This window comes from Micrasema longulum, unplaced genomic scaffold (genome assembly GCF_059751315.1).
Source record: "Micrasema longulum isolate JH-2025_06_02 unplaced genomic scaffold, ASM5975131v1 h1tg001492l, whole genome shotgun sequence".
Lineage (NCBI taxonomy): Eukaryota > Metazoa > Arthropoda > Insecta > Trichoptera > Brachycentridae > Micrasema > Micrasema longulum.
This window is the reverse complement of record NW_028278676.1, coordinates 254,693-398,871: the sequence shown is the minus strand read 5'-3', so window position 1 is coordinate 398,871 and position 144,179 is coordinate 254,693. Positions and strand designations below refer to the sequence as shown.

The following is a 144,179-nucleotide window of genomic DNA, read 5'->3' as shown; positions in this document are numbered from 1 at the left end:
TGCCATGGTTTTTTAAAATTTTGTATTTTTTTAATTACTCCGCGTGTGACGTCTCAAGCTATGTTCCCCTCCTTCTCGGTGAGTTCTGCTGATTGATCAGTTGACTTACCATAAACCGGAAATCTATTACAACTCTCTTATCATTGGTTGATTCGGAAGAACTAGGGACGTTCAAAGCAGCTAGTTTTTATTAAAATATTTTTTGTTATTGTTTTCATTCATTTTCAAGAAACTTCGTCTTACAATTTAATGCTCTAATTTTTACCGCGCGTAAAAATGCATTTTTTAATATATTTAATTTTATGCTGTGCTGAACTTCCTCATAGTAGGATATCATAAATAAATCTAATGATGTTACCAAATTGCACTGGAAAGTATGTGGCATGGTTTTCACGGTGCGCACGGTGAAAAATGTTTTAAATAAGCATCCTAATACCTATACACTTGGAACTTTTCCTGGGCCCCGATTACAATGAAAAGTTATCGGAGTAGGTACTCTGGATAATTTATATATGTAGCTCCATTTTTGTAAAAATCACATCAAGGGCGCTGTACAATAAATATCAATCCCAATACGTCTTGCCACTTGCAGCAGAAATACTGTAATTTTTTTATATAATATATATATATATATATTTTATTCATTCAAAATTACACTCGTTTGAATATAAACAATCTTATTGAGGTTTTTTAGGCTGTGCCCCGTGCTACGCCAAAATAATTAACAATAAAAACACATAGTAAAATTAATTCAATTGTAATAACATGTGATGCAATAGAATAACAATCCAGAAAAACAAGGTATAAATAATACAATTCCAAAGAAAACAATGTAAAAAAATAATCAGACATAAATATTAAAATAAAAGTTATACAAATTAAGATTCAAACATAATAAAAAAACGATAGTATCATTGAAATACAAAAACATAATTGAAATGATAATTGAGATATGTTTTCAATAAACTCACTCTATATAGTTAGAAATGAGAGTAATAAATAATATGCCAAATAACAGTAAGTACTAAATTGAATGGTACTAAAATATTATTACAAGAGGTCTTGCAGTTTCTGAGCAGCTATATATTATTATTAGTTAGAATTATATACCCCATTTACATTTAATTTTACGCAATGTTTTGATTTAAAAATGAAGGTTTGCAAATAGGAGGTAAATTATAGTACGTAAAGCTACCGAGCGCATGGGCAGTTTGTTTGCTGGACCCTATTACAGTAAACATTTAAGTATAAAAAATCATATGATTTTTTAATATTTTTTTTACTTAAAATAATTGAATCGTAGATACATTTTTTTTCTCTATACAATCTACTTTTATATTTTTTTAATGTTATAAATGTTACTTTAAAAAATAGACAATCTCTTGTGCTTGGACTTACACTGTTATATTTATTTAGTAATTTAAAGTTATATAATTTCAAATACACAACAGAAAATAAAAATATAGTAATACTAATTAAAACAGAAAGCTATTTTTACTCGGGTTCAACAAATTTCTTTGTTTTTAATTATATGAGTTTCTGTTTTTCCTTTATTTTTTTTTTGTTTTTCGTTATTTTTTCACGTTTTTAGATAATTATTATGTTTTATGTAACATGTGTTTACTGATGTTTTACTTTTGCTAAGTTCCTATTTATGAATAAAATAACCCTAAGAAACGATTTTTTATTTATGTTTAGACTTTCTTTCAACGCTAAGCATTTCTTACAATTAACAACTTATTTATAAAGTAGCGTATTTTCACATAGAACCAATAAAGCTCGCTTTACGCTCCTTGGACACAATAAAGCGCCTGAAATCCTTTTCAGCTTTTGATTCATGTGCGTCAAAGCGTCATGACCCGCTTTAACTTAACACAGCACTAATCCGAGCTAAAAAATAACAAATCTAAACAAAAATCCAGCTCGAATTGTAACGGCGCAGGATAATCCTTATATTTGTTTAAACAAACATCCCTTCTCCATTGTGCCGGTTTAATAAAATGTTTAAAAACTTTATTTGAAAGGGTTTAAATTTAAAATGAACTGGGACGCCATTCAATCCCTTGGACAGGCCCCAAACAGCGGGAATTCTGTTTAAAAAAATCATCCGTAAGATTTTTTGTGCCTCCACTTTTTGATTGTTAAAATTGATACCTTAATAAACTGTAAAAATGTTGAATTGAAATCTCAACACTTATCCAAAATGTTTTAAATTCTATTTGAGAAGGTGTAACGGTAGTAACAAACATATGAAATACGGACCTATGTATTTCTACGAAACAAAAAATATATTTTTATTTTTTATTTATTCACAATATATTCATTTTTTTATTTTATTTATTTATTTACAATTTTAAAAAACCCGTTAGGTTTACATTAGAAATTTAATATTGTCTAGTCATTTTATGTCTCGTCTAGTCTAGATAGTTCAGTCATCATGTGCTTTTTCAGATTGATTTTAAATTTGTCTCCAGTAAAAGTTTTCAAGTAGTAAGGTAAGTCGTTGTAGTGTTTAAGTCCATTATGTAGTATTTTTGACTGTCCTGTGTTTGTCTTTGCTTTTTCAATATGATAGTTTTGTTGTTGTCTGGTGTTATATTTGTGTATGTCGGCATTTTTGACTAATATTATGTCGTCGTCTTGTATGTTTCCCAGTGTTATTTTGTGCACAATTTTGAAGGTCTCAATTTTAGTCAAGTAGTTTATGTCAAACGGGTGTGTTTTTTTGTACAGTTCAGTCGTAAAGGTCAGGTAGGGTAGGTTGTATGTTAGTTTAAGAATTTTATTTTGTTGTCTTGGTATTCTTGTTATGTCTGTCTTGTTACCAGTTTATCATTTATTGAGACACGAGTCCCAACTCCATGGAACCAAAGTCTTGTGTTGAGTTGGGAAGAATATAAGCATAAAAACTTTAATCAATATTACCATTTTTACTACGTACAACAAAAACATCATTAAAAAATACATGGAAAATGAAATATAAAAAAGAACATGCAATAAAAGAACACACGAAAAAATAAAATTGAAATAAAATCAACTCGAATATTTGAAAAACCATCAAGGAGTTTCTCACTCAAATCTCTCCCCCTAAGGAAGATCCAGTCCTATAACTCTTTTTTGAAAATAGATTTTGTCCTTGAGAGCTTAACACTCTCAAAATATTAAACACTCCCGGTGCGATAAAGGAGTCACGCGATATAGGAGGCTTATTTCAAAATGTTAATTTTCTTTCTGTTTAAGATTTTTAAAACACTTATTTTCCATAATATTAATATGTTTATGTTTGTGTTTATTGGCGGTAAAAATACCCTTTCAGAATATTATCATCATCCCCCTTTCGCATCCGGTGGCATATATTTAACCATGCATACCTTGTTATAATATTTGTATTTATCACATTGTGTATTATGGTCAGTCCAGATTTGTTATTATTATTATAATACTGCATTAGTAAATCAAATGCAGCTTAATTCGATCATTTTTCATCTGAAGGAAGATAAGGTGATCGGTCTTACGCTTTGGGTGCCAGTCCAGGAACAATGAAATATTGCAGTTTATAAAATATTTCAAATCTATGCTTCTCATCACCCTGCCGGGAATCGAACCGAGGATTTCAAGAATGGTAAGTGAACACGTGCGGCGGACTTATTTCCACACGATTTCATTAGTCAGGATTTTTACCTAAAAGCAGCCGAAAGTCGAGTCGAAAATACTCGTCCAGGGTTCTGGTTCTATTTCACACATATAACAGTATTCTTCATTCGCCTTCACACAGATAGAATAAAAATATATACGTAGTTTAAAAGAATGTATTTAACCATACACACTGCAGATGTTATAATAATAATAATTATGGATAACTTATATGGCGCCATTTTCGTAATATAATACCTCAAGGGCGCTTTACAAAGTGATCATATAAAGATATAAATTTAATTTTAACTTTTTATTTTAAGAAAAATAATGTATTTTTTCATATTACTTTTCCACCAGATGCTAAGAATTTATTTAAATGAAATGGTTTTAGATCCAACAAAATAGGGTGGAAATGGTAAAAATAATTTATTTTTATTTCTTTTAGTAAAATAAATATTATCGTTCTTATGATTTACCCAAATATTACATTTTTAGGGTCATTTTCAAAGAGTTGTAAATATCTAACTATTAGAAAATTATAACCAAGCTGGGGTTGAGTGGGATTCGAACTACGGACCTTTAAGTCGCGAGTCCGAGACACTAGCCACGGGACCACAACCCGATTCACCCATTAATTTCATACAAAAACCGTAAAGTGCATCGCTATTGTTTGGACTGTTATGTAAAAACCAGGGGGCTTGATTACATTGGAGAATTACTGCACATAACACCTAGGCTTTAAAAAAATGAACCATACCCATCTCGAAACGATGAGGTAGTAATCCCGAAACAGTATATATAAATTCATAAACAAATACGTAAAAAAATATATTGTAATCCCATCGGGAATCGAAAACGGAACCCTCAAGCGTGAGGTAAACGTCTTAGTTATTACACTAAAATGCAATGGCCGCCAAACAATTAAAAATAATACTTAATACAACAAATATCGTAAAAATAAAGAATATTCTTTGTGGGCATTTTTTCCAAATTGAGCTTACTAACTGTAACGTAAAACGGTATTTTTTAAAACATGTAATTTCTTATATTTTACGAAAGTTGTAATATATTGTAATTTGCAAAAATAAGCAAATAACAAAATAATCAAAAAACCGAACTCCTGAAAATGAATACCTACCCAAGTATTAAAAGATAATACGGTAGAACACCGTTCATCCGAACTCCAGCCATCCGGATTGCCAAATATCCGGATCGTTATCAATAACTAAAAAATAAAGGAGATGTTATAATAACAAATATGAAAGGAGTAAATAAACACATTCTTAAAAAAAAAATGCACACTGCAAATAAATCATATTTTCGTAATTTCATCCTATGTAATTTGGTTTTTCTTTTATTTTCCTTTTCTTTTCTTTTCTTTTCTTTTCTTTTCTTTTCATGTCATACCATATATATGTGCTATAAACTTTTAAATAATTAAAAAAGGAATGGCCCACGCTCAGACGCCTTTGTGGGCATTTTTTCCAATTCATGTTATAGCTTAATTTTGAGATGTATTTTTCTAAAGTGTATTTTTGTAATTATATTTCAATATAAATAATATGTATATGGAAAAAAAACAATTAAAAAAATAATAAATTTAAATTAAAATTACAAAAAAATATTTAAAAAAAATAAAAATAAAAATAAAAGGGGCTTACGCGTAATACCAATTAACTTTCCTGGAGAGAGTTTTTAATGTGATTCCAATTCACTGTATTATTTCAATAGCAATAAAAAAGTTATTTTAAAGTAAATTTTAAGTTTTCATTCAAAGCGTTGCTTAAATTTAATGGTTAATCCAACTATCCTGATAACGTCTAATCCGGATGATTGGAGTTAAACTGTAATAATATATTGAATGTGAAAAATATTGCGACCTCCTTTCCACTTCGTTCCGTAAATTTTTAAACCTACCCTTTTAAAACCGGATTTCTTTTATGCAAATTAGTAAAAAAAATAACGGTCTACGGAATAGTGTATCTTTTCTGATTGGTTGAGCGCCCCTGGAAGTGGCGGGGGTAATTCACACCTTGGAGGGGCGGGGTAGATAAACTGAATGTTATCAAAACATTTAATCACCGAAATAATATCATATGTCGTGTTCCGGAGCAAATAGTCGACAGCGTTCTTTCCTTAATACTTAAGTGGGGCTATTTACAATGAACGGGGAATGGTATGCCTAACATCAAAAAAGAAAAATTACTACTACAATATATTATCATGCTTTCAATATTTCATCAAAACAAAAAATGGTTTCCAATTCATGCATTTAAGGAGAGTTAGTTATTTATTTATTATTTTATTTATTAACCTATATTGTTTTTTTATAACTTTATTTTATAAATACTTTTATATTATATAAAACCTGTGTACCCAAATAAGGTCCACCTCATTTATTTTCGCACAAAAATTTGAAAAAAACAGGATAACTAGACATATTTAATTTTTTCTAAATATAAATGATTTTTTAATAATTTGGTAAATATAGTCCATTGTCTTCATTGTATGTACTGTTTTTAAAATGTTATTCCATTGGAAAAATCTATCGTGCGGGCCTTGTTAGGTCAAGGAACTGAAATGTCGTTCCGTGGTAGTGTTGTGGACTCAACGATCAAAAGTCCGAGGCTCAAATCCCACTTTACTACAACTCGATTCTTATTTTGCCAGCACAAGTTATTTACAACTTTTGGAAAATGGTCTGAAAATCAAAATATTTGTGTAAACAAAAAGAACTCAAATATTTATTTTTATTAAAAATAAACTATGAAGTGAAGTATTTTATTCACTCACAATAGTTTCGAATCTAGTACAATAAGATTTGGACAGTATCGTATTCAAAATAAATCATAAGTAAGATAATGGGAATAATAATAATAATCATGGTTTATAAACAAAAAAATACAGTTTCTTTATCTACTACATACATACTTAGGTAATAGATTTCTCTGAATTATGTCTAGTCTGCCTAACTAGGTACAACCTGTTTTAAGGCAGACATTTGTATGCAAAAATAAACAATAACGTGACTACATACTAGCTCATTTATTAAGAGTTATACAATATTTAAATATGCCATTTATTATTTTAGAATGTTTTTAAGTAAGTTTTCCGATTTTTCTCTACCTAAATCCAGTAACCATTTTTTTACAAATTAATTTAATTGATCTCGGTTTTGTAATGTTTGAGTAACATATTGAATATTTTGGGGCCCAGAAAACTGAAATTTCTTTGCCCGAATTCAGAGTTTGTAGTAGACCCCATGACCCATCCTTTAGGTTGGCTTCTGGTAGTATGGGAGAGTTCCTTTTGGGATTTGGTAGAATAATTTGATTTCACAAACATAATTATTCTAGATATATATATTTGTCTTATATCTAATACATCGAATTCCTCGAACAACTTGATGCTGGGGTACCTGGAGGGCTTTTTTGAAATTATTTTAATAATCGATTTTTGAGCAGAATAAAAGGTGATTTTCCTCACCTTTACCTTCTTAAATTTATCAAATCGTATTATAAATTAGTTAAATATTGTATTTTAAATTAATTCAAAAAAAAAAAAAAGATATTATGATTTAAAGCGTGGGTATTTAAGATCCAGCTGCTCAAAAAAATGTAAGGGAGGTACAAGTAGGTGGGACCCACTCAAATCGTAAATGATACTATATTTTTATGTATGTAAAGGCGAAGGACCTACTTCACGGTGTTTTTTGTGCTGTAATCTCATTATTTATAAGCCGGCAAAAAACTGTTTTCTTAGGACGAGAGTTGGAGGGTATTTTATGATCGAGGGTGGCGCCTTTGAGCAAACTTTAGCCGAACAATGGGGGTGATAGTTGCCATGTCTAGCGTCTGTACGTCTACGTAATATATTATGTCGGTATTATTATTACGGATAATTTATATAGTGCCATTTAAAAAAAAATCCTTACAGATACGTAGCGCAAAGACGGTTGAGATTCTAGTTCTCCGTTTCCAATGAGGATGATCTGCGCTTTTTAATGTTTTTTTGTTATTAATAGACTATCAAACTAAGCCAAATAAAAAAAACGTATTTAATTATATATTGTATTATAAGCGATATGATTTTTTTAAATTGTGTATCTTTTAGAATATAATATCTAATTTTAAGGAATCTGTTTTAGATAGTAACAATAAAATGTAAATAATTTTTTTTTTAAATGTGTATGGATACTAAATATATATACGAGTAAATGCATAAAAATAAATGTAAAACGAACTCCCTCTCTAAACACTACAAGACACTCTTTCTCTATTAGAGAAGTAGAAACGTAATTATCAATTATTTATGTACGAGTATCTAATATCTATAAATGATCATCTATAATGAATATAATTATCAAATATAACCATCTATAAATGTAAAGATATGCTGCGATTGGTGTACCAATGCAGTGCCCTATGCACCATTAGGTTCGGAAAGGGAATGATGATGATGATGTTTGTATGTACCAACCATTTAGTAATTTTATACTTATTTTGACAAGACTTTTTTTCAATAAAAAAAAGTTTTATTATTTTGAAATTACTCCGCCTGTGAACAAGTTCTCTTCGGACTGCTTACCTGCCTTCTCGGTAACCGGAAATCTATCACAACCCTCTATCATTGGATGATTTCAGAGAACTAGTGACGTCGTTGAAAGGAGTTCATTTTTAATAAAAACATTTTTATTAATTTTTTCATACATTTTAGAGAAACTTCGATTTACAATTATATGCTCTATTTTTTACAGCGCGTAAGGAAATATTTTTTATATCCAATTTCCCGTACACTGAACTCTCTCATTATGATATAATTGAATAACAGACCGGATTTAGATTATAGCTTTTCTTGCAGCTTCAAAGCTCATGGACGGTATGAAATCTAGCCCCCAATTATTTAATTAAAAAATAGTGTTTTTTTATTCACTATTATGCCTATATTTGTAAGATTCTATCGAATTATTTCACCTATTGGGATATGCCTAAAAATAAAGTGCATATATATTTTTTTTTATTAATCACACGTTTACTAATGTTAAAATGGTAAGTTAGTTTCATCCACAGTAATAAAGGTTTCAGCTTTTTGACTTCATAAAAATCAGTAAATAGACGCATTTAAAAATGTGGTTATTCAAAAGGTGATTCTAAACGAAAATATGAAACTAATTATTCATAGATGGCGCTTTTATATTTTTTTATTGAAAAATGCCATTTTTACGTTTATTTATAATGGAAATTTTACAAAACTTGGATTGCGGAAACTTTACACTACATTGATTGTAACAAATACCATAACAATATAATTTAGGTTTTTTTTCACAAAATGGTGTAGAAAACAAAAAATTACTTTTCTTATAAGAAAAAATAAGATCATTAAATAATACTTCAAAGTTTCTTGAAAATATAGGAAAAAAAATATAAAAATATATTTTAATGAAAACGAACGTCTTTGAACGACGTCACTAGTTCATATAAATCAAGCAACGATAAAAGAGTTGTGAAAGATATCCGGTGAACTTACCCTCAACGGACCAATCGGTAGAAATAACCGAGAAGAACGGAAGAGAACTTGAGACGTCACACGCGGATTAATTTTAGAAGCACAAAACATTAAAAAAATCATAGCGCTGATAATATGATACATAATTTTTTTGGCTTAGTTTAAAAATCTATTAACAAATAATAAAAAAATTATAAAATCGCTGAACTTCCTCATTGAACAAAAAGGAGTGTTGAATAATACGTAATATATATATTATATACATATTGTTTGGACCAAATCTATACCTACCTACCCGCCCTTCCCATTTCCTAGCGCACTCCATGTAACAATATACTACGTGTGAGTGCCGGTAACAACATTAAAAATCATTGTAAGCATCCACCACATACTCGAATCCGTTTTAAAGACTAAATGTCTTTCTTAGGATTCACTCATACAAGCGAGCAATTTTTTTTTTCATTACGAATTGGTTATTTATTATTAACATTAAAAATCAGCACAGAATCTAACATTAACGAGTGAAGTGCTTTACTAATATTTCCACAAGCGAGCTGTGCCTGCGTCATTTTAGACCGCCAGCGCCAGTTCAAACCAGACGAGCTGTGCCAGCGTCTTCCGACCGCCAGCTTCACCAGGGTTCCAGCATTCGTCACGCCTTATCCATCAGCAGGTTAGTAGAGTTGCGCAAACTTCCTTCCTAACAATACAGTCCCCTCTAAATTTTCTTCTTTATTTTAAAGGTATTCTTCACACCTTGTCCACTCCCCAGCACATATGTTCATAAAGCGTATGTCACATTAGCGTAAAAATAAACATTGACAATTAAATCGCTAAAAGCAATTTCGTGTTATTTGTTTTCTGATTAAAATATAATTGCTATTAAACAGGAACAGGACATGTTCAAAGAGTATAAATCCTAATAAAATAAAAGCAAGTGTAGCCAGTCACACGATACTTGGTACTATCAACCCATGTAACCACCCTTTTTATACATTTCATTCAAACCCCTACGAAAAATAAATGGTTACTTACTTACATACAAGAATTATTCGTGTCACAATAATAAATTATATTACAAAACGAAAATTAAATTAAATTACTTTTTTATATTTATTAATAAACTCTTGCGGTTTATGATTAATCAACAAAATATATATTTTTTTAAATTCATAGATAATATTTTTAACATCTTCTGTAAAGGTTGTCCGAGTCATTTGATTAGTTTTGTTTGGTAGTTTATTGTATAATTTCAGTCCCTGGGCCGCGATTATGAAGGGAAGCTTAGGACGTCATACATTCACCATGACGGTATTGTTGAAGATAAATTCTCGCTAGCGATTACTAAGATACACTACCAACCCCCCCCCCCCTTCATGCTTTGGGTAGGTACATCGATAGGTAGGTAACAAGGGTAAGTGTGCATCACGATACGCATATCTACGCACTAAAGTGATTTACCTTCATTATGACGTCATGGTTAAAGATACATTCTCCCGATTGATTACGAAGATACACTACCGACTTTTAAGTTTTGATGAAAGTACATCGTTTTATACCAACGGGTGAAGTACCCCTCGATACGCATATCTAAGCATTAAATGTGTCAAAAATGTTATTTCACAGAGCAATTTATACTTTAATTACAGTTTATTAAAATTTTTAATGGTTCTGAGGTTGTCCTTTTTTTTCTTAAAAGCCTGTTAAAATATAATAAATAAATAAGTAAATTTTGAAATCGAACTAAATGTCAGTTTTGAAAACGAACGCCTAGATGAACAGATAATGTAGCTAGATTTTGCCCTATTACAAATGTCGAGATCCATGAACTATGTAAGGCTGAGACATGCATTATCGACAAAATAAGAGTGATGCGTTGATTTTGACATGAACAGCGAAAGAACGGCTAAAAAGATTTACGAAGCGAATGCTGATGGATGCAGAGAACGAGGAAGACCGAAAAATTCGCGGTAAGACAAAATCCAATGAAGATGTACATACTAAGCATCATTTAATGAAATAAATAAAAAAACACATGTAAAAAAGAAGGTCCTTTTTAAACACATGAATTTCCTACGTAGTCGGGACCTGAAACAAAGAAACTCTGTACTTTTTAAAACTGTGAAATACGTAAATAAATATTAAAAGTAGTCCTACCTACCCAAACCATATAATTTGAGAAAATAGGTAGAATATGAACATATTGTTCGTTTATTGATAATTTCATCATGGAACAAATTATTGATAAAAAAATATTTTAAGAAGTGAAAATTGATTAAATATCTACACTATACTATGAAGAGAGGAGGGGGTAAATAGGAAAGGAAAGTGGGAAGAAAAAAAAACTTGCACATTCAGGAAGTGAAATTTCATCCGTGATTTCAATGTAAATAAAGAAAGGGGCGTCTCTGGCGCGAGTAAGAGTAAAAGTGGCGTCCTATAATGTTTGGCTAACCCTGCGGCGAAACGGCGTGACAGCTTGTTTGTTTTTTTTTCAATTATTTTTCAGCACTATTTTGTAAATTCTGAAGTGAAAGGTGATGTTCATCCCTTTGTGTAATAAATTATCACAATTTGAATTTAAACTCGCTTCTCTGCGTTCATAAATATTTTCATAAATGCACACCAATTATTTGGACTTTTAACATATTATCCAGTATTTATGGATGAGATGTATATTGGATAAGTACCTATTTATTTGAAATGAATTATTTCGAAATGGATAGAAGAAAGCAAACTTTCAATTTTGTTGAGAGAATTAATAATTTTAGAACGCCCTAAGCTTTTTATCCCGAGCTTTCCAGGACGTGTGACGTCACAGCCCCTTCCCCTACCATTATTTCTTAATTGTATGCAAATACAGAGCAGCATTGTGTAAACTATACTTGTGCAAATGTGAGTGGGAGCACTTCCACGCACGCGCCATACTGAGTACCTACCCTACAAATACACGGTTTTACGAAAAAACCTTAACAAAACCACACTGTAAACTACTTTATTTATAAATAATCCGACTCGGCGTGCATTTTCAAGTAAGTTGGAGCAAGTTTATAAACGTGAGTCGTACTTGAATGTCACTGTTTCTAAAATCCTGTTCGAATCATCTACTATATTTTTTTGTTAGTCACATAAAGTTTTTCAGGATTTAGAAAAATCACACTTAATTTTGTGTTCTCACCGGGAATCGAAAACTGAACCTTCCGTGCGAGAGTCAAGCGTTTTTATCACTACATCACACAAACAAACAAACAAACCATCACACCGTTTTTCCAAAGGGGTAAGCAGAGAATAGTACGCCATATCAGTCTATCTTTGCATACATACCTCGCTTTCTCTACATTTATACTTCTTCTCATGCAAGCACGCCGATTATTCCTACTCTTGACATGTCCATTTTCAAGTATTTGATGGACTTGATCGTGCCATGTCTTTCTCGGTCTTCCTCGTTTTCTGCATCCATCAACATTCACATCGTAGATCCTTTTAGCCGTTCTTTCGCTGTCCATTGCTCTACATGTCCAAACCAACGCAGCACCCCTTTTTTTATTCTGTCGATAATGCATGTCTCAGCCTTACACAGTTCACGGGTCTCAACATTTGTGCACTTATACATCGTTTTACCACACTACACCACACCACACAGGCCATAAATAACACACGTAGTTATTCTAAACGTCAAAAAAAATCAACATGGCATTACTAAGATATCAATATCACATTACTCTTTACCGTATTCAATTCATTGATAAAATATTAGGGTAGATTAAAAAATATATTGACAATTGGAGATTAGATTCAAATCAATTTGCTTAAAAAATTAAGATAGGTTGAATAAATGTTGAAGAATTTATTTATTTTTTGAAATCCCGTATTGATTTTTATAGACAGAAACCTAACAAGCATTGTTTTTTTTAGTACATTACTTTATTTAGACCGTAGACCGTGTGGAACTCAGAGTAATAACAAAAATCATTCTAGGATTATCAATTACGAAGTTAGCTATGTAATAATTTCACATAGTACATTAATCGATGACACACAGAAAATCAATCATTTCACCTGAAATAGGGCAATGACCGATGAAGCAAATCATCATTTTATATTGAATACAGTACATTATATTCTGCAAGACTAACAGTATTGCACATAAAGTATCCGTCTAGATAAGAGCAACGCCCTGCAGTAGATTCACACCACGGAGACGTGAAAAACAAAGGAACACGGCCTATAAACAGATTACAAAGCGTGGTAGCGCCCAGTCAGCCCCAAGCAGTCAGCCCAAGCAAGTCAACCCAGTCGTGCAGCAAATTATTTCCAAAGTGTAGCCAGTTCAAGTCCTAGTCGCCGTAACATTCCTGCGACATAATACAGTTCACATTTATTCGCCAATTAATAAATTCAATATTGAATCTCAAACCTCTGTTAATCTCCAATTGGGGTAGGAGCTCCATCACTTAACTACCAAAATCCTACATTTTACATTCAGAAAATAATTTTCAGTTCTAAGTATTAAATTTATGCTAGTTAGATTTCATTTAGTACCTAACTAATTATGTGTACAAAATACCTACTGTATTTTCAAAATGTTGACATTTGTGCTATTTATCTATTTATCTTGTGACCACCCGCTAGTTTCCGAAAACGGATCAGAAATAGAAGAGCTTCCTAACCATTAGGCAACGTTTATTACTAACTAAATACTAAATAATACTAAAGTGTAGGTACCCTCTTATAATCTATGCCCTTTCTTGCAATGTTTGGGACTAATGTTTGCAGGATTCAAAGAGCAATAGGGAGCTTTTTGTTTACATTCCTTTCACAATTTCAAAAAGATCTAAATAATCAATGTTTAAGCTCCAACACGTTCTGTTGTTCAGATAAAGAAACTTTGAACAATAATTTGAGTATGTCGAAACGTTTGTAGACATCGCTAGATATCACTCCCAAGTAAGATTTTAAGATTGAAAGTTATTGCAACAGAAAGGGAATTTATTTTTGACAGGGTAATTTGGAAGTCTAGACATTTACAGAGGGTGTGACAGGTCATTGGCTGGTTCAACCTTGGAACATAAATATACCACCAGAATTGAGGTATTTATTTTCTAATGTTTCGTATTGTCACACACGAGAGGATCATAATAACGTACACCTAATAGTAGTAGAAATAGTCTCGAAAATGGCTCGATGATTTGGGGGACACATGAACTGAAGTAATCTTTTATTAAAGCGAAAATTCAAAAGAAGTTTCTGAGATATCTCTACATAAGAGAAAGCAGGTATTATCCTTGCCTCTACCCAATCGAGTTTCTTCAGGGTATGTTCCTGATTAGTATCTAAGACAGCGTCAGCTTAGATTATCTCATATTCCAATAAACGGGACCAACCTGACGATGAATAATCAGACTTTTTGGAAGAGCTACCGATATTGAACAACATCGCTTCGTAGCTCAATTACAAATAACTATCGGCGTGCTTAAAAACATGCTAAGCATTTGAGCGCCCACAATGAACAATAATGAACATGCTTAAGTTATCGCACTCATAAGTCGACACGTGTAAGTCGACGCTCGTGTCGGTTTGTTTTTTTTTCCTCTTAAATTAAATACAATTCATTGGCGAAAAATCGGCGTTTACTATAAAAAATAATACGATATATTGCACTGGCAAAATAGTAAGGAGTATCTAATACAAAAAAGTGAAAATTAAATTACAATTACTATGGCGATTGCTTTTCTTAACATTTGGCTTGCCAACCGCCGGCTAAATGCAGTAAATAGCGTGATAAATAATTAATAAAAATAGCAATTTTAGAATATTTTCCATATTTACACAGGTGAAATTCAAATATGTGATTGCGCAGCAGGATTATACGTCGCGAAACGTAAATATTTTGACATTGAATATTAGGTGTTCACGGATGTTCCATTGTGATCTCGAATACGATAAACAACCATGGTGAGAAATTGTTATCACGTCGCTTATTAGCACGTCGATAGTTATTTGTGATTGAGCTACTGGATGTTGATCTGTTTCATGTATACGAAGGGATTTTCCGTAGCAGGATTCTCCTACTACTTTGAGAAGATTATCTTTTATGTATTTTTTTCTTTTTATAAAATGTACGTCTTTAATTTAATTGTGTAATATATGTGTTATTTTTTGCAATAGGTTTATTATCTTAAAACATGTTTTATTAGGTTTTTAAGATGAAAATATCAACACAAAATATGTGTTTTATAAACGGTGAAGTGGCAACTTTACAAACTGTTGATTTAACTAACTGGTATTAAAAGAAGTACAAAAGTGTTTTCAGGCGTTGCCTAGTAGGTAAAATAGTTTAGCTAGGTGAATCTCATCCCCATCAATATGGGTGCTAGCTCTTTGACTTCACAAAAGTCAACAGATGGAAGAGTTAGGAAAATGTGGATGTTTAAACAATGACCGAATGGTAAAGTAGCCATTTATTTATTTATTTATTTATTTCATTTTATTTGGGATTTTTACAGCTATTACATAAACAAAATAATTAGAAAAATCTTAACAATACTAAAGCCAATTAAAAAAATCCACTGTAAATATAATGACACATAATATATAAGAAAAGAAGTTTAGTAATTGTATTTGTGTGACGTTTGTATTCATGTGTATGTGAATGTGTGTATGCGTGAATGAATGAGGGAGAGGATACATGTGCGTGTGGGAATGAAAGAGGGAGAGGGTGCGTGTGTATGGGTGCGTAAGTATGAAAATAATATATTTGCTTAAAACTTGTAAATTGTATTTAAAATGGTACAATAAAGAGCTTAGTAAAAAGTTAGAAACCTTTTTGTTAAAATTCAAATGACGAAATAATATAAATTGTTTTTTTTTTTTTTAAGTATGTTTAATTTCAAAACCGTATTCTGAAAAAAAAAAGCATTTTATTTTTTAAATTTAACTGATACACATCGAATGAATAATGTGCGACGAATCCTATACAATACAGTAGGTAACCACAAAATGCAGTAAATACGAAGTAATGACAACAATAAAATAAGGTTTGACAATACGCGAACGTTGATTCAAAACGAACACACAAATGCATATTATATGCACCTACATAATATATGAATAAGATTAACATATAAGTTTAATAGAAATGATTCGGATTATAAAAAATCAGGTGTCACAAACAGTTGGCCCGCAGTACGGGGATACATAATTATATTAAAAGATCTTCTTACTATAAAACTTATATATGTTCAGGGATAGAGAGCAACGGAGAGGAGGATGCGGACAAGGACAATTTATTACCTATGGCAGTTTTGATAAATTTAATATTTTTGGTAAATATATCTATTTCGTTAAATTTCCTGTTATACGTATCCATAATACGGTTAATCGTAGCGTTTTTTGACGAATTTGTTCTGCATTTAGGTATGTGGAAAAGTTGTGTATAACGCGTTTGTCTCTGTGGTACCTTAAGATGAATGCGGTTAACCAATTCGGGGAATCTATTTTATCAGATATTATGTTGGTGAGTAACACTATATCAGCTATGGTTCGTCTATCAGCGAGAGTTTGGATATTATGAAAAACGCACGCTTGGCGATAATCTGGAAAATTGAGATGTAATCTACGGTTTAAGTTTTTTATAAACATTTTTTGAATTCTTTCAATTTTGCAGGAATGAATTTTATAATAAGGAGACCAGACAGGTGAAGAAAATTCTAGTAAACTACGAACATAAGAAAAATATAATTTTTTAAGAGTATCGATATTTTGAAACGGTTTGCCTGTGCGTTACTACGCACATTTATACTTAAATCCTGGTGTTCTAAAAGATTTTTCAGTAATACCATCGATGTGACGATTATAAGTTAATTTTTCATCTAAGAGGATACCTAAATCGCGGACTGTTTCGACAGATTTAATATTTGTATTATTTAATTTGTAATTAAAATCGATGGCATGGGTCTTTCTTTTGAATGTTATTTTTAGGCATTTTTCAGGGTTAAGCGATAGTTTATTATTTATACAATAAACCGACAGTCTAGTGAGGTCCTCCTGCATTTTATGACAGTCATTAGTAATTTAAACCAGTCAATGATAGATCACAAGCCCTGATCTGTCATTGACTGAGACTTCCATTAGAACTAAGCAGAAAAAATTTCCGACGTCTCACGGAAATAATAATAATACTGTTACCATGCTAACTTTTGGCTTATTTAAAAAAAAACTTTAAAATACCCTACTTTATTACAATGGCGAATTAGAACATGGTGACACTCTCATTTTAAGTAATTATTGCCTACATATTTGTATTATTTTTATGTTTGTTTACATATTGTCTTTTCTGGTTTTGTTGATTATATGCTTATTGTAATTAGTAAGCTCATAAATACATAAAGCTGGTTTTTGGTCGATATCATCATGTCTTGGTAGAAGGCCCCAATTTAAAAAAAACGTACTATGGCTATTATCTGAAGTTACGTGTAAGATCAAAACTAAATGTTAAAAAAAAAAGTTTTTTTAAGATCTTTATCTTATATTCTATATTTTATAAATACAATCGTAAAATGAATATACAAACATAAACATTGTGTATATTTCAATCTTTGAAGTACAGATTAAATTCATCCTGAACTTTATTACCTACAGTATTAAAGTATTGTAAACACGCCTTCGTAATAAAATTAAGACATTATTTAACGACAGCGTTTGCGTGGCGATGTAGGGGTCTTATGCTAGAAAGCCGTGACATTTTGACACCCACTCGACAATAGTCGAGTGGTCTTCTCGATTGCTTTATTATATTGCTATTCTTGAAAAACCTTTGAGTATTCAATTTAATTACAAAAACCAATGAAAAGGTGGCAAAACTAACAAATACGTATGTATCTATGACTTTCCGGTAACATTTAAACTTAAATTTTATTCCGCGATCTATTATTTTAAGTCGACCTTGCTCTTTGGTTATTTTGCTAATGTATGTAAAGAAAATATTTTACTGAGACTGAAACATTCATCGTTATTGTTTGCCTTTGTTCTAATACACATTTATATGTTATACGACATAGTTAATATTCATTTTGGATTTTAAAGACATATCGCTTGATATATATCATAAATACATATTTTGACACAGGTGATCGACAAAATATTTTTTTTTCTAGTAAAACTCAAATTGAGAAGCGTAGTATAGTTAAATTTGTTACACATTTCTCGATTCACCAACGATAAACAAAGTTTAAAAAAATAAATATTCAAAGATAAGAAAGAAGAATGGACTGCATAAGTCCGTCAGTAAATAAATAAATAATAAACTCATAAAACGTTCGCATTCCGCCGCAAGAAATTTTGACAGCTAAGTGTACGATGTCGCATGCAATAGTCAATATCACATGCTTCGGGAACTAGAGATAAAGTCGACTTGGTTTTCAAGCGACTGCATTCACTTCGTTCATGTATGGTGTCATTCATCAATTTACGTAAGTCGCATGCTATTCTTTAACCTTTCCCTTACTAAGCATACAAAAATAACACATGATCTGGACTGTCAATGATTAATTATAATGGACAACTTATGTAGCACCGTATCGTAAAATAATACTTCAAGCGCTCGATATAATACCTAAAGAACTTACAAACTTTTTGACCTAGTAGATTTACACAACTATATCTTGTCTAACCTACGCCAAATTTCGAAGGAAGCAATAAGCAGTGATGTCAACAAATGAAAGGTAAACCTGGGCTGGTATTCCAAACGATCTCTTGGCCGTAAAAAACAATTTATCTCGCGTATCCACTTACAAAATACACGAGATAAAGTGTTTTATACGGCCGCGAGAGCGGCTTAGAATATCACCCCTAAAAAAATCATACAAAAATGAACCTTTGGAGTTCATGTCACCATTGTAGACAATGAGAGTGCCTGCATTGAATGTGGATTAGCTATTTTTTCTTCGCTTTCTGTAATTTTAGCTGTTTATTTTTTTACAATCTATAAGTTTTTACCAACCGATAGGTAATCACTTTATTCCTATAATACTCACCATACTAGCCATGCAGGTTCTGCTTGGCGCTTGGCAGCTCCTTCTGCTAAGTTTATTGCGATATTCATAGGTTCTCAAATATTTTATGAAACTATTTAACAACTGTTGTAATTAGAAATTCATGTATTAAATATTTTTCTATAAAACAACTCGATAAGTAAATTTATGCCAACATAATTAAAATATTTAACAAAGATAGTAAAAATAATAATAGTGGAATTCACATTATTAATCTTGAAAAATATTTATTCCGTAAAAATATATTGTCCTGCCCGAACGTTGGCTTGCCTGCTATTTATTACCTTGGAAAAAAACTTTTCATTGATAAGTAGGTACCTAGGTACTTGTTTATCGTTGAATTCCAAAACATAAAATAAATGTTTTTCAAATATGGCATTCTTTTTGCAAACGTCAAACTCCGGTCTTCTCACCAACAGAGGGGTGTACTTTTGTTGGAATACAATTTTTAAAAATTTATTAAATTTAATATTATTTTAGTATTATCAAAAATCCAGTAAAAATAAATAAATGTGTAGAAATCATAAGAAATTTACGGGAATAATCTGATTGAGATCCACAAAAAAACAAATGCTGTTTGTAAACATTCAAAAACAAACTTGTCTTATACACAAAAAAACAATATCTTTCCATTTTTTTGCAAATGCATTCTCCTCAAGTGCAACCCTGGTAGATCGATGAATAAAGATTCATGCTCCTAACTTCTTTTTTACATATTCAATTGAAGATTTTAATATCTACGAACACGCACAGCGCAAAGATCCATATTTCTCTGAAAACCACACATAAATCGGTTAAGCCGTTTAGGAGTACGGTGACATCACACGTACAGAGGAATTATATATATAAAGATACGTATATTATTCCCGCTATTATTTTTATTTTATTATTCCCGTACTTGAAGCGTAAAAATGATCACTGATCCCCTTACTTTCCATATAATAAAAATGATCGAGATACGCTGCAGTAGAACAGATAGGTAAATGATGATAATGAAGATTGTTATAAAAAAAATTATGTTTTTCCGATCCATGTATAACTGATTAGTACGAGCGTAAAAATCCATACAGCAATATACTATAACATGGGGTGGATTCATTTTTATTTCATTGGGTGTAAGTTTATAAGTTATCGCTGTTTTTATCCAAATAAAGAGAACGAGAGGAAACAAAAAAAATACAACAAAGTAGTCAATAATTCATAGAATCTTCACCGCAGACTGCGCAAATATCGCGAGCAGCTTTATTCCCTCGAGGCGTAGAAAATGCTCACTTTCATCTACTTGCCACACCATTTTGAAGGCTTTGATTCTTCTTCTTATCAGCCCGTTTCTCTCCACTGCTGGATATAGGCCTTTTCCAAAATTTCCAATGATTGTTTGTCCCGAGAACTCATCCATGGCCCACGAGTTCGACGACGTCCATCTCCTCTGCGGTCTCCCTACTTTCCTTTTACTTTGGTAGGGTCTCCAATTTAGTATTCTGGGGGTCCACCTGTCAACTTCTTGTCTCGCTACATGACCCGCCCACCGTCAATGTTTGTCTTTCCACTTATTCTGCGATATCGGTCACCTTTGTACGGCGTCTTATCTCCTCATTCTTTATTCGGTCTCTTAAGGAGACGCCCAACATTTGTCTTTCCATGGACCGCTGAGTGCACTTAATTTTGTGAACAATTCTGGCAGTGAGGCCAGTGAGTGACATGGTTTTTTAATTATTTGATTAAATAAAATCATATATGTAACATAAAAGCAAACACAATATCTTGTGAAGCAGAAAATTTTCTTTTAAATTTGGATGAAAAAAACACCACTTATGTTAACACTTAGTTATAATTGTTAATATATTTTTATGGCATGCAAAAGCATCAATCAGTACACCACGAGCACGATTTCTTTTTGTAGGATTTTTCCTAAGAGTAGCTACGAAATAAATTTAAAAAATGTAATAAAATAAATACAAATCCACTTCAATTTTATCGTGTCGTGTGAATTAGGACGACATGTATAAAATGGGCCTTTAATACAGCAAAGAAGCCCGAAGGGTCGAAATCTCTAGTTATCCAAGATTCTAATTAACTGAGCATGTAACAGCCAACTGTTTTACTATTAATTATTGCATTCAACAATGTTTGAGTATGTCCAAATGCTTGCAGACTGGCTGGATTTCCTCCCTAGGGAGTTATTCATATTTAAATTTATTGCAACCGAGAGGGACAAACATTATTGAGAAGGGAATATGGAAGCCTAGGCATTTACAGGGCTTATGACCTGTCATTGGCTGGTTTAAGTGGCCACTTTACACACTGTGTAACATTCACCATTCTGCCCCTGTTTAAACATCTACACTTCCTCAACTCTTCCATATGTTGACTTTTGTGAAGTAAAGGAGCTGAAACCTTTATTATGAGGGTGAGATTCATCAGGCTGAACCAAATCACAAACTAGGCAACGCCTGAAAACAATTTTCCAATTTTTGTACTTCTTCTTTTACCAGGTAGTTCATTCAACAATGTTTGAGTAGGTCCAAATGCTTGCAGACTGGCTGGATTTCCCTTCTCAATAATGTTTTTCCCTCTCTGTTGCAATAAATTTAAATATTAATTATTGCATTCATTTATTGTTTTTTTTTAAACAAGTACCTACTTAATGAGTATATTGGTACTTAGATTTGTTCAACAAAATATTATATTATACATGTTTGTATACCCGCCCTAAAGTTTAACATTTTGATAAATATATTCATCGTTTATCGTTTATTCCGCAAGCTTCCGCCGGCCATATTTGTTTTGGTGCTGTCATAAAATGAGTTATTTAGGATTTTATTACACAAAAAATCAACAAGCATTTAATGCATCTTAGCGCTGGAAAACAACGGAAGGCCGGTAAACATGACTAGAAGTGAGGAGACCGTTGTGTCTTGTGTCTGGAGCCAGGAGTGTTTGTTTATTTGAGAATATCCTCAGTTTATTAACAGCAGTTAACTCTGTTTTATTTCACGTAAATTTTTACACACTCGAACTTTTTAAATCTACTATTGCATCTCTGAGACTGAAGTATGAGTAACTTATGACTAAACAAAGAATGCGAATTATTATCCGTGGCAAAAAGTTTTTTTTTTTTCAATTTTACAACCGTCAATACTGTAGAGTTTTCTTCATTCCGTGTTATTTTGACGACACTCAATTTTTATTGCAGATTTTTTTTAATGCCCGTTTTCACGTTTTCATCCAAGATTTGGATTTTTTCATCAATAGTCAATAATGACATATTATAATTAGAGCGTTAAATTATACGAAAAGTTCTGTGAAAATGTACGAAAAAATATTTTAATAAAAACTAACTACTTTGAACGACGTTACTAGTTCATATGAATCAACCAATGAAATGAAAGTTGTGAAAGATTTCCGGTTTACTTACTGTCAACGGACCAATCGGCAAAACTGACCGAAAAGAAACAATAATTTCAGAAATACAAAACTTAAAAAAAAATCATAGCGCTGATAATACAATACATATATATATTTTTTTAATTGGCCTAATTGAAAAGTCCATCAACAAAAACATTTTTTAATTGTAAACCAATTTTAAAGAAATCCCACTTGTGTCAGAACAGCATTCGATAAACTCTTTTTTTATTACTGTACCGGATGAATTAAATATTATTAAATCAAATTTATGTGCTACAAACCCCTTTTAATGGATTTATTTTTATTTGTTCATGTGTTATTGTGTTGTATTTTAAATAATACCTATACCGTACATATTTTTTATTTTGTGTTTAACATCAACTATGGTTTTTGCGCCTAGTTAAATAAATTCTGCAATTCGTATATCACAATGGATAGTTTTTCCAAAGTTAGTTAATAGAGTTTCTGTAAGAGGTGGAACCATAAACGAAATGAGAAAAAAATAGATACTTAAAGTCATATTTCCATAGTATAGTTAAGCATTTTTTCATTTATGGTAATACCAAGCAATAATTTTTCATTCCATTTTTAAATACGTTTTGTTCTTTCTTTGGAAAACTGTAGATATTCCTTTGTTTTCTTTCAAACAAAAATGTAGTTAAGTATTTTTATTTAGTTTCGGTGAATAATTATTTTATTTACGATAATAACAAGGCAAAACTTGTGTTTGAGAGAAGATATTGCTTTTAGCAATAAGTCAGCCAAAGTGTAGCAATTTGGTTCCTGAAAAGAGGTAAAGACTATGGGAAGTCCGATGGTAACTTTGACCGTTCTCTTCAGTCGCATTCTATTAAACACTTGTATGAAATCGACCTTGGATTAAAAATATTGTCGAGCTTTAAAAAGTAAGTCCTTTACTTTTCTGTTATAAATTAATTCCGCATTCTCAATTCACCGATCAATATTTCTCGCGGTAGTGAGGGGTTAGGGTTAAGCTTTGAGCGCATGGCGGGGATTTAAGTATCGCAGCGTAAAAAAAGAAATTTATTCATACGACTGGGTGTTCTCTGGGATGATCCTGGATAATCCACAATCCTACCTGCATTTAGGGGATATGTGAGCAGTCGCAATCAATTTACAGCACGGATGCACACTGGCTAGTGTGCGATGAACATTATTTTCACATGAATAGCATTCTCACGACTTATATTATAACGTCATCATGAAACCCTTATCCGCACATGATGGTGTATTCACCATTGGTACAACCGATTTTGATAATCTGTTATAGGAAAGTAAAGTGGTCAGCTTTACGCTTGAAGTACCAGTCCAGGGACAGTAATAATAATAAAGACTTCAGAATTTTCTTCCAACCACAATAAAAAAAATCTGTCCCAATCCATTCTATTCTTGTCTCTGTGCTATGTTAATATTTGCCATCTTGACGCCAATACTGAACTCATAGATCGTCTGGTCGTTGGCAGAATTAAAGCATCCGCTATATTTTCAATCTTGAAAAGTATGACCATGTGTCGCCCTTTCGCTCCGAACTCAAGTGGCTTCGTTTTTATCAGCGCATAATTTTTTAATTTCTCTACTTGATTATAATATTATTTACAGCCCTTGCGCTTAAAAATATCTTGCTAAGAATTTCATTTACTTTTCTAATCATGATCTTTCGCTTCGCTCTTCTCAGGAGTAAACACTTTCCATTCCTCGACATGGCACATCATTTTTTAGCTATTCCTTTTCCGTTCAAGCTGCTAGCTAGACTTTGGAATGAGCTACCTCTTCATATAAAAAGTGCACCTTCTCTAGCCACCTTCAAGAAACGCCTGAAACATTACTATATAATAATGTAACAACCCTTAAACTAAGAGGCGGACTTTTCTGCACCTGAATTCCTTTTTCAGGATTTTTACCTAGAAGTAGTCATAGATAAAAATATGTGAATTTAGAAAAACCATTTTTTTTTTCAAAATCAATATAGATGTTGTGGAGAAATGTTTTCATACATAACTTTCAAAATAAAATTGTTAAAAAATATGTTTCTATCAAAACGTGACATGTTTGGCCTTGACAATTGTGGCGTCAAGATTCGTGGCGATTTTCTATTTAAATTTAAACGGTCACAAACAAAGAAAAAAATTTAACCGAATCGTGACGTATTAGGGGCGTAGCCAATATATGATAACATCACCATCGAACCCTCATCCGCAATAAAAAATACAATTAACTGTTTTCGCGAGAATTTAATCACAAATTTAAAAAAAAAAATTTGTAACCAATAAGTACAAAAATATATTTTTTTTACTCGACTGTATTTCATAGACCCTTATTTATTTAAAATTGTAAAAAAAGAGATGTTTCCCTATTGTAGTCTGCATTATTTTACGGATTGTTTATTTCTAAAAACTTTTGGATGAACTAATTGCTTGGAGAGCTTGGATTCAGGACAGCCAATAAGGAAATTAAGTGCTACCTGTAGTGTAGCTACAGTGTACCTGAAATTAGATATAAAAAAACATATGACGGCGAAGTTTCTCGAAAATGTATAAAAAAATCATAAAACAGTGTTTTGATAAAAATTAACCACTTTAAAGCGTTGCAGGTTTTGGTCAACAGCTGTTTAGAATAGCCAAACAATTATGTGTAATGGATTTCCGGTTTCCGGGAAGCCATGTTTATCGTGTTTTCATACATACGGGGTTATCTTTTTAAATGTCAGCTCAACTCACCGACGACAACTCGTAACGTCACGGGCGGAGTGATTTCAAAATTACGAAACTATATAAAATCATAGCGATGATAATACGATACATAAAAAAAGTTAGTTTGATAGTCTATTAATAAATAAATTTTAAAAACCACTTAACCATATATTAGCTATTTCGCGACGTTTTTGCAGAGGTAGAGTAGGCGAAGTGTTTTTTTCTTTTTTATATAAGAAGATTTTTATCAGATAAGTCGAGTTTCAAACGGTAACAACACCATAAGAGTACATGCAGGTATTTTACAAATTTCTTTTGTATGCTTACTTTTAATACGTGATATCTGCACATTACATACTGTTATGCATATTTTAAGTTGCTTCGCACAAATATAAGTACAGTTAAGGATTTCACGAGTCTTTGCAATGGTGACTATAATTTTTCAGCTATGTTTTGAGTATGTCCAACTGTTTTCAGGCAGGCTGGATTTTCTCCTTAAGGAGTTATCTAGATCTAAATTTGTTGCAACAGAGAGGGAAAACATTTTTGAGAAACCAGTCAATGACAGGTCATAAGCCCTGTAAATGCCTAGACTTCCACATTTGTATATATTGAAATGACGTTTTCGGTTTTCTTCCGTCTAAAATATATATATATGTATATATTTATTGAAAAACACGCTTAGATACTAAATTACTTTTCTCAAAAATTGTAAATTAAATATTTTACGGTGAATAAATAAATAAATTAATCATGTCAGGAATTTAAAATGAAATTATAATTCTCTTACATTTTCTGTTTCAATATTATCAAACATATCCGCGCACGTGAAACTAAAATGGACCCAATGCGCAATGTGTTATTTAGCAATCATAAATTATAGTCAGTTCATTTAATCCTGAACGAATTATTCTTATCGATCATAATATCAGTGTAAAGTTATCGCTTGTGTATGCAAATTAATTAAAATTTCACTATGACCTAACACCCTCCGCCCCAGTAGCTTGTTAGATCAGGTGCAGCTAACGACTGCATACAGGGGCGCATGGGGCTAAGATTTTTTTAAGGGTACCCACATGAATATTTAAACTTTCTATCGTACATTAAAACACTTTAATATAGTGAAACAAAGCGGATATGTTACCTACATAATAAAGAAGTTTGGTGGTTTTGCCATGAAATATATATAAATAGCATAAAATAATTTCCTCACAATTATTTAAATTTCACGGCCTATGTAATATGGTTTAACTTCTTAAAAATAATACTAGCTTGACGATATCGTAACAGCGGAGAAACCGGTTATTGGTATATTAAACTATGTGGATTGAAGTGTCAACCTACCATTAAACATTTTTATTTTATAAAAAAAGGAGTTATGATTTTTAAAGAGCAGTTGGTTTTTTTTTCACTTTTTTTATTAGTGGTGTCCAGCGTTGCCAACTTCCATCAAGCTAAAATCGGTAGATTAAAAAAAAGGTAGATTTTGGTATTTTAAAAATCGGTAGAATAATCATCGAATTCGGTAGATTGCTCCCAAAATCAGTACATCTACCGAAAAATCAGTAGAGTTGGCAATGCTGGTGGTGTCACTTTTAGCTCCTAGTTGCTCTACGAAATCTTTAGATTTAAAAAAACTATAATAGTCAGACGTTTATGACTGGCGAACAATTTCTTGAATGATGGCGACACAGATGTGTGTATTAAATAATAATATGATTCTGCTCCATTAATTAAAAAAATACATTTGATGAAAAAATATTTCTTATGTATAAATACAATTTGGATAGTGCTAAACTTTATCTATATAACTTTACTAATAGCAATAATGCCATGACTCGACTGACCAAAATTTGGCAAGATCGGGGCATCTCGAAAAAACCTAAAATATTCATAGTGCGTACGTTTGTGTTCCCAATATTCTTGTATGGCGCAGAAACGTGGACAATTGAAGCACGTGAGCAGGAGAGAATAGATGCCTTCGAGATGTAATGTTGGCGTCGAATGCAGAGAATACCACGGACAGCTAGAAGAACAAATGTCTATATACTGGAAGAACTCAACATAAAAGTTCGCCTATCGGCCATATGCTGCCAACGTATGCTGCAGTTCTTCGGTCACATAGCTAGACGTGACCCAGAAAATCTGAAGAAAATAATAATAAGGCAGTGTGCCAGGACGAAGAAGCAGGGGCAGAGCTGCAGCTCGATGGATCGACCAGGTGTAAACAACCTCACGGGCGACCCTATATGGAGCTGTGGAGAGGGCGCAAAACCGTGAAGAGTGGAGACGCTTTGTCAATGGACTGGCTGGTGAGAGTACCAATGATCACGACCCTTAGAACTGAGGATCGACAGAGAAGAAGAAGAAACTTCATCATTGAAAACCAAGAATTTTTTTTAGGGATTCGTATAATTTAATTATTTTACATACCTATTTGACATATGACTGTCTTGTTATTTTAAGAATTTTATTTGGTCTCAATGCTTAATACACCTCTGGAACTATTTAAATTATATTTTAGTTTAAAGACTGTACTGTATGTAGGGTGGACCATTTATCACGGCCGGAAAGAACAAGTGTTAACAGCATTCAAATTTTTGTGCATATTTATAATATTAAACTAAAATCCGTAACGGGACATATGCGGCGGACGGGGCGCTGCATTGCAAGAGGGGTTTCTCTGCATAATAGATATACCTAGGCAAGGTTGAGATTAAACAAAATGTTTTTTAATAAGGGTGGAAAGTTTTCTATGTTCATACACTATCAGCATAAAATTATAGTACTGATCGATCACATTAAAATAGTTTAATTTTAAATTTTAGGCTCGTAAAGCACGGGGGCAAAAAAAAATCGCGAGTTTCCACAAAAGCAAACAAACAGCAGATATAGACGCGGTCGACGTTCAAGGTGCACTAAAAATCGGCGAAATGAAAATCGACGCCTATATTATATTCAAGACTCTGAATAATACGAAACAAAGCGATGAAAATAATATTAAGATGTGGTAGACGCACGAAAGTCGATAAAATGATTCAACTTCTAAATATTATGACAATTGATCAAATAATCAAATTCAATGTTGCCAATGAAATTAACAAAATCATTAAAGGAATACTTCCGAGATATTTCCAAAACAAACAAAAAATTAATGAATTCTTTCAAAACTATGCAACAAGAAGATCTACAAAAAATATACCCGCCCTTGAATAAGCGATTACTTACGAAAACGGCGCTATAAAAATTGTCAAAATTTGTTATTAGATATTTATTATTATTAAGACTGAAAAATAAATCATAAGCAATTTTCCAGAACTGCCTTATGTACAAGAGAATAAAGTTATTTGAAGAAATGTCAGAAAACATAAAAAATGAAAATAGTGTAAAAATATATAAAATTAAATGTAAGGAGAATATGTGTAGAAAAATACTAGGTTATATATTATTATAAATAGTGAATATACATAAGTTAATACAAGTGTACATATAAAAGAACAGTTTGAATATTATAAATCAGGATAGTAAGCGTACAATAACAATAAATAATGTTAGAATAAGTATAGATGTAAATATTAAGTAAATATAAATAAAATAAACAAGAAAGCAAAAAATAATATAATATTTCAATTCGATAATAACGACCTGCTAATTTTTATCTAAACTCAACGGGACAACGTCACAAAACTACCGCACTATTTCCGTGCGCCTTGAACGTAGACTCCGACTCTAGGTATACTGGTACTTTATATTTTTATTTTATTATTAATATATTTTTATTCTGGATCGATTACAAAAAGGCTTTAATAATTTAAAATGGTCGCATGGCAAACAAAAAATATAAGATTTATTCACTTCAGTGTATTTTTACTTTTATTTTTATACCGCTAAAGATATGAACATGAAAAGTCAACCGTAAACTCAACTAAAAAATAGCCAATACGAAATATAACATTATGAATTTAAATAGAGATAAAATCTGCGCTTTAATTTAAATGGACAGTGTCCTTTAAATGCTTAGTAGCTAGCGCCATCTGCAAGGTGAATCCAATAATAATTAGATGTGCCACTTTTGATATGTACAGTGTTTCATACGAATGTTGACAGATGGCGCTACTGCTTTAGGATGTCTGCTAGCTTATTCCGTCATAATTTCGTTTCGTTAGTTCGTCATATATCTATTTCACTCTAACTCAATCAAAATTTATATTCGTATTTCGCTCTCGTTCCCTCTCATACGATATGAATGAATTTACAGAACGAATCAGCTACATAATAATTTTGAATAACGTTCCATTAGGAGGAGGAAGTATTTTTAATTTCAGCAATATAGTATTCCCTTTTATAAAAGACTTTCGAACACTTCTGATCTTACCGGAAATCGAACCCGGAACCCTCCTTGCTTGAATCAAGAGTCTTAGCCATTACACTATGGGGGCCGCAAATATTTATTCATTCGGCACACCATAGGAAACTCGGTAAAAAATAATATTGTAAGATTTAGTTTTATTTAATTAAATTTGTGTATTTGCATTATTTTGTAGAATTAAAAACCTTTTATTTTGAAATATTATTTATTACAAAAAATACCCATTTATGTTTAAAAATAATGTCTTTTACTGGGAATGATACCTACATTTGTTTTTTTATAAAATCAGTCTGTATGAAGAGGGATGAAGTTAGTGTAAGTTTGTTATCTACTTTTATAAAATATAAAGCAAAAGTAATAAACCTATACACAGATAAGATTAAAACAAGCAAAAAAGGATTATTCATTTAGTAAAAAAGAAATGATTTCATCATTAAAAATAATACTTACGTGCCTATTCATTGTTTCCAATGCTCAACAACCTATTTAAAAATAATAAAAAATGTACAGCATTCATTCCAGATTCTTCATCTATCTCCCAAGCAATGGACCTTTTTCTGTACAACAAAAGTCCAAAAGTCCGATAAAATTATGCAGTGAATACTTAGGATTGAGAAAAATCACATTAAATTATTATGATCTCACCAGGATTCGAATTTCGAACCAAGAACACCCATGTATAATAAAGTAAGCATCTTATTTTATATAAATTTGCAAAGTTATGAGTTGTGAGCCATTTTTCTTATTATTTTATTATTTGTGTAATGCGGGTGTTAGGGAAAAACAAACAATGGGTTAACTTATTGATTATATATTTTAGTATAAATACATTGGGCATGGATGAATATAAATATTATATCCATCAATATCATTGTTAAAATATGTAGTCATTGTGTACCAAATCACTGTTAAGTTTTTAAAAATATGATATACATAAATACTCGTATATTAGTGTTTTAGAAGGCATATCGTAAGACCACATCAAGTTATTTCATTATTGAAAAAGGATTAATTAATATTGCTTGTTAAAAAGATTAAACAAATAATACTGTCTAAGTATTAGAAGACTAATATGCATAAAATTTATTGTTAGAAAATAATATTGTATACCATTTTGTCTAAAACATAATGTTAAAAAGTACATACATATTAAATATATAATTGGAATGAAAAAACACTTTATTAACACATTAAGTAAGAAAAAATGGCTGCAATTCATAATAAAATACTTTTTCTAATGTAGGGTAGATGAAAAAAACGTGTTATGTTTTTAATGTAAGTTTAAGCTTTAAAAATTATAAGCAGTTATTTTACAACAGAGATGAAGAACATTTAAGAGAAGTTAATATAGAAGTCTAGGCATCTACAGGGCTTATGACCTGTCAATGGCTGGTTTAAGTGGCCACTTTACACACTGTGTAACATTCACCATTCTGCCTATATTTGAACATCTATATTCCTTCAATTCTTTCATCTGTTGATGTTGAATGTTATGAATGGTGAATGTTACACAGTGTGTAAAGTGGCCACTTAAACCAGCCATTGACAGGTCATAAGCCCTGTAGATGCCTAGACTTCTATATTACCTTCTCTTAAATGTTCTTCATCTCTGTTGTAAAATGTTAATATAAACAGCTACCCAGGGAGTTGAATCCAGTCCTTGTCTACAAAAATTTGGACAAACTCAAAATATTGTTGATAAATTACCTGGTCCATGAAGAAGTATAGAAATTGAAAAAATAATATTTTTAGGCGTTGCCTAATATGTAGGTGAAATAATTCAATTAGATGAATCTCACCCGCATAAATAAAGGTTTCAGCTCTTTAACTTCACAAACATCAACAGATGAAAGAATTGAAAGAATATAGGTGTTCAAATATAGGCAGAATGGTGAATGTTACACAGTGTGTAAAGTGGCCACTTAAACCAGCCATTGACAGGTCATAAGCCCTGTAGATGCCTAGACTTCTATATTACCTTCTCTTAAATGTTCTTCATCTCTGTTGTAAAATGTTAATATAAGCAGTTAATTGATAATTTTACATACACAATATTATAAAGAAATTATGCATGTAATCAATAAAAAAAATAAAAAAATTCTTAATATATAAAATCAATTTTCATAACAGTCTTTTAGATCAGATAACATTTACTTTTGGGTTGAGCCATGCAAGATAATAAATGCCTGCAGTGTAAAGTTTGCCTGTGTACTACATTGTGATGTTCATAAAATATCATAGCAGTTTTATTTAAAAAAATAATAAACTTGATTAGTTACGCAAGGTTACAAATAATTTTTAATGTAAACATTTCTGACACTAGTAGATACCAAATTGAAAACCATTAAACTTGTGTTAAAAACAGATAACATAACATCATATTTAAGTATTGATTTATACAAAAAAATTAATCAAGTATATTATAATATAAAACTTATTTACATAATATATTGATTACATAAACAAGCATTTATACTGATTCAAATATGTAAGTTCATTGCATAAATAATTATAAAAATAAATGCTATATTCTATATAGATACAAATTATGGTAGGTACTATAAAACTGTGTTTTTTCTTTTAAATGTATCATCGAGTTTTGTACATAAGAAAAGTAATTCAGAGTTATATGTAAATTCAGAATGTACAGTTTTCTAATTGATAAAATTACGGAAGACTGGAGAAAAAAAAATGTGATCAGAAATGTAATAGGATAAGAAATTAAGATTTTTTAGAAATACATAAAAAAGTACATAAAAATACATTCATAAAATAAGTTTTGACCTAATGATTGAAGAAAAAAACAAAAGCATGTTTGTTCTGAATGTTAATTCATCTTCGGCATTCATCAGCGTGGTTTTGTTGAAGAATAAAATGTAAAATGAAGTAATTAAAATACGAAATTTTTGCTAACACTGTTGAGCTATAAAAATGTAAGTAAATATACATACTAAAAATTTAACTATTGTTTAATGCTGATGTTTATAATACTGAAATATGATTCCAGGCGGCACCACCTATTTCATATTGCTATTACATATTTACTTACCAATTTAAATTTATTTAAGGTCTTTTTTATAATACGAAAACGGCTAGCAGAATAGTTTTTTTTTTATATATATTACTAATAACTGTTTTTATTTTGAAAAAAAAACAAAATACATATTATGTAGGTACACTGCCGTCATAAGCAAGAAGGCAGCTTTTTGACAAAATGAGTTAAATATGAGGTAATGTTCTTCAAGAAATTTAGAACTATCTTATATATAGCAATGAGAAGTACAAAAAAATATATGATTTTAAGCAATATGTAATACAATATATAGATATTCATTGGCAAAAACTCAATGTCATTATGACACACAGGTTTTATGCTTTAAAAACAATTGACACTTATGATTAATTACAGTTCATTTGAATTTGTATAAACTTGATAAATACTGAAAAGCATCATTTCTCAAAATGACTTTTGCAAATAACTGCATTTTTACTTATAAGGGCAGTACGGTAAGACTCTGTTTATCCGAACTCCAGCCATCCGGATTGCCAAATATGTGGATTGTGATCAGGAAAAAATAAATAAAGATGTTATAATAACAAATAAAAAAAGGGCGCTGATGGCCGGCGCGTTTCTCCGTCAAAGCAATTTAACTTTGCTGGATATGTTTCGGTAAATTTTTATGTGATGTCTTGCCCTCATTGATCCGGATAATTGGAGTTTTACTGTATTTAGAAAAAAAACATATTTTTATGTTTTAGAATAAATTGTACTGTTTTGTTCCTTTGGTGAATGCCGTTAGGAAGACATCTAAAAAATATATGTACTAAAACTTAGTGCAAAAATACATCCAACAGTGAAAAACTACTTCAACCCCAATTAAAAGTTTTCCCACATAACTTTACAAACTGACACAAACTTGACATTATTGATTACATTATAAATTAACTAATTTCACACAAACTCTTATGTTTAGATTACCCAGAGAACATCTTAGTTGACAGAGATCAACTAATGATTTCAAATGGTTGGTTAATACAATTAATGTTTTTTTTTTCATTAAATAAATTGGTAAGAGCGTAAAAACCAGGCTGCAATAAAATAATATATTTCAACTTTTCACCAAAACATGGTACATAATTTCTTTAATAAGAAATATTTTATTACAAACTTGAAATTACTTGAAATTTTGTTTAAATTACATTTTAAACAATATTAATTAGAATACATAGTAATTTTAATGTGTAAATTAGAAAGGATACGCAAGCTATATAAAATGAATACATTGTAGTAAATTATTAGCAATTTTCATTAAATTTTGAAGGAGAATTTTGATTATATTAAACTGTTGCATACATAATACATTTTATAAATAATAAAAATATTATTCATACAGGGATTATAATATAATAAATTGTTTCCTACATGAACACACAAAAATATTTTAGGAAAGTATACTTATACATTAAAAAAATAAGTGGTGGAACATAAAGACAATATTTTGAAAAACTTAAAGGTACAAAATTAGCAAATACATAACACACAATCAATCTTTGTTATCTGTTAACTTTGGATAAAACACTTAAAAAATAAAATTATTAATTTAAATAAAATCACAATGGATTCATTATAAATACTTCGTACCAATTCTTCTTCGTTAGTTTGTTAGATAAAACAAATCCTAATACCGTATTTGATATGAAATCCGTAAGTTTTGAAATCATGCATTTTGAAAGTGAGGAAATAAAATAAATGGAAGATAGTAATCAAATCATTGACATAAATTGCAAATTAAGCTTGTCAATATGACATACTGCAATGAGTATAAGTTCCAGAGAAAGAATAACACATCGTAAAAAAAAATATACAAAAAAAAACTTACTACCTGTTCAGGATCTATATAAATACATAATAAAGTGGCAACACACTTGTTGAGCAAAATAAATAAACTATTTGGACTATTGTATATTCTGTTCTATAAGGCTTTGTAGGTCCCCAAAGGAGGCAGCGAGTCTGGGGTGATGTGGCCGTCTATTCTGAAGAGTGGATTTGATGGACAGAAGCTGATCTCGACAGCGTCTGCAGCGAGCTATTCTCTCTTCGCGGGGAATGTCCACTCCGGCACCGCCACTCCGGATGTTGCTGGCTATCACGGAGGCAAAGTTGCGGAGAATCAACCGAAGGGCTGAACATCCAGTTGTCATGTAGCTGGAGAAATAAGGAAATAAAATAAATGAGTAATTAATAAATGTTAATTTAAAAACAAATTTTAACTTTGATAGGACATAATATTACATGTTATTTATCTATTTATTTAAACGCTAGTGAAATGTAGACTTAAATAGACTTTAATAGAACATAAATATGATGGACATGCATAAATGCGTTTTATCAAAAATACACAACTTGCAAGGTAAAAGAGGAGTTGCGAAAGGAGAGGGGGGTATGGAATAGGTAAGAGTTGAACATTGCTAAAGAAGAAAGGAGTAAAATGGTTAAAGTTGAAAGGTATTTAGTGATGGCGCAAAGGAAGATAACATTTTACTAAAGAAGTCAAGATTAGCAAGTCCAAGGACTCTTGGAACAGGGGTGTGAAAACCATAATTAGTTCTATTTTCTAAAATATGTATGGTTTAAAAAAATAACTCCAATGGAATTTAGTAGTAGAAAATATCTTACGATTCATATTTGCTTTGTAGAAGACTGTGAATTTGCGGAAGGAGGATCGCACAGATATCCAAAGTCCAGATAGAACTGTAACAAAGCATATTTAAAATTATTTAATGTCGATTAATAAATCGTAAATTAAAAATAAAGTACGTGGCAAATGAAGTACATACGGTCTTAACACCATAACATTAAGGATATCCAATATTACAGAAAGGTCTCCAGCAGCAACAGTAGATTCCAGAGCTACTTTTAAGTTCTTGCTCATCCACATCGAATGGAAAACCTGCCAGATATAAAAATAAAAACATTAGACTAACTAACCACTTGACATTCTCAAAGCTTACATTTAATAACTTATATTTAAATTTAAAATACTCATAATATTATAAATCAAACACTGATTTGAGTCTACAGAACACTTTATTTTATTTTTACAAATATAAACTTGTTTCGCCTTGTTAGGGCATTTTCAAACGAATGTGAAGATTAGATGGATTGAATGTCCTTATATAGTTAAAATATAAATATGTATTGTATAATAATACATTTATGTTTATATAAATTTTCTCATAATATTTCAATCATGTTTTAAAATTAAAATGAACAGCAACCTATTATAATATTATTGATATTTTTTCGACAGCAATTATCTAAATTTACAAAACTATAAAGCTTCATTAATTATCTCACAATACATACTTGTATGTCAATAAATACTTACTTTGTTATATTTTTCCCATATTCAAATATAAATACCTAAATTCCCCATTACCTATTAAACACTTAGCCTCGCCCTTAACCATTGGTTTTTCCCTCAATTATGATTAATGTACATGCTATAGTTCATAAGATTATTTTTATTTTCTACTTAAGTATCTTGAATTATATAACTATGTAAGGACATTCAATCCATATAACCTTCACATTCGTTTGAAAATGCCCTAACAAGGCGAAACAATTGTCACAAAGTTTTTATTTTTATATGTTTATATTTGTAAAAATAAAATAAAGTGTTCAGTAGACTCAAATCAGTGTTTGATTTATAATATTATAAGTTTAAATATAGAGTTCTACAAAATAAACACCAAATCAATCAATTAAAAATACTTGGTACACTTCCACTTACTTATTTGACCAATTAATACTCTCATCCTCTAATGGGCATATTCAGACTGGTAAGAAGTAAATGAACGAAATTATTCATACCTGTAATGAGCGTTGTCTTGTTGCCAACACAGCCATCATAGGTTCATGACCTCGCATGATTACACTGAGCACTTCTTGTTCCGACAATTCCCCGCGACCTGGTCCAAATCCAGGTCTCGATTTCTAGCAAACAATTAAATTATATTAAAATTTCATTCAAATTAAATTACATTTGATTGTGTAATTAGTAATGCAGCACTCTCAGTAATCCGCTGCTTGATTATCCGACAACTACAATAATCTGCCGTTATTTTGACTAGTTAAAAGTACAAAATCAGGCTCTATAATTTGCCGGTATTCCTATGTCAAATTCAGTAGTCCACGGTGAGCCTATAGATTCAGACTTGACTCGGTTGTTTTAGAAGAATTGATTCAGAAGGAAAACTCAGAACTAAAGCGCAATGTTTTAGAAGAATGAATGATAGAAAATTCTTAGAAATAAGCGCCACTTCTTACTGAAGACGAGCTCATAAATATATCAAGAGACATGGATTCCGAGGATGAAGACAATAATAATTGTAAAACTGCAGCTCATCTAGTCGAATCCTCACACAAATTTCTCAATAAAAACTATTTTTACAAAATGTCAAAATGTGAAACTTGCCTGGCTTTTAGGGTGGCAGATTACTGAGAGAGTACTCTAAATGGTAAATTTAAATTATTTTAGACATGTACCAGTTTTCAAAAGACTTTGAAAAGGCATAGCTTGGACGATATTACAAATAAATCACTAAAATTGTCATGTATGTTTTTCTTTAATTGAATGTTTATTTACACGTGAATTTTTATTTAAAATACTCGCGTGACATGCATCTATGTACCTATATATATATATACAGATTTTGAATAAGCACACATATTACTAGCTAGCTATATACCTGAATAAATATAAGGCTAAAAATATTAAAAATATTACAGGCAAAAATTCCTCCAGATCCACACCGACAGGTCGGTCCGTAGCGATGGGAACAAATTCAGGAGATGGAGATCTTTCTGTTGGATGAGCTGGAGGGAGAACTGTGGGGGGCTGACTGACGTATATTTCAACCGGAGGGTTCTTCGCATTGCTGGATAAATCAATTAAAAATAAACTATTATAAATTTACAGATTTATTTATATAGTAAAATTTAGGTAAAACAAAAAAATGAGAAGTCTCGTCTAAAAAACGGAATTCTTTTCACTATGGAAATCAACACAGTTTATTAATAAAAAATATTTCCTTTTTTTTTTGGAAGAAATATTTGTATTTGAATGATTTCGTATTTCAATTTTAGGACCATTTTCTGTTAACAATAAATAACTGTGTTAGAAAATGGGAAACAAGTTGTCAATGCCAGATTTAATTTTTTTCTTGCCAACATTTTGTAGACTATTAATGTCAATTAAAAAATACACTTATTTCAAAAAATTATATGCACATACATTACGTGATAGTGTTTTTTTATTGAAAATAGTTTCAAACACCTCAAACAGTTTATTATAACGTCACAAAATAGCTGTAAAATTACTCTGCCATAATGTTGTGATTTACAACATTGGCCCTTTTAGACCCAGGCCACAGATATAATGGTGTGTATATAAAAGCATAGATTATGATTATAATCTATTATTACTATGGATAATTTTTATAGTGGCATATTTATGAAAATCACCCCAAGGGCGCTGTACAATAAACATCTCAACTGCTACAGAGAGCATAGGCAATTAGTACCCTGTTTTTAATTATGTAAAATTTTAGTAACATACAGGAGCAAGATTTCAACACGTTATATATATTTCAAAACATTATAATAATCTATGCTATTTACATTATATACATATCATTAGTATATTTCAATACGCAATATATCCAAAGCATAAAAAAAAGTAGAAGATTAAAAATATATACAATACCAGCATTATAATTTTAATGGGCAGCATTAAATGAACTAATACAAATTTGTCAAAATTTAAATTTGAAATATAAAGTATTACAATATAAATCTAACATAAAATGTCTGTTAAATAGTACCTTCTAGAATGATTGGAATAATCCCTGGAAGACACGACAGTATCGTGAGACTTGGGCGGCCGAGTAAAGGACAGAGAGCGTGGGGGAGGGGCCGGCACTCGTCCCAGGGACATCTCACTGGTGCTGGGGCGCAGGCTGCTTGGCCCCCCGAGGCTGCTCCCCCCCCCACTGGGGCCCCCCTTGCGGCTCTCTCCGTCCGAGTGCTGGCGCCGCAAGGTCCGGCTACTGGAGATCATGGGAGGAGTGTCATAGATTGTTTTCACTTCAAAATCGGAGTCTTCGTGTGGTGGGGCGTGTACACTCTCATATGATCTGGAAAGTCAAATGTACCTTTTAAATTTATGGATGAAAAAAAGTTCAAACTGGTGATAAAATTATAAATTTGTTTTTTTTCTTACTTGCTAGGTTTAAAGAATCTATCTGAAGACTAAATAATGTTTTAAACCGTTTCTTTGTATTTTTTCATTTAATAATTTTCTATGGGGTTAAAACTTTTCAGGCAAATTTAAAGATACTCCAAATGACTCTTTGAATTCAGTAACAGTGTGACATTTATCATATTACAAAAAACTGGATGAAAAAGTCATCTACTTTCAAAATGAGCTCATTAGAGCAAGGAGCATAAAGGGAAACTAAAGCCATAGTCTATTAAAAAATGTTTAACAGAGATGAAAATATTAGGTAAACGTACATTAAATTCTAAGTAACCACCTTCCCTTACACTTAACTACCGGTTTTTTCTACAAGCATGATGCGTTGAATTATTATTTAAGTATCTAGACTTGGATACTTGTATACATCATATGTAAATCAGTCGTGGATTTAAATGTTAAGATTCTAACATGGACTTCTATAAAAATAAATGGCAACTCAATAAATAAATATAAATATTTACGTTCTTATTTACACAAATATTTCAATTTCGGAGCCATTTTCAAAGAGTTGTAAATAACTCACTATTAGAAAATAGGAATCGATTTGGGGGAGAGTGGTGTTCGAACCTCAGATTTTTGATCCGTGAGTCCGCGGCACTAGCCACGGGACCACAACCCGATTCATTATACACGTTTGTTTGATTCATATGTATTATAGAATAAAGATTTTTTTTAAATCAATTCATAAAACAAAATAATATAAAAATAAAGGAATTTCAGAAAACACTTTGGGCACCGAGTCTGTTAGAAAAATTGTTAAATACCTATGGGAGAAATGTTGAGGTGCATCATTGTTCAGTGAGTTGGGGGCAGAGTGGAAGGTGGGTGAGGGAGGATCCAATCCTGATAATGACAATCCTCCCATATCACTAGACAGTGATGACGGCTGGTTTATATCTACGATCAAAATTAAAGTATTATTTCAGTTAAAAAATTCACAAATACGGATTGAAAAGAGCAGAATAGAGCTGTTCTTCTGTTTATTGCAGATCATGCAGCTTTGTGAATGTCTAGACTTCCATATTTCCTTCTCAAAAATGTTTCCTCCTATCTGTTGCAATAAATTTAGAGCTATTCTATTTATAATATGCATCATAAGAGAGTTACAAAATTATTCAACGGCTAGAATTCAATATCGACCATAGTGATCTGACAATATATAAGTAATGAATTTCGCACTATTTAAAATGGAAAAAAATATCAATAAGTCACATCTATCAAAAGTTTCTAGTTATCTAAAAGGTTTCCAGCACAAAATTGCAATAATGAAGCTGACAAATTATTGTTAAATCAACTCAGATCTCCATCTGAGATTTTTAGATTTTTTTTAGCACCACAACAGGATAAGAGGCACAATTCTAATATTTACAAACTGGCATCATCTGTAGAGATTATAAAGATCATTGGATATATCATACTTTGAGAAAAATCAAAAACAAATGGCACAAAAATCAACAATAACAACAATAATCACAAATATTTTTTAGCTAAGCGAGAGACATTGAAAAACTTACGCAAAATGATAAAAATGTTTTTTTGCTTTATTAAATTATGCTATTAAGTATTAAGTTTATATAAAGCGTATGATATGTAAATGTTATGTATTGTAAATAATACAAAAGGGAAAAACACAAAAGTCAATATTTTTAGATTTACTTATTAATGTATCAAGGAAAACAGAAACGTTGAAAACAAGTATATTAGGTATATTCTCTAAGGAATTTGTAGTCCAGTAACCAGTCAGTCATTAAAATGTGATGATTAAAGAAAATAATAGTTTGACAGAAGAGAGTTGTGATAAAGAGATGTGCTAACCTGAAGTGAGAGGTGGGGGACTCTCGGGAGGACCTAAAAAGCTTGTGCTCGGTGGCGGAGTGCGGTTTACTGTCAACACAATAATATTTCACATTTACAACACTGTTAGTCGCCATTGCAACCACAATCTCTTAGTATAGTATAAGATATGTATTAGTTTGATGGCGATACTTAGTAGTTTTATTTTTTAAATATATAAGGCATGAAATTTCTCAAAATTATTTTTAATGTACTTGTGTGATTAAGAATAAATATTAATGTGATTTTTAGACCTAAATTTAAAATTTTTTACTATTTCAAATTGCTTTGTACACACAAATATTGATTGTGATGTGTATTTTTGCATTAAAAAAACCCTAAAGCATAAACATGTGACTCCTTAAAAACATTAAATAAAACTAAAATATCTCATTTTTGTGCTCAAATAAATTAAGGGCTTTGTATATAAAGTATTATTTTGAACATATAGGTATATTAGAATGATAAATGAGTAAATTTTAGGCATTCAAAAAGCAGATTTATAAATATGTAAATGTAATAATTTTAAAAAAAAACAATCAATAACACCATGATAATATTATGTATAATGTGGAATAATAGACAAAAGAAGGCTTTAAACTTACACTACATACATATATTTTTTTCCTTTTATAAAAATAAACTAGTTGTAGGAAAGGTTGAACCTGTATGTTATTTTGTTGTAATTTTTCTAGTTATTAAGTTCTATCTTCCTTCTAACATTTTACTGTATGTTTCTCTTTTCTGTTAAATAGGCACTATCAGGTTTTGGTGGGTTTTTCTGTTAGTGCCTATTTCAATTTATGTTGAAATTTTTGTTGGTTTGGTTATAGTACCTGCTGTCAACACTAGGAGTACTTTATTGTTGCATTGCTCCAGTACTTCTTCCAACCAACAAAAGAATTCATTGATACCGAGGCTGCATAGGTTAGGTAACACTTATGGAACGGCTGCAGGTATTCTGTCCAATTCTTTACTATCTTATAAGTCCACAATATCAAGTTTATTTGTGGCTGCTCATCAAACTATTATTGACAATTCAATTCCATAAATTAAAAAAATACTTGTTTATTTATTACCTTATACTTGTTTATTATTTTTTACTATTATATCAAATTGCATTGTAGTATTGGCAAATACGCATTTCATAGATACATATTTTTATTTCTTATTTTTTCGTGATAATATATGCTTGCTTGTTTATTAATTTAACTTAAAAATGTCTTTCTTGCTTACCGTAACACTTTATTTATTGTTTACTTTACAGAATTTATTTCATAAGCTTATATCTTTGCATTTTTTGTTTATATGCTTACTGTTTTTTCTTGCATACCTTTGTTATTATTGTTTTTTTTTTACTTTGTAAAACTTTTTATTATATCCTTTTTAACTAACTTCACATATTTTTTCTGTATATTCTGTGTTTATTATTTAGTATGTTAGTATGTATTTCATTTTTATTTTTTGTAAATGCCTTTTGGGCGTTAATGAACAAAATAAATTAATAAATAAATTACAATTTATATTTTGATGTTATTCTTGTACTTATATTTTTGTTGTCTATTGTTTGTATCTATATTGTTATTCCTTACTGTTCATGTTTATTAATGTAACTTGGTTTTGGCCAATGTTATCAATTTTTGGTAGAAGGCCCTAATAAAGGAAAAAAAAACCTGTATGTAAGTACCTACATACAAATACAGCTATTATTTGTCTTAAAAGTTGTTTACAGTACACATTGATATTTATTACCAGTGTTAACATAAACATAAAAATATCCAGTACTTCACTCACAAAACCAAATTTCAACAAGACAGAGCAACAAATAGACAAGATGGCAGTGAATAAAAAAATAAAAAAACTTTAATAATTACACTAAGAACAATTCGATACACCCACCACTCATGTGACCATTATAAAAAAAACCTGTATATTCAAGGTTGCAGTATAAGAAAAAATAAGAATAAGAAAATTATTATGATACAAAGACTTTTTAGAAGCACAGTGTTAAGCGCGGGTGATGAAATGTAAAATGTAATGTAAACTTACGTGCTCTACTGGGACGAAATATTTCAGTGTAATCAGTAAGGTTCGGAATTACTGCAGGTTCCTCTTCCTCGGTCCCTGAAGCAGATTCCTCAACAGTCCTTTCATCGAGTAAAGATTTTCTGTGGACTACTGGAAAAAAATAAAACCAGAGAAATTGCATTAAAAAGTATGCAGTACAAAGACATGGAAAAATATGAGATCATAATATATGTAGATACATATATTGCATGTTAGGAAAGGTCATTTTTCAAAGGGTTGTGTTTCCACTCTTATGGCAATGTCCAATTTGCAAATTTTAACCCTTATCTTGGCAGAACGGAATAATATTTTTTATGCATTTGATGGTTGAAAAGGCTTCAGAATACCATAGAAAAATATATTTTTTGTTTTAATCAAAATTTATTATGAATTGTGATAATGTAAATAAGAATTAAAAATATTGTAAAGCAGTTTTAACTGAATGCTGTTTTACTCGTGTTTTAGTTCATGAGAAAAAATGAGATCATAATGTATCCTATAGTATACATTGCCAAGAAAAGGGTCAACAGGATTACAAAGAAGTTAAAGAACTACTATAATAGTACATAAATACTTATTTATATAAAAAATTGTGTAATAGACGGTTAAATATACAATAATATAGTTAGGGTCCCCGGTATCTGTAGGCTAAATGTTAGACCTACAATAAAGGATAAATATTCCACATTCGGGTCTGACTTTAGCGATGCCGAGGTACTTTAGAATAGGAATTTTGTTGCAGGCCTTAAAAATGGCCGGGGGCTTGGCGTTTGACTAATTGTGGCCCTAAGAAGAGCATTATTTCTAAACCTTGACTAATTACTGCCCTAAAAAGAGCATTTGTATTCGACGAGACTAATGTTTGTCCTGAAAAGAGCATTGCAATTGATGTGGCGTGTGCGGCGGCTCCCGACGAAGTAACCGAGTCGAGCGCCGGCACCTCCCCATATGTACTTAGTGAGAGGGGCGCCGGCCAGAAATGGCGGGGGTGGAATTTTTCCCACCCACAGGTAGCGAGAGCCCGTTACGCGCCCAATATAATGTGTAAATTTTTAAATAATAAATCAGTTCGCCTCGAGCCTTCATCTTGGTCACATCGTTTTATTTTGTCACACCGCCCGACCTCCCGCTCTACTACTAGAATCTACCCCCTTAGACTTGACCATCACTTCACCCCAGGACTACGGACCAGTATATTCTACCGACCTACGTAGTGAAACCGGACATGAGAGATTTAAGGCATCATAACTTTGGGATTTACGACCCCGAGAGTGATGACGGCAGCGAGACACGACCAACACCGACCCCTTGCTTCAGGATTGTGGAATACAGTCCAAACTGTGACTTGTACAATACAAACAGTATTTCCTACAAAAATGTATACCTATTCTTAAAAAAAAATTTCAACATTTTAATGTTTGTTTAGGCATTTTTTTTTATTACTCTTTATATTTATACTAAACATAAAATATCAGTATGTAATTAAAAGAGTATTCACTAAAAGAGCATTTATTTTTGGTGGGAGTACATTAAACCTTTTTATTATAATATGCAAAAAAAATCTAATAATAAATTTGTGTACCTGGGAAGTATGTTTACTAGGGATGGAATGGCTGAGAAAGATATTGAAAGGAGGGTGAGTGCCGGGAACAGAGTAAACGGTGCACTTAAATCAACCTTGGCAAATAAATGTTTGTCACAAGAGGAAAAATTAGCAGTTCACAACGGAGTCCTAGTCCCGACCCTGATGTATAGGAGCGAAGTATGGACTTGGAAAAGCAGGGACGAAAGTGGGCTAAATGTTGTCGAAATGCGATCTCTCAGGCGAATGTGTGGTAAAACTATGTACGATAGATGCACAAATGTTGTGATCCGTACATTATGTAAGGCTGAAACAAGCATTATCGACAAAATCAATAAAGGAGCTCTGCGCTGGTTTGGACATGTAGAACGATTGGACAGCGAAAGGACGGCTAAGAATATTAACAATGCGAATGTTGATGGATGCAGAAATAGAGGAAGGCCGAGAAAGACATGGCATGACCGAATCCAACAAATATTTGAAGATAGACATGTCAAAAGTCGGAATAATCGGCGCGCGTGCATGAGAAGATGTATGAATGTAGAGGAAGCGATATCTGTATGCAAAGATAGAGTGTGGTGGCGTTCTATCCTCTCTGCCTACCCTTACGGAGAAACGGCATGATGGTTTTTTGTTTGTTTGTACAATAGTTACCTTGTTTGGCTGGTCGCTCTTTTGAAAAACTTTTTCTAACTGAAGAGTTCTTCTGAAATGGGGAGACAGATTCTGCTGGAGGTCCAGGAGGGGGGGGACCACCGAACGGATGTACTTTGCTTAATTCTACAACATTTAGGACAACATTTGTGGAGTGGAACCAGCCGACAATCTGAAACCAAAAGAAAATATTATTAACACACATTAATTCAAATAATCATACAAAATTTACCTAAATTGCTTATACCATGAAATAAAAGTAAAGGACTGCACCTTTTTCATAAATGAAGATTTTATGTACAGCCCTTTCACATAAAGCCGTCAAAAAGTAGTAGAAAACCGATTTTGAGAGCGAATGAAGGTGTTATTTTATCAATAATTGTACTGGTGTTCAAAACTTTAACCTCAAATATCTCTGCTTTTTGTTTTCGACACATAACACCTTTATTCACACATGTCTTCAATTATAAATAAATATTTACTAATTAAATTTGTATAAACCACTTTAAACCTTAAGTTAAGTGTTTTTTGCAAATTTGTAAATAAATCAGTATAAATGTCACACCACACGGTGAAAAATGTTTTTCATATTTAAAAAAACAATATATTTACAGGGATTTTTCACATTTCCTTCTCTAAAAACTTGATCTTATCCATGTAAATATCTAGTAAGAAATGGTGTTAAGTTGTAAATATGTTATATAATATGTAAAATTTTCAAAATGTGAATTAGTAACTCATTAACTTGTATATATTACCAACACATGTGTAAATATCCAAATAAATTAAAAAATGAAAACTTGACACTGGCTAAAACACCCCAGTTGGGAGGTGAAAAGGCCATAAAAACGAAGAAGAGGAAGAATAAAAAATTTTGGTTACCAGTTTATTATGTGCTACAGTCATGTCATAAATTTGTCCCCAAGAAGCTGGGACAGTGTCCAACTGTCTGGTGGGCTCCCATCCGAGGACTTGCAGTCCTTCTCCACCACCTCCCAAAAGGCAAAGACCGTTTTCAGAGAATGATAATAATCTGAAAGAAAAAAAAATCAGTGACATTTTTGCCAAAAATGAATACATTAGCTACTCAGGAAAAAAAAATAGTTAGAAAATTGTAAAAGTTTACATATTTCTCCTGCCGAAATTAACTTAAATAATGTATTGATCGGTCTCTTAATATAAAAAGGAAATATAAACACTACTACTACTACCATCACGCCATTTCTCCGTAGGGGTAGGCAGAGAGAATGGACCGCCACACGCGTCTATCCTGGCATACAATGCTAGCCTCTTCCAAAAACCAAAAATATAAACAAAAGGTAATTTTACTGACCTGATAGGCGAAGTATGTTTTTCAGTGCTAGAAACAAGTTGAAACTTTTCCATGTCCCAGAAATTGACCACCCTGTCCTCCCCACAGGTGGCAAGGAGGAACTCGTGGGGGTGGAACTTGACACAGGTCACTGAACCCGTGTGCTCTGTAAACTCTTTTAACACTCTTCCATTCCGGACATCCCAAACTTTAAGAGCTCCTGAAATATAGCCGAACCAAAATATATATGACGTAAAAGTATTAAATTTATTAACATTTTTTTAATGCAATAAATTGTAGGGTTTATATTTTTTTCTTCTTGATATTGCTGAAATGCTAGATAAACTTTTCAGGTCTTGAACAACAACTTGACCAACTTCGGTGGAAGCTGAACAAGCATTTTCTGTAATGATTCTCTTTGTTAATAAACTCAGAAGACGACTCAATGATGATATGTTGAGTGCAATGTAGATATAATACATGTATATGTTTATTAACATTCAATTTATTTACTGATGAAATAACTTATATTTACATACAAGTTACTAATTACACTTCCACTTATTTGTTCGACCAATAAGCGCTTTCACCCTCTAATGGGCATCCCAGTACCAGTCTGACGATGTACCAAGTATTTTTAATTAGTAACTTATATATAAATATAAGTTATTTCATCATTACAATGGAATTCCATCAAGAATTGTCAATAAATAATTTTAATCAAATTTATTTACTGTAATATTTTTATATTTGAAATTCAGAAATAAGTTTAATGCTTCTACTAACGAACTAACTAGTATATAGTACTAACACATGTGTAAATTTATCAAAAACTCGACACTGGCTAGAACATCCCAATAAAGGAAGAAAGAGCCAATAAATAAAGAAAAAGATAGATAAAGTGTCCATATTGATTTTTGCGTAGGTTTCTAAATCGGAGATGATAAACTGCTCACCATCATCTCCTCCTGAAGCAATCCACTGTCCATCAGGACTAAACTGCAAACTATTGACAGCCATATTGTGACTAGTGTAAGTGCAAATGCATCCTCTTTGTCTCGTGTCCCAGAGCTTTATGCTCGTGTCGCAGGAGCCCGTGGTGAGATACCCCCCGTAGGGATGGAAGTCCATGCACTTGATGGCTCCTTTGTGCCCCGTGAGGGTCCTCATCAGCTTAGCAGCCTCCAAATCCCAGATTTTGAGCGCGCCGGACTGCGATCCTGCGCAGACCATGTCTTCGGAGTGTCCAAAACAGACACATTCAACTGGAGACACGTGTCCACTGAGACTCTAGAAGCAATAGGGATTTCGAATTGTCATTAATGATTGTACAAATTACTTCAAAACAGAATAATATTTTTAATCAATTTTTATAGCACAAATTTGAGATATTACACTAACTAACTGGTATCATTGTGTAAGGTACTTACTTCAAATTTTTACACATTCAGCTTAGTTTATTTTTAAGTCTTGACAGAAGAAGAGATAAGTTATGATGTCTAGTAATAAATAACAATGTAAATTTGTTCTATGCATAGCTAATAATATTTTCCCTTAGTATTTATTGTATGTAAAAGCTATTGAAAGTAGTACAATAAAGTTCATATTTTTACAAATTGGTTGAAATTTTGGAAGAAAAACATTTTTAGCTGTTCTTTTGATAAGAAATTCTCTTCTGAACAAGTTTGAGACATCCTCCATATGCAAAATGCGCATTTGGCACTGCTGCAATGGTTCTTATCTGTTTAAAATCCATGTCCTGGACTCTGCCATGTGGGAATGTCAGCTTGCGGAGGAAGATTTAAACAATGTTTTTTTTTTATGATGATTGATTGTCAATAAATTATTGTTATCCTGAATTCCTATCGGACCTCTCTGGTATTAACATTCAACTCCCTACTCATAAACTAACCCTCCTGTCCTAACCCGATAAACTTTTACATAAAATTTTAAGTAAATATCTATTTATTAATGGTTTTAAGCTGTAAATATGTTGTACATATATATTGTAATAAATTAAAAATACTAACACACTAACTTGTATATATTACTAACACATGCGTAAATATATATTTTTTAAATTATAGTTCAAACTTGACACTGGCTAGAACACCCCAGGTAAGGAGGTGAAAGGGCCAATAAACAAAGAAGAAGATAAGAAACTCTCATAAATTGGTACTGGGTACATTTATTTTCATTTGGTTGCATTTACAGCTTAAGTTAATGTACTTAATGGTGTTTTTAATAAATATAATTGGTCAACTAATCATATATATTAATAACATATTCATAATGCTAAAATTAGTGATTGACTCGGTAATTTACCAGCAAACAGCCGTGTCTTCCGATAGCCCACAAGTTTACTTTCTTGTCATCTCCACCAGTAGCTAGGACCTGGTTGGATTTGTGTCCCATAGCGAGACAATTTACGTTTGCTGTGTGAGCCGTGAATTCTTCTGCAAAAATCATAAACATAAAAAAATATCAAAGTTAAATTTGATTCAGGATTTTAGCAAAATAACTCCCAAGAAAATAGAATCCAGTATAGTAAGTACTGATATCCTTATACAGTAATGAATCATAAAAAAATAATTGGTCCATTGTTCAAGACGTATCTTAGATCAATGATTAAGTTATTCATCTGAAACAATTTGTACGAAGTCGTTTTCAGAGTGAGAGAAGAACTTGTGAATAATTTAAAGTCATCGAATCGTATCAGAACAATAAATAAATAATCGCTTAAAAAGAACGTTGAAGGCCAGGTAATTTTGCATGGTTAAAGACTAAAGATAAAAAAGGTATGGTTTTTCAAATAATAAAAAAACTATTTTCAAGAAAAACACTTACGTAGTTTCCATGTTCTTTTGACAGAAGACCCCATAATGCATTAGAACTATCAACAAATACTTTGAAATTAATAAATACAGGTTGTTTTATATATAACGAAAATATGTCAATCCAAACTCTGTTTCCGTCTCTTTTCCAGTTCTGTTTCTGTCAACGACAGAAATGGTCAAAACCACAGATTAATATGCCCAAATCTACCTCCCACAGACATTTTTATCGACCAAGACATGGTCTAGTGATGTGCAAAACCAATGATGTAAATAGCCAAATATTTTATAAGTCATTAAATAGTTCGGTTCATGCAAACCGCCATGGAAAATATTTTATTGAAAAAAAAACAAAATAATAAATCTTTTTTGTAAGTTCATTTTTCAGCAAATTTTTCAAGACCTTTTCCGTTTACACATTTCTTTAAATATTATTTTTCTTGATAACCGATTCAAAATAATATGTTTCGATTGTGATGACTGGTTTTACAAACAAAAATGAACTAAAAACGACATATTAATTCCAACATTGAATACATAATAATTTATTTTCTAAAATATATAAATGTATAATAATATATATACTTTATATTATTATTTAAAATTGTTTGTTTTATTTTATTAAGTAGGTACTTTTATTAAGTGGGTAGGTATTAAGAGGTACTCTACTATATTGGTCGTTGTTCAAGCGAGCAGCAATATTTTTGACATCTGTCAAAATACAAAATAAATTAAAATAAAACACGAAATTGTTTTACCATAAAAATATTATCGGTTATTTTAACACGTTCACATAATGCTTTCCCTAACAAATATTACGTTTTACAAATACATCCAAAAAAATATAACCTCCAAAGTAAAACAAAAAATTAAAACAAGTTTACTTGTAAGACCTGTTTCTTATGTGCAGGGTCAGGAATTAGAACCGAGAATAAGGGAATATTTTTACTATATTGATCACCAAGGCATGGTAATTTCAACATCGGTTTATCTATTTGTTTACGTGCAGTTTCTTCAAATGATCATTATTAAAATAAAATGTATGATTTCAGCTGTTTTTGGACGACTCGAAGATGAAAAATTTCACTTCCTGCTTTAAAGAAAAAAAGTTTTTACAGTTCTTTTTCAAAAATCTCAAAATCAATAACACGGGAAAGTATATGGAGGATTTTCCCTATATATCTCCCTGTGGGAAAGAGAGAAATTACATCAGATGCGATGATTATCCAATAGTTTATACTCATATTGTGCAGAAAGTTACAGAAGGGAAAAAAATAAACCTTGTAGCATATGGGCACGTGGGAGATTTACTTGTTACAGAATTTTTACCCAATAAGATATACATGTTACCAGAAACAGGCAGAGTATATCACCCTGCAAATGAGAAGTTCGGATCAATAGGTTTAATACGCTCCAACTTGTCAATAGAATTGAGTAAATATTTTGAATTTCACAATGGTGAACATAACCCACCGACTCACTTCACATGGGATGAAGTTCAACATGAACTGGACCAGAATTGGTTTAAAAAAGCAGTCAATAAATAAAACAATCATTAATGTGAGTTCTTTATTTAATTTACTTGTTACATCACAGGGTCATTGTTAGTTATTTAGGAGATATATAATTAAAAACCCTTTGAGTGCCTCGGTGTGTAATTTATACATTTGTTATATTTGACAAAATATTAATATGGCATTAGTAAAAGTAGTAAAAATAATTATTCTCATGACAAAACTGTTTATTTGTTCAAATGCAAAGGAAATTGGTAAACTGTATAATATGTACATTATTTATACATTTTAGCATTGGCACTCAAAGAAATATCTTACAATTACCACATTTTGTTATTGTTCTTGTTACTATTTTAGTACCTTTACATTAAAGTAAATACGATATTATTGCTATTAGTCTTAAGTTTACCTATATTTAATAAATATAATTTATACTACACACATATTTATTAATATTTTTACAAAAACACATGTTGTTTTGATGTAAATAAACCCATGATTCTACAACAATTGCATCAAGGTGCATCATTTTCATTAAAATAAATTTAAAATTATAATTATCAAAGTACTAACGTTGTGGTTTTCCATTTTAAATTATATGTTTGTTGCATTGTTTTTAATTACTGAATTATAGTGATAATACCTACAGGCTTTGAAATAACTGTTCATTATACAGTAGAACTCCGTTTATCTGGACTCCAGTCATCCGGACTGTCAAATATCAGGATCGTTATCAGGAAATAAATAAAGATGTTATAATAACAAATATAAAAAGGCGCTGAAGGCCAGCGCGTGTTTTCATCTGCGCAATTAACTTTGCTAGACATGTTAAAGTTTTTATATTATAACATCTGGCTTTCATTAATCTGGATAATTGTAGTTTTATTGTCTCAATTTTCATTATTGAGGTTCAAATAGATGTATTTATTTATTTATTTATTGTGGATAACTTATATAGCGCCATTTTCGTAATAAAATACCTCAAGGGCGCTTTACATGGTGATTCTACTGTTAAGTTAATTTAATTGAAGCTTTAAATTTGTAATTTGATTAAAATAATTTATTTTGTTGTCACGTGCTACGGATTTATTCAAATGATTTAGAGAACAAGTGGGTTTTAAGTTTTTTCCGAAACATCACTTCACTTTCACAGCCTCGCACCTCTGCTGGGAGAGCATTCCATGCCATAGGGCCTGCGACCGCAAATGCGCGCTCACCAAATTTAGTGCGCTGTTTGCGTAGAGGTATAATAACTTTTCCTCTCGCCGTAGACGTAGCTGATCTAAGCGTGAGACGCCTGTCAGCTAGTTCATCTGGAATGCATAGTTCCCTTAGATATTCCGGAGCCGAGTTGTGCAGTGACTTATACATAAGCCAACAGAGTTTGTATTCGACCCTCTGTGGAAAACGTAGCCAGTGTAGTTCCCGAAGTAGTGGAGTGATATGACTGAACTTAGAGATTCCGAAAATAAGTCTCGCTGCGGCATTCAATACAGATTGTAGGCGAGTCATTTTGTTCATTGGTAGACCTGCATAGATACCATTACAATAATCGACTCTAGACACTACAAACGCATTTATTAATTGACGGGCGGCATCAACCGGCAAATTTTTGCGTATGCATTTAATTTGTCTCAGCTGGTAGAAGCATGAACTTATCGTTCTACTAATTTGAGCGTCAAGAGATAGGTCAGAATTGAGTAAAACTCCCAGTAGTTTAACGGTGGGTAAAACGGCACTCCCTACATTGGGTAGAGCCGTATCCTGGATCAAATTCTGTCGTCTGGCTGAAGCCACCCACAGTTGTTCAGTTTTTGATGGGTTTAATGTTAGTCTGTTTTCAGCCATCCAGTTTCCTATTTTCTTGATGCATCCATCAATTAAATTGACAAGCCCACTTCTCTCGCCTGGTTTGCAATAAAAATAAATCTGCGTATCATCTGCATAGCAGTGCGACCACAATCCACATTCTTTGATAATGTTCTCTATATCTTTAGTGTAAAGGAGATAGAGAAGTGGTCCGAGTACTGACCCTTGAGGCACTCCTGTAGACACCCGAAAGTTGGTTGAGCTTTTACCCTGGAACACGACTGCATATTCTCTTTTATTAAGATATGAACTGAACCACATATGTGCCTGATCACGGATACCATAAGTTTTCTCCAGACGTTCAAGCAAAATATTATGGTCTACAGTATCAAATGCAGCACTCATGTCCAGAAGAGCCATCAACACCAGATTACCAGAGTCCACCGACGTTATAATGTCAGACAGTACTCTTATCACTCCCGTCTCCGTGGAATGAAAACGTCGGTATGCCGATTGCCTTACCGAAAATAAAGAATTCCGCTCGATATAGTTAACGAGCCTGTGAGAAACTATTTTTTCTAGTATTTTTGATACGATGGGAAGATTTGAAATAGGGCGAAAACTGGAAAGATCTTCCACATCTAGTTGGGAATTTTTTAAAAGTGGAGTTACATTTGCTTTTTTTATGGCTCTCGGAACAATGCTGCGCTCCATGGATGTATTAAATAAATCTGTTAAAAATGGAGCTAATACGTTAATGCATTTTTTCAAAAGCCATGTTGGCATCGGATCTAATATACATTGTTTGTTGGGTAATGCCGCAACAATTTTTTTAACCTCATTTATAGACGTTGGTTCAAATTTACTGAATTTTTGAAGGGCATTATCTAAAATTACAGGTTTTTTCGCTGAACTACACGCCAGTCTGATTTTTTCGACTTTATTTGTAAAAAAGTCGGCAAAATCAGTGGCAGTAGCGCTTGTGTTAGATGTCTCTGCTATACAGTCACCACGAACAGATTGAAGGCTTCGCCAGAGTTGTTTTGGAGACTTTTTCTGTTCAGTGATTTTTGTACACCAGAAACTAGATTTTATTTCTTTTATAAATGTCCTATAAGAGGCTTGCATATCTAACCATATTGATCGGTCCAAAGTTGACAGTGTGTTTCTGTATTTGCGTTCTAGACGTCTTAGCTCTTTCTTTTTGAGTCGACAATTTTCGTCAAACCATGCATCAGATTTCCTTTTTCGAATAGTTTTCGTAGTAAATGGTGCATGTTTGTCTATCAGGTTAGATAGTACCTCATTGTACAACCCAACCAATTGATCGACGTCGTTTGAGCGACGGTCAATGTCCGGACCAATCAACGATGTCAGAAGTTCGGATTTAAAATGTTCTAAATTTAATTTTCTCCATGGCCTTGATGCGAGTGTTTTATTGATGGAAAAGTGCTATTTAATTAAAAAACCAAAATTTCTTATTTCATTGACATGAGTCAACAGTAGAAATATATGTACATCGACAAATATCCATAATATTCGGTTCCTGATATACTTATGTCTGTATCTTTATAATAGTTTAACCCAAGAGGGTGTATGTGAAAAATCTGATAGGGCCAATTATCGACCTCAAAGTTTTTATGTTGAATGTAATATATATTATACAATACAACATTAATTTAGTGTAAGGCACCCAGATTAGATTATTTTTGATCATCAGAAATGAAATAAATTGACAATATATTGGAACATAGCATTCATATTATGATAAAAAGAAAAGTAAAATAAAAAATATACAACATTCATTTGAAACTTTGTAAATAACCATAGCAATAATATATGTATGTGTACATAATAATTTTACATTCAGAGATGACAATTTATAAAATAGTATAGAAAGCCTTAATATTTTTCTTAAGTATATACATTTTTAAAATAAAATAATTATTTTTATTATTAATTGTACATATTATCTGATCCTGCAGAAATTGTACAACCTGAAAATAGTTTATATGAGCAGCGTTGCCAACCCTACCGATTTTGTGAGCAATCTACCTATCTACCGAATTCAATCTGAATTCTACTGATTTAAAAAAAATAAAAATATGGGGGAATAACGAATCTAGAGGTTGGCAATGTTGCAAGTGATTGAGTTAGAATCAAACGCAATGACAACGATGTTTAAAATTGAACACTTTGGAAATTCCAGCACATTGAGTAAGGTCTCTTATTAAGCTGTCTCTATAAGTAAATACTTTATTACTATTAGTTGATATTCTGCATGACTATACTATGGCCACTTTTATACTGCTATACTTCTTGGAAAAAAAATCGACAGTTTTTTTGACAGATTGCCAGGTGTAAATTTTATTTTTCATGTTTAAAATTAGGCATGGTACCTGCTTTGTTTAATACAATGACATTATATTGCAACATCTTGGGAAATCAACGCTTCCCCCTTCATCGACAGCGGCAGTATTAGTGGTCAGAGTGTATACATATACATTTAACTAATTACATTAGTTCTGAAATACCTATCTAAAAATCTCTTGATATTAGAACTCTATATAATATTATGTGAAGTTATACACATTTATTATCATCTCAGTCGATAAACAGTTAATGAGTATTTACATTATTATATCAATTCCTGTGAAACTGGTCACTTTAAATAACATACATATTACACATAATGTGTGTAGGTTTGTTCATATACTGATTGTTTAATAAACTGTAAAAGCATAGTATTTATAAAATAAATATAAATCAAAGAAAACTGTTGGCAGTTTTGTCGAGTTCACGAATTATTTTGGTTACTCAAATAATAAAAAAACAAAAAGCATTTTAAAAACTGACTGATACCGAGCAATTTTATAATCTACATTCATGTTTGCACTTTTGTAAAATAATATAAATTGTACTATGGTTAGATTAAAATTAATTATACAAAAAAAAATGGTTCCATAAAAACTAAATAAATATGACAATATGCAACAATCATGCATATTAAATCGTAATTTTTAGGGTCACAAATAATATTAATAAATGTCTTCTTACTTAATTTAATCACATATTGGCATCAGCTTGTACGCACAATAGTGATTTATACTCTATTTCTATATTAAATTCACAGCCAGCTCGATAGCTGAATATGTAGGTAGGTAAATTATTTATAAATTTGTTGCAACAGAGAGGGAAAACATTTTTGAGAAGGGAATATGGATATCTAGTGCATTTACAGGGTCCAGGGAGGAAACCCAGTCTGTCTTCAAACATTTGGACTTACTCAAAACATTGTTAGGTCAATTATTATTTAGTGTCAAAAAATACATCGGTTAAAATAGGTATTTCGCAATAAAAAGATAATATTTGAAATATGGGAATTCTACAATGAACACAAAACACATGAATTTATTTTTATTTAAAAGTGATGCAACATGATAAATTTAAATAAGATTTTCAATAATCCAATGGTGTAATAGAGTAAGAAGAGATAATAAAAATGGGTCTCTAAGATAAACAGAAGTATTTTGAAGAGTAATCACGTAACATTTTAGGAGAATAAAGAAACATTAATTACTTAAATCACAACAACCTCATTTATTGAATCTCAACTCTACTAGATGTATATATTATACCTCTCTTACTAGATATGTATAGAAATAAATTACTTATTCAGTAATAACATAATTTGATTTCTTTTTAAAGTATTACAAAAAATATTTTGGTTACACATTAAAGCAAAACAATTTATTAAATCTTTCTTCACCTGGAGTCGTCATTATCATCAGCTTTCGTAAATGGTCGGAATGTTCCGGGCTGGACCCACGAGAGACCCTGACTGTGGCTACTCGACGGAGATAGGGATGAGTTCATCATGGAAACTTTAACAGAGTCATGAATGGAAGGGTCGTAGGGACTAAAGCTAATGTAATGCTTATCATCAGTTGGAGGTTCATCATACAGGTGGTCAATGCTCAACATAACACTTTCTTTGGCCTTTTCTGTGAAAAGTACTTTATTTGTTTTGAATCTGAAAACAAAAAACAAATATAAATAAATTAATGCACAGAATACAATTATTATTACTAAATATATATTTATTTTTTTAAATAAACGTAATGCTGATAATGTTGCCTTGGCATTACAATTGAATGAGATATTATATTTTAAAGTAAGGTTCAAACAAAAATCAAACTAGCAAATCGGTGGCCATGGTGTGCGTAAAATTTAACTTGTTTTAAATTTAATTTTAATGCATATTATAACATACTTAACCCTTTGAATCTTCAGGGCCGATCGTCAGCTCTTAACTAACTAGTGTAAGTAAAAATCGTATGTTAATGTAAAAAAGTCTATGATTTTTTATAACAACAATTTGAAGGTAATTTTCAGTGATATTTTGTAAACTTAGAAATACAACTCTATTTAATAAAACTCAATACTTATTAACTAAGATAAAAAATGAAATATGAAGTAAATATTTTTTTTAGAAAATTGCTTAGGATTCTTCACACAATCTACGCAAAATAAAAAAAGATTAATGGGGTTTGTATAATTTTTGTTTATATATTAACAATATGACTTACAATCTCAGTGCTTCTGCATTTGCTGCTGATTTAACATTTATATTGAGGAAAATCCAATGAATATATTTCAATATCTGCCATATGTGGTTGTTGGATTTCGTCCACTTGGGAAAAACTTCAGAAAGAGAAAGAACTCCAGTTATTATATCCACTGCTGGGTGGAACACTTGAGATTGAAATGTGACAGTCTGCAAAAGGGTTTATTTTTAGTAACACATGTATTTGGTCTTTTAAGATGAATATGCTAATTTAATAAATTATTTAGTTAAAATTTAATAAAATGTATGTTTATTGAAGAACTAAATAGTTCCTTCGCTATGTGCTTCGTAGTTTACCAAAAAGCGTTTGATAGTCCGCAATAGACCTACACTCTAAAAAATACTAGAAGTGTAAGGGGTGCCTATAAAACTAGCCAAACTTATTGAACAAATCAGAATTAACAAAGTTGTCACAGATTAGTTTGAAGTCGCCACCAGAGATCATCATGGTTGCGTCCTTGCGCCATTCTTTTTTATAATCCTTATGGTTTTTTCTAAGGAAGTCAATCCAACTAGATTGAGGAATAACCATCTCCTTCCAAAAACAATAAAAGAGTAGAATAGCAGGCGCCACATTCACCAGTATGAAGGCTGTCTGGAGATTGAATATTTACTCAGTGAAAACCAAATGCCGCCTATATAACGCCTGCACAACACCTATTCTCCTCTGCGGGTGGGAATTGTGATACCTCACTAGGGCCCAAAACAGCTAAATACTGAATTTTTAGAGCAGATGTCTCAGAAGAATCTTGGGTGTGCGGCAGTTTGACTTTGTAAGCAATGAAATAATAAGAGAATGGACACAGTGAACTTTGTTGCCAACTGTCATCAAGCGGAGGCGATATGGTTGGCTAGGCCATACACTGCAGATGCCTCCTGATAGCCTTAACTATAACCATGCTTGCCTACTTTATAAGGCATCAGATTCTCAACGTCCTGGACGTCTGCTGCTGACTGTTCGCCAACAGTTTATGTCAGAACTACGGGATGCGAACCTGACTTGGGAGAATGCACAGGAGATGGGAGCCAACAGAAATGTCTAGAGGATCTTTAACTAGGGAGTGGACATGGAATGATGATGATGATTATTTTTTTTATTTTTTTTATGTAGTTGCATTATTCAATACCTTGCTTGTAATGTACAAGGTTAATATATACTTCAAAGCGATAGTTATTAATTTGTTTACTTAAAAATATTTACTTTAATGAAATATTTACTTTGATGAAATATTTACTTTGATGATAATTATTTATCGACAGCGTAAATACAATTTAAACTCTGTGTACCTTAAAAGACAAAACAACCGGAGTCACATTGAACGAAATGTTCAGGAAAATGATTGTGCAATTTCCAAAACATCATAACTTTTGAACCAAATGAGATCATTTTAACCAATAAAGAACTTTCAATGTAAAATGACGATTTTTTTCGAATAATAATAGTACATATTAAAATATGTATCTGGGACTACTGATGTTTTTTCCATTAAAACAAAGTGGATTTACACTAAAACAATACAGGTCCTGATTTAAATTACAAGTCGTATTGTTCTGGGTATGAGTGCCTGGAAGTCATAGTTTGTTCTGTGATGACTAAGGGACAGTTTGTTCACAACATGCCGCATCTGAGGACATAAGTCTCCTTGGCGGTGACCAAAAGGAAATGACAGAGGGGCAGCAATATTTGTCAAATGCCAAAATTGTAAAGAATGTAGGATATTTTTTTTCTTCATATCTTTCGTGTCTCCAGTTCATTTCGTTCTTTCGTTCGCTTGAGCCGAATGCGTACGAGCTGTGAGAAAAGCAATACGTAATTTTAAACGTTTGGCTGGTTTGTCAGCATGATTTTCTTTATAGATTTTATAATATTATTTTTTAGATTTTTTGGAACATCACAAACCTGTAGAAAACAGACGAATTGTTTTATTTTCAAAAAGAATGTTAAATCTATAGATTTTACAAATTAACACGAAAATTATATTTCATGCAAGGTTTATTAGTTTTTTTTTTACTTTAACACTTAATTTTTTGTTATTTTTTTAAATAATAAATATTTTAAACCCCCTTATCGGGTTAGCTTTTTTTTAAAGTAGGTTTTTATATTTAAAACGCGTGCAGTTACACAATATATTATTATTGGCGGCCTCCGTGGTGTATTGGTCAAGACGCTTGACTCACGCACGGAAGGTTCCGGGTTCGATTCCCGGTGAGAACACAAAAATTAAAATGTGATTTTTCTTATGCCTGGGTGTTCTGTGATATAATTCACCACTGTAATTGGGCCTCCTGGCCTGTTGTGGTGCAAAAATAAAATGAAATAAATATTTTCTTATATACTTATACGTAGGATAATATAGTAAGTACTCACCGGACATTCACAGTCGGGAAACGTGTCTGGCAAAGTAACGGAAAATCTGAAGATACCTCCTTCATAGCATCCACTTCTTACAAATATTACTCCGAACCATACTAAAAATATAATTTCAAATTATCAAGTACTAAACATAATAGTACTTACAAAAACAATCACATTAAATCGTTGTGATCGTAGAACGACAGGTGTGCGAAAAAAGTGACATTGACATTCTTTTATATTTAATCTTGAAAAGGCTTATATTCCAGGTTAGAAAACAATAAATTATATATAACTAACCCAAGTATCAAATGATGTAGTTTTGAACTTATTAAGTGTGCGAAAAATAATTTTAACCGCGTCGTTGTTCTACAATCATGACGATATAAAAAAAAATATGCTCAGAAAAAATACTTACAGAAAGAATTTTCAAAAGACGGTATAATGTAGACTCCGTGAAGATTTTCACTCTGAAGCATTTTACTAAAAAGATTTTTTTTCCAATTATTATGACAGAATTTGACTCAATTTATTTTAAAGTGTTATCAAAATAAGTATAATAGAAGCAACTCAACATAAGATAAACTAAACTTCTTGTATTTAAACAGATCTTAGTTTTGACATGTACCTACCTCAATTACCATAAATAACACTATAGTTATTTCAACAATATAAATTTAATATGAACCACGTAAATAAGTGAAAGTAAAAATATAATACAAATTTCAGGAGGATTTCATTTCTTAATATGTTTACAGCAAAATTACCCATGCACAACAAATAGAGCAAGATTTTATTGTTACAGAAAAAACTTTGAAGCGCCGTTTGTAATGGGTAAAATAATCAATGAAAGTTTTGAAAATGAAGAGTTATTTTTAAAATAAATAAATAAAGTTAAGGGGAGATACTCCAGAAATTACTTACTATTCAGCAACTATTGTGTATTCCTGTTGGAAAAGCTTGTAGAGTTTCATAGTTTCCGGGTTAGTAATAACTGGAGCCTTGTTATCCGATGACTTAATGGCATGCAAATGTTGATCGTTAACTTTGTCCTGTGTGTGAACCATTTTGAAAGAATCTTGAGAATATTCTTCGCTAGTCTCTCTTCTCTGATAAAAAGAATATTATTTACATAAGAATCAGGAAATCATAACAGTGCGTATGCAAGAAGATATTATTCAGACCTTGGAACTAGCAGCGATTGCCGTGTACATCTTGGTAATTGTAGAAACCGAAAAAAATAAAACTGATAATAAATAATTACGAACTGTTTCACATTTCAGATTAATATGTTAATTAACGATAAGTTTGATCTTTTCTATATTTATTACTCGAATAAACGTCAAGTGTCAAGTTAGCCTTCCAAATCGAAATGTGAAATTATTTTACTGAGCTAATGTACAATGGGCTGCGTTTTGCTACACAGCAACACAGCCATAAGCCATAGCTAACATTTGCCAATTTCTGCTGCGTTCTAGCTGCGGGCTGCGTTTAAATATCGTATCGTAGACAAGCGTTTTTCAACCTTCTTGGATTCTTGACCCCCTTACGACTAGAAAAATAACAGGCGCCCCCCTTCCCCCAAGACCAACTTTTGCCTATTTGGGGGTGTAGCAAGAGTTGAATAAAATTAGAAAAATTCAGTGATTGTTAATTTTTTTTATTAGTATTAGACTATCAAGCTTAGCCAAAATAAAATCAGCGCTATGATTTTTACAATTTAAATAGACACGTTACAAGCACGAAGTTAAAGGTACGTCAATTTGTGAGTAATATGATTTTTTGCCTTTACCCGCACTAACGAACTTTCGTCGTGATTAGAAGTAACGCTACCCAGAAAGATGCTGTCACCTTTGACGAGAAAATGCTTTAATTGCAGTGAAACTATAAAAAACAGGTGTTCATTTTATACGTAATTTATGAAATTAAATTTATTAAAAAAGTATTTTTAAGTTTTTTACAATTTTAAACCACATAAATAATAATATTGATGGACAATTACTTAGCTATGTTAACGAGTTACAAATAAATTTTATTAACTAAGAAAATATTATAATTATCATTTTTTTACACGGATGTTTGCATTTCGCATGTTGTGTATTGTGATTTTCAATCTCTATATTTAGAATTGTAGAGGGCTATGCAATACTTTTTAAATACGAGATGCGGTTGGTAAGCCAAAAAAGTGCATATTTATTGCTATACGTCACTGTAAATTGTTGTATTTAATTAGTTCAGACATACACATACACACGTAGCTCGATGTATTAAAAAGTACTGGGAAGTATCTACTGTTCCTCCCAAAACTACATAGTGAATAAATACATTTATGCAAAATTTATAAAACAGTTATTTTAGTTCTCATACTATTTCTCATTAATATTATTCAGGGGTTCTTTAAAAAGATAATTTATGTACCGACAAAAGATTTTTCCCCCATCATATCACATTTATTTTATTTCAATTCACCATAATCACGTACCATTTTACCTACGCCCTTTTGTGAAAATAAATGCATCTTATTTTCAACAATATTCTGAGCATTTCTAATTAATTGTAAACAAGTACCTATCCCCTTGAGAGTTTATAGAACAGTTTATTTAAGTTTTTTTTTTTAGAACCTCTTTAAGAAGGGAAAAGATTTCTTCATCTCTGTTGAAATCAAATCATTATTTTCGGGTGCCTACTGCCACATGGTGTCAAGTTAACCCTTTCAGTACCAGAGCGATACAAGCCAGTATTTTTTTTTTCATTTATGGATTCTATGATTTTTTATCATATTTTTACAAAAACAAAAAAGAGGAAAAGTTATGTAGTTTACAAAAAATCATGTACTTGAGGAGTGACATTGGGGCTTAGAGGGTGTAAAATAAAGGAATACAGTACCAAAGGTATATATCATTATTTCATAATTTATATAAAAAGAACACTACAAAATACTTACAAAATAAATTCTTATGTTACGTTGACAGTACAAAATTAAAAAAAAATTGAACATTTATTATTTCAAAATAATAATAAATTAAATTTGGAATTTTACAAAACAATTTATTTTTTAAAAGAGCAAGAGCCACACTACACTTCTGGCATTAGATTAATGACCTTTCATGTACAGCTCATAATTCTGCTGTTTGTCAATCAAGGTAGGCCCATGCCTCTATCCATCATATCTGATATCGGCTATAGGACGCATGGCAGGCAGAGTACGGTGTTGTTTAGTACTGGGTCCTGCTTTATCCGCAAAACAAAAAGGTCGTCCTCGTTTTTGAGTTTCATCTTGTATAGACATAAGCGCCTTAGCAATTTCCCCACGAAATTGACAGGAATGTCGTTTATACAACAGCCAAGCATTAACCATACTCATATCAATTAGATGAAATACGATTCGAAGATAGAATCTTTTGCTCCTTAAGTGTATACGGTAAAACTCTAATACATTGTTGGGGTCAATCTCCCCCATAAACCTATTTTATATTCGGCAATGATAGCGGGACACGGTACATCAACATGGACAGAATCATCGTCTTACAGTCGTTATAGGGTTGTGTCCCAGATATAATATAAACTGACTTCCGATCAAACCCGGAGTATCCAAAAAATCCTCTAAATATTCTGTCTCCAAATAGACATCCCCACCGTCTGATTCCTACTCAACATCGAAAATATCGCCTTCCGGCATAACAGTAATTTCATCATGCGTCAATGCTATTATTATTATTTGTAAAAAAATGCACAAAATCATATTATTTACATGTCTTCATAAAAATTCCTACATTAAAACCAATATATAAGTTTTTAATTAGTGATTTAAATAAGTATCAAATCACCTAGAAAGTTGGTGTGTATCATACTCGTACAACATCCTTCGACTACCAATGTAATTCCTGAAGTACATTAATTCGATGATCGAAAAATAATACACAGATAAATATTTATACCTCAAAACCATATAAATATTTTATTTTATACATCTATTAGCCATTTAAAAAATATTTACAATACGTAAAAGTAATATCTTACCTTATAAAAAAGTTTAAATCCTTGTGATGCCCAGCCAATTTAAACCGCCAAAAGCATCGTTATTAAACCCAAATAACAAAACAAGCGTGGGCTACCAACATATAAACTATTTTTTTTCATGTAGAGAATATCTTTGATGTGTACAAAAAATGGAGTGGGTTGGTTAAAAAATAAGGAGATATTATTATTATTATTCTTCGTGTACCTGAGGAATGACGCTGTCAGTGAAAGGGTTAAAGAGTCAACACTGTCAACTGTCAAACCCATAACCCAAACCGTCCAAACCCATCTTATTAGTAATCTGTGGCATCTGTGCTTATCTCTGGTTAATGTTAGCAATTTTGTGGCTGTCAGTTCGTCTATTGTCAGTTGTCAGATTCCAATCATAAAATCGTGGGTTGGTTATCTTTTATTAATTAAAAATTATATGTGACCGATTATAGAACATAAACGTATTAAACTAAGGTTTTGTTTGCACAGTTATTTATTTTGTGGAGCATTCTCTATATTTTTAAGTTTATGCGAAATAATTTCAACTAACCTTAAAATGGCCAGGGAACAAAATGTGACCAAACTGTCAAAATCCATTTTAGAAATGAAGTTCATGAAAAGAACCAAAGAAAAGGTGGAAAAGGAGCTCGAAGATGCAGAAGGTCGAGAGATGTATTCTCACGAAATAACAGCCGAAATGCGACAAGGGGCTGGTAGTTTTGTCGTTGAACCTAGTTTTGTATATTGCGAAGATCTATTAGTCGGCCGATTATCTTATCTTGGTATGAATCCGGAAATTGAGAGACTAATGGAATTGGAAAATGCTGAAGAGAATAGAATTACTGATAAGGAAACAGAAATTTCCGATTTGGAAATGGCGGCATTTCACAACCCCCTGGTCAAGACGATGGATACAATGTTCAAAACTAAAAACCAAAAGTTTGACAGTAATGGTCCTGAACACCAAAAGAAGAAACGCCATCATTCTCCAGATACACCCAAAAACTTTAAAAAATATAATAAAAATACCGTACACAAAAGCAAGAAAGCCAAGTTTAGCAAACCCTCTGAAGACTAAAATTAAAAATAAACATTACACAATTGTATAATTTTAACACATGTGAGGGATTCATACCTATATTTTAATAAATAGTTATCGTATTTTTTATTTGGAACATGTGTATTTTCAGTCCTTTGAGGAAACAATGTTTTATGGCAATACAGCATTTTTTTTAAATACAAACATTTCTCTTGCTAAAACTCCTTTTTACACTAAAATAAATTAAATGGACATGTGGCAACTGTCACTATAAACATAATAGTGTGTATTAATTTTATTTCTTCTGTTTATGAACATTATCATTCCTAGGAGAGTAATTAACGCACTGAAAAATCATAAAAGAACTAATAGGAATCTTTGGTACTAAAATAAATATATTTTAGTACCAAAGTAAAAGCACTTAAAACAAATTGTGAGTTTTAAAAATGTGTATATTTTGGTCGCCTGTAGTTAGAAGTCTTAGTTAGATGTACAAGGTTATGGTACTCTGGATTGTAATTTGTACTTTTAGAAATGGGAAAATTGATTATGTTAAAATATTTTGATGTGTCCAATCACCATTGTTGTAAAGTTCAAAAACAATGGTCAAAACATCTGCTAGATATATTCCACCTTTCCTGCAATTCTGCTTCAAGATTATTTATATATTTACTAATATATAAATAAATGCATTGCAAGCTGAAAAACATCAAATGAAATAACGAATGGTAGTGAGTAGATATTATCACATGGACCAAAGTCATCATCCCTTATATCAAACCCATGTAGGTAACTTCTCATAGCTTCGTGGCGGGTAAAGTTTTAGGTCACCTTGAAGGTAGTCTGGTGATGACAGAAGCTATCTGCATTTGCCAGTATTATTAATAACATTTTGGTAATATTATCTGTAGAAGCGCTGCAATGATTCTACCATTGTTGCTGTTTATATTGTTTTATATAGCACTCTACAAGACGTGGCAAATTGTCTTTGTAAGCTGTTAAGTTTTTCCTTATTTTATTTATTTATATATTATCACGCGTCACTGTATGTAGATAATATGTGCAAAAAGGCTGCCAATCTTTCTGGAATGCTTGTGAGAGCGGCGAAACCAACATGAGGGTGTTCTCCTGTGGTAATCCAGCAAATATATTATGGTGCCATTGAACCTCGTTGCATATGCCGCCAGCATATGGGGTGAACTGGCAAATTATAAGCATGTCTTGTTTACGGACAAGGCTGGATTCCGCTTCTTGAGGAGTTTACCAAGATTGAAATTTATTGAAACAGAGAAGGAAATATGGAAGTTTAGGCCCATAAAGAGCTTCTCAGCACTTAATGGCTACACTACATTGGTAATCCGATTATAGCGTAACAGCAACCATTTGTAATAAACACGAAGGCAAGATGATCTGTTTTATATTTCAGTGAAAGTCCAGTTACTATGAGGACGTTTGAATAAAGACAGTAGTGAATGTTATAATACAGTTGTAGTAAAGTGATAACTTAAAGCAGCCAATAAGGTCACAAACTCTGTAAATGCTAAGAATTATACATTCCCCTTTACAAAAGGTTGAAATATTGATCGAAAATATTGCAAACTAAAAAAAATAAGATTTTCAAATTAATTTGACAAAATATTGTGGTCCTTAAAATACCTATCTTGGAAATTTTTATTTTATTTTAAGAAAAGATTGTTTTAAATAAATAAATTCTATCAACATTTAAAGGGTTGATTGACTTAGTGATCATAAAATAAACATAGTAAATATTGATAATGAATAAAGCGATAATATTGTTTAGTAAATTTATTTTTAATTAGAAATGCATTTCAGAATAAATAACAATTACTAGTATCTCGCAATAAATTAATATTTACATTTATAAAATTATTCTCACTAACATTTGAGATCTTACAAGTCAGTGTCCCTCCGTACAATTATTACTAAATAGGAAGATAGTGGCACATGCTCAGTGCGAACAGTATTATTCCAGTGAGTGTAAGGACTAAACAGAGATATCTTCCAGTTATCGGTAGTCTAAATAATCTAGCTGACATTTGTAAGCTAGAAGCGTAGAGCAAAACGGTATTTAAGTCTTCTTGCGGTGTATCTTGATGCAAAAATGGTCGAACAATTATTTCATGTCCAACTGCTTGAGTCACAGAGCAAGCTGTTGTCAGACGGGCTGCCTGAAATAATGGTTTTGTACAAATATATAAGTAATCCAAATTAGAATAACAAAACACGCAATATTTTTCAAATAATGATAATATATTTTTTAAATGGGTTAAAAAATTTAAGATAAAAGATCACTCCATTAAAAAAACCTGCAAAGTAAAGATTAAATCTATAAGCATTTTATTTTCAAAGAACAATAGTTTCCTATAAAATAATGTTATTATTCGAGACACCAATAAAAAAGAGTTTATCCAAAATAATGTCCATGTTTGAAATAAATTTACTAACTACAATTAAAACTCTGAGAATAAATACATTTATAAGTAACCCTTCTATTTATAGTTATGCATTTCTTCACTCTTGTTGTAGGGAATAATACTCACCAAAATAAATGGCACAATAGATGCCGAAATCCATAGAAACTCGTTCAAAATGCTAAATCCAAAGACAGGTTTTGGAACTTTATCAACTTTATCAACATTCAATAGCCACAGAGTTCCTGATACCGCCCAGGATATGTTGACTATTGTAAATACACAAATTACAGGAGCCAAAACTTCATTTAGGTGTCTCAATAACTTTCTGAACTCTGCAACTTCCTTAAATTTTATAAAGACGTACATAAAATAAATAGAAATAAAATGCGATTATTGTATATCAAGACTAAATAAATATTATATTTTGTGTAACATGCTGACACGTGTAACACGAATCTCTCGAAAACAACGAAACATTTACTCAATTATTCTAAGATCTAATATGTATCTGTGATTTTAGTTTTCTGTGAAAGTAAATAATAAGTTATCATTCCAGCATTAATCATTTTTAATAAAATCTTAATAGTTCTTACCCTCATCCAATCTAGTAATGATATAGTTCTTGTCAATAAGCGGTTTCTTAGAAAATGCAGGTGCTCTGTTAGTAGTTGAGCTTGTAAACAATAACTTGTTATAATAGTGGCTTGAACCATATCATGAGTAAGAGTTGTTATTGCAAGCAAGATTTTATAAAACAGTACTAGTTTGCCTCTGTAATTAAATTTAAAGAATATTTCACAAAATAGATGAGTCAGTTAAAATTATGTGCATTTATAAAAGTTATAATCTTTGTAATTCGAAAACTGCAGTTATATTTTTGATCTTGAATAGATTATTACTTTACTGCTATAATTAATATTATAAGTACAAGGAAACACCTTCAGAATGTTTTAACACTAACTACATTACCCTTTAATATGTCATATTTCATGTATGATATTTTCAGTTATAAAAATATAATAATACACTACAAAAATGTGAGTTTTCTTTACATAACTATAAACAAGGTAAACGAGAGTTATCCATAATTTTCTTTCAATGGGAGAACTTAATTAAAACGAAAAGTTAATTAATCTTCATCGACACCTAATGGTGTGAAGGTTACTGAATTGGTAAACTAATTTCAGTGTTACGCTTTATTTTAGTCCAGCATGACATAATGTTGAGTCTTATTATAGTGATTTAAAGTAATTAAAACTAAATTACCTTGGAGTTATCCAGTAATATACAATAGTTCCATTTGTGAGCATCAAACTAACAGTAACAAGAGATAAAGCTGTCCAAATTATACTTAAAAATATATAAAACCAAAGTGTCAAAAGTAATTTCTTTGGACTTGTATACGGTGTTCCTTGTGGTGGGAAAGAAGAAAGTAAAAATACCTAGAAAGGGAGACATAGAATTATGGCAAATGTTAAAGCACCGAGAAAATTGCAAATAGAAAAAAATATGTTATACCCTTTCCATTAAATGTTGGAGCTGCTCATTGTCAGAAATCCTGAATAGATAAATAGCGTAAACATATCCACAAAAGTGTAGAATGTTAGGTATGATGAAACTAAAAATGGTGTTATTGTAGCATATAAGGTTATGGGGATTTTCTGTTCCATAATCCTCATATTCATATTCTATATAATGAGAATTATCAATTTCATAACAAAACCCGCGATCTCTCCTAAGGAAGTAAAATAAAAACAGTTTTATAATTAACCAATAATCTTAAAAGTATTTATAAAGCACAAGAATACTATGCATGCAATTTACTGAAATATAAAAGATGTATTTCTAACTGCAGATTTTCCAAATATAAAGCTGCATGGGTCAGAAAATGATACCAGATCTTATGCAAGATTTGACTCAATGAATATTGTGTTGTGTAATACACAAATTGGGAAATCTGTGGTCAAATTCAGAAAAATTAGAACACGTCCTCAACAAATACTTAAACCAAGATCTGTGTGCACATCCCACACCTGTAATAACTGTCAACTCCTATTTGTTGTTGCTTTGTCACTTTATTTATCTTCAGTTTTATTTGTTTCACTTCACACTTGCCTTTCTTTTCAAAAATACTAGGTTTAGCATTCATGTTATTTTAGAAATTATTGATCTAGATTCTAGAATAAAATATTGTGAGCTGTCAGTAGTCGCGGCACGAGATAGCTAGTTTTGTCAACTGTGAAACTACCCATTATCTGTCGTGGTGCTATAAACATCTACGTACTGCGCATGCTTACGCGCAATTTTTATTCCCAAAAACTGCACCATGTAGTACAGCAAGTAAAATGCCCCAAGAACTTGTACCATTTCTGTTCCGTGTAACAAGCTTTACATAAAATTTACAATAGTATACGTAATGCTTTGTAATAGAAATAAAAGTAACACTCAACTAAATGTTGAGTAATAAAAGTATTGTGATTTGTACATACCGAAAACAAGATAAATACTGCAAAGCGTATCCTAATAATATTAGAACAGTTATTTGTATTGTGTGGTAGTGCCAAAGTAGTAAAACTATTTTTGATGTCTGTAATTGGTCCAGAGACACTGGACGGAGTCCCATAAATGACAAGAATTTAAGATAAGGGTACAATATCTAAAAAAAAAATTAGATACACATGTATGTAATTTAAATATGCAAATGGAAATTTAAATGAAAAATGCAAATGTATCCATATAACCTTAGATTTGCAGTAAAACAGCACGGCTGATGTACTTAACAATTCGTCGTTATTAGTTTCAACAATTTCACCAATCTAAAAAAATGCAATGCATATTTCATGACAATATTCTTAATAAAGCTAGCTACCACAAAAGTATTTAATTAATAAAAAAAACTACTTACATCAACACTGGTCATATCTAGACACGATGGAGTAGAGACATCCATATTCCCCGTTTGAGCTTCATCAGAATTCGTAGAAGAAACAGAGGACTGTGCCCTGTCACCAACACTTTGTTTGATTTTGCATCCATTGTTTCCACTCGTTTCCCCAGACATTGGGTAGTTTATTTATTTACAATAATTATTAACATTTCTAGCACCTACTCGTGACAATATTTTTTTACACCATTCTGTCTTACAAAAATTGTACATTAAATAATTTGGGTACATGTATTGTTGTCTATGCAATACTGACGAGATATAATAAGTACATATTACACCGTAACAAGCTGTAGGAGTTGATAACCTCACAGAATGATAAAAAAATAATCTGACACTGAAAACATACTAAAATTAATATTTAAAATAAATTAAAGTAATTGTTGAAGTATTGATTTTAGTATTTAAAATTTGACCTTTAAGCTATAAAAATTGTTGCAATATTGGGTTAACAAAGTAGCAAACGATAATTCAATTTTTATGTGGACTAGTTACATGCACATGTGAATGTGTATATTTTTATTAAAACGCAGATTGATACATCGAAACTAAATATGAACTTGAGAAATCCGTGGGTACATCAATGTAAAGTACGGTATCTATAATAATAATGACTAATGTAATTAAAGTTTTATTTTTGTATCACGATGAGAAATATCTTATGTACACAACTGCAGGTGTGTCATATGGACTTCATTGCACAAATGACAGACACATGCCTCAATTGTGTTACAAAATATTGCAAGTTGGATATTGCATTAAGTCAATTATGAGTTTATTATTATTGTCGATACAAACTCAATAAGCTGATATTTTTAAAGACAAAAAACTAAGTATGTATATTTTATTTTATTCATTGTCTCGTGTTTTGTAATAATTATGTTTTCTTAAATTCTCGCAATTCTAACTATCAAAACACATACTCAAAATCATTGAAATTATTGTTAGCATATTTCAACCTGTACCACTAAATATCCAATAAAAATACCACAATAAAAAATATCTAAATTCATCCCCCTCCAACTAAGTGGAAACCCGCACAAAACCTATATTTTCACAGGACCGATTGTTGATTGAATGGTTAGTTGACAGGCCCCATGGCACAATTGGTTAGAAGGCCAACTGTAAAACTGGTGTTGCGGGTTAGATTCCCGCCAGTTGCAAGAAAAAAAATCCATGAATTTTTTTTCAATTGGTCTGGGTGTTGTGGTGTATTTTTCATTACCTCCTTCCATTTTCCCTCTATCCCACCTGCTGAGGCTTAGTAAATTATTTAAAAAAATGTTTATTTTTTAGAAAATTCACATTTGATTTAAATGGTTTATTTTTATTTGTACATATTTTTTTTTACTGTTATATCTCAAATTCCCTGAACTACAAGATAAAGGGCAATTTGTGGTTTAAAAACAAAAAATCTGTTTTTGTAGAATATTGTCCACGACTAATGGCATTAGTTATGTGCATGGAATTTTGTGTTATTGAATGAACAAAAAGTGTCCCAATAGCCCCCGAAAGTGTAAATTTTAATTGTAATTTATTAAGATTGGTTTGTTAAAAGAATAATAAGTAATTGATTTTTAAAATCACATTTATTACAATTTGATGCACAAATTAATCTCATAGAAAAAAATCATTATCACCGTCGTTTACTATATGGTTTAAATTTAGATTTTCCCAAATGATTGGTCGGCCTGAAGACTTTCTTTCTATCTTCTCTGTGCATTTTGTCTTCATTTCGTTTTTCCCTCTCTTTTCGGTCTCCCTTCATAGTAAATGTCATTTCTCTATTTCCAACAGATCCCAAAAACCTTACATTGTTGTTTTCATGCTTGACTCTTTCTCCTAGACTGCTCCTGAAATTAAAATGTGTTAACATTAAGTATACATATTATGCGAATACATATTTATTAGTTTCATTTTTCTCAATCCATTTTTAAAAATAACATTAATCTTACTTGTTAAATTTCTTAGATAAACTTCTAACACCCTTGAACCCGCCCTTGAACTCTTGCCCTTCTTTGAGTTCATAGAATTTAGGTTCTGGAGCATTCTTCTCTATTCTCTCATCCTCCTCTTTTCTTCTTCTGTCAATAGACTGTTTTGCCAATTTTAATTTATTCTTTACATCTGCCGACCAAGTGTGTTCATCATCTGAACTACTGTCTCCATCAGAATTGTCATACAATTCATCATCTGAATTCTTTTCTTCTTCGTTTTCCTGTTAAATAAAAATAGGTTAATGTTTTTTTTATTATTTACTTTTAAACATTTGATGAACACAGACGGAGTAAGAGTGTTTAGGAATTCTGAAATAATTCAATAAGATAATCTAACAACATTGTAATACTGTGTATACATATACAAGTTTGTTTAAAGAAATGGCCATTAAAAATAAATTGTATATTTTACGCAGATACAAATTAATAACTTTTTCAAGTTGAAACTTACATTTAAATTATACGAAAATTTGTATGCAATGAAAATTGACATAACATTAAAAAATAAATAAATAAAAACACGTGTTCGCATCGCCAGATTACATATTAAAATATAAGCATGTCAAATTTACCTCGACTGGATCGAATTGCTCAATAACGGCTTTCTTAGCAGCTTTGTTTTTGTTGACTTGAAGATTTGATACAACTGGATTTAGTAGTCTGTACTCTTCAGATTCCTTGTCTACTTCAAAATCTGGATTAGCGAACAATTCCTGTAAAAAAAAGGTCAAACATTAGTTGCCTCCATCACAAGTTTTCAATTAAAGTTTTGTTTGAAAACATATACAAGGGTGGATTGATAATGAAGCTACCTAGCGCTAGATGGCAGCACAAACACAAAAAAGATTTATTTTTTCCAAATTGCAATCTGTCAAACGGCAGCTGTTAAAATGTCACCTAAATTCATCGATTAGTTTATTTGTTGTAGTCATTTGAAGTAAACAACTTTTGTGTTTCTTGAAAATGGAAAAAAGCAAATTTCTTACAGTGATTAAACACTATTATTTGAAAGGGAAAACGGTGAAAGAGACAAAAGAAAAGCTCGATAAACATTACGGTGTGTCTGCTGTCAGATTTCATGGTAAAATTTTGGATTGCTGAATTTAAACGCGGCCGAACAAGCACTGCAACAATACCATCAACGGGAAGGCCAAAAGAGGTGGTTATTGAAGAAAATATCAAGAAAATCCTCGATATAGTTATGAATTTGAGATTGTTGAAATGGTAAACATCTCATATGAACGTGTGTTCAACATTTCGCATGAACATTTGCATATGAAAAAGCTATCGGCAAGATGGGTGCCGCGTTTGTTCAGTGTCGAACAAAAACGAGTTCGAGAGACCACTTCACAGTAGTGTTTGGATATGATAAAGCATAATCCTGTGGATTTTTGGCGTCGATTAATAACTGTTGATGAAACGTGGGTGCACCATTATACACCTGAAACCAAAAATCAATCGAAACAATGGGTGGAAGCTGGTGGAAGTGCTCCGAAGAAGGCAAAGGCAGAGAAATCGGCTGGCAAGGTTATGGCCACTGTATTTTGGGATGCACTCGGAATATTGCTCATCGATTTTCTTGAAAAAGGATCCACAATTACAGGATTATCGTGCATTATTGGATCAATTGAATGATGTAATCAAGGAAAAAAGACCACATTTAAATAACATTAGACATTCACACAGCATTAGATACGATGCTATAATTAAGTGAAATACACTTCAATTTGGTTGATCATCCACCTTATAGTCCAGATTTAGTTCCTAGTGACTTTTTCCTGTTTCCAAACTTGAAAAAATGGCTCGCAGGAAAAAGATTCAGCTCAAACGAAGAAGTGATTACCGAAACTAACGCGTATTTTGAGGTTCCCGAAATCGTATTATTCAGATGGTATAAAAAAGTTGGAATATCATCTTACTAAGTGTGTCGAAGTAAAAGGAGACTATGTTAAGAAATAAATGGTTTCCGAAAAAAAAAATGTTTTTTTCCTACTTCAATAACCATTTCCAATCTGCCCTCGTACTTGATATTTGTTGGATCTTGAATACTCATATTAAAACATTTTGTCGAAATGATTTTCCAATAAAATGACTTACCTTGAACCGATTATCTCCAAGAATATCAGTAGCTTTATTCTTCTTTTTCTTAGTATATTCATCGGACATAAACTTGGCCGCAAGTTCCTTATTAACAGGAGGAAGGTCAACCTTTAATTTCAATCTTGACGGTCTTTCCTGCTCTAACTTTTCGCGAACTCTGCGTCTTTTGAATTCTTCAAAAGCAAATGGATCGGCAATAGATTTTGCTTTCTTGTACAGTCGAATATCTATGAAATATCTGTGGTGAAAAATAAAATTAAACCATGAACACATTTATAATTAAACATATCACTATGATAATTGTGATATAATCATTTATATCAATGAAATTGCTTGGTACAGTTTATTTATTAGATTTAAAAAATACATATTAAGGTATTATTTTATTTTCTGACCAAAAAGTACGGGGAATGTACCCAGGAAAAAAAGGAAATGTAACATGCATGTGTCTAAATATTTTGTCACATATTTGTGTGTAAACTTCCCTGTCAAAAAATGGAAGGAATTAGCTTAATCTGTTACAAGCTGCATCCCCCACTTTGTTGTCTACAAAAATATCAATATTATTAAATCATTAGAAGTTGGCATTGGCCAAAAATGTTGAAAGTTCAGAATTTAATCTTACCCATGCATGTATGCCCTAAGTAAATTAGTTCCCATTAAATGTCCTAAACCTAATGTTTCTAACTCGGATTTAGTAACAAATTTATAATCATCATAGATATCTTGTGCTGAAGTGGATTCAAGTTCCTCGGTTAAATTGTCCAAAAATGCACACCATCTTGGAGCTGGACCTAGAGAAATAATATAAAATAAGAAATAAACTTAAAACTTAAGTTTTAAGGCGAGGCACACGAGGCTGATTTGCCAACTTACATCGAAAATAATATAACATAATTTCCGTGCATGCGCAGGTTATTGTGTCGCGTTAGCAAAATAAATTAATTGGGATCATAGTGGACTGGTTTTTTAATAAAGTTTTGAGACTATTTTTTTTAGTTTGTAGAAAATACAAATAGATATTTTTTTAATATTATGTATCTTTTTTGGGTGATACCGTGTATGTTGGATTTGATCCGACGTTTCGGCTACCATTGCAGGAGCCATCTTCAGATATTTTTTCGTCGTAAATTGGTCCCAGGTGCGTGATACTGAATTACAATATTGATGTTTTGAGCAATTAAAGAGTATACTCATTTTTTTTACCTCGGTTTTCTTTTAAAATATTATGCACATAATATTGTAATTAGGTTGTTATTCACAAAAGAAATCACACCGTCGAGGTCCACTGGTTAAATCTAAGGGTGTTAAGCGTGCTCATCCCTTACCTTATAGCTCGATACTTTAACGACCTGGGCATGGAGGGGGAGATTTAGCAATATGAAAACACTCACCCTCCACTCAGTAGCCGGGCTCTTTAAAGACCTGGGCTTGGAGGACAAGAATTAATTTACGGGACCCTTCGCAATAGATTGCAGTGACGTCAGGAGCTTATATAGAACTGACCCCCATTTTTCAGAATAAGAATTAGATTGTCATTAAAAAAAACATTTTATTTTACAAAATATACATGGAACATTTTTTCTCTATTGAAATACATAGATAGGTAAATTAATAGAATAGTCAGAATGTTATAAGTGAACAATAAATGGATTAATTTAACTTATACTTTGTGGTCAAACATTTTAGTTCTTAACCACTCACCAACTTTTTATGTCTACCGGTTTCGAGACGTACCCGTCTCTTTGTCAGGACACTTACTACACCAACATCCAAATGCTAAAATACACTCACCTTTACGATCGCCGTAGTATACATAGTATTTACGAAAAAATACATAAATTACATGTAGATGCCAACACCACCATGTCCGAACATATAATATTCAAGTATATGTTACAGAGTTAAATTAAACAATATGGAGGTATTTCACATTAAAAAACAATATTCTCCTAATAAATAATCAAATATCTTTTTAATATACCCCACCTTTTTATTTAAAAATTAACCAATCGTGTCACGTTTAACCCCTTAGCTCATCTTCTTCCTAATCCCCACCACCACATATTCTGCAACATATCGCTGAATATTATGCACCCCCTTTAACTCTGCATGTAATTTATGCATTTTTTGGTAAATACTATGTATACTATGTGATGGTAAGGGTGAAAGGGTATTTTAGTATTTGCATGTTGGTGTAGTGAGTGTCCTGACGAAGAGACGGGTACATCATAAAACCGGTAGACATAAAAAGTCGGTAAGCGATTTGATACTAGTATTTACTAACATTAAATAAGTATATGATTAAAAACTTACCCAATGTAGGAATATAATAAGTTAGCATTTTGGGATCTTCATTTGTCATAAAAAGTAATCCAGAACCAGGAACCACACAGAGATTATTGAAATCATGAGTAGCTTCAATGCTGGTATATTGCTTGGCCTGACAAAAGAATATTACGGTTAAAAAATTAGGTTTATTTTTTGTAAAATATTATTTTGCAGTGTAAATATAATTTCAGCATTTACCGTATTTTTGTCCCATATTTTCAATACAGATGAATCCATGGAATAAACATAATCCATTTCCTTGTGGAAAACTACGTCTTTAATAGGTAAACCATTCATGTGATCTTTTACAATTAGAGGTTTACTTGAGCGTAAATCATACAGCAAAACATGTCCAGTCGATGTGCCAACTCCAATATTCAATGCCCCGTGACAGCTGAGAGCTGATATAAATGGTACAATATCAAGCCTGTTAAAATCAAAATAAATTTAAAACTTATTAAAAAATTATTTAATTTACCATACAACATTTTAAGTATGGATATATCGGTAGGCAAAATGAAAAACAGTGTTTTCAAAACTCTAGTCCATAAATAGACTACTTAAAGGACTAGACAGGAAGCTGAGGAATATGTTTCATATATCAGTAGCTCAATCACAAATAACTATCAACGTGTCAATAAGTGACGTGATAACAATTTCTCACTACGGTTGTTTATCGTATTCGCGATCACAATGCAACATCCGTGAACACCTAATATTAAATGTCAAAATATTTACGTTTCACAACATATTTGAATTTCACCAGTGTAAATATGGAAAATATTCCAAAACTGCTATTTTTGTTTATTTGAATAGTGGTTTTGGAATATTTTGCAAGCCAAATGTCAAGAAAAGCAGTCTCCATAGTATTGTAATTTAATTTTAACTTTTTTGTATTATTTTTTGTAGTAAACGCTGATTTTTCACCAATGCACTGTATTTATTTACGAGGAAAACAAACCGACATGAGCATTGACTTAGAGATTACACACTTGACACGTTGACTTATGACAGGGATAACTTAAGCATGTTCATTGTGATTGCTCAAATGCTTAGCATGTTTTTAATCACAACATAGTTGATTGAGCTACATAATATAATTTTAATTTTATGAAAGTCCTTTCTCATTTTATTCATGTAGGTATGTTTTAAAATATATTTTTTAATTTTTACACCTACATTATTTTGATGTGACTTGACAATTGATGTGAAAGTATGTACTATTATGTATAAAATAAATAATACACTGACAATCCGGAACGTGCTTGTGGGCAGAGTGGCTACTACATCCATAAATAAAAAGGAAATGTTATTTAATGTACCTATTGCATAAACGTTTTTTTTGTAAACTATGTATTGGTATTATATATTGGATTAAATAAATAAATAATAATTATTTTTTCCTTTTTTTTTTTGATACAACAAACTCTAAAAATCAGAGAATTCAACCATCAAGCAGTTTCCTCGAAGAAGTAGATAGAGAAGATAAAACACCTCACAACTTTGTTTTTTATTTTATTTAAATAAATATAAACTATTTTTTGAGTTTGTCCAAATTTTTGTAGACAAGGAATTTTTGTAAATAAAGGTTTCAGCTCTTTAACTTCACAAACATCAATAGATGAAAGAATTGAAGGAATATAGATATTCAAATATGGGCAGAATGGTGAATGTTACAGTGTGTAAAGTGGCCACTTAAACCAGCCATTGACAGGTCATAAGACCTGTAGATGCCTAGACTTCTATATTACCTTCTTTTAAATGTTCTTCATCTCTGTTGTAATATGTTAAATAAATATTTTCTTTCTATGATTTGAAATATTTCAATAAAAAAAAATTTTGGTCAACTAACAGAGTTACAAAATGGGAAAGAAGTTGTAGTTGAGCCTGTTCAAACCTCGGACTTCCAGATTTAGAGTCCAGACCTCACCTCATCTACATTCATACATTTTCTCAAACACACACACCGATTATTCTGACTTTTGACACATACACCTTCAAGTATTTGTTGGATTTGGTCAAGCCATGTCTATTTCAGTCTTCCTTGTTTTCTGCATCGCATGGTAAATCTGTGTAGCCATTCTTTCGCTGTCCCTTCATTCTATAAGTCTAAACCAATGCAGCACCCTATTTTTAATTTTGTCAATAATGCTTGTCTAATACCCGTATGCAGAGACAAACCTTAAGGTGAGGAAAGTACATTCTATTGTCTTCACCTTCGGGTTATTCTCTGCATTTGAAATTAGAATGTACTTTCCTAACCTTAAGTTTTGTCTCTGCATACGGGGCTTTGTATACTTCATGATCATGGCGGCCTCCGTGGTGTAGTGGTCAAGACGCTTGACTCACGCACGGAAGGTTCCGGGTTCGATTCCCGGTGAGAACACAAAAATTAAAATATGTTTTTTCTCAAGCCTGGGTGCTCTGTGATGTAATTCACCACTGTAATTAGGCCTCCTGGCCTGTTGTGGTGCAAAAAAAAAAAAAGTAAAAAAAAAAAAATACATGCGTTGATTTGTGCATCTATCGAGTTTTACCACACATTCACCTGAAAGATTACATTTCTACAGCAATTTCATTACTTTCATCCTTTTATCTGATTCCACACATTACGAAAAATTTTATGCATTCGTCAAGGGAGGAAAGTTCTGATCATAGCAAGATGAGACACAATTTTTTTCCTAAATAACGCTTTAGTTTGTTTTTCTTTCCAGTTTATGTGTTATTTTATCAAAAAAACACATAATTAATTACCTATCATCAATATCAGAACAATGGACAGCACAATCAAGAGCAGCCTGGCGTGACTTAGTGCGAGGATCCCAACCCTCTAATTTCCCTTCCTGAGTACCGACTATGAGAAGTCCATGTTCAGAGTTGACCACACACTTGTTAATTCCACTTGCATTTGAAGAGTACGGTGTCATAAACTGTCCAGCTTCCAAATTCAGACGATATATTTCCTGAAAAAACAAAGCACTCATTATTCTATAGTGCTGTCAGCATAGGTATATTTATATTTTCTAGTCTCCTTTAACTCTCTACTTAACTACTATTCATAAAATACAATGTATTATTAAATCAACTGTTAAAACTACAATTAATAAGACTAATTAATATAATAGATATGAGAATTTTTAATGATTTATGAATTTTATAGGAAAGGCACAACATAGGTCTCAAAATCATAATTATTTTTTTTCATCTATCGATATATTTAACATGCCCCTTAATTTATTTTTAAATAAATTACGACTCACTCTATCTGGCTGCGATACACTCCCAATTGCTTTTAAATTATGCAAACGCTTACACACACCTGAACACTTATTTTCATACAAATACACACACAAACCCTCTCTTACATATATATAAATAAGCATGCACACATTTAAGAATGTACCATAATTTAATACGATTATTATGTAGAAACTTCACTGGTCTGTCTTTCAACCTTACCGTTAATATGTTATTTAATCATTGTTAACCGTATTTCTACAAAATAAATAAATATAATATTACTCTCTACGCTTCGTTGACATAGCTTAGTATTTAGTGAATTAACCCTTAGACTGCTAAACAACAATATATCGTTCTTAATCCGGGTCATAAAATTCTAACAAGATTGTTGCTGACGTCATAATCCCTCAAAGGGTAAATAAATTTGGGAACTGCTTGTTGCACTCGTCTGTCAGTGGTTAAAAACCTTTTTGAAAAATTAAAATAAATTATTTGACCGGTTATTAATTAGTTTTGTACACTAGTTACCGATTTTACAAAAATTGGTTTTATTCTTAAGAAATTGAAACTATTAATTTATATCCGACTCTCGGTGTAGTGATTTGCGCATATGCTAGGAATGAGGTCTCGGTTCGATTCAATTAGGGTTTTAATTATATCTGTACCTTAAAGGATAAACCACGGGAGTCACATTGAATGAAATGTTCAGAAAACAAGATTTTGTGATTGTGCAATTTCCAAAACATAACTTGTAAGCCAAATGAGATAATTTCAATCTATAAATAACTTATAATTAAAAAAAATATATATTTTTATGATATCAGGGACTACTGATGTTTTTTTTAATTAAAACAAAGTGGACATCAGATTTTTATTTCAACTTAAAAAAGCATTTTTATGACAAAAGTTGACTAAGGTGTTTTATTCACGCATAACAAAGCTCATTGCGATAATTTCTGAATTTATTACTTTAAAACAGCAAAAAGTGGACCCCCGTGTTTTATCTTCAAAGGTACAGATATATAAATAAAAAAAGTATATTATTTGTGAAATTTTCTTACAGTTTCCTGACTGATCAGCATAATTTACCGTAAAAAGGGATAAACTAAAATATAGACTCGTTCTTGCTTAAGAGAAAAAAGTCAATTTTCCTAGACTGTAAGTAGGTATTTTAAAAAACAAAAAAAATATATGTTGTTTCAATAATAACAATTTAAACAATGTGATGCGTGATGGTTATTTCAGCAAGTGTTGTCTATCTTGCTCACTCCATCGGACGTGAACAAGCAATATATGAAACGGAAGATTTTTCTTGGAAGTGTTATTAATTTTCAAAACAGTAGAGTATTTGGAAAATGACATATTCGATTAAATATTTAAATATTAGCATTTCTGATTAGATTCTTGGAAAACTGCTTAGCAGTCGAAGGGTTAAGGTTAACATATTAAAAAAAAAAAACTATAATACCTGTATTGTAGTATATTATACTATAATACAGCTATTTGCCATAAAGGTAAAGTTATTATTTCTTTCAGTGCCATTTTAAAATATAAAAAAACTGCATCTCGGTCATAATAATATTTTAGTATGAAATAAAAAGTAAAAATAATATTTGGTACCGATGAAGCTCCGACAACAAACAAATCACAAGTTTGTCTATGGTAAGCCAAGTCACGCCCAAATCGTGGAACTCTGAGGCGGTAATGTCTTCCATGGCCAACATGAAGTTCCACATAACGGTCACATTGCAAAAACACCAGCTGAAAAAGAAATATCAATAAGTCTCTAGGCTTTTTAACATATATTTTTAACATGTTAGAAAATATACTGAAAAATATTAAATCAATCATTTTTATTTTTCCTTTTTTTAGATGAGTTATCCCAATATTACTGATTTTTTAAATTTATAAACGGTTTATTATACATTTTTTGAGACATAAGTCCCAACTTCATGGGACTGAAAGTCCTGTGTTGAATCGGGACGAGTAATTAATTAACACAGACATACGAGTACATCACCAAAAATATTATATAGGAACAGAAACATAATAATAATTTTCGAAAAATATATATATGGCACATCAAAACGCAGACATTCTGAAAATCATCAAGTAGTTTCCCACTCAAATCCCCTCCACTAAGAAAAATCCAGTCCTAAACTCCTCTCTTGAAAATAGTTTTTGTCCTTGAGAGCTTAATACGCTCTTCCAAAATGTTCCAAATAAGTTCAATACGCTTTTGCATTATGAACAATTTCACCAAATATAAAAATGAATAAATTATTATAAAAAGTAATAATTCAGAAGTGAGTAATATGTATTATGAAATTGACGATAGACAATCTATTTTTTTTTCAAAAAGCTTCACCACAATTTTCTATAGTTTTTTTTATAAGGGCTGATAGCTCCTAGACAGAGTCAGCTCCAATAGGCACTGAGTCCAACTGTGTGTTGCCCAAATGTGCTCCTCGTAACGAATGCTCTGGCAAAAAGTACCTGGTCCGCACGACGCGAAGTCAAGTGAAGATATCAAGTGAGGGTTATCACCTGAGCCCTTACAGACAATGTACTTTGAACAAACACCTTGCTAGAATGAACTTTTCTGAAACTTCTAGATGTAAGTTCTGCAGTGCAGATGAGGAAACACATATACACATTCTATGTGACTCTTTACATCATAAAAGAAGCCGCATCCTTGGTCTCCTCAGTATAAATTACACATTAGGAACATAGAGAGAATTCAAAAAAAGTATTTGAGATTCGTAAATTTGAAATTAAATATTCTCTTAGATAACATAAATTACACGTATCTATTAGACACTTTAAATTTAATTTTATTAGAAGATCGTAGAAAAATAAATGACCTTCTTTTTTTATTTTAAATTCAAAGCTTTATTGTTGTGAACTCCTGAATCTCATTAACTTCAAAATACCGAATCGAGACACTAGAAGTACGGAGTTGTTTTGCAACTACGAGTACATACGTAGGTACTAACTATGCCAACAAATTTACTTGTGATATAGACATTTTTAATACGACAATTATCCATTTTAAAACGTTCTTAAATGCACTGTTTGAAACTAATTATTAATGTCATAATAAAATTTTCTATTTCATACAATTTTTTCTCTGTTTTTGATGTGTATTATTATTTATTATCTTATATATACTTACTGTAAACTAATTTTTATTATTTGTTTTTAACAATAATTTGTTAATACCATTTTTTTTTACGTATAAGTATATGTGAATATATATATATTTTTTTGTTTAAATTCTTTACAAGTTATTTACAATTTGCTTTTTAATTCAATTACTTTTCTTATATCCATTTTTTTTCTTTTTTACTATGTAAAGTTTCACTTTTTATTTTGCATGGCAGTATGCTTTTTATTGTTTCTACATGTATACAAAAAAGCTTTGTTTGTCTTTTAAATTATTACTTACTATGTTTGTACTTACCTGTATATTTTTTGTAAATGCCCCTTGGGCGTATTGTAAAATTAAAGAAATAAAAAAAATATATATATATTATGTACTATGTAGGTACAAATTTATATATTTTTTAGCGTAAATAAAATCACAGTTCGCCACCGCTACCTAGTGTGTTTAAACCAAATAATAGCACTTAAAAAATAATAAATTGGAACCTGTCCCAGCATGAACACAATAATATGAAGGATTATTCATTCGATATATTAATTCATATTTAATTAACAGATATTTAATAATTTTAAAACTGCATCTTACTTTACCTTTGTGTAATCATCACTCAAAGATTCAAATGTGATCACTTCAGAGTCCAAACACCTCTCGAACTTCAATGAAAGATTATTAACCTCGAAGCATTTTACTCGCGGTTTGTATATGCCAGTTGCCATTATATACTGCCCATCTTTAGAAACACGGATCGACGTACTGAGACCAGGCATACTGAAGTCTTGAATGAGTTCGATTCGACGCCGAATGTCAACATCTTTCTTGAGTAAAGCCCTCCGCTTTCTTTCAGATAACCACTACAAATAAATTATATTTAAAATTAATTTACAGTTTACATATTCACGAACTTATGATGATTTTTTAGGCTGTGCATGTAAAAACAATAAACATAAAATAAGCGATAACGCAAATTGAAATAATTGTGGTTGAGGTTATCAAGATTTAAGTATTTGTCACTTACATCGGGCAGAGATTTACCAGCACTTAGGTTATATATTTTAACATTGTCTATTTCCGACACCTGCATCTTGAAATACTGTTTTTAGCTTATCATTGATACACGAAACAAGAAAACTATTTTTTTTAGTATCGACTTAAGATACAATCACGACAACCTGCCGAAATAGATCGCAAATCACAATATTATAAGGCAACTGACACACACGTGCCGTTTCTGACGTTTGTTGACATTTTCTTTTTGTGGATTATATCATAGAAAAAGTCATGATTTCACTGACAATGTTGATGGTCGTGAAATATTCTCACAACGCCATAGAATATTTGACAGCTGACTTCTACAAATTACAAAAATTGTCTATCACAACTTTGACATTTCTCTGATTTCTTCAAAATATTGCGAAAAATGTCATAAAAATGTTTATACTCTCGGTAAATAAATGGCAACCGTGATTTATTTACGCGAATACTTGTTATAAAGTTTACTTTCAAAATGTGTTTGTTTTAAATTTAATTTAATTTAACTCGTTTTTAATTATGGACCATTTATGTTTCTGGAGAGGCTTGGAAAGCTTAATTGTTGATAATGAGTGGTTAAATCGAATAGGAGCAATTAAAATTTCTGTGATTAAAAACGATGTTATCATTTTGCGTGAAGATCGATCTTTATATCATGCCGTACTTGAAAATTCGTCCAAAACACTAGATTTCAGAAAAATTGCAGATATTAACGCAATCGATATTGCGTCTTATAACAAGCAGCTGTTTTATGTCGATGTCTCGGGACAGGTTTTCAAGTGTGATCCTAAATCCTGGGACATCAAAGAAGAAATCATAATAAGAGAAGATGCTAGAAACTGTCACCACGGCCATAAAACACCTAGTCATAATGTTAAAATCAAATCCATCGCTGGTGGTGAATTTGGTGTCCTGTACATTAGTAAGTGTGGCCAACTCTGGGCTTCAGGCTGCATGCCCCAACTGACTATTAACTCATTCGAACCTAAGAAAGTGTTGTTTTTTGAAGGTCGCACTGTGTACCAAGCTGCAGTTGGGGAAAAGTTTGGAATAGTTATTGTTAGAAAAAAAATATGCGAAGATGAAACTGATACTGAAAATGACGAGGATGTGTTTACTTCTTCGTGCCTCGAATGTCAAACTGCCACTAGAATGTCTACACCTTCCCAAGCGTCTCTGGCAGATACGTGCCCTCTCGGGGTGGCCGTGGGCAAGTCCAGCGAGGATACGAGTAGCACCTCCGCTGCCCACACCCACCCGGACCTTCATGGACCACATACACCGACAGAGGACACGAGTCCATCTACTGAAGATTCCGAGCTAACTAAAATACATTTTGATGAAAATTCTAAAAGTGTTCACGCCTCCAATAAAGATGAATGCGAAGAGAAAAGTAAAACAACTTTGGAAACTGTAACAGAAGAGAATTCGACTATACTAACCAAAGAAGGAAACTCCGAAGATAAACCCAATATGATATTTATCAATACGGAAGCAGCGAAGCAATTCCTCACTAAGCAGCTTTCTTGGGTGTCTGCTGGAGAAGACTATTTAGTAGAGTGCACCGAGCGACCTACGAGAATCATTAAAGAAAATGTATCTAATCTCACTAATTTAGTGGTGGAAGGAGTAAAGACAGTCGGAGACAAAGTAGCAACTCTCTCTCGGCACATGAGTGGCAGTAGTGAGACAAATGATGCACTTGAGGCGTACGAAACTCTTATTGCGGAAGAACTGAACCCTTTAATGTATTCTCTGTCTTCAAATTACAAAATGGATGAAATTCAAATGTCTTCCAGCACCATGAGTGACAAGGAACACTCCCAAACTGTTATACAAGATAGAGCTAAAATGCTCGTCAAGATAGGTCAAAATTTATTAAATTCTGAAGTATGGGTTTGGGGTGATGCTAATAATGGGCAGCTGGGTACTGGAGATACTGTCAAGAGGTCGCAACCTATCTCTATACCGCGACTATCTAATCTCGGTATTTACAAACTGTCTTGTGGAAAGTCTCATTGTGCTGCGATTACTTTGGATGGCCGAGTGTTCGGTTGGGGCAACAATACATGGCATCAAGTTAGTACAGATTCTACCAAAGATAAGAGTAGTCCGCAACTGTTCTCAGCCAACTCCAATACTGATAGGGCACGCGATATATCTTGTGGAGATTATCACACCTTGGTTTTTACCCTAGATGAAAACCTTTTCTTCATTGGAAAATATAATGTTGGATTTACTCAGGATGCTAAAAATCTCAAAGAATCAATAAAAGAACAAAAACCAATGGGCGATTCGGATTATCATAAAAAAATTACCAAAGTCCGTCATCCTAAAAAACATCATGACTTTTATACCACACTGTCAGCTGATCTTAATTTTACCTGTCACATCTTATCATCAGGAGTGTTGAGCTTATTTCATTCGCAATCACACCATAGTCAAGAGACTCTCGCACTTCAGGATTTGGCAATAGAGCAACAATTTTTAGAAGAAATGATTCTTGTTCATCAATCTCTAATAAAGCCACTTTTAAAGGTTACCGCAACAATCAGCGGTAATTCTTTGATTTTTGAATCACTTTGTACTATCTACGCTGATATAATGTATTTTACTTCTCTTAATGTTTTATCATTCTGGAAATATACTGAAGGCCAAAAAAAGGCAACCGAAATTGCTTTAATTCAAAACTGCGAGGAGCATGTTTCTTTATACGAGAGATATTTAAATGCAGTTTGTAATATTATTGTTCTCAATGGTTTCAACCTAATAAGTTCATACCTCGATGTGCCGGTGGCACTTAATAATTTGTTCAACGATAAACTCCCATCGAGTAAGCAAAAGAATACTAAAAGTATATCGGAAGGCATCATAATCTATGCTATCATGCATCCTTTGAGTCGACTCAATACATATAAATGTATTATTCAATCTCTCATTAAATATAATTCCCGTTCATCACCGACAGAAGTTAAAGTTTGTATTGAGCAAAAGTTAGCGGATGTTCTTTCTAAGTGGGATTCATTCATCAACACACAGGATCGTAAGAAGAAGGATGCTAATGTTACCAAATTGTTTTGGGAGAGTGCAGGAAAAACCTTAGATATTTTTCGTACTCCAGAACGTCGATTAATACGAGAATCCAAAGCTCATCCTCTCTCTCTTCTTCATTCTGGAAGGTTTAGCTCTCATTGGTTTATTTTACTAAATGATATTTTTATTCACATTAATGGTAGTAATCAAAATATACATCTTTTGGCAACACTTTGGGCAGAAGCTGTCAATGATACTGAATCTTTACAAAATGCTATTCGACTTATCACTCCGGAAGATTCTTTTACTATTTATGCTCCAACGTCTCAAGAAAAATTCAGGTGGCTTCTTGACTTTCAAACAGCAATTAAAATAAGTTTGAATAAAACTAGCAGTGTAAATCCGCCTCTTGTAAGAACTGCTGTTTATACGTATACAAATAAAAGTCAACTATATAAGGATGCCAAATACTCAGGAAGATGGTTAAATGGGAAGCTTCACGGAACTGGGAAAATGGAATGGCAAGATGGAAAAACATATTTAGGGCAGTTTCACAATAATCAAATTCATGGTCAAGGGCGAATGGAGATCCCCAATATTGGTAGAGTTACACACATCTGTAATCTTTCTATCCATTTTGTCTGTATACTTTTTTCTTCAGTGTGATTTATTTTGTTTTAGGTGTGTATGAAGGCCAGTGGAAAGATAATTTACAAAATGGGTTTGGAATCATGAAGTACACATCTGGAGATATTTACGAAGGGTATTTCAAAGATGGATTAGCACACGGTCACGGAGTGAGAAAACAGGGAGACTTCACTACATCTACAGCCACAATATATATGGGAGAGTGGGCTCAGGGTGTCCGCCAGGGTTATGGGGTGATGGATGATATTGGTAAAGGAGAGAAATATCTTGGAACTTGGAGTGATAACAAGAAGAATGGTTGTGGACTGATTGTCACCTTGGATGGAATATATTATGAGGGTGTATTCATGAATGACACATTAACAGTTAGTTGAGCTTATAATATTAATATTGTAAACAAATAGTTTTATTATTTTTAATGTCCCGACATGATGGAATTTTTTGTCCATGACTCACTCGAGTATAAATTTTATTGAGACTAAGTATAAACCTATTATATAATTACATTTCTACAACAAGATTGTTCTTTTTTAGTAGACTTTTTTTTTTACACGGTACTGTGTAAAAAGAGGTTTCAGTGTATATACAAAGGTTACAAAATTCACATTTTTATGCATAAAAATATATATTTAAAAATATTTTGTGCTATCAACTTTTTTGTGTATGTAACAACTCCACTGGACCGTAGTCACATTCCAGAATGTCAAGTGTATTTTATTTTTCTATACATAAGTTCAATATACTTTCACATCAATTATAATTTTAGTCTAATATAATGTAATTTTAAAAAGAAATATGAAAAATGAAATAAACAATAGATAATATAAAATGAAAAGAAAAAAAATGTAATTATACTCTGACGTATGAGACATATTCTTCAGCTTCCTTTCTAGTCCTTTGAGATATCCATTTATGGATTGGAGTTTTGAAATCATTGTTATTTCGTTTGCTTATCTATATTACCATACATAAAGAATTATTAAGGTTAGGTGCCAGAAAATAATTTTAGTGTTTGTGTCCGTTATTAGTATTTGGCTTTGGTAGCAGAAGTACTGTTTTTTAAAACAATTCTTTATTCCATATTTTTTTACATTTAGTCCATATTTTTCGTTTGCAGGGTCATGGAGTAATGATATTTGAGGATGGAACTCATTACGAGGGTGAATTCAGGTCGGCTGGTGTTTTCAATGGAAAGGGAATGTTGACATTTTCAAGTGGAGATCGAATCGAAGGAACATTTAATGGTGCATGGACGGATGGTGTGAAGATCAATTCTGGAACGCTTCATATGAATGTATCCAACCCTGCACCGCCTCCTAATTCAAAACCCAAGTATGTTTAGCCGTTCAATTATTGAAAATTCAACTAGTAAATAGGTTTTCTCAAAATAATACACTATTTAATGGTATTCACAGTAAGCTATTCAAACATTACATGGAATATTGATATATTTAAAGTATGTAGGGAGTCTGTCCCTTCTTTTTCTAAACATTTTAAAATACCTTTCTGCCTGTCATTCTTTTGAAATGTGCAACATGTAAGATACTTAAGAGGTTGCATTATTTATAAATCGCTTTAAACAATATTATGTTATGTATCTACAGTTAAATTTGAACATTATTGACAAAATCAAGAAAAGAGTTTTGCGTTGGTTTGGACATGAAGAGCTAATGTTAATGGATGCAGAATACGAGGAAGACCGAGAAAGACATGGCATGACCAAATCTAATAAATACTTAAAGGTGGAAATGTCAAAAGTCTTAATAATCGGCATGCGTGCTTGAGAAGATGTATAAATCTAGAGGAAGCGAAGTCTGTATGCAGAGTAATATGGCATTATGTCCTCTCTGCCTACCCCTACGGTAAAATGGCATAATGGTTTGTTTGTTTTGTATATACATATACTAAATTAAAAGATAAAAACAGGTAGGAAGAAATTGCCTTAAGGCAATATGCCCGCCCTTATGCATATGTATGTAAACTGTGCACTGTGCACTGTGTTTGAATAAATAATGGTTAGTGTAAAGTATGTATTACCATAATTTTTGCTGGTTTGTCACCCGCGTCTCCTACAGTCAGGTTTCCCGGCGTAAACGGGAGGCTCCCTCCCAGGCAAGGCCAAAAGGTAAAGCTGGAAGCTAGGGGCTGCACCGACTACAAATCAATCTCAGTAGCCCCGAAAAGGACCTTCCGCCTGGTCAAAGAGGTATAGAGAGGCAAGGGTAGTTAGGGGGCAGAGCGGAGCGAAGACCAGAGCTCGAGAATACACACAAAGCGGCGGAGAGACAGAATAAAACGCTGTTTTTACTGTTTAGAGACCAGAGCTCAACTGACTTATTAATTTTTAAATATAGCCTTTCGCTCCGCCCATACGGGTTATTTCATCGATAGCTGCGATGCACGCAACATATACATTTTATTCATTTTTATAGCAGCCTTTTTTGGGCTTATAACATGGCAAACTATCATAATTTATTAATTTTTATAACAGTTTCTAGGCTATAATTTCCCCGGTATCACTGAGGCCAGACCCGAAAACGAACCTTTGTCTTTATTGAAGGTCCAGCACCTAGCTAACAGATACTGGGGTTCCTAGATAATTTTTACATAAATGCGCGCGTCCGGAACAGTTACAAACTCATCCAAAATATTGTTTTTATAATAATAATTCACCAATATAATTTTCAGTTGAAAATAAATGAGGGTATAAGCAAACTTAGAAATCTCCATTGAAGGAGTCACCGAGATATTTGCGAAAAACTTTGGAAAAAGAATTGTGAGATTTCTTATTATGCTTTACCAACTCAATGGAGAATTCTAAGTTTATAATTATTAGTAGTATAATTGAAACCTGTTTTTGCAAGATTTAGAGACGGTTTTGAATTACGCTATTATTTAGGTAGATGGGTTTTTATGTATAGTTTATTTTGGCATCAATTACTAATTTTCAATTTTAATGCTCTCAAACATAAAAAAAACCTAAATTTAGTATTTTCTTTTTCAGTTCATTTGGATATTTAAGCGTTCCTCCAAGTCAAAAGTGGAATGGGTTATTCCGGCATTGCTTTGAGCAACTTGGTTTCCCTGATAACCTTTTACCTGCCATGGTGGACCAAAGTTTTAAACTAAACAACAGCTCATGGAATGAGAAATGTTGGCGCAATATTGCAGTCATCATTTCGAATGCTCAAGATGATAGTCTTCCCTCTTCTTTCTCCTTGGATACTCCGAAAAAAAGCGACAACAGGCAATCTTCAGAAAGATTAGATTTCATTCCACAATATGGACAAACTTCCTTAACAATGGAATCATATAATGAAATAAGACAATACATATCAAAGGTTTGAACTTCTTTAAATGCTTTATTTGCCAACAATATTTTGAGTTTGTCTAAATTTTTGTAGACAAGGACTGAATTCAACTCCCTGGGGAGCTGTTAATATTAACACATTACAACAGAGATGAAAAACATTTTAGAGAAGGTAATATAGAAGTCTAGGCATCTACAGGGCTTATGACCTGTCATTGGCTGGTTTATTATTATATGAATCTCACTTTTCATCTCTTTAACTTCACAAACATCAACAGATGAAATAATTGAAGGAATATAGATGGGCAAAATGGTGAATGTTACACAGTGTGTAAAGTAGTTACTTAAACCAGCCAATGACAGGTCATAAGCCCTGTAAATACCTAGACTTCTATATTACCTTCTCTAAAATGTTCTTCATCTCTGTTGTAATGTGCTTTATTTGTGTTCTCTTTTCTCCGTGTAATATATAATAAATAACAAATTTGAAAGGTTTACTGTTAATTAAAACTTTTTTGCAGATTACTATTTGATATAAATGATCTCCAAAACTGTTGCGAGAAAATATTTTAAATGTTTCTAAAAGCAAAAATATAAATCACCAAAGTTATTGATTTATTTATATTTATATACAAAGGTAGACAGATGACAAAAAAATATCAAATAAGTCTTTTTAGGCTCATATTAAGCCTAAATTATTCATAGTAAATTTATCTATGAATTTACACTTTTTTCGTCTCCTTTTATTTACTCTTTTGTATTGAAGATTAGTCATAATAATTATTTCCCTACCCGCATCCGATGGTGCACAGGGTACTGCTTTGGTACTCTAAATGGACTGAATGAGTTCGTAAATAAATAAACGTTCTCGAATGAGCTGGTAAAGATTGTTTACTGGCTGTTATTTTTCTTCATGTTTTACAGAAGTCTATCGTGTAAAGAACACGTTTGTTGAATTATTTTAGGCATGTGAGATTAGTGCCCACCCAATAGGGCAGCTTGTGTCGGGTTGTGCGACGGCATTCAGCGCATCGTACGGGGGCGTGAGAGTACACCCACTCTTGCTGTCCCATACAGTGGACGAACTGAAGTGCCTCTCTGTTCGCATATATTCCGCCATAAGGCTGCTGTTTCCTGCTTTGCCGGCCCCCGACAGTTACATAGTGCTAAGAGATGGTAACGAAGATGATGAATTCACCAAGTTAGTACTAATTATTAAATTTTCAATCCCATACAAATAGTGTTTATATTTTATATTATGTCAAACCTGCATTTCAACTATATTTCCTTTTTCCCATTGAGTAATAGTTTTGATTTAAGGTAATTTATAAACAAATACGTTTATTTCTATTTTTAACTTTTTAATCTTTTTTTTTTTCCTATTGAATATGTTCTGTAACTTGAATTATAAAAATAAAACTTTTATTTTATTGGTTGGTTGGAAGAAATTGTCATTTGGCAATAAGCCCGCCAATGTACAAATAACATTATGTACAAAAATAAAATATTAGTCCAGAAACCGCATACGCACATTGCCGATTAAACTACTCATAAATGAGTAGTTTTACATTCTGTTACGCAACTGTGGATTTAAATTCTACTATGCCGTGTTGTGTTTTTTGCTTGTTGTCTTTCTCATCTTCACTTTATTTCCTTTCACTTTTTTAAAAATTAATTACAAGTTTAGTGTATTAGTTATGATTTTATTTTTTGTTATTTTCTATAATGCTTTATGTACTTTTAACTGTATATTGTAAGAGCCCTCAGGGCGTTTATTAAATAAATAAATCGATAGTATTTATGGAAAAAGAAAAATATTATTGCCAGCAATTATATTTCACCCGAAAAATAAATACAAACATCTATAAAGCGTGGCCAGCCCGTTCCTAGTAAAATAAGAAACTAGCCGATTACCACAACTTATTTCTGCGCACATAAAACTCACTTTATTTTATATCTTAAACATTTGAATATAATTTGAAAACTTTTTTTTTTTTTTAAATGACTATTTTCTCTTGATAGAATATGCTTGAGATTTATAACCACCAGTTTTTTTCATCACCTGATTTAACGTAGAACGCGGCATCTTTGACGTTTTCAGAAAAAAATATGCTGGAATTTTGCATAATTGGTTTGCTCGAACTGGAATGGATCACTGTGTTAGAATGTGGAATAACCGGTGAACGATTAATATGTATGTATAAATGTAAAGTGTTATGAAAAATATAATAATCCAAGTCCAATAATCTGGTTTAATTTTACACTGAAAACTGTAGTTTTCACCCGCCCAGACACAGACCAATCACAATAATTATCATCATAATTTTTTTCTCACCGATCGCAGCGTATCTTATCATTTGTATTACATGAAGATAAGATCATCAGTCTTACGCTTCAGGTGCCAGTTCAGGGACTATGAACTATTAAATAGTGAAATCCTATTTTAAATAAATATTTCATGTCAACCATGCCGGAAATTGAACCCGTGACCTATTGCATGATAGGCAAATGTGCTGACCACTACACCACGAGGCCGACATAACAATAATATCACCTCATCATTAATTCACCCATAAGGATTTATCAAATCTGTTTTAGTCCGGCATATTTAATTATCTAAAACATTACGCATTGTACGTGTACCTACTAACTTAAATCAATAAGTAATTTAATAGTCTTGCTTCTTTTACATTGTATTTATTCAATGTAAAAGTTTTTAAAAATGATAGTAAGAGATATTAATAATTTAGATTGAAAAACTGGCCCCTATAATCACGCGAATGTCAAGCATTTTGTTTGTTTATTTAGAGGATCTTATTGGTAAAGGAGTTACTTAAAAATGTATTCACTATTATAATTGATTTTCTTTCAGCGATGAAGTGGTATCAGTATCAGGGATAGTTCAACCCCTCTTACTCCCTCGTGTCCACCCCTCCCTCCATGTTCTGTATGCACTTCACCATCAGAAAGAAGATGTCGCTTATTGGAAACGGTTATTAAAATGGAATCGACAAACAGATGTAACACTTATGGCTTTCCTCGGCATTGATCAGTAAGTAAAAAGATATCTTTGAAAATGTTTTGTTGTCAGAATAATAACAATATCATCATTTTAATATAGGTATTATTATTTTGTAAACAAAATATTACCCATAAATATGTTTTTCATATTTCCATGTATGGGCATATGAAGTATACAGCTATATATACAGTTATGCATGTAATATTTATTTTCATTGTCCCTGGAAGATTGGAACCAAAAGAGCAGGACTAATCAACTTTCCTTCATGTAACAAATGATCGAGATACACTGCATTTGGTGAACCAATGTAGTTCCCTATGAATAGGGAAATGATAATAATTATTTTATTTTGGTAAATAGATAGCCTTGTTAAAAAAAATATGTAGCATGATTAAAAGATCTGGCTATTATTTTTTTTTTTACAATTTACATCTTGAAAAGTGCCGACGCCTTGATATCTAAGTGTATATTCAAACTAAAATCAATTACTGTATATTTGCTTACATATTTATCAATATAGTTTACAGCATTGGAATCTGTGGTACCGCAGGACTTATTATATTCATTACTGTTCTAAAATAAAAAGTATAACAAACAAAACATTTTAAATTTAAAATTCTAGCTTTGCCTTTCCGGATATATATGAGTTTGTAATATGTTGGTACTGTATTATAGGATTATGATTTTGACTCCTTTATATTATTCTAAGTTTTTTAAACTTTACAGAAAATTTTTGATAAGCTACACGGCTAAAACATCCATCGGATCTCCACCTTTTTCACCAGTTAAGGACCAGTTGTTCTCCGAAGCTGTGGACACACTGCAGCAACTGAAGACCACATTTTGCCCAATGGAAAAGTTACTTGTTATAAAAAGTACTTTTCAGAAAATAACAGCAGCTGTGCAGAAAGAACTAGGTAACAAAACGCACAAAAAACTTCATTTTGACAGATCAGAGCCAAAGTTGTGAATCTGGATTTCAGATAGTTTTGATTAAAACATTTTATGAAAGTTTAATCAGAACATGTATACATAAAAAAAAAAACTAACTAATAGCGCTATTTTCAGTGAGCTTTACATAAGTAATTCTATGCAGTATTAAATTGAATTGAAAATGGAAGTAAAACAATTTAACTTAACATGGTTTTATTTCTAGCAATAGGGTATTTTCAGAAGCCGGGAATTATGTTAAAAGTAAAATATTATTTTGGAGTGGATTTTTGCGATTCTAATTATACAACGTATTCAAAACAAGTTTTCATTTATAATTTTCAGGTTTAAAAATGAGCACATACAAACCGGCTTGTGTTGGCATTACGTCATTTTAACGTCACGCATTATGACCACCAACTGCCCTTCTAATATACATTGCATACAAGTTTGGCGCCAAAACGTGCCATTTGTCTAGGCGCAAAACGCCTCACTTTATACTTTTACCATCGTTTTTTGCTTATTTAAAAATAAAAATAATGAATAAACGTGAAAAGACCCTATTTGGGAATATGAAAGAAGTTGTGTATTTATTGTAAATAACTAAAATTAATAAGTATCCATTTTGTCATTACATGCTCAAGATTTATTTAAATGATATAGAATAGGTGGGTTTTAATTTTCTTTTCTAAAACATCATTTTACACTCACAGTTTCCACTTCAAAACTCAATATCTGAAATTATACTTCCATGAACAAAACTCCCACTCTGATGATGTGAGTTTTTTTTTGTTATTCTACGGATTTTTCAATGATATTGTTGATTGTATATTAAATAGCAAGCCCAACATTGTATTATTTATATTTACCAGGGCCTACATATCTATGGACAATGGATGAGCTGTTCCCTGTCTTTCATTTTGTTGTGGTGAGAGCCAGAATTTTGCAACTTGGATCAGAAATTCATTTTATCGAAGATTTCTTGGAGCCTTCCATGCAAAATGGTGAACTTGGAATTATGTTCACTACTCTTAAGGTAATTATTTTATTTTCAATTATTAATATCCAATAATGCTATTATTTTGATGTTTCAACAAGAAAAAATTCATATAGATAGTTTGATTTGTGATTTTCCATGCTTAATTTATATATTATACTTTGTTGTACACAACTTTTGCTTTGTAACCATTTAAAATCCTCTTCTTCCTCTTCAGCCTTCTGTCCTCCACTGCTGGATATAGGCCTCTTCCATATCCTTCTATTTTTCTCGGTCGGTTGCTACTTACAGCCAATTTTTACCTCCCACAGCAGCTATGTCATCGGACCATATTTTTTGAGGTCTTGCGACGCCTCGCTTATTCTCCCAAGGTCTCTATCTTTAAATTTTAGGGGTCCATCTTGTGGGGTCTTGTCTCGCAACACTTCAGTCCTGCTACTCGATCCATGATATCCGTTATTCTGGTTCTGCTCCTAATTTCTTCATTTCTTATTTTGTCTCTTAGGCTTATACCAAGCATGGATCTTTCCATGGATTGCCGTGTACATTTGAGCTTTTCTATATTTATTTTTGTGAGGGCCGTGTTGTTTGTCTCTAATGCATATGTAGTCACTGGCAGTATACATGATTCATATGTTTTCCTTTTCAGACAGATCGTAATCTCTTTATTTTCTTAGTATGTGTCTATGTTTTCCAAAAGCTGCCCAACTCATTCCTATTCGTCTTGGCAGTTCCGCCATTTAATTTTCTTTGTCCAGTTTTATCTTATATATCTTCCATTTAGAGGTTTTTATTGTTAACACTGATGATCTTGTTTACTGGACTTATAATTTTAGTTTTTGATTTTACTTTTAATTACTTACTTACATTTCAATACAAAATCAATAAACTAAATATACTTCAAACTATCAAAAATTTCTAAAATATTTAAAGTCTCCATAATATGTATGTGTTGATCCATTCAAACCAAGAATTTTTAGAAAAAAACATGTATCAGTGTTTCTCTTTTTTTTCAGGCATGCTATTTCCAGATTTTACAAGAAAAGGTGACAATATGCGACTAATTTTGTAACGCAGAACCTTTTTTCATGATGGCAAGATTTTTTATTAATATTGTAGTTATTATTTTTTGAAAAAGTCATATCCTGATTAATAAAGATAGAAAATACATGCATATTTTTACGACTTCAATTTATCTCGAATCGGGTTGTGGTCCCGTGGCTAGTGTCTCGGACTCACAGCTCAAAGGTCCGTGGTTCGAATCCCACTCTACCCCAACTTGATTCCCATTTTCTTATAGTGAGTTATTTACAACTCGTTGAAAATGGCAAATATTTATTTTATTAAAAAAAAATCATTGTAAGAATTTGCTCACGGAAATAAAAAAAGAATTAATCAATGTTACATGCATCAATTAAAAAGCAAGCAATTAATACATAGGTGGAAATAAAAGCTTTTTATTATTTTATTTAAATAAAAATAAAAAATTATTCAACTGATATTTAATATATTAAAAAATATAATATGTGAATTCCCTCCGGTAAATGTGCGGTAAAATTATAATATATTATGATAGGTGCACAAATGTCGGCATTCATGCAGAATGCATTATCGATAAAGTTAATAAAGGGGTGCTGCGGTGGTTTAGCACGTAGAAGTCAAGTAAGGTTACAAAAGACATGGTATGATCAAGTTTATGTGTTGTATTCTCCACTGACCATTATGATGATGAATATCTTCACTGTGAAACAAAAAGTGACCTGTTTCATAACATGTTTAGTTAAGTTGCCTTTTGTTCCGCAGCGATAATGTGTTTTCAGTCCAAAGATGACAAACAAAATATATCTATTAACCAAAAAGTATAAATGTGACATAATCTTGATGTAAGCTTTGTCTCAAATATTGATTTAATGTTAAAAACTTCATTGATTAATTTATCATCTCGCTATTGCATTTTAATATTCAAAGCAGTTTAAATTTTTTGGTTTTATTAATAAAGGCTTCAGCACTTACTTCACAAAACTCAACAGATAAACATATACAGAATGGTGAATGTTACTCAAACCAATGACAGGTCATGAGCCCTGTAAATGTCTAGAGTTCTATATTTTTTCTATATCTCCATTGAGAGATCAATATATTTTTTGGTTTTATTTGAAAATTAGTTTATTTATCTAATTTTCTGTAAATGTGCATCTGTGTATTCTTAACACAAATTTTCATATTAGAAAGAAAGAAAAAACTCAAAATTGTAAATGTGTTACATAAAAATATTTAGTTTCTATGATTTTTATAAATAACTTGAAACAAGGTAGGAACTCGTATTTTATCTAATACTAGTTGTTAATTGTTGTAAAAAATCTACTTGATAATGTTTATTTTTAAGATGAGTGTATAGAATATAATCATAATAAGAAACTTTATCTAAGCAAAATTTAAAGAATTAATAAATCTAAAAGTGCCAGTTATTGATACTCAAAACCGATTGATGAAAACAATTGATTATTTTATATTATTTACCTACTTCAAATACAGTTATAAGTATGACCCCAGAACAAAAATTAGATAGAACTTGCATAAAGTAAAAATTATGTTGCCACTTTTTTTGCATGAATACATAAGTTAATAAATTAATGTAAGAATTGATTATAATTTGACGAGTCCTTACATATTTTTAAAATCATCAATTAATGGAATGTGGGATTTCAGATATCATGATTTTTGAGATAATGTGAAGACTCCATTAGCGAAAACAAAATCAACTCGATCATTAGTGTCATGTCTGGTTAGTTAAAAAAAAAAAAAAAAATAATTCGAAAAGTTTTTAAATTTTTAAAATCAGGTACGACCCATAACTGTTACAGCATCAACTTAAAACCCCTTGTTGATATATCCACCTGGTCCATGAAGAAGTATAGAAATTAAAAAAATAACATTTTCAGGCGTTGCCTAGTATAAAGGTTTCAGCTCTTTAACTTCACAAACATCAACAGATGAAAGAATTGAAGGAATATAGATGTTCGAATATGGGCAGAATGGTGAATGTTACACAGTGTGTAAAGTGGCCACTTAAACCAGCCATTGGCATAAAGATTTTCTATAATGTCCAGTCCTTTCCTGGGGAAATGACCATGGACTTTGCAACAAATTTAGGCCATATAAAACTTCAATTTATTATGTTCGGCAAGTTTCATTTGTTGTAAGTAGCATAGTTAACTCTTTAGTGCCATGATACTACCATGTGAAATACTGTATGCATTTATTTTATTGGATGGTTTGGAGATAAAAATCTGTAGTATTACTACATTAATTTAATCGCAGTATAAAAATACCATAGGCCAAGAGGCCTAATTATAGTGACAGATGTACAGAGCATCCAGGTTTGAGAAATATCACATAAAAATTATTGTGTTCTCCCTGGGATCGAATCCGGAACCCCAGTGAGTGAGGCAAGCATCTTAGCTATTACACCACGAAGGCCCCCAATCATTAAACAGACATCACATTGTCAGGACTGAAAATATCTATAACTAAATATGCATATCTCAATTTTCTCCCTTGTCCTCTCATATTTTCCCGATCTAATCTTTCCCTCGTAAGCATGAGTATCATAATATTATTTGGTAAACATATTCTACAAATATGTGCATACATATACGTAATCTTCTTATAGTTACTACTTGTAATTGTTTTCAACATAACTATTGTGTGAAAAGCTGCTATTAATTTTATTTTTTATATAACATGCTTGAAACTCTTAACTTCATTGGTTTCCCAAATAATTGTATAAACTAAATTTTGTAAATATCAGTAATGTTTTAAAATTGTATGTGATTCACCGTACCTGAGTTATTATTATTGTCGTGTTATGTTAAAATTCCAAATTATAATATAAAAGACATTTTAGTTTTTAGAAAATCCTTCCAGTTTTGCACAGGATATTGTATGTACGCCCTGGGAAAACTTTTTTTAGTGTAATCTTTAATAAACCATTGAAAAGTATGTATTCTGTTTTAATTATTCAGTAATAATAGTCCAGACTCCCATTGTATAGTGGATGCAACAATGTACTCTCATTTTTACAGTTGGTTAATCACTAAGGTGTGTAGTAACATTGTCAGTCATTGGACACAAATAGATGAAATATATACACACATCGAAATAAGCATATGTAAGTAGTGAAAGACGTTACACAAATTAGTTCATGAACCAACAAATAACCCATATTAGGTTAATTTTTTTTTCAAATAATACCCGCCACTTTGAACTAATTAGTTGCGGGAATGAACCTCACACTAAATATACATAATTTTTAGAAAGTGATTATTATTGCAGAAGGGAATGACATTGCGAGAAATCTGTGTGCACAGCGCAAATGATACCTGTGCGATAATACATGGCCCTCTAATTCAAAATCTGGAGTGCATTATCATTAAGATACCATCATCTACACTGTGCACTTAGATTTCTTGCAATGTCGGACCCTATTGCAATAATACATAATCACTTTCTAAATTTCTCTTATTCTCGGGAACACTAGGAAGTAAATAATATACAAGTATTTTTGTTAATGCTATTTATTTCATTCCTGTAAAATAACATACCAAATGTCTTAATTTCATTTGTACAACATCATATCAAAAATGTACACCGTAAATACAAATTTAATTTTAGGTAAATGTTACCTAAAAGTGATATCTCACGGCTATTTCACTTGGATTGTAAGTCTTTGTTTAATATATTCCGTACATGATTTATCCACTACTGATCTCCCAAACTTATCTTTTGTAAGAAAATAATTTGCTGTTAAAACAGGTTTAGACACAAATAGGTTTATGTTCGCAGGTGAGAGGACCAGCTTTATGTGTTGGGGCGGGGGAGAGCCAGGGATTCTCTACTTCAGTCAGCTCTCGCCGGAAAGCGGATTATTCATGTGGGAACTCAGTATAAATGCCAGTTTATTAGGGCAATAGAATAAAGCTTTGTTCTAAATAAACATATCAATTACCAATTAAAATATTACATTTTATTCTACACCATTTTGTCCACATAGTGATCTATTTACAAAATATTATACGCCTATTATTTGATATAAAACAAAATAAAACTGGCATCACATGCCATACAATCTTGGGATGTATTGCTTCAACTCGAGAGAAAAAAAAATTCATTGGATATAATATTGCCAATTATATTAAACTATAATAATTATTGATACTAAAATAATATTTCTGTACAAATCTCTAACATACGTATGTTTGGAATTAGTCGACAGTTAAAAACAACATAAGATTAACAAGGAAGAGAACATTCATCACACGGAAGTATTATCTAGTATTAAGAGTTCAGCTATGGCATAAGAATACCCCCTCTTCACTTAACATATAAATACTGTCGCGGAGTATTCCACTCCGCCCACAGGCTCGCTCTCCTGGATCCCGGATCACCGGATCACCGGATCAGTTCTGATATACATTTACAATAGTGTATATATGATAAGGCCACTAAAACATAGCGCATAGGTATAAAATTAGAGAAAAGTAGTCGGTAGATAAATATTGTTCCCTGAAATAATTGATATAGACAAGTCGTCGATTGGACGCCACTCTCGTCGTGATTCGCTAATATGTAACTGTTTCATGCTCACTGTTCATCATCATCCAACTGTTCTATCACATTAACGGGTACATAAGCATTGTGATTTGTTAACTAGTTCTTAAAGTATTGTGTAATCTACCTTAACTAACGCCCAGAAACCGGTCTGGACCCTCGGGAGGCTTGTGAACATGATGGGGTCACGCGGGCGGCAGGCAGCTGTTAATTGCGACACCTCCATACCAAGACTGATTGTCCTCGAAGCCGTTATTATTGTTACTTTAACAAATTATTCTACAAGTACCGATATAAATATATATGTTATAATTTTATTACCGTATGAAAAATATAGATATTTGTTAAAATTTTGCGTATGTTAAAATGTTTAATAGTCGTCAAATTGCTTAAAGAGATTAGACCAGAAGCCAAACAATTCACAACACAATAGCAATCACAAACATAAAAAATTATAAACATTTTCAACATACATAATTTCGTTCTTTACAGAAATGTCAACATTATTCTAGTGAACGCTTTAACAATAACAAGCGGGTTATCTTGCAATAAAAAGCTTTCAAGCAACTAAAATAATTTTTACCATTAAATTAAATAAATAACAAATAAATAAAATTATAATCAATGTCACCCACCAGCTAGAAAGTAGAGGCTTATTGTATTGTTTTTGTACCAAATCTAGTATAATAGATGAAGAAGTGAGGGGTGAGGGTGATGAGTGAGGAGCAGCGGTGTGGCGAGGAATTTAGCTAATCCCAAGTGCATACACCTGGGTGCGCCACACCTGGATGAACCACGCCTGGATGGGCCACACCAGGTGGTGTGGTGCACACACATATATTCCCGTAACTATTTATTTTGATTATAAAAATTCCTTCAAATACAATAATTCGCATGCATTAAAATAAAATAAAATACTCTTCACTCAGACAATTATTGTACAAAGTATGAACAAAGAACAATTGAATATAACTACTCCAATATTATTGCACTAAGCTAGCAAAACAGTTTAGGGCGCTCATTCCGCTCCGCGCTTATATTGACTATTATTATTCCATACAAGGACATGGATGCGCCATAAGAAAATACTCTTCACTGTACACTTTGTCTTTCGAGTGACAATCGGATATAAAAAGGTTATTTCACAATTAGGAAAATACGACTCCTATGCAAACAGACCGTACCGCCTAATGATAAAATACATGTAATTTATTTAGATTGTGTAAAATAGTAAGTTATGTATATTATATCCACAAGGCAAAATTGGCACTTAAACAAACACCCTTTGGATAGCTATCACTGAGGAGCAGCGGGGGCTACGTAGGGCTCCCAGACCCCATTCCCGACCCATTGTAGGGGTGGTTAGAATTGCACAACACTGTATACACACTATCCACTTTACTCAACTTCTCGAAGAAGGGGATAAGGTCCAACAGTTCTGTGTCTGTCATGTCATCAAACCAAGAGGCTACCGGCACCTGCAATAACAAAACACATTATTACTACCTCCCATAATTTCCTATCGTGTATGAATATATATTAGATTACTTTGTAATTTCGTACCAATGATCATTTTAAATACTATGCAAGTTCTACGCTATTACTGGTTTATATGGCATAGAGTTCCGTTTGGAAGACAGTGGGATAGAGCCCTACGCTAATGGAGAACCCCAGTGCCTGATTGTCCATTTTTCTTGGAGCCATCGGTGTACCACACAATGTCTCCTTCCCTGTAGGGTAGGGGGCTATCAGGCAGCCATTGTTCTCTATCAGGTATAAGCACCATGAAATGCTTTTGGAAGTTGAATTCCGTAGTCATTACATCTGATGACATAGCTAACATCGGATTATCTATGAGGTATTGCTGCAAATTCCTCATAGTTCTAGATTTACAGTTGGCCTCCATCTGCACACAAATGTGTAGAGGATTTAGGCATAACATCGCTTCCATTGCTGTAGTTGGAGTAGAGCACATTGCTCCAATGGCAATGCGAAACCACGATGATCAGTATGAGCAAGAAGACATATTGGCACATTAAAATAAATTTTTAGAACAAATAAAATTTACAAAAATAAAATATTTAAAAAAACAAATGGTTGCTTACTTCTGCAGGGGAGAAACGAGAAGAGGGGGAGTCTGATATACCATCAACCGCGCGGCGCCCCCCCCTCGCTTCTCCCCTGCAGAAGTATGCAACCATTTGTTTTCTAAATATTTTCTTTTCAAAAATTTGTTCATTGTCTTCTTGCCCATACTGATCATCGTGGTTTCGGATGTGACAGGGTTTAAAGAACACCTGTATATTCAAAGTGCAGCCTTTGGTTTAAGGCCCCATTTTTTACCCACCATGCAGCAGCCAGTGCCCAGTATGAGCCTTTCTGATTACATGTTTTATGTGTAAATTCCAAGTTAGTCTTTGATCCAAGATTATTCCCAAATATTTGACATCCTTGGAAAAGTTTATAGTCTTATCAAAAAGAGTAGGAGGCTTAGTAATTAAGTTGGGACTAGTGTCGCAATAAATGTAAATTACTCAATGATTTGTGAATGTGTAAATACATAAACAAAATGTAAGATTAATCATCTTGTACTTATGTACCAAATACTTTCTTATCATCATCATCATTATTCCCTTTTCGCACCTAATGGCGCATAGGGCACTGTATTGGTACACCAATCGCAGCGTATCTTAATCGTTTTTGTTACATGAAGGTAAGATGATCAGCCTTACGCATCATGTGCCAGTCCAGGGGACTATGAAATACTTTGGTGTAAAAACACCTTTGAAAATAAATATTGCATTTTAACCATGTCGGGAATCGAACCCGAGACCACTCGCATGGTAGGCAAAGGCGCTGACCATTACACCACGAGGCTGATGAGTTCTTATACATTAGGTGAACATAAAGCAGATAACTTTTTTTTATATATAAAGTGTCAGGCACCCATACACACCAAAACAAATAGGTCTCACTAAAAATAATACAATATAATTCAAACAAAGTATGTCAAAAAAAAAAGTAATCTGGTTAATTGGTAGAATACAATCTTAATTATTAAAAAAGGTATCAAAACAAAAATATATATATATATATTTATCATGTTTAATGTCTTAAGAAGAAATGTGTCACAAAGTATATCTCTATAATATGAAATAAAAAGACGGATGCTGCACATTCTATGGACTGCAAGACGCAAGAACGTCTCCATTCATTAGGAACTATTAATAACAAAGGACTCCACGACATGTAGAAAAAGGATTTTATTTGTAAATTTCTTATTTGTAAAAAGATTTGTTTCAGGACATATTGCAAGAAAAAATTAGGAGTCTCGAAAAGCTGATAGGAACACTTGAGGGTAAGCAAGAAGAGGACGGTCTCTACAAGATGGACTGAACAAGTTTTTAATTTTTTTTTAAAGGAATAACCCGCTAAGCCTCTATTTTGAGGCTTGTCAGCAGGTGGGATAAAGGGGATATGGAAAGAGGTAATGAAAAATACACCACAACACCCAGACCAATTGAGAAAAAAATCTTTCTTGGATTTTTTTCTTGCAACTGGCGGGAATCGAACCCGCGACACCAGTTTCAGTTAGCCGTCTAACCAACTGCGCCACGGCGTCTGTCTTATAATACAAATACAAATTAACAGGAACCTCGTTGAACAGTGCCCTCAATTTGTCCCAGTTCAGAGAGGAATGGAGGCACATCATACTTTTTTTTATTTCTTCCATTTCAGGAGGCATTTCTTCACACAAACATATTCCTGTAATTTCTCCCTGGCACTAAAGCGATGATTTTATTTTACACTATAGATATCCACTTAAATTGGTGTGTCCCTGTTGTTTTTTTATTATTTTTTTAAATAACTGTCTTTTATAGGAGCAAAGACCACCCTAAAACCCTTAGTGCCGTCTTCAGACGTACGGTATACAAATACGATAATTATTTTTGGAAAAAGCAAAATGTGCAGACACAGAAAATTTATTTCTTGGAAAATGGGAATGTGAGACCTCAATTTTGTCAATTTTAGCTAGGCATAATCAGTCCAATGTGCATTTGTCTTTTTCGCACAGTATTCGGGGAGGCACCTGCGAGAGTGACGAAAAACTATATTTAAATACATATTCATCAAATCGCTTCCAAGCGTATCCTCTAATGTACAGACAAGGTTGAGAAGAAGAACAGTACTCACTGCATTATCAGGATGGAATATGTAGGAGGCGGGTGAGTTATCCACGATGACCACCTTGCGTAGGTCCCTGCCCAGCTTGTTCAGGTCCTTGACGTAGTTGCCGTGGTGGAACACGCAGGACTCGCGGAACAGGCGGGCGCGGAACACCCCCCAGCGGTCCAGCAGGTCGGCCACAGGGTCTGCGTACTTGGCCAGCGACGCCGTGAACAGCACGCACTCGTACAGCTCCCCCACGCGCCGCAGGAACTCGTCCACGTGTGGTCTCTTCAGCACGTACACCTGGTGCACTGTACCGTCGATTTCCACGGGCACTACGAAGTCCGCATTGTTTATAGGCTGCAAACACAAATGATACTATAGTACACTGGACGACATATCCAATAGAGAAGTGCTCGCAGGATCTTATTAGATTTCATAACAAGCCCTCCTTTCCATCTCTTATAAATCTCTATCTTAATCCTTGCAGACCTAAATGAATTCTTGCAGATATTTATATATTTTACTCCTGTTTACTAAAGGAACTATTTGATTTTTTTTTGGTATTTTTAATGGTTTTTTTATCTTATATATTTTAGAAATGATTCAACATAATTTTTTTATAAACAATGGGTCAAACAATGTCTCAAACTGATAATTAACCAACAAAAATAATTTAAATTGTGTTATTATCGTACAATATTTATTATTATGTTTATTAAATCAAATCAATTTAATAAAACTTGCCTTACATATCATATATACGGACGACATGAATTCACTGCAAAACAAATAAACCAGCCAGAAGTCAGCTGTCAAAGTTAAAAACTAACTTTTCTGTGAAATGCTGATTACCGACGTTAACAAAAAAGTACAGACGTACTTACGGGTTCCATTAATTACAAATAAACCAGCCGCTTTTGAATTTCGGTGGGTACAAGTAAAAAAAAAAACATAAAATTTGTGTATGTTTGAATGAACATGCGGGCTGAAAAGGTTAACTGCAAACAAACAAACCATCACGCCGTTTCTCCGTAAGGGTAAACAGAGAGGATGGAATGCTACATCACTCTGTCTTTGCATACAGACCTCGCTTTCCCTACAATCATATATCTTTTCATGCACATGCGCCCATTATTCTGACTGTTGACATATCCATCTTCAATTATTTGTTGAATTTAGTCATGCCACGTTGTTCTCGGTCTTCCTTGTTTTCTGCATCCATCAACATTTGCACCGTAAATTGTAATTTAAACAGTTTTTTAATTACAAATGAATTTTAGCTAGCAAATATCTTTAAAAGAAAAATTCGCCTAATTTGTAATTAAAAATACTTGAAACACTTCCACTTATTTGTTGGACTAATTAGCGCTTTCACTCTCTAATGGGCATCTTCACACTGGTATATATTATACAGTGTAAGGATAATTTATACAAAACTTAATATTATCTTAACTTAAATGTACGTACACTATAAGTAAATATCAGTTATTACATCAATACAATGGAATTTCATCAAGAATTATCAATAAATAATTTAAATCAAATAATTGGTAATTTATAAAGATGATAATATCAACTAACAAAGAAACGCATCACACATTTCCGAAGGTATTTATTATTTAGCGTTGATTTGTTTGACACATACGTGGTGAAATCTCATGATAATATATTTCATGTTTTTTTTTTAAACGTAATAAAATACTTGATAACAATTAGACTTTAAATTTATTCATCAATTTGTACTTTCACTTTAGACAAGAATCTTCAGACTGGTGAATTTTCAGAATTCAAATTTTGTTTTTTTTAAACATTAAATATGCTATTACAAAAATTACACTGCGTAAATTATCTACAGAAATAATTTATTTGATTTATTTATACTATTTAAGTTAGTTTATAACATCTTAAGAACTAATATAAACTTTCTTCAGGTAACCCATTGTACAGCTTCAATCATCTGTACAATGAATTTTGAGACTCTGTTTTTCTCCTCATTGGTAATCTTATCTTTTTTTTATCCCTATTTTCATATGTATGACATTGTTGGTTATATTTTATTACATTTTTTATTTTATTTATCCCCTTAATTATTTTATGTAAAAAAAAAAGCTACGTGATATTTTATTTGTTGCTTTACTGTGAGGGAGCCAAGTTCTTTGTGCATCCTTTCTATATAAGAATAAATATTTCTTTTGAGTATAATCCTCATCGCCTTATTTCGAAGAATTTGAATATTTTTAATTTCTCCTTTATTACATAAAAAAAGAATGAAAGAACAGTAATTTGTGTGTGGACATATGATTGTTTTATAGATACACTACTCTGATTCTTCATATCTATTACATTTCTTAATCTTCCAACGAATGTTTTTTTTAAATTGTTACATATTGAGAATGTGTAATAAATAATAAAAATGGAGAACATGAAATACAATATAAACAAGAACGTTCCACAACACTTTCATACCTACAGCATCACAGCGGAGTGATGTTCGAAACTTTTAAACAGTTTTAAACGCAATTATATATTATGTATTTCATGTAGTTTTAAAAGCATAATAATGCACTTAATGCAACAGAATAAATATTTCAGATAACAGAAACACCTTTCCTTCGAGTAAAATGATAAAGAAATAGATTAATTATCTGAAAGATGCTATGCACCGACCATGTTGGGACATAATTACATAATCAGTTTAACTATCTACGCTATAGGAAATCATTTATCCCAAGTTTCATTATTAAACTCTTTCCTAAAAACACATTAACTGTGTAAGGTTTTTTTTACTGCTTTATAAGTGTATTAAGATTATTATAGTATAATAATTTAATAAATCATTCAGGTTGACCAAAAGAAAAAGACTTGTCATATAGGTAGGATGTTGCACACAAAATTAGGCAAGAGATTAGATATACTTTTGGTAGGAAATTTAATTATAATTCTTAGTCATTATTCACTTAAACAAACATAAACAAAACCTTTTAGATAAGAGAGACAGTAATAGTATACTATTATTTGAGATTTTGTACAAAAATTCGGGGTGAATGAAAACATTACAGTGGAGTTCTTTAGGTTGGATAATTCATCCATTTTAGTTTACGGTTTTCTCTATATATTTATTCACTTTTATAACAAGCTACTTCTCTGACGTACCGAACAAAAATATTGTCAACAGTTGAGCAAAAAATCTTCAATCGTTTATAAACATAATTTTTAAAAGAAGAACCTAAGTAATAAAATCTAAATGGGCGGATAACTTAGGACTGATGCCGCTGGGCATCGGGATCGGAAGACGTTTATGACACTATGTAAGTGTACATAGTACATATCTAATTTGGACTCGTATATTATACACAAAACACTTCATATTTTTAAGGCAATCACGAGTTTGATATTATTAATTAGAACACAACAAGTTTTGGGTATTCAGAATTACCCATCATCAGTTGTAAATATAATCTCCAGTACATAACTTCCAGATTATATTTACACCTGATGATGGATAATTCTGAATACCCAAAACCTGTGTTCAACTCAAACTCATGGTTGGCGTAAAAATATAAACTTTTAAAAATTAAATTAGAACTTTGTTTTTAACTACTTATTTTATATTTTATTACTGACCGGTTTTGAAGCTACACAAGCTTCTTTATGAAAGTAAAATTTAGTAATGAATATTATCCTATTTATTAATTTTAACAGTGTCTACTAAATATTACATCTATATAAATAAAATAAGTGGCTAAAAACAAAGCTGTTTTATTTTAATTTTAATTATAACACGCCTAGAGTGTAAAACCGTAGTTTGAAGATTTCACTTTGCTTGAAAAATTGGGTTTTTTAAATGTTTTTTATATGTTAATGTTTTAATTTAAACTTACTTCCTATTCACACATTCAAGCTTGTAACGAATTTGATTGTTTTGAATTTAAATCTCAAAAATGAGAAATTTGCAATTACTTTGGTTTTATATTCATAGTGCGATAATGAATAAACACAAAGTTAGCGCTTCAAATATAAATTTTATAAAGTGTATTTAAATGTAAATTTATTTATAGTGTATTGAAAATGTTATTTCACAAAGTAAATGCTGAAACAATTGTGATTGAAAATTAAGGCGTGTAATCTCTGCAAGGTCCTTGTAAAAGTTAACACAAATTGAGGATCGTTTTTTCAAAACACAGTATTCGCCCCACGTGGAGTTTCGGTTTTAAAAAAAATATTAAAGTCAGTATTGTGACGCATAGATTACCTAAAAAAAACTTACCAAAACACGCTAAAAAGTGGCTAAAAACACGCTAAAAATACTGAGTTTTGAAAAAGTTATACTTTATAGTGTGTATTAATCCTTAGTTTCAATAATTTATGCTAATGAAATATAAAAGAAAATTATAAAACAATTAGATTTACTAATTTGGTTGTAAGGAGTAATTTTTTAAAACAAAGATTATTCACGCGATTTGATGCAAATCACAAAAATTCTCTCCTGAAAAATTACACTTCAAGCGAATGTCGTGTTTTGAAAATATGGTACTCAATTGTGAAAATAAAAAATCTCACCTTGAAAGAGCTATGTACTAGAGTTTCGTCTAGATCTATCACCATACACTTTTTGTGCATATCTTGGTGCCTGACGGGCGGCAGGAGGGATCGTGTGGCGTCCGCCGCCGCCAGGGGCATCTGTCCGGCGGCCGCGGGAACGCCCGCACCCCCATCGGGGGATCCGCCCCCTGGGGGGCCCTTCCCACGGCCCCCGCCCCGCCCCCAGCAGCACAGCAGGGAGCGGAGGAAGCCCACCTTCTTGCAAGGGGGCGCCGGGGGCCCGACACATGCGGATACCTCACTGTCATCATGCTCCGAGGCGACTGGAAAATACACATTTATTCATAAATGTGGGACATGAAACACAATTATTAATGGAAGACACAAGTGGATAAAGGTGTTATGTGACAAAAAAAAGCAGAGATATCTAAGGTTAATTCAGCCAGGTCGCTTTCATACGAAAAAAACTGTAATAGTGTTGTTCACATAAACGGCATTTCTCAATTAGCAGAAAACACCCACAGCACTAGAAAAATCTTACAGTATAGATGCTAATGGGAACATTAATGCCTCCAGAAATCTAGTCCTAAATATGTACAGAATGTCCCCTCATAGATTCAAAGTTCGAATGAGGTATTATTCATCAACATTTTCTGTCAAAATTAGTTTTCTACTACTTTTTGATGGTGTGATTCCGACTTTATGTGATAGGGCCTGTACATAATTTCCTATTCATATGTTAACTCTCCTGTCCCCACCCAATAAACATCTATTCAAAAAATTATGTAAATATCAAGTTATAAATAGTATCAAGTTGTAAATATGTTATGCATAAAACATTTAAGTTTGTAAGTGAAAATTCTTGATGGAAGTTCATTGTAATTTATTATATAAATAAAACACGAGTGATACTTTATATCCATTCATTAGTTAACCCATAGAAAATTTGTTGATAATGATCCTTAAGATAAAAATAACTTTATTTAATTTACTTACACATAACTTTGAATTATGTATCCTTACCTCTGTTCTGTATAAATACATTTAACTTTTTAATAAAGATACCAGTCTCGAAGATGTCGCGAAAGCGATGAAACCGGTCACTGGATATTCCAAATTTGTGGATTAAAGTATCACTCGTGTTTTATTTATATAAAAAATGTTATGCATATATCGGAATGTATAGTGTACTAAATATCAAATACTACAGTCCTTAAAATATAGCTTGATTAGAATGACAATTGTCAGAAAAAGTGACAACATAATTTTGTAGTAACGTCTAAGGAGTTATTTATATTGACACACGAAAAATCATTCGTATCTGGCGTGTTAAGTTATTATTTTAATACGATGCTTGACACATAAATCAACATAAATATATAAAATCAGCTTTAAAAAAAAAAAACTAAAATAAACCTAATTATTAATGATGTTCTTACAAGGATACATCATTTTGCAAAAAACATTAGAGATGGGACAAATTGATCAATGTAAGTTGATTGAATAAAAAAATAATTCATTTGATGTTGTTCGTGAAAAAAGAAAAATGGCTTATTTTTTTGTGAATAATTGTGTTAAACACACTATAATAGGCTTGTTTTTGCATTTTTACATCAATTTTCGGAAACAGAGTTTCATGATTGCATGAAAAAACTGATAAAATCGATTTAATCAGTGATCAATAATTTCCCATCACTAATGACATTAGTTTGACAGCTGTCATTTTAATCAAGCTATATTTTAAGGACTAAAGCACACTAACTTGTATATAGTACTAACACATGTGCAAATTCATCAAAAGCTTGACACTGGCTAAAACACCCCAGTAAAGAGGTGAAATAGCCAATAAATAAAGAAGATAAAACCTACATCTATGTATAAAAAAAGATACATATTGAAAAAATTGCGACATAACGCCTTCATCCAATTACATCAACGATCATAAAATATTTTTTTGTTATCGGTTTTACTAAATTTAGTTGCAACAGAGGGAAAACATTTTTGAGAAGGGACAGGTCATAAGTCCTGTAAATCCCTAGACTCTCATATTCCCTTTTTAAAACTGTTTCCCCTCAGATACAATAAATTTAGATCTAAATAACTCCCTAGGGAGGAAATCCAGCCTGTATACAAACATTTGGACATACTCAAAGCATTGTTTATTTCTATTTCTATCGTTTTTAGATGTTTTGAGTATGTCCAAATGTTTGTAGACAGGCTGGGTTTCGCTCCCAAGGGGGAGTTCTAAAGATCTAAATTGATTGCCACAGAGAGAAAATGAATTTTACACAGTGTGTAAAGTCGCCACTTAAACCAGCCAATGACAGGTCATAAGCCCTGTAAATGCCCAGACTTGTTTTTCCTCTTTTTAAAAATAAATATGGTTTTCAGGAGTGTTAAAAAAAGTGAGTGCAGTAGTAATCACCTTTTTTTAATTGATCAAGATACTTTTTACTATGTTTCTTTGGACACGTAACTGAAGAGTGAAACATGAACAGTTATGTTGAATAGAAATCAACATAATGTGTAATCCAGTTTACCAAAGCAGTGGATCATAAAAATTGAGAAAAAAGGGCGAGGAAAATATAAAACTTGCCACTAACCCCCACATACCATCAGAAATTAATTTAATTATCAATACAACACATGCTTTTTAAAATGTCTTTTAAAAGAGTTGATTGGAATACAAAACATAAGTGGCAAATTCTAAGCAGAAAAATACAGTAAAACTCTGTTTATTCAAACTCCAGTCATCCAGATTGCCAAGTATCTGGATCAGGAAATAAAGGAGAAATTTCAAGTTTAAATTTAATTGTAAAATCAACTTTGCAAGACATGTTTAAAGAAGTTTTTTATGTGATTCCAATTGGCTGTATTATTCCAAAAACAATCAAATCTGGCACTCGTTAATCTGAACAGTTGCAGTTTTACTGTATAGTTTACGGATTCGACACAATAAACATCGTACTCGAGATAATAAATTATTATTATTTACCAATTGGGATTCAAGCTGGTTCACACATATATTAAAAAGTTACAAAAGCAGTGGCTTGATTACTTGATAAATAAATAAATCCTGTGATGAAATAAACATATTACTGATAAAACAGTCATAATTTATTGTAACCACAGAAGTCGGGTTGCATGTTTTCAGATTGTAAAGTAAATACAATTTGCACCGATAGTATTGCCATAATTGTTTCTATTATCACCGAGGTGTAAAAAGTGAGATATAATGCGATGTAGGTATTAGACATTTTGGAAATCTAACTCTATTCCCAAGGTAGTGTAAAATGGATAATTTATATGAGACACTTTTGAGTTTAATCCTTAAAAATCTTAGATTGACAATAATTATACGTTTATGATTTGTATAATTGATCGAAGTTTTCTCTTATATAAAATACTTATATATTACGGTAACAGGGTGTAGTCTAAGCTTAACCGAGTTAACAATTCTTAGATGTTGATAAAAGTTCATACAGTGAAAGAAAATAAATTAAAATCAGACCACGGGTCGATTTCAAAATTTTTTCGCAGCACTTTTCCATCAGATGAAAATACAAATTGTTTATATGAAGACAAAAAATGCGTGGACAGCGATTTTCATCACTTCAAGAATCCGTTGCCTTCCAAAACTATGTTTAGAACCACCTACCACCTTCAAAGCGGAAAAACTGTTTTGAAAATTCCTTCGAACGCATGCAAAAATGATCAAACTTAAAGGTGAAAATTTTAAAAAGCAATGAAACAATTTGCAATAGTAAAAAAAAAATTCACTGTTTTTGTAAATATTTTAAAGGCAGCCCTCTCATAGTAGTTATCTAAAAACCAAAGTAATTATTGATTTAATATTCACAATACCATTCCACAAAGTTAACAGCGAATCAATTAACATTATCGAACCAGTCTGATATTTGGTATAACTCCTTAATTTAATTGAACATAAATTACACTGAGGAGGCTCATGGAACTTTATTTAGTAGAAATGGTATAATAAAGAGAGTTTAGTTATTGAAATAGCCATCACAACTGAAACCACTAAACAAGTTCTTCAAAAACCACCCTTGAACCTGTAGCAATTGCACAGAAATCTTTAATCCGAGTCATCTTAAAAAAAACATTTCGCTATCCAAGTGACTTGCTCTTCAAAGAATTCAGAGTACTGAATATTATTCAACAGTATATATTGAGAACGGTAGTGGTTACACACATAAAGAGAGACATTTACCCAAGCGTCTACCACAACCATAACACAAGATACTCTAATAGGGATCTGATACTAAGTGAAGGGGTCAACACTGTTCTGGCATCGAGACAACACTATAACGTAGGCAAAAAGGTCCATAACCTTTTGCCAGAATCGTGGAAAGACGGGAGTGTTGTCAAGTTACGGAAGGTGTTGACCTCGCTCTTTCATGACATTGGTCGTAGGGAGTCAGAAAAGTTGATGCATGCCACGGATTGGAGAACCTTACTGGATGTCAAAAATAAAATATAAAAAATAAAGAATAATTTAAAAAATATATATTTATAGATGACAACCATGAAGTTTCGCATAAATAAATTGTCTATGTTTTTATGAATGTATGTATGTGTATGCGCATGCGTGTATGTACGTGTGTGTGTATGTACATATGTATATATGTGTATATTTATATATACATGTGTGTATATATGTGTATGTATGTATGTATATGAATCAAAATGTGTATCCGAATAAGTATATATTGTGTTTGTCTGTGCTCTATATTAATTTGTTAAGTATTATAATATATTAAAATGTAATTGCCTAGCTTGGAACGGGGTATGTACCCTTGTTAGCTGGGCAAAGTGAATATGGAATTGTATTTTGATAATAAGTGTGAATAAATAAATAAATAAATAAATAAATAAAATAAATAAATAAAAGTACAGGGCAGATACAGGGCAGGTGTACATTTTTACTAGGGAAGTTAAAGATTTGTTGTAAAATCCCCGAATTACAATAAAAATGCAGAGAAACAAAAATAATTATTTAAATAAAGATGAAGACCTTATTTGAGAAGGGAATGTAAAGGCTAAGTGTTAATAGGGCTTATAAGCTGTTAAGGGGATACAAATGAACTTGCGAAATTAAGGAATGGTATTTTCTTTGGCGCCTAAAACGTGAGATAGATCACCTTGCCTTCACTAATTAATTTTAGTTTTCAAGAAACCTAAATCAAACTAGTAATTAAAATAATAGTTTTTTTTATACAGAATATTGTTAGTCCATTGTTTCTGATTCCGCTGTATGTATTGAGGTGCAATTACTTCAGTACTGGCATATCTTTATGCCTAGTCAAGTTTCCTATTGACTTTTAGCTTATAATTCAACATTGTTATAATTTTTCAAATTGCAAACGTACTAAAATTTGACAACGAACAACACTGTTCTGTGTGTAAAATAGAACCAGAATCCTGGATGAATTTTTCGAGTAAAAATCCTGAAAAGGGAAATAGAGTGGAAAAACATCCACCTCGTAGTATGTTGGCACATTCGCCTATCATGCTTGAGGTCCCGGGTTTATTTCATGGAAGAGTTGAGTTAAAATAATTATTTTCAAAGGTGATTTTATGCTGAAGTATTTTACTGTTCCTGGACTGGCACCTGAGGCGTAAGACTGATCACCTTACCTTTCTGTAACAAATGATAGAAATACACTGCATTTGATTTAACAATGCAGTGCCCTAAGAGCCACTAGTAGTGAATGAGGGAATGACAATGATGATAAAATCTGATCAAAGGTCCCAAAAAGAGGATCTGAATCATTATGTTTAAGAACCACTGCACTAGACTAAACATGATACAAGCTGCTAAATATTCTTAATTGATTGACCTCAATGATATGGAGACAAAATGGGAACCAAATTTGAAGCCACGATTCAAGAATATTACAGTCCACATATCACTACTGACAAAGAACACAATTGATATTAAATTAGTACGAATATTTCATTGATTGTGGAGCACCAATACTCCTAAACTTAAGAGGCAGTAACTGCATTATCAAATTTGTGATGAATTTTAGTTCCTCTTGAAATTTGAGAACTGTTTTTGACTCTGTTTGTAATGGGAGACAGAATTTACCGTATTTTGCGGACGATAAATTGCATCGGATCATAAGACGCTGAAAAATTTATCTATAAATTTAGAAAAAAAATATGTTTTGGACAATAAGATGCATTGGATCATAAGATGCACCTCAGTTTTTGGTTTTGTGGGGGTTCATAGTCCATTGATCTATGACGCACACACATGCTAAATAATTTCGTCTAAAATGTATTATGACGACTGATGAAGCGAGCTAACAATACAACATATTATGAAAGTCAGAATTGCACATAACGACGAGAGCAAAGTCCTGCAGTACATTAACATCATTTCTACCATGGAGATATTAAGAAAAAAGGAATGTGGCCTATAAAGAGACCACAGGGCGTGGTAATGCTCAGTGTGTCCAGTCAGCCCAGCCAGCTTGAAGACTCAGCTCAACGCAGTCCACTCAGTACCAGCATGTAGTTCAAGTGCAGTCAGTTATTAGGAATTGTCCTCATCGCCGTAACACTCGCGCGACATAATTAATTATTTATTTGTCGTGTAATAAAAACTGCAACCTCATGTCTTCTGTCAATCTCTAACTGGGGTAGGAGCTCTAACCCTATACAACATCATTTCTACAGTTGAATTTTCAGAGTAAAATGTGCATCTTATGGTCTGAAAAATATGGTAGTTGTTTGTCTATACATACTTTTAGAGAATTGTTCAAATTAAATACTAAAAATGGGAGAAGAGTGAAACATAAACACACTTTCAAAACCAGATAATACTGTATCTCCATTATATCCTCAGAGTAATAATACGCCACCCGCTTATAGAGCCGCCCGTATGGAAAAAAAACCATTCTATGATTATCAATCATGGCGTAAGCTACACAGCAGTACAACGGGCTGAAGTTACTCAGGTCGTGAATTACAAGCGCAAACCGAAACCGTCTTATTAAACCAAAGACCAAACCAATCATTATAAACGCTTTTCGCTGCCCTAGTTCTTGTATGTTCAATAGACCATTTTACAAGAGACATTTTTTTAGTTTTTACAGTCAAATCAGTAAGTGGAGATTGGCACTCAAAAAATGCTAAAAATACTATTAAATAACAGAACAATTAATAATTCTTTAGCTACATGGACGTGTAATAAGATAATGAACATATTTGCATTCATAACTCAATTTTGTTAAAAATGGTCTATTGCACATACAAGAACTAGGGCAGGGTTTTGTCCTATGCAATAGAGCGAAAGGGCAACTCTATAAGCGGGTAGCTAATTATTACTCTGAAATTATATCATAGCATTAATAACATTAAAATCATATTTACAAATATTAATGTAATGGAATTATATTATCCACTTTCATTGTTGTACAATATTATATAAACATTGATGTTATCATACAATTTGTCAATATATAACAAAAAAATTACCTAAATGTTCCAATGATAATTTGGATACTTTAGCAATCGTTTTTAAATGTGTATACGATAAAGTAGTAGTGTAAAATAACGCGTAATATGTTATAAAACAATTTTCTAAGTAATAAAACAACCGATATTTAAAAAATATACGAAAACTATGCATTTCAAACTATGTCCGACATTCCATGTACAATTCAATGACAACATAATAGCAGTTGTCACACATTGCGTAATAAATATCAATAAATGTATTACAATAAAAACAATATAGAGTTTCAAGGTTGTGAGCGCCAAGCTGTTAAACACCATCAGGGCTTGTTTACCTTAATAGACCGAACACGCCTACCTTTCAAACGCCAAAAAAATAGATTTATATAACGGAATTGGTTTATTTAAACATCACAATGGTTCGGCACTGATCCTTTATATTTGTAAGCACACACCATTTAAATCAAATGCGAGGATCTCGAGGCTTACTGATGAAAATAGATAGTTAACAGGTGAACTAGCATTAGTCTATTTACCTCTTTCTGGTATATAATCGTTTAGTTGTTCGTCATCCCGCGACACTTGAGTAATAATGGACGATGGGTCCATTTAAACATTTGTTTCGTATCTTGTTATTAATGGTTACTTCAGATTTGCAATGATTGTACACCATAAAATTATCTTTTATCTCCTTTCTATCTTACAAAATGGCAGATGGCTGCTGGCAACTACAAATTCCTACATTCAGTTCGGTTGTGGTTGTTATTTGCAGAAGCTCACTATAGCTATTTCTGTTTTTCTTATTTGACAGATTGTTAACAAAAAGAGACAGCATTATCAATGTATTACCAGTGCATTAATATATTTTTTCCTTTCATAAATGTTCACCATAGAAATACCATAAAAATTGCATGAATGTTGCTAGTAAATATTAAAGTTTCTACCTTTCTTTTTTTTATATATAAAAAGTCATACATAATATTTCAGTCAGTATAAAAAAAATACCAAAAAACATCACCTTATTTTGTATTTACTTTAGTTACAAAACATTCCAAAATAAATTTCATTTATTTTTTTTTTAAATAGCAGAATCACCAGTGAATGACCACTAATACTCCAGTAAAAATAATACTCAGATTTAGTTACATCATAAAACACCCTAACACATTACAATATGGATATATTCTAAGAATTGCATAAGAAGTAGCATCAAATAAAACACTTACCACACCTTTCCTTATAAAAACACTATCAATCTCAGAACAATAATGGGAAGACGCACTATTACCTTTTGACAACTCACAGTTCAAAACTGATAGATTTGTTTCTTACCAAAAGATGTGTTCGCCTATTGCTTTTGTCAAAGTTTCTAGTGTTAAAAGTTTTTTGACTGGACACATGTAGCAATTCTTATTATATTGTGTTTTATTAACCAATGGTCATTTACTGGGGGGTGGTCATTTACTGGTGCTTTGGCCCTATATAGATTGTATTATCTTACGAAGGATATTATTAAATGTAGTGCATTCTTGTTTTATTTAATAGGAAAAGAATATTACTAACTGATTACTAAAATTAACACGTTACAACTGACATGGAGAACATTTTAGAGAATATATGAAAATCTAGACATCTACAGGGCTTATGACCTGGCATTGGCTGGTGTGTAATATTTACGATTCCGTCTATGTTTTGACATCTATATTTTTTCAATTCTTCCATTTGTTGATTTTGTGAAGGTTAAGAGATAAAACCTTTTTTAACTAGACAATGTCTGAAAGTATTTACCAATTTCAATACTTTTTCTTAGACCAGTTGGTTTATGAATGGCATAAAAAATAAATATTTTTAGAAAACTATGCATAAGTAAATAAAGTAAGATAAATGTAAGGTTTTCATAGGACAAGTTAAATTGGTAAACAGGTAAAATTATGAAAAGGATGAAGAATACAGTTTGTGTGTGAAATAGAACCAGATCCGTAGATGAGTGTTTTCGCCTCAATGGTTGCTCTCAGGTAAAAATCCTGAATAAGAAAATCCAGTGGAGAAAAGTCCACGTCTTCGGTTTGTGCATTTTTGAGGCCCTGGGTTCGATTCCTCGCAGGGTTGGCATGAAATATTGATTTAAAAGGTTATTTGAACTGCAATATTTCATTGTTCCTGGACTAATCACCTTACATTTATACAAAAGATTAACAAACTACGCTACATTAGGTTTACCAATGCAGTGCCCCATGCACCACTAAGTGCAGAAAGGGGATGATGATGATTAATCTGTCATAAGACCTGATGCTAATTTTGAAAACGATTTTATTATAATTACTTTGTCCCGTTGAAAGTTTGATTTTCTATAAAAGTATTTTTAGGCCAAAATATATTTTTTGGAAAAGAAACTAGGTATTTTAAATGAAACCCACTAATATATAGTATATATTTTATTTATTAAAAACACATTTCACAATATGTATTGCAATAATCATATAAAACCCCCCTATTATGTTGATGGGAATATTTCATAAATCCATTTAAAGTAAATATTATAATCTATTAAAAATGATACATATTTATATACACATAATTTTTTAAGTAGAAAACAAAAACTGTTAGACAACTCCCAATAGCAATAATGTTTATTATTTCACATGACTATATAACAAAATATCTTAGTAGATACTCGTATTTTTATGTAATAGAAAATACATATGCATAGAATAGTTAAAAATGAAAAGTACTGACCAGTTATGGATAACAATAATAACACATCTAATATCTTGCGCGATCAAATTTAAAACTAATTTGTATTCTATTAGAAACAAAAGAAATATGTAGCCACTGGCATTCTGAAAAACAGCTTTTATAAATCATATTAGCTTTGTAATATTTTGTGTCAAATGAGAAAAACATTATTGTTAAGTGTGATACATTTCACAATTTTATCTGGATGATAATAATTTTAACATATAGAGTAAAGTAGAATACATTTCGGAAGAATCACAGTAATATTTTATGAAAACTAAAATACTCCCTCCACTGCTTCCCTGCCATACTGCAGGTTGTCATTTGCTCGTTCTTATTGTTGTTTACGTTTTGAAATCTATATTATGAATTGCGACGTGAAAGGTTTTGAAAAGTGTTAGTAGAAATGTGTATGTAAAATCAAGGGATATGATATTAAATTTATTTATGTTTTATTTTTAATAATCCTATGTACCTGCAAAATAATAACTAAATAAATCTAATTAAATCCTTTAAAAAAGGAGGGGGGGAATTCTGACAGTAGAAATACCTCTCATTTTGCAGTGGCAAGCAGTGTTTTTTTTTAGTAGGTAATCTGCAAAAAATGATTATTAATTTATACCTACATATAGGTACATATAAGTAATATGTAAATGGCCATTTTTCTGTGATTCTGCAATGACAACAGATGATTATTACCAATAATCTATCAAATCAACTCAAACACCGTTATTAGTAACTTCGCGATATATGTATGTAGCTATATTCTACACTATTTTAATACAAAAATTGTACTCAAGTTTATTAAAATACCATAGTAAAAATCAGTAGGCATTATTTTAATTTTGATTGAAATGTCAACAAGAAGCACCGCGCTGAGTCCTACTAATGAATAATGCCAAAAAGGGCCTCATGTCCTGTGTCATATGTTAATTACAATATTAAAAGTAAATAAACTTTAGGAAATCATGTTCGAAATACTATTTTTCAAATAGACAATTTTCAAATGGATATCTTTAATCTGCAAGTTTACTCAAGAAGGGAAAACTCCAACTGGGTTTTAAGAATTTAAATACAGTATACATATTTGTATGCAGAAATAAGCTGGCATAATCTGCTAGTTTCTCCGTTCACTGGGCATGGGCTGGGCGTCGATATTTAAATTTATTTTTGGAGGAATAAATAAACGGTATTTATAATAAATAACATTTATTTTCACATAAATTAACTGCTATAAAATATTATTATCGATAGTAAAATATAATGGTAAGCTGCGCATAATTGGTTATACGGACAATTCACCCCTGCTGTTTTAGCACTAGCACCACGGTTAAGCTTCTTCCAAAATGTGTTCGACTCTACACATAATTTATTTCTTTAAAACAGGGATAAAAAATAAAAAAAGTTTTACAAATTATGGACATATTATACGGAATATATATATATCTCATCTACAGTTGACCTTGGTTATGGATCACGGACATAGCGAGATCTTGGATATAATGAGGAAAAATTAGTTGAAATTTTGGTTTGTGGTTTTCTCCATACATTAATTCACTTTTATAAGCTGAGCCTCTTCTCGGACATACCGAACAAAAATATTATCGACGGTTGAGCAAAAACTCATCAATCGTTAAAAAACTATTTTTAAAATAAAAGTAATAAAATCCAAATGGGGGACTAACTTATTAGTACCGATGCTGCTGGGCATTGGGATCGGTTTAAGTTTATGACACTATGTAAGTATCTAAGTACTTGATAGGTGTTTTCGCCGACAACATTGACAAAGTATCACACATATGGTTGAAATTCTGAGTAAAATATCTAAGTTTTGTGAACTTAGTAAGTACGGGCTCAGCATGTTATTCAAATTTAAAACCACTTTTGTAGTTTATGAATGACATCCTTGTTTCAGGGGTTTTTATTATTTTTTACGTTCTGTGGTCAATGCAAAATGAACATTACTAGTGGGTGATGTCACATAAATCAAAACCTAACCCTTGAATTGTAAAAATGACTATTAACAAGCAGAAGTGTTTCAATTTGTGAAAAAGCAGCAATTATTTGTGAAACAGAACGTTGCAAAGAAAATGTTAGTGTGCAAAAAGTTTTCTCTATCCTTATCCGGTGTCAATATTGTGAAAAAATTGAAATTTAGAAAAAAGTATGTTTGTAAGCATTTATTATAATTTTCAATAGTGACAAATACAATAACGATTGGATCTAAAAAACCTTCCTTTTGTATAACGAGTAATGCTTATAACGAGCAAATTCAGTCGGTCTCTTCTTTCTTGTAATAACCAAGTTCGACTGTATTATGTAAATAAATATTAGTGAGTCTGTAAATCGGGAGTTTTATTTGCTTTTAGTCTTGAGACAGGTAAATTCTATTTCGAATTCTGGTAACCAAAAATGTTAATTTAAAATATTTTAAGAATTCATTTTTTATTTTTAAAGAAATATTCAATTCCGAGGAGATTAACAAATATTATTCACTAGACATCTCATCAAATATAAAAATTACTCTTGATGCTTATCACACATCTTTGTTATATTTGAGTTTTAAGTACCAGCATTTTAATGTGTGTACCCTATTTATTTTAATATATTATGTACATTGCATTTTTTAGTCAATTTACTTTGGCACAAATGTGGCAAAAATATTAAAATGTCAATGATTCTTAATTTGATAGTAGACAAAAATTAACAGTTTAGGAATTTGTTGCTTGTAAATCATTTTTAGAAATCCTTTCACAATCAGTTAAAATGAAATACAACATACTAAAATATATGTATACCATACTGATAAATTAATTTTATCATTTGATTATAAATAAATATAAAAATGTAATAAACATTATGTATAAAATTAATGTTAAAATTGAAATGCAACAAAAAAAAAATTGCACAAAAAAGTAACAAAAAATTATTGAAAACATACTAAAATTAATCAAAGGCAGGTTTATAATTGTGGCCATTAAAAAACATTTATAAATAAATGCGAATATAAATCACAAAACGAACATTTTCATTTGATATCAAAATTTCAATAATTATAATACATATACTTACGATGCAAAAAGGTCTAATCTTATTACTCTAATTATGTTAAAACACCAAAAAAATTGTGTTTATTAGTCGGACTAAAATTACTGCTGCTGGTAGAAACAGAATATTAAGAATTGATTTTTACATTTTGTCAATAAAATCACAATATAAAACATTTGATAAGACTTATACTCAACATACAATATATTATTATGTATTTAAATAGTTGCAAACATATTGAAATATAAAAGCAAAAGCAATCACAAAAAAGTAATATGATGTAATAAAATTTAAAAAAACAAACGATTTAACCACATCTGTGCATTTGTTTATATTTAAAAATAATGACATTATATATATTTATTTTTATCGATTTTGATCAGGTTTCTAGTTCAAGCAAGCAAAATTATTATAATAAATGATAATGGTTTGAAAAAAAACGATGTAATTTTTTTAAAGGAATAACATAATCAGCTAATGACAGGTCATAAGCGTTGTAAATGTTAAGACTTCCGTATTCTCCCCTCAAATAGTTTTTCCATCTCTGTTGAAATACCTTGTCAGTAACATAATCTTTGGATAGATATCGACTGTGTTTAGGACAGAAGCTTCAAACCACAATTTCGACGTAAGCCATTTTATCAGTTTTAACTCGTTCACGGTTATGTCCGGAATAGTTGCCAAAACCATCCTTTCATTTAGGAAATTACCACTAAAGCTGTCAGTCCAAAAGACATTGGCAGTGAAAAGACGGCTTATGGCCTATGTGAAACTGAAGTTATTATTGTAATTACATATATTATATGGTAATACAATATATAAGTAATTAAATTATATGGTAGGAGGAGATATTGTGTCTATAAAAAACAGTGCAACGAAAGGGTCACAATACAATTTTCCACATTTTTACTTCAAACAATTAACTAAGGTCCAATAGGAAACGAAATATTAAAAAAAATAAGAAAGTTATGATATGTGTCCATATGAATTGATCCTATGAGAAAAAAGTGTCCGCGAAAGTGTATGTGTTTTTAACCAATTATGTGGGTCTTTTAGCATTCTGACAAAAGGATTGCGCTAATGAAAACACTTTTTACACAATTGTGGTTTGAAGCCTCTGTCCTGAACATAGTTGATATACATGATTTAAAAAAAAATTTAACTGAGTTAATTTTTCTTTTAAATTATTGTAGAATACATATATACTTATAAACATACAATGATTAGTCTCTTACTCTACGGAAGGATGTTTGAAAAAGGCAACAAAATTCATACATACCCAAAATCAATTCACAAAAATACTATGTATATTCTCATTCACAAATCTCATCAAGTCTATATATTTTATTTATATCACAATTAAGTGCTCACATTTTCATTTCGATGCACTAGTTTTGTTTGTATAGTTCTTCGAAATGCGTGTGAAACTGGCCTCTAGAATCCACCTTATGCCAAACTCATTTTTCTTTCATCATAAATTGTGCTCTTCTTACAGAGAGTGAGGTGCGCCCGCACAGTATGCCAAAGGAGAAAATTACCCCAACAACACTAAAGAAAATTACCACAAAGTATGTTTTGTTAGGAGAAGTAACTACTTGGGCATATATATCTCCGATTCCCTCAGGAACTTGAACCTTAAACAGTATTAAAATAATGTAATTTGTAAAATATTTTAGCACATTATCATTTATTGGACCTTAATTCAGAGCTAATAAAACTTATTATATTCATAGATAAAAAAAAGGTCGGGCAACATTAATCTATGCTTAATATTATGAATGATAATACGTAATTGTCAGTTTGTTTGTGTTAACTTCACATCAAAACGGAGAGACCAATCGACTTGATTTTTTGCATAAGGATAGCCGAAGAGCTGAGAAGTGAAATATAAATATAAATTTCATCCCGAAAAAAAAATATCACTCCTTTGGGAAAATTTTTAGTGGAAAAATGAATTCTTCTTTCACGTCACAACATAGCAACAGATTTTCTAAATTTTTTGCATAGGGATAGCTGGAGAGCTCACAAGTGTCACAAGCTACTTTTTATCCCGAAAAAATATCATTCCAAGGGGAAAATTCTTATTGTTAAACAACAAAACAAATTAATTAACTAATTTCTCCTTATTGCTATGCGAGCGTAGCCGCAGGTAAAAGCTAGTATATTTTATAAACATGAAAATAAATCAGGTCTTATGCTTTCCAAGGCATTTATCTATATATAATGGCAAATAATCAGTTGATTGATGCACAAGATAATATTTTATACATGGGATATCACTTCCATGCGCTGCTCCATTTTTCGTTTAAATTTGAATAAAACACAAAATTTCAGTCAATTGAAAAATGAATGTAAATGGGCGCTAGATTTCTTACCGTCCATGCAATCTGCAGCTGCTATACATATTGGGATATTTATTTATTTAACAGCCCCCATGAGATGACTCTCACAAAAATGACGCTATATAAATTATCTAACTAATTATATACAAAAACAAATTAACGTTGCATCATTTTTTAAAAAGAGATTCAGAGTATGTTAAAATAAACATCAAATAAAATTAAAACAAAAATTAATGTACCAACAAATTTTTAATGAAACAAAGTCATTTTAGTGGGCTATCATAGTTAGAAGAGATTTGCAAACATAGGATTAGAGTTTCATTTCCTACTGTCATATTTCCCTATTTCTATTTTTGTAATATTTCCTATTACAGCACAATTAATGATAGTTGACAAAACTAAAAATCTATTGCAACATCTAAAGCACATAGGAAATAAAGACACTTAGAATCAGCTTACGATAACTTACTCATAACCTAAAAACAACAATACCAAAATATGTGAGAATGAATGTTTTTTGAAGGGTAGTAATTTCTAGAACTCAATAAATGCACAAGAGACGGAGAAGCATGGAGACATCAAAAGTAGGTATTTTCAGATTTTTGTTATTGGATGTAAATGGGCTGATGATGTTGACTTGACATAAATGAATATATTATGCAGTCATAACTTATGCACATAGCCAGATACAGAATGTCAAATTAACATTTCAACATTGGTGTGTAGCTAATTATGTATGCTAAGGTAATTATCCAAAATTAATGTGTCATTTATTCCTAAGTATATTGTCAATAAACTGCCATGTTTTGTCTGGTTATCTACTAAATGTATTAAGAACCCGTTATTTTTTATCCAATTAAATTATTTAAAAATAATTTTTAATTTGTTTGCATAACAGGCTATCTAAAAGATTACATAAGTACATCATTATAATTTTTATAAATAAACACTTTCATAAGCTTGTTTACAATTTAAAAAAAAAAAAAAAAACCCGTACAGTCTAGCATTTTATTCTTAAAAAATTATCTTGTTGCATATTGGTATATAACATATTGATATAAATTATAATATTACCTGAGCACTTTTGAACATTTCCATTCGCTTTGTTAGTTGAACTTTACACTCCGCATCTAGAGTTTTTTGTTCATCAGCCAAAATCATCTGTAGACATCTAATATCTATAAATTTAAAATAATATATATTTGTTGTTTCCACACATGGTAATATTAAAAAAAATCAATCTTATAAAGGCAATGAAAAAATTATTTATTATTATGCAACTTACGTCTGCCGTTGCCTTGATCGAGGTGGTTACACCATTTAAGTAAATCAACAGCGCATGCTCTCTGCAGTAAAGGATCTGCGTGTATATCTGCCCTAGATTCTCCTATCAGAGTAGCTATTTCTGTTCGGCATTCTTCCGAAACTATTTTTCTATTCAGGAATGCTTGCTTCAAACATTCTTCCACCTTGAATTAAAATGATCATATCATATCAATTGAATCCACCGACAGTTAAATAAAATAATTCACACATTAATTCTTTGTTCCTGAGAATTCACTCCCTCGGGAAGAAACACACTGATGACCAAAAATTAGATGTATTTGCCATAATAAGAACCAATTATTCTTTTTAAAAAATTCAATGATAATTGAGTTTCAAGTATTTTTATTTGAATATATATATATATATATATTTTCATTTTAAATTGTATTTTTATATTTGTAAATTGTTTATAACCTCGGTGTATGTAAAAGCCTTTTGGGCGTTAATAAATCAATTTAAAAAAAAAATATATAGTGAATTAAATTAAACAATCAAGTAGTTTCAAATAACCAAAGTAAATAAATAAATCTCATATTTGTTTCCATTAATTTTGAATGCATATAAGATATACAATTGATTTGTACACAATCCTTTAACTAACCACAAGAGGTGATTGGACATAATTTAGGTGTAGTAAATAAAATTAAAATAATTTTTCAAGTTTGCTCTATTTTAGAGATTGAATTATGTATTTATACATCAGGCCATCTAAAGGTTAACAGTTATTATTAAAGAAATATTATTAATTACCTCTCCATCAGCATTCGTATCCGAGTTATCAGATGGTTTACATATGGTTTCTATTTCAGGACGGCACATAGTACTCAGTAAAGGATCCAAGTGATAGTTAAGAGCTTGTTCTCTGAGTAAGGCAGCCACCTGATGTTCACAGTTTGTTGTTAGCTTCGCTTCTGTGAACTTAACTTTTAAGCATTTAATCACTTTTCCTTGAAGCGTTTCATCTTTAGGTTCTTTAGCTAGAATAACAGTAAAAAATTCAATGTAATAAAAGAAAAAAACTAATACTCAGTGATATATACTTTATATAATATACTTTACCTATAATACTGGAGCAAAATTTTTTTATATCAGGTTTGCAATTGCTCTGCAATGTTGGATTGAAGCGATAGTCGGAGTTTTGATCAATCATACGATGAACAACTACCACTTTGCATTTCTCATCAAATGTAGCTTCTTCCTTGTGGATCTATAATTATATAATATTCAGGATAAGGTAAATAAGGGTTGGATATATTTCATATTGTGATGTTAGAAAGAAAACAGTATGTTGAAAATATTTTCTTACCTTTAAACAGTCTAAAACTTTGGTAGGATTAGTGTCGTGACAGAATAAAGTTATCATAGAACCGCAAGTGGTGACAAGATTGTAATCAACAGAGTTATCAGTGAGTTCCTGTTTTTTTACCATAAATACAGCATGCTGACATGGACTACTTAACACTCCTCTCGCATTTTGCAAGCATTCTAATGCCTGAGACCCCCCGTGTTCTATGTTAGAACAAAACTTTTTTAGGTCGTCTTTGCACGCTGCTGTCAACTTAGGATCATAATCAATATTTTCTTTTTGTTGGAAGAGCTGAGTACGAAGTTGCTGGCGACAGTCTTTAGGAATACTATGACGGTTGCCGTTGATTGTGTCGTTTCTAACAGTTTCACTTAAACACGTGATCACTTCACTTTTAGTTTTGGCTTGAGGACAGAATCGCATAACGTAAGAACGACAAGCTTCTTTGAATTTATAAGTGAAATGGTAGTTTTTTAGCGATATTAATTGAAAATGTTCAATAGCGGCTCTGCACTTAATCTCAGCTCGAACACTAGGATCATTTTTGTGAGCAATAAGACATTCCATAACTTCTCCTTCATCTTTACCACTTCTTAAAATAGAAGGACAGAATTTTTCCATAACGATGTAACAGTTTTTCATGATGATAGGATTAAGTTCCACATTACCAGCTTGTGTTTCGGTGAAATTAGTTACAGCAATACGGCATTTGTCATTTAAAGCTTCTAGGTTAGATTGCAGGCAAGCCATTTCTTCCCCTTTGGCTGTTTTGTCAAAACAATAGAGGGCTAAATCATCTATACAAATCTCTTCGATTTCTGGTTGTAAGTCGACACTAACAGCACGTTGTCTCATTACTCGACGTATTTCTTGGAAGCATATATTGGAAAGCTGTAAATTCTGTCGGGACTGAAAAGCATATCGGTAAAGACAAGGAAGAACTAGCGGACCTCTCTCGGGATCCATTTGACCATCTTCATCGTTCCAACTGCGTTTTGCATGGCAAAACTTTATAGAATCCTCTTTACAAGCTTTGTAAAGTTGGGGATCAAGTTTAAAGTCCCTGGAAACAAAATATTGAACTTGAACAAGGGCAGCTTCACACTCCACCGTCATAAAGGCTGTTCCAAGTTTCTGCATGAGACATGACATGACTCTTCCTTCTCCTCCAACAACGTCTTTACATGCTGTATCTACTACCGGTTTACAGGCTTGTCTCAGAATAGGGTCTATCCTCCAATCTTCGCCAGCATCTGTTTGTTTGATAAGATTTTCCAGCGCCCTCTGGCACACTACTTGGACTCTCTTTTTTCTAGGTCTCGCGTGCTCCATTAAGCAGTGAATGGTCTTGCCTCCTATTTCAATTGGGCTGCAAAATTCAACAATATCATTTGCGCAGTCATGCATTATTTCCGGAGAAAGGCGGTAATCCTCGAGCAACATTTTTCTGTGATCTATCATTTCAGCTTGACACTCTGAAGAGATTTTGCTACTATTTTTCATAACAGATTCTAGACACACAAGTATTTGAGCCAATCTAACATCTTTATCATCTGACACGCCTTTCCTGCAGTGGTTTGATCTAATATCTTCCTTGCACGCTCTTGAGAGTCCTCTACTTACTCTGTAATCTTGCGCAATTAGTTTCTGCCTCCGAGCTAGTTGCTCTTGACATGGCTTTGACATTGCTAAAAGAAATTAAAACATATTGTTAGGTTTTGGTGAAATTCTTATTGGTATTATGTCATGGACGATTACATAATAAGACTTGTGAAATAGAAAATTAAATTAAAAAAATATTTACATACCATGACTTGTTTTATGTAGCATTAGACATTTGTAGATGACTCCAGAGCCAGGAGACAAATCGGGACAAAACCGTAGTTGATCAGTTGCGCATGACATACGAAGCTGCCTATCCAATTTGATATTCTCAGCTTGCATCTCAGAAACGTGCAGAATTTCCTGTTTGCATTCCTGGTGGAGTACATCGATGTGAGCTTGTAAACAAGCCAATGTCTCCCCTTGTGACAAGGTGTCTTCGTGTTCTTTATTCAGTCGCCCACACGAATGAATCTCAACATCTTCTTTACAATTTTTTACTATGGCAGAAATAAGTCGAAGATCGCTGAAGGCGATATACTCTAATTTTTGAATGAATCCACGGCACTTTGGAGCCTTAAAGTTATTTCTGTTGTCGATCAAACAAGCTAGAACAGTTCCCGGTTCCCCAGCCGAGGGACATCTTATTTTAGAGAAATCTTTAATGCAATAAGTGTTAGCCATTTGCTTAAGATTTTCATTATCCATAAAAGTTGACACGAATGACCAAATCGAGTGTTGACATTGATCAGATATTTTTGCCACTTGGTTACTATTCAAATTTTGAATACATCCTAGAACATTTAGACCTGTATCCCCATCTTGAATAAATCCACAGAACTCTTTAACTTGTGTACATTCTGGATCACTTAAAATCTTATCAAATGCTTGGCGTTTCTGACGGTTTCCTATCATATTGTATACATTTTGTGAACCGGTTTGTATTAGTGAAGAACTAACAATAGCGAATATGTGATAAACAAACAATACTAGAATAAATTTTTCAGAATTTCCCATTTTGAATATGTTTTACACGATTATTAATTTAAATCCATGAATGGTCAATTGTTATTATTATTATTTTAAGCGAAATAAGCACCCCGGTGCAAAACGTCACTAGCCGTCAAAGTCCATAGCACAGATTTTGGATTTGGTAACACAGATTATACTCACTTTTGTAAGATATCTGTAGTCTGTGGATTTGGTTCAAAGCGGGTCCAAAGACAAGTGCATAGATAAAATATTTTAGTGCAAGCAAAAATAAGTTTAATGCACCATAAAGGAGGGAAACTTTTTTTCCTTTATTGAGGCCTTCAACATAAATGATAATATCGGTCGTAAACCCTTTGTTTAATTCATTATAACATTTCACCAAAGAGCAAACATTAGACGGAAACCGGTTCACTAAATCTGCATTTCCGAATATCCAAATAAAATAATTCATTGAAAATCCAGATGTCATCCTAAGGTCTAGCTAAACTACCTGCGATAGAAACTAGAAACTACAAATTAAAATATACATTGATGGAAAATAATACATACTTCCAAAGCTTCATAAGTATTGGCTTTTCCATAAATCAATTACATAATTTATGGAGATATGAAAAAATAATTTGTTTCTTTTATATCTGTTAGGAAAAAATTAAAAATAAGGATGATTTCGGAATATCAGGGGTGCTATTCTGAACCACTCTCGTAGCATGAGAAAACGGTTTTTCTCGTGTATTTTGTATATAGAGATAGATAGTACGGCCACAAGAGCGTTTGGAATACCAGCCCTAGATATTTAACAATTTCTGTTTCTGTCTTATTGAACCTCCCGACCGTTCCTTCATTTAGGATCATAGTTCTGAAAAGATGATTTATTACATAACACATTCGATACCTATGGCAAAATGAAATTCAAAACTTTTTTTGTTCACAGTGACTGTGAAGCACGTCTGCAAAGAATACTCAAAAGTTAATGAAGATTGTAATAAAATCTATAAATGATTACAATAATCATCATTCATTATTTCCCTACTCAAATCTAGTGGCGCATAGGGAACTGCATTAATAGTAACCAAATTGCAGCATATTTGGTTACATTTTATTACACAAAAAACAAGCAGGTAATCTTATTTATAAAATAGTGTATTTGAGTTCTTTCAATTAACCCGATCATTAAAATTTTTGACAATTTTCTTTTAGTAGTAAATCACCATGTTAGCAAATAGAAAACAAGTTGTGGTAGAGCGGGATTCAAACCTTGGACCTCCTAATACGGATTTCTTATTTCGAGTTCAGAACCACCTTTAAAGCTAATATTTCACATCCACCTTGTGTCAGGAATTGAACCCAGACTCAAGCATAGCACGCAAACGCGCCAACCAATTCTCCACGAAGTGGACTTACGAGTGAGCGTGATACGTTTCGAACAACACTGCTGACAGCGCATAGTTATCGCGATTAGAATGTGTGTTTCTTTCCCTTTTTTTATATTGATTTATTTATGTATCTGTTTTCAGCTTACTAACGGAAAAACATATTATAATATAGTATATATAATACAAAAATTAATACTAAAAATCTCTTTCACCAATTATATACGTGAAAACAATTATCTTTCACCAATTACTTTAAATGTGTTATAATAATCAATTAACATTTTACATCAAAGCGCGAGGGATTAAATAAACTCATTGGTCTCACAAAAAAATGTATATCTACGCTCTAAACATTTTTTTTACATTTCACTTTGAAGCGGGATTGATCAGACTTATTTACGTACGCGGTACGCTAAAAAAAATCAGTTCAAAAAAGTAATAGTGAAAAACTTCAATACGCTGTTCGATGTATTTTATCTGCTTCCTACCTATTTATTATGATCTCAATTTGAGGTGTGCCATTATTCTCAGCAGGTACTTTATTGTGCAGGTTGGCATGTTGAGACAATTTTTTTCATGGATTCTTTGTATCTGCGGATTAACTTTTCCCGCCATTCAAACAAGTTTGACGTTTAGTTTTTAAGAGTTCTTTTTAGTTTCGAACAATATTTAAAGTTTAGCTAAAATATAAGTTGAGAAGATCTAGCTTGTTTTTTGTCATGTATAAGTCCAACTACTGGATCTAAATTTATTCAAGCTTTAATACAAATAACGATGGATTTTACTATCAAACGCAAAATTATAAAACCTTCTTATACTGGAAGCCTCGTTGAACTTTATCCCCACGATCTTCAATTGTATAGAATACCTCCTATTAATACGGTAACTTTGCAAGAGTTTGAAGAACTAGCCATCGAAAGGCTCAAAGTTTTGAGAACGCTCGCGGCTGTCACAACGTTAAAAGGATTTAAAATATATTCGAAAGAATGGCGGGCCGCTGTCATCGAAGAGCTGCAAAAAGAAGGACTGAAAGGATACGTTCAGTCCTGTAAAGCGGCGGGGTTCACTACAACAGAATTTGATTTACAAGCGAGGAGACGAGATCATATCTCTCACTTTATTTTAAGACTCGCTTACTGCCGCTCCGAAGAACTTCGGAGGTGGTTTACGACAAGAGAACTCGAACTTTTTAAGATGAGATTTCAGTCTCTGACAGCGGACGGCGTTAAACATTTTCTATCTATAAACAATCTCCAGTACGTTCCAATAAATAAAGAGGAAAAATCAGATATTCTTAACAGTTTATACGAGTCTACAGCTGCTTGTTCTCATGGTCAAATCGAATTATTACACTTTTATAAGGTGAAGTTCAATGAAGTGTTTGATTTGATTAAACTGAGAAAAGTTTATTTGCAGGGAGGATATGCCTTCATTCCTAGCAGTGAATTTGTTTCTGTTATGACTTCGCAGTACAGATCTCACATTAACCAGGCCCTGGCTGTCGCCAACCGCCGGCTTCCGGATGTAGAGCATGATGAGAGACTGGTGTCTTTACTTAAGGGATTACACAACTCTTATACAGGAACGGACTACAATAACGCTTCTAAATCCGTGTTACCGATTGAAAGTTTGGATAGTTTGTCGACCAAAGCGTATCCATTATGTATGCGGCAACTTCACGAATATCTGAGAAGCGCACATCACATGAAACACGGTGGAAGAATACAATACGGACTGTTTTTGAAGGCCGCCGGTGTTACTTTGGAGGATTCCCTCCGTTTTTGGAGAGAAGAGTTCACCAAGTTGATGGATTTGGATAAGTTTGAGAAGCAGTATGCGTACAACGTGCGCTACAACTACGGCAAGGAAGGAAGCAGAAAGAATTACTCGGCGTACAGCTGTATGAAGATCATCCAGGGCAACGTGGGTCCGGGAGATACTCATGGCTGTCCCTTCAGGCACTCGGATCCAGCAATCCTCAAGACTAAACTCTTAGGGTATGGGATGAATCCACTAGGTAAGACAGAATAATAAATATGAATTATTATTCATCACTATACGCTTACCCGCACCTGATGGTGCATGTGGCACTGTATTGGTATTTACACAAAATGCAGTGTATTTTGATCATGTGTCGCGTGAAGGTGAGATGATCAGTCTTATGCCAGTCAAGGGAAAATTAGATATTGCAGTGTGAATTGAACTCTAGACATCAAGCATGGTAGGCGAACTAGCCAACCGCTACACTACGAGGCAGACTTGTCTCCACTCGATTTTCCTTTTCAGGATTCTTAATTTTTTCCATTTATTATGAAAATAATTTGTTGTAAAGCTAAAAGACACCGTTGGATATACGGCTAACTATGAAACTGGCATCGCGGATTCGATTCCCGCCAGTTGCAAGAAAAGAATCTAAGGAACATTTTCTTCTCAGTTGTCTGGGTGTTGTTGTGTATTTTCATAACGTCTTCTCCTTCCCGCCTGCTGTCAAACCTCTTAAATTGAAGCTTAGCTGGTTATTCCTGAAAAAAAATAGTTGTCTGCCTCATTTAGTCTTTAGCACATTTGCTTACCATGCACGAGGTATCTGTCTCAAATCTCGGTATGGTTGATCTGAAATATTGATTTGAAATGTATTACAATATTGCAATATTTTAGTCTCTGGACTGGCACCTCCTGAGGTGTAATACTGATCATTTTACCTTTATGTAACAAAAAATGATTTGGATATTCGGCGATTGGTGTACTGATGCAATGTCCTCTGCAACACTAAGTGGGAATAAGACACTAATGATGACTCCATGACATTTATTGAGGATCGAAATTTTCCAAGGTTATTTCTTAAAAATGAATGATCAGATAAACCAAAATCTTAAGTCTGGTCATGTCAAAAGCAGACAGAACCGAAGGGCATGTAAGACAAAAATGAATGTGGAAGTAGCTAGGAATGTATGCCACTTTAGACGTACATGGCGGTCCATCCACTCTGCCTACCCCTACGGGAAATGGCGTGATGGTAGTAGTCAGCCTTGTGGTGTAATGGTCAGCACATTTGCCTACCACGCGAGAGGTCTCGGGTTTGATTCCCGACATGGTTGATGTGAAATATTTATTTAAAAAGGGTGTTTTTGCACCAGAATATTTCATAGTTCCTGGACTGGTACCTGAAGCGTAAGATTGATCATTTTAACTTCATGTAACAAATAATGTTCAAGATACGCTGCGATTGGTGTACCAATGCAGTACCCTATTCACCATTAGGTGCGGAAAGGGAATGATAATGATGGTAGTAGTATTAAATGTAAAATTAATCTTTTGGTATGATTTGTAGATTTTTCTGTGAGAATGTAATCGGTTTCAGTAGGATTTTAAAAATATATGTTTTTTTTTTATTGCAGCGATTTCCACCATTGTAGATTTGGCAAAAAAGGGCCATTACCAAATAGCCTGCAGTAAATACTTTGATGTAACAAATAATGTCCACGTGGAACTTGGCGTCAATCATCCTAATCAATATTTCGAAGAGAGTCAAAACCTTTCTGCTGGTCATGGCAAACCCAATTTAGATCAGGTGAAAACTGAGAGGACCTACGTTTACAACCAAAACTCACAGAATGGAACAAATAATGATTCACGTATTGATGATGGCTTCGAGGAAGACTTTACTGAAGCTGATTTGAGCATGGTCGATATGGAGATATAAAAGAATACAACATATAAATCAACTTGATTGATGTTTTTAATATGAATAACTCAGGAAATTGTCTTGTCTTGTTGACTAAAGTTTTTTTGTTGTCGTTTATACAATGTGCATTAATTTCATTGTGGTAGAACGTCTGTGTGTTCTTCTAAGCTAGATCTGCATTCCACAGCACATACATGGGCTACCTGATGCCTAGTAGAGTGCAAACACAGTTAATGCTCTCGGAAAGCATCCGCAGTATGTGGCCCAGCCAACTATATTTGACAATAGTCATTATCCATCCGTAGAAAAATATTATAAACAAATTATTTATTTATTTTGTTAATGTGTAATTAATGTTGTAATATTGCACATCTAAATGTATTTACTTATTTAACTGTCTTTTTGTAGTATCTTATTGATATACAAATATTTAATGGAAATAATTTTTTTATTAAATATTTTTTCTTGTAAATTTTATCTATCCACGCTAGGTTGGAGGTAAATTAATTAATTTTATTGTTAATAATCTTATCTTTTTCTTTCTTTTATCTATTTATCTCTTCCACTAGACAAGCCTGTATTAAAAGAGACAAATTTTTATTCAGCGTTAAAGGCCGTAGGCCTTATGCCATGGAATGCTCCTGTATGTCATGGAATCCTCCTATAACTGTGACACGTATAACACACCTATTCTCGACATGACAAAATATTTTTTTGCACCAGAGAGGGAAAACGTTTACGAGAAGGTAATATGGAAGTCTAGATATTTACACGGCTTATGACCTGTCATTGGTTGGTTTAAGTGACCACTTTACACACAAATTCACCATATTGCCATCCACTTTTCCTCAACTCTACCATCTGTTAACAAAAGTTAGTCAAAGGGCTGAAACCTTTATTGTTGTGGGTGAGATTTATCTGGCTGAATTTTTTCACTACTAGGCAACGCGTGAAAATCCTTTTTTAATTTTTAGGCTTATACCAGTTCTTCAATGCTTTGAGTATGTCCTAATTTAAATTCATGGTGATGGCGAAATAGAAGTAATAATAATATCTTGCAATTACCAGTGTAGTGTGTCTTGAAAGAAAATACCCCAGTCTAACGCTAAAGTAAAATATGTACTTCACAATTAATGTCATGTGTACTCTTGTCTAGCTTAAATCTAAAGATTGAGGAAGGTAAAACAGTAGTAATATTTTAAAAATTAATAATGATTATTCAATAACATTTTTGGCGTAATTTTTAGAGCTGTTTAGAACAAAGAACCACAGTTAGTTTTAATGTATTTTTGACCAATTAAGTGGGTCTTATACACATTTTGGCAAAAGTATTGCACCGATAAGTGTTCAGGGTTTAAATACTTTTTCTAGAATATGTATAAGACCTACGTAATTGAGACCGCTTTACCGGTAATTGTGGTTTGAAGCCTTTGTCCTGAAAACTGACTGTCAATATTATGCTGTATGTCACTACTAACTAAAAAAACAAAACACAAAGAGCTGTGCTATGGATTTAGTATAGGATTTCCATATGATTAAATAGTGTACTCACATAAGTTTTCTTGTTTTCATGGAGAGTTTTCTTAATCAGTTTGTATCTATATTGTATATAGAGGTTAATGACTATAAGTTTTAAGAGAAACACTTATCCTCAGACTTTGTGTGTTTTTATTCCAATCCCACATCAAGTACTAAATTAGATTTTTATTATTACAACTCTTAGTGTGTGGCCACAGTGGCGGGCGTTTGTGTTTGCGTGCAGTGTGCGCGATTTACCATGCAGTTTACGGGGAAGTCAAACCAGTTTGAAAAAAAATTCATTGTTTTAAATTTTTTAGATGGCAGTTGTATTTCTTCAACAATGTTTGAGTATGTCCAAATGCTTGCAGACTGGCTGGATTTTCTCCCTAGGGAGTTATTCATATTTAAATTTATTTTAACAGAGGGAAAACATTTTTGAGAAGGGAATATGGAAATCTAGGCATTGTTGAATTAAATACCTGGTAAAAGAAGAAGTATAAAAGTTGGGAAATTGTTTTCAGGCGTTGCCTAGTAGGTGATTTGGTTCAGCCGGATGAATCTCACCCATGTGAAAAAGGTTTCAGCTCTTTTACTTCACAAAAGTCAACAGATGGAAGAGTTGAGGAAATGTAGATGTTCAAACATGGGCAGAATGGTGAATGTTACACAGTGTGTAAAGTGGCCACTTAAACCAGCCAATGACAGGTCATAAGCCCTGTAAATGCCTAGACTTCCATATTCCCTTCTCAGAAATGTTTTCCCTCTCTGTTGAAATAAATTTAAAGTTGTATTTCTTATTTACTTTGCTTAATATGTGCAAGGTTTTCATTTTACAAAAGTGACTTTTTCTGCTTTTATGTAAGCTATTCGTCTTTTAAGTGTTGGGATCAGGTGGGATATTCTATTCTCATAGTGGTCCAATCAGGAATCCATTTTTAGAAGTCCATTCCAAAAATCAGGAAATCCACTCAAAACCTGAGCTGATACCAGGGAGATTGTTCTGTACCCCTTGCATGACCTGATGACTATATGTCTTTGGATCGAGTCCAGTTTCCTAGGATTGACTTTCTTCTTACTTAGTACTTAATATACCATACAACACTGCTTGCATTATTTGTTGCGTGAGCAAGTCATATGTCGGTCTGATGTGTCAAGAATCTGGTATAAAGAAGTTTATATAATTTACTCTGGATCTGCATAATTTCTGTCCAAGACATTCAATGTGAGAAGTGTTAAATAAACTACTTTATGTGTTTTCTAACTATCAACAGGATGCCGGTATGCGTGAATTTTTTTGTTAAGTGAAGTGATGTGTGTACCATATAAGAACAAAGTCAACATATTATATATTATCTAACGTCTCTAAGTGAGCAAGCTGCTTGTGTTCAAAAAGGTAGGTTGTTACACTTGGTTTTTTTAAGAGAAAAAATTTTAGTGTGTACATTATTTTCCATACAGTCTACACTATCAACAACATACTGTTATTAGTGTACAGGACTTACAAAGTTATGAGCTGAACAAATATTTGTTGGTCCTTCGAGCCGGATATGAATCGGCTGCCGATGGATATTATCATAAGTAGGTGTACTTATTGACAAATTTTACAATGTTTTCATTATACATGGATTTTTTATATTTTTAGTTTTATTATCTTTAAATCTTCTTTGTTTTTATCTTGAATGTTAAAATTGGTTTGTTTTATAATTTTTATACCTGTTCAATTTTAATTCAAAGTACGTTGTTCTTTATTTTAATGTCTGATTGCTTTATACTTTGCGCTGGTTATATGGCTGGTTGGGTATTGTACTACCCCTCTAATCGAGCTGGAATAAAAAATATTATTAGAGGAAACTGACCAAATATAGAATAGTATCCTTCATATGGAATACCATAATTTCTTTCGAACAAACAGCTCATGACGCAATACAGGACCATATTTTATCGCACTAATTCACTTTAGAACCCACTTATTTTATCTTGTCATTCCGACAAACGGTGTTGGAGTGGCAGGAGCTTTTGTTTTGGCGGTGATAGAAAATTTTTCAAGGTACGTAAAAGCTAAAATTTTCGGTAATTTGTTGAAAATAATGCTATGATTATATGTCCAGCAAGCTGTATTTATGTTTGTCTTTATACTTTCAACACGTTTTATTATTTAAGGTCCTCAGTATCAAAGATGGTCAAAAAATTCCGTACCTATTTTCGAGAAATTCTGTAATAGCACGTTTTGATTGAAATGTTAAAAAAATAAAAAATTATTTGATTCCATTAACACTTTGAACAATTAACCTAAAGGTTAACATTACAAGAAATGCTATTTTTATTAAGTGTTAAATATGCAGTTGGCCGCTTTTGATACTATTTTTAGCGTTTGGCCATCTTTGATACTGAGGGTCTTATTTGTGTGTTGTTATTTGTAAAATATACAGATAAGTTTGAACCTATAATTATGGAATATTTCAGATTTGGGTTCTAATACTTACGAGGTTGGATGTTTCTTACTATAATTTGTTATATTATTTTTTTAATATCTTCGTCACATAAAAAAAAAGAAAATACTCTTTGCCAAATAAAAAGTGGAAAATATTTAGCAAGGGCAGAAAAGCTTATGTGACCCTATAAAAAATATTCGATTTAGAAAATTAAGAAGAAAATATGTAATTAAAAAAAACAAAATAAAAAGAAAACAAACTAGGGAAAAAAGGAAACTAAAGATCCAGGAGACTCAACATTTTTTCTGAAGACACTTCATGACATATTATGTAGTTCAAATGTATGTTGTATAGGTTCTGGGCATATAATGACTGCGCTGGCGCTGGTCCGATAATTGGATTGGTGATTTTAAGTTCAATCTTAGTTTTAAACAAGTACCTGTTCCTGATCCTTTAAAGGATAAACATTATTTGAAAAAAATGTACTGTGGCTTATTCTAATGTTTCATATTTGGGTACCCATTCCATAAATAACTACCTTTTTGTAATTTTGATTTTTGAACAATTTAGAACATTTGAATTAATATTAAAACCTCTTGAGTAATAATGCGTAACCTAGAGAGAAGCCCAAACGTAGGAAAACCATTCTATGACTATTGCGTATTAAGTTAGCTACAGTTCGCAGCAAAACAATGGGCCGTACTCAGGTCGAGAATTGCCAAATGGATATAATTTTTTAAAAATTTTTTGAAAAAAGAAATATTTGCGTTCTTATGATTTACCCAAATATTTAATTTTGAGGGCCATTTTCAACGAGTTGTAAATAACTCACTATTAGAAAATGGAATCGAGTTGGGGTAGAGTAGGATTCGAATCACGGACCTTTGTTCCGTGAGTCCGAGACACTAGCCACAGGACCACAACCCGATTTTATTGTAATTCTATTTGCATTGTAATTACTTTTAAATATGTACCTTTGTATTTATCATTGGAGGGTTATTCCAATCTATTTTTCTAGAATTCGACAATATTTATTGAAACTGAAAATACATGTTTGTGTTTATTTTTATATTCATTTTACTCACAATATATTTATGTTATATTTATTGATACATAAATCCCAACTCCATTGAACCTAAGTCCTGTGTTGAGTTTGTTTGTTTGTCTGTCACATCTCCGAAATGGCGAGTCGTAGCGGCCTGAAATTTGGACATGTCATTCTAGATGCGATTTCAAGGTTAACGTTGCTATTTTCAAATAAAATTTTATTCGACCTCTACTCGATAAAAACTCAAACTTTATATGGATGGCTAGTGCAGCCCTGACATATTGCCCATAAGCAACTGTCATTTTCAACAGTGAACATGAACATTCACAAATTTATTCCCTAAATTGAGAAAAAATACTATTTGAAGTAAATATGTTGATATAAGTAAAGTTTTTAAGCAACATAATACACGTGTCGGGACAATAAATGCCAAATATCAATGTAAATCATTGGAAAATATTCGGAATCAATTACCTGTGAAAACTGACTCCTTCAACACCTTAGACTCTCCTACTGCTGCAACAAAACATACTGCAATTCACCATAGTCTATTTTTATTCATTATAACGTAAATATTCAAGTTATTTACAAACAAAGCCAAGCACAGCTACAAAAGCATCCGATCGAACCGTGATGTTTATGTTGTCAAATAAAACAAAATGACTACCAATTGGTTGCTAGCCAACATACTAACACCGCTTGCGTTCTATGAAGCATAGTGTTAGGGCTTCTCTCTAGGTTACGCATAATTACTCTGAGATTAAAACTGTATATATGACCACTTTCCATTACTATTAAAAGTCTTTAATTTGTAAAGCGTTTTTTCTTTTTTGTCAAGAAAACAAAATGGTATTCCATATTTGGTCACTATCCTCTATTGTATTTTCAAAATATTTTCATAGCAATATTCCGTGGTCCCTGGATTGGACCTGAAACGTGAGACTGATCATCTTGCCGTCGTGTTCTAGGGATCGAGATACAGTGCGATTGTAATACCGATTCAGCGGCCTATGAACCACTGGTGTGAATACAGAAATGATAATAATAATCGCGTGTCATTAATCTTTTGATTGCCGCTGTAACTACGATACGTAATACTTGACTACGCTTGTATCGGAATAAGGAAGTGCGCATAACGTATCGTTTAGTGGTGATTGAAGGTCTATTCAATTGTAAACGTTGCCAAAATTGGCCAATGAACTCTGTAGATTGTAGGTGCAAAAAAATTCGCTTGATTTTCCTATCCTGTTGGCCATTTTTTAGTAATATCTAAGTATCTACCTACTAACGTAACGCCAGCAAACAAGTTATAAATGATAATTAGATATGTAGGTTAGGTACTTCCACCTAAGTATACCTACACTCGAGATTAGCAGAGAAATTTAATAGGTATTAATAGCCGGTACTCGGAAACAGTTTAAAACTTTTCCGGTAAAAGCAGTTATGTTTATACATAAACGGTGTTCTTTAAACCCTGTCACATCCGAAACTACGATGATCAGTATAGGCAAGAAGACATATTAGCATATTTAAAACAAAGATTAAAAATAAAAAAAATTAAAAGAACAAATGGTTGCTTACTTCTGCGGGGGAGAAGTGAGGGGAGCGCGGTGTAGTATCAGTCTCCCCCTACCCTCCTCCTCGTTTCTCCCCTGCAGAAGTAAGCAACCATTTGCCTTTTTAAATAATTTATTTTTAAAAAAAATATTCGTTCTAAAAAAATATTTTAATTTGCCAATATGTCTTCTTGCTCATACTGACCATCGTGGTTTCGGATGTGACAGGGTTTAATGTACACCTGTATACTGATATGTTATTTTTATGTAATACATGTGATAAACAGGTGATGCAGTTAACTTTTAAATAATGATAATTCATCCAGCCTTAATTATTTCTAAATAAATATCGAGATTCGTTTCAAATGCAAAGCTCATATGAAACACTATCTATCGATAAAATTAGAAAAGAGCGTTTGGAATATGGAGCAAATATGAAAATCAAGGAAGAAGCGGTAATAATTAGGTAGTTTTGCATTCGTTTAGTGTATTTGAAAAAATCGGAATAATAAGAAGTGGCGCGTGCGTAATGCGTTATAAATATTGGTACCTATCATTTTTAGGATGGAAGGTAAATAAATGAAATAATAGGTATAAAAATAAATTTATAATAGATTTTTATAAAACTTAATAGAAATACATAATAATGCTCGTGGTAAATTGGTCTAAAACAGTTGCCCGGCTTTCATTTTTCTCTAAACTGTCACGAAGATTGATTGTCTATGAAATTTTTCTTTACGTCTCTAATCATGAGGTCCACCAAGGCGTCCACATCATACTCATGCTTCCAGCCCCAGTCTTTCCTCGCATCCGAGTCATCGAACACCTGTGGCCAGGAATCAGCTGAAACAACCGCGTCACAAATGTTATTATGCTGTCAATTGAGATTTGGTTCTGATATTTAGGGATAACGAAAAAATGTAAAACAGGTAGACATATCTAAATGTGAATGGGAAAGTGGATGAATATGACCAATAAAGTCGTGACATGAAATATATTATTTACACAATCGAAGGACAAGCAAAGTGGAAGATGTAAGGATTGTACGCTAAGAAAGACGCGTGTGGTATCCAATATTCTCTTCCTAGATATTGTACAATCTCCCTATCCCTTTGGGGAATAACTCGATGGCTTAGAAAATTATGTTTAACCAAGACATTTAAACTAACAGCAATATTAATTACAAACGTATCGTCCAAATTATCAACATTTCATTATTGAAAATATTTTAACTAAAAAAATGTTAATGAAATTTTAAATGCATCTTAGCTATAATCGATCAGCGCTAACGTTAAAAACATTTCCATCAAAATTGGGTTGGTTAAAACGAAATATAGATATATTTGTAAAAATAATATTGTATCACATAATATATAATTTACTGTCAGATATTTTCTTAACGACGTTTTTATTTATTATAATTTTGAACTAGATTAAATGGTCCTACAATCGTAGCGTGTTTAACCCTTCCCTTACTGTGCTAAAAAAATCCGCGCATTCAGGTGCTGTGTAGTTAATACAAAAACAAAAATGAGGGATTTAAAATATGAAAAACGGAACATTCATAGGTAATTGCTTCAATC

General features: G+C 32.0%; 11 protein-coding genes and 1 long non-coding RNA gene across 18 annotated transcripts in view; 5 read left to right on the top strand and 7 right to left on the bottom strand.

Annotated features, from left to right (window-relative positions):
* Positions 1 to 28,252: 28,252 nt before the first annotated feature.
* On the top strand, positions 28,253 to 38,133 carry LOC148275198 (uncharacterized). The gene is made up of 3 exons (XR_015824090.1): positions 28,253 to 30,368; positions 34,662 to 34,916; positions 37,474 to 38,133. It is a non-coding gene; the product is annotated as an uncharacterized LOC148275198 (long non-coding RNA).
* On the bottom strand, positions 34,407 to 49,488 carry kat80 (katanin p80). Of its 3 annotated transcripts, none has more exons than XM_088236023.1 (15): positions 49,297 to 49,488; positions 48,775 to 48,905; positions 47,406 to 47,739; positions 46,471 to 46,669; positions 46,020 to 46,170; positions 45,138 to 45,309; positions 42,884 to 43,012; positions 40,817 to 40,885; positions 39,766 to 39,898; positions 38,568 to 38,879; positions 37,472 to 37,622; positions 36,556 to 36,678; positions 35,520 to 35,632; positions 35,359 to 35,433; positions 34,407 to 34,887 (listed from the first exon to the last, which is right to left on the bottom strand). In XM_088236023.1, exons 1-15 carry the CDS (start codon positions 49,328 to 49,330, stop codon positions 34,638 to 34,640), a joined length of 2,376 nt encoding a protein of 791 aa, XP_088092149.1. In that variant the 5' UTR covers positions 49,331 to 49,488; the 3' UTR covers positions 34,407 to 34,637. The 3 variants fall into 3 exon arrangements, with proteins under 3 accessions (XP_088092149.1, XP_088092150.1, XP_088092151.1); XM_088236024.1 differs by having other exon boundaries at positions 42,884 to 43,009; positions 49,297 to 49,456; XM_088236025.1 differs by lacking the exon at positions 40,817 to 40,885.
* A 460-nt stretch (positions 49,489 to 49,948) lies between these two features.
* LOC148275196 (UPF0598 protein CG30010) lies at positions 49,949 to 56,640 on the top strand. The gene is made up of 2 exons (XM_088236021.1): positions 49,949 to 50,253; positions 50,336 to 56,640. The coding sequence occupies exons 1-2, from the start codon at positions 50,080 to 50,082 to the stop codon at positions 50,828 to 50,830; spliced, it is 669 nt and encodes a 222-aa protein (XP_088092147.1). The 5' UTR covers positions 49,949 to 50,079; the 3' UTR covers positions 50,831 to 56,640.
* LOC148275195 (protein crossbronx homolog) lies at positions 56,186 to 61,088 on the bottom strand. The gene is made up of 6 exons (XM_088236020.1): positions 60,771 to 61,088; positions 60,511 to 60,695; positions 60,005 to 60,069; positions 59,602 to 59,702; positions 57,196 to 57,383; positions 56,186 to 56,639 (listed from the first exon to the last, which is right to left on the bottom strand). Exons 1-6 carry the CDS (start codon positions 60,798 to 60,800, stop codon positions 56,372 to 56,374), a joined length of 837 nt encoding a protein of 278 aa, XP_088092146.1. The 5' UTR covers positions 60,801 to 61,088; the 3' UTR covers positions 56,186 to 56,371.
* Positions 61,089 to 63,934: 2,846 nt separating this feature from the next.
* Mpp6 (M-phase phosphoprotein 6) lies at positions 63,935 to 64,916 on the top strand. The gene has a single exon (XM_088236033.1). The coding sequence runs from the start codon at positions 64,154 to 64,156 to the stop codon at positions 64,673 to 64,675; it is 522 nt and encodes a 173-aa protein (XP_088092159.1). The 5' UTR covers positions 63,935 to 64,153; the 3' UTR covers positions 64,676 to 64,916.
* Positions 64,917 to 66,429: 1,513 nt separating this feature from the next.
* On the bottom strand, positions 66,430 to 70,631 carry GrlHz (Gustatory receptor-like Holozoa). Of its 4 annotated transcripts, none has more exons than XM_088236029.1 (9): positions 70,432 to 70,631; positions 69,977 to 70,352; positions 69,813 to 69,887; positions 69,561 to 69,727; positions 68,590 to 68,806; positions 68,338 to 68,513; positions 67,665 to 67,842; positions 67,198 to 67,413; positions 66,430 to 66,825 (listed from the first exon to the last, which is right to left on the bottom strand). In XM_088236029.1, the coding sequence occupies exons 2-9, from the start codon at positions 70,130 to 70,132 to the stop codon at positions 66,580 to 66,582; spliced, it is 1,431 nt and encodes a 476-aa protein (XP_088092155.1). In that variant the 5' UTR covers positions 70,133 to 70,352; positions 70,432 to 70,631; the 3' UTR covers positions 66,430 to 66,579. The 4 variants fall into 4 exon arrangements, 3 of the variants coding, with proteins under 3 accessions (XP_088092155.1, XP_088092156.1, XP_088092157.1); XM_088236030.1 differs by having other exon boundaries at positions 66,430 to 66,821; positions 70,432 to 70,577; XR_015824091.1 differs by lacking the exon at positions 68,590 to 68,806 and having other exon boundaries at positions 70,432 to 70,577.
* Positions 70,632 to 71,585: 954 nt separating this feature from the next.
* On the bottom strand, positions 71,586 to 84,079 carry l(2)34Fd (nucleolar protein 10 lethal (2) 34Fd). The gene is made up of 11 exons (XM_088236028.1): positions 83,865 to 84,079; positions 83,440 to 83,700; positions 81,304 to 81,444; positions 79,198 to 79,406; positions 76,642 to 76,870; positions 76,429 to 76,555; positions 74,738 to 74,906; positions 74,110 to 74,350; positions 72,585 to 72,725; positions 71,971 to 72,233; positions 71,586 to 71,868 (listed from the first exon to the last, which is right to left on the bottom strand). The coding sequence occupies exons 1-11, from the start codon at positions 83,928 to 83,930 to the stop codon at positions 71,652 to 71,654; spliced, it is 2,064 nt and encodes a 687-aa protein (XP_088092154.1). The 5' UTR covers positions 83,931 to 84,079; the 3' UTR covers positions 71,586 to 71,651.
* Positions 84,080 to 84,103: 24 nt separating this feature from the next.
* Als2 (Amyotrophic lateral sclerosis 2) lies at positions 84,104 to 97,270 on the top strand. Its single transcript, XM_088236027.1, has 9 exons — positions 84,104 to 87,512; positions 87,593 to 87,924; positions 88,677 to 88,891; positions 90,564 to 90,900; positions 91,835 to 92,070; positions 93,742 to 93,921; positions 94,618 to 94,808; positions 95,694 to 95,857; positions 96,835 to 97,270. The coding sequence occupies exons 1-9, from the start codon at positions 84,398 to 84,400 to the stop codon at positions 96,880 to 96,882; spliced, it is 4,818 nt and encodes a 1,605-aa protein (XP_088092153.1). The 5' UTR covers positions 84,104 to 84,397; the 3' UTR covers positions 96,883 to 97,270.
* A 5,082-nt stretch (positions 97,271 to 102,352) lies between these two features.
* On the bottom strand, positions 102,353 to 118,381 carry LOC148275190 (carboxy-terminal domain RNA polymerase II polypeptide A small phosphatase 1-like). Its single transcript, XM_088236032.1, has 4 exons — positions 118,165 to 118,381; positions 110,162 to 110,466; positions 105,623 to 105,958; positions 102,353 to 102,906 (listed from the first exon to the last, which is right to left on the bottom strand). Exons 1-4 carry the CDS (start codon positions 118,235 to 118,237, stop codon positions 102,745 to 102,747), a joined length of 876 nt encoding a protein of 291 aa, XP_088092158.1. The 5' UTR covers positions 118,238 to 118,381; the 3' UTR covers positions 102,353 to 102,744.
* Positions 118,382 to 124,728: 6,347 nt separating this feature from the next.
* Positions 124,729 to 131,183, bottom strand: Glg1 (Golgi apparatus protein 1). The gene is made up of 7 exons (XM_088236019.1): positions 130,195 to 131,183; positions 128,387 to 130,074; positions 128,140 to 128,287; positions 127,831 to 128,057; positions 127,040 to 127,223; positions 126,829 to 126,932; positions 124,729 to 125,046 (listed from the first exon to the last, which is right to left on the bottom strand). The coding sequence occupies exons 1-7, from the start codon at positions 131,003 to 131,005 to the stop codon at positions 124,870 to 124,872; spliced, it is 3,339 nt and encodes a 1,112-aa protein (XP_088092145.1). The 5' UTR covers positions 131,006 to 131,183; the 3' UTR covers positions 124,729 to 124,869.
* Positions 131,184 to 132,961: 1,778 nt separating this feature from the next.
* LOC148275188 (DNA primase large subunit-like) lies at positions 132,962 to 136,479 on the top strand. The gene is made up of 2 exons (XM_088236017.1): positions 132,962 to 134,371; positions 135,753 to 136,479. Exons 1-2 carry the CDS (start codon positions 133,129 to 133,131, stop codon positions 136,055 to 136,057), a joined length of 1,548 nt encoding a protein of 515 aa, XP_088092143.1. The 5' UTR covers positions 132,962 to 133,128; the 3' UTR covers positions 136,058 to 136,479.
* A 6,704-nt stretch (positions 136,480 to 143,183) lies between these two features.
* Positions 143,184 to 144,179, bottom strand: part of Tdh (L-threonine dehydrogenase) — a 13,961-nt gene continuing 12,965 nt past the window's right edge. For both annotated transcript variants that reach the window (XM_088236036.1, XM_088236035.1), the window contains one exon: positions 143,184 to 143,439. In XM_088236036.1, coding sequence (XP_088092162.1) covers positions 143,300 to 143,439 — 140 coding nt within the window. In that variant the 3' untranslated portion in view covers positions 143,184 to 143,299. The remainder of the gene's footprint in view (positions 143,440 to 144,179) is intronic.

Coding starts and splice junctions, on each gene's coding strand:
- kat80 (XM_088236023.1), bottom strand. CDS start 49,330: ATGGGGTCTTCTGTCAAAAGAACATGGAAACTAC. Junction 45,310..46,019: donor CTGTAGCACATAATAAACTG/GTAACCAAAATT, acceptor TTTTGGTTTCAG/ATTGTCGGCTGGTTCCACTC. Junction 39,899..40,816: donor TCCCCCACCTCTCACTTCAG/GTTAGCACATCT, acceptor TTTTGATCGTAG/ATATAAACCAGCCGTCATCA.
- LOC148275196 (XM_088236021.1), top strand. CDS start 50,080: ATGCTTTCCCTAACAAATATTACGTTTTACAAATACATCCAAAAAAAT. Junction 50,254..50,335: donor ATATTGATCACCAAGGCATG/GTAATTTCAACA, acceptor GTATGATTTCAG/CTGTTTTTGGACGACTCGAA.
- LOC148275195 (XM_088236020.1), bottom strand. CDS start 60,800: ATGTACACGGCAATCGCTGCTAGTTCCAAG. Junction 60,696..60,770: donor CAATCGCTGCTAGTTCCAAG/GTCTGAATAATA, acceptor TCTTTTTATCAG/AGAAGAGAGACTAGCGAAGA. Junction 59,703..60,004: donor GTCTTTTGAAAATTCTTTCT/GTAAGTATTTTT, acceptor TTATATTTTTAG/TATGGTTCGGAGTAATATTT.
- Mpp6 (XM_088236033.1), top strand. CDS start 64,154: ATGGCCAGGGAACAAAATGTGACCAAACTGTCAAAATCCATTTTAGAA.
- GrlHz (XM_088236029.1), bottom strand. CDS start 70,132: ATGTCTGGGGAAACGAGTGGAAACAATGGATGCAAAATCAAACAAAGT. Junction 68,807..69,560: donor CAGTATTTATCTTGTTTTCG/GTATGTACAAAT, acceptor TTACTTCCTTAG/GAGAGATCGCGGGTTTTGTT. Junction 66,826..67,197: donor CTATTGTGCCATTTATTTTG/GTGAGTATTATT, acceptor CCATTATTTCAG/GCAGCCCGTCTGACAACAGC.
- Als2 (XM_088236027.1), top strand. CDS start 84,398: ATGGACCATTTATGTTTCTGGAGAGGCTTGGAAAGCTTAATTGTTGAT. Junction 90,901..91,834: donor TAAGACAATACATATCAAAG/GTTTGAACTTCT, acceptor GAATTATTTTAG/GCATGTGAGATTAGTGCCCA. Junction 94,809..95,693: donor AGCTGTGCAGAAAGAACTAG/GTAACAAAACGC, acceptor TATATTTACCAG/GGCCTACATATCTATGGACA.
- LOC148275190 (XM_088236032.1), bottom strand. CDS start 118,237: ATGGACCCATCGTCCATTATTACTCAAGTGTCGCGGGATGACGAACAA. Junction 110,467..118,164: donor CGATTATATACCAGAAAGAG/GTAAATAGACTA, acceptor TGTATTTTCCAG/TCGCCTCGGAGCATGATGAC. Junction 102,907..105,622: donor TATTCCATCCTGATAATGCA/GTGAGTACTGTT, acceptor TTGTTATTGCAG/GTGCCGGTAGCCTCTTGGTT.
- Glg1 (XM_088236019.1), bottom strand. CDS start 131,005: ATGGGAAATTCTGAAAAATTTATTCTAGTATTGTTTGTTTATCACATA. Junction 130,075..130,194: donor GCTACATAAAACAAGTCATG/GTATGTAAATAT, acceptor AATTTCTTTTAG/CAATGTCAAAGCCATGTCAA. Junction 128,288..128,386: donor AAGTTTTAGACTGTTTAAAG/GTAAGAAAATAT, acceptor ATATAATTATAG/ATCCACAAGGAAGAAGCTAC.
- LOC148275188 (XM_088236017.1), top strand. CDS start 133,129: ATGGATTTTACTATCAAACGCAAAATTATAAAACCTTCTTATACTGGA. Junction 134,372..135,752: donor GTATGGGATGAATCCACTAG/GTAAGACAGAAT, acceptor TTTTTATTGCAG/CGATTTCCACCATTGTAGAT.